This window comes from Corylus avellana, chromosome 3 (genome assembly GCF_965113065.1).
Source record: "Corylus avellana chromosome 3, dhCorAvel1.hap1.2, whole genome shotgun sequence".
Lineage (NCBI taxonomy): Eukaryota > Viridiplantae > Streptophyta > Magnoliopsida > Fagales > Betulaceae > Corylus > Corylus avellana.
In genome coordinates, this window is record NC_142492.1 from 33,482,324 (window position 1) to 33,608,338 (window position 126,015).

The 126,015-nt window shown below is 34.5% G+C and overlaps 13 protein-coding genes and 1 pseudogene across 13 annotated transcripts; 5 read left to right on the top strand and 9 right to left on the bottom strand.

Annotated features, from left to right (window-relative positions):
• Positions 1-509: 509 nt before the first annotated feature.
• On the bottom strand, positions 510-8,240 carry EX2 (UvrB/UvrC domain protein (DUF3506)). Its single transcript, XM_059586500.2, has 11 exons — positions 7,871-8,240; positions 6,768-6,884; positions 6,618-6,683; positions 5,569-5,675; positions 5,363-5,444; positions 3,753-4,448; positions 1,670-1,796; positions 1,402-1,571; positions 1,212-1,286; positions 1,003-1,095; positions 510-882 (listed from the first exon to the last, which is right to left on the bottom strand). Exons 1-11 carry the CDS (start codon positions 8,186-8,188, stop codon positions 781-783), a joined length of 1,953 nt encoding a protein of 650 aa, XP_059442483.2. The 5' UTR covers positions 8,189-8,240; the 3' UTR covers positions 510-780.
• A 2,188-nt stretch (positions 8,241-10,428) lies between these two features.
• On the bottom strand, positions 10,429-15,035 carry SIS3 (SUGAR-INSENSITIVE 3). Its single transcript, XM_059587868.2, has 10 exons — positions 14,775-15,035; positions 14,645-14,683; positions 14,376-14,442; positions 14,211-14,284; positions 13,492-13,630; positions 13,287-13,379; positions 13,004-13,069; positions 12,306-12,425; positions 11,724-11,837; positions 10,429-11,077 (listed from the first exon to the last, which is right to left on the bottom strand). The coding sequence occupies exons 1-10, from the start codon at positions 14,801-14,803 to the stop codon at positions 10,676-10,678; spliced, it is 1,143 nt and encodes a 380-aa protein (XP_059443851.2). The 5' UTR covers positions 14,804-15,035; the 3' UTR covers positions 10,429-10,675.
• A 3,332-nt stretch (positions 15,036-18,367) lies between these two features.
• Positions 18,368-21,185, bottom strand: LOC132175352 (Phosphoglycerate mutase family protein). Its single transcript, XM_059587272.2, has 5 exons — positions 20,896-21,185; positions 20,362-20,607; positions 19,324-19,405; positions 18,947-19,161; positions 18,368-18,735 (listed from the first exon to the last, which is right to left on the bottom strand). The coding sequence occupies exons 1-5, from the start codon at positions 21,153-21,155 to the stop codon at positions 18,615-18,617; spliced, it is 924 nt and encodes a 307-aa protein (XP_059443255.2). The 5' UTR covers positions 21,156-21,185; the 3' UTR covers positions 18,368-18,614.
• A 3,754-nt stretch (positions 21,186-24,939) lies between these two features.
• On the top strand, positions 24,940-27,189 carry LOC132174981 (polygalacturonase 1 beta-like protein 2). The gene is made up of 3 exons (XM_059586761.2): positions 24,940-25,072; positions 25,169-25,916; positions 25,998-27,189. Exons 1-3 carry the CDS (start codon positions 25,010-25,012, stop codon positions 27,068-27,070), a joined length of 1,884 nt encoding a protein of 627 aa, XP_059442744.2. The 5' UTR covers positions 24,940-25,009; the 3' UTR covers positions 27,071-27,189.
• Positions 27,190-37,726: 10,537 nt separating this feature from the next.
• Positions 37,727-39,866, top strand: LOC132176253 (transcription factor bHLH162). The gene is made up of 3 exons (XM_059588405.2): positions 37,727-37,995; positions 39,058-39,390; positions 39,544-39,866. The coding sequence occupies exons 1-3, from the start codon at positions 37,861-37,863 to the stop codon at positions 39,610-39,612; spliced, it is 537 nt and encodes a 178-aa protein (XP_059444388.2). The 5' UTR covers positions 37,727-37,860; the 3' UTR covers positions 39,613-39,866.
• A 10,363-nt stretch (positions 39,867-50,229) lies between these two features.
• On the top strand, positions 50,230-53,440 carry LOC132175372 (transcription factor bHLH162). Its single transcript, XM_059587306.2, has 3 exons — positions 50,230-50,710; positions 52,570-52,905; positions 53,133-53,440. The coding sequence occupies exons 1-3, from the start codon at positions 50,534-50,536 to the stop codon at positions 53,199-53,201; spliced, it is 582 nt and encodes a 193-aa protein (XP_059443289.2). The 5' UTR covers positions 50,230-50,533; the 3' UTR covers positions 53,202-53,440.
• A 12,258-nt stretch (positions 53,441-65,698) lies between these two features.
• Positions 65,699-71,365, top strand: LOC132175500 (serine/threonine-protein kinase 52). Its single transcript, XM_059587472.2, has 6 exons — positions 65,699-66,229; positions 67,216-67,337; positions 69,160-69,356; positions 69,498-69,672; positions 70,474-70,608; positions 70,713-71,365. The coding sequence occupies exons 1-6, from the start codon at positions 65,908-65,910 to the stop codon at positions 70,917-70,919; spliced, it is 1,158 nt and encodes a 385-aa protein (XP_059443455.1). The 5' UTR covers positions 65,699-65,907; the 3' UTR covers positions 70,920-71,365.
• A 245-nt stretch (positions 71,366-71,610) lies between these two features.
• ATVEX1 (Nodulin MtN3 family protein) lies at positions 71,611-73,182 on the bottom strand. Its single transcript, XM_059588574.1, has 6 exons — positions 73,140-73,182; positions 72,824-72,860; positions 72,482-72,698; positions 72,186-72,347; positions 71,984-72,103; positions 71,611-71,727 (listed from the first exon to the last, which is right to left on the bottom strand). The coding sequence occupies exons 1-6, from the start codon at positions 73,180-73,182 to the stop codon at positions 71,611-71,613; spliced, it is 696 nt and encodes a 231-aa protein (XP_059444557.1).
• Positions 73,183-79,457: 6,275 nt separating this feature from the next.
• Positions 79,458-82,987, bottom strand: LOC148587106 (protein DELETION OF SUV3 SUPPRESSOR 1(I)-like). The gene is made up of 3 exons (XM_088514050.1): positions 82,887-82,987; positions 82,669-82,780; positions 79,458-79,770 (listed from the first exon to the last, which is right to left on the bottom strand). The coding sequence occupies exons 2-3, from the start codon at positions 82,757-82,759 to the stop codon at positions 79,640-79,642; spliced, it is 222 nt and encodes a 73-aa protein (XP_088370176.1). The 5' UTR covers positions 82,760-82,780; positions 82,887-82,987; the 3' UTR covers positions 79,458-79,639.
• An 855-nt stretch (positions 82,988-83,842) lies between these two features.
• LOC132175761 (U-box domain-containing protein 19 pseudogene) lies at positions 83,843-86,049 on the bottom strand (annotated as a pseudogene).
• A 2,901-nt stretch (positions 86,050-88,950) lies between these two features.
• On the bottom strand, positions 88,951-92,872 carry ALDH2B4 (aldehyde dehydrogenase 2B4). Its single transcript, XM_059586554.2, has 11 exons — positions 92,691-92,872; positions 91,839-91,973; positions 91,551-91,693; positions 91,276-91,429; positions 90,950-91,179; positions 90,773-90,862; positions 90,520-90,693; positions 90,295-90,432; positions 89,844-89,981; positions 89,691-89,752; positions 88,951-89,536 (listed from the first exon to the last, which is right to left on the bottom strand). The coding sequence occupies exons 1-11, from the start codon at positions 92,767-92,769 to the stop codon at positions 89,263-89,265; spliced, it is 1,617 nt and encodes a 538-aa protein (XP_059442537.2). The 5' UTR covers positions 92,770-92,872; the 3' UTR covers positions 88,951-89,262.
• Positions 92,873-99,055: 6,183 nt separating this feature from the next.
• CNGC16 (cyclic nucleotide-gated channel 16) lies at positions 99,056-102,472 on the bottom strand. The gene is made up of 6 exons (XM_059585393.2): positions 102,020-102,472; positions 101,598-101,810; positions 101,185-101,495; positions 100,244-100,355; positions 99,900-100,136; positions 99,056-99,823 (listed from the first exon to the last, which is right to left on the bottom strand). The coding sequence occupies exons 1-6, from the start codon at positions 102,470-102,472 to the stop codon at positions 99,056-99,058; spliced, it is 2,094 nt and encodes a 697-aa protein (XP_059441376.2).
• A 3,958-nt stretch (positions 102,473-106,430) lies between these two features.
• Positions 106,431-110,531, top strand: LOC132173557 (spermidine synthase 1-like). The gene is made up of 9 exons (XM_059585073.2): positions 106,431-106,629; positions 107,206-107,282; positions 107,388-107,510; positions 107,606-107,710; positions 107,949-108,021; positions 108,132-108,203; positions 108,361-108,556; positions 110,125-110,254; positions 110,353-110,531. The coding sequence occupies exons 1-9, from the start codon at positions 106,431-106,433 to the stop codon at positions 110,470-110,472; spliced, it is 1,095 nt and encodes a 364-aa protein (XP_059441056.1). The 3' UTR covers positions 110,473-110,531.
• A 2,998-nt stretch (positions 110,532-113,529) lies between these two features.
• On the bottom strand, positions 113,530-117,260 carry LOC132173790 (uncharacterized). The gene is made up of 4 exons (XM_059585396.2): positions 116,811-117,260; positions 116,174-116,254; positions 113,973-114,112; positions 113,530-113,849 (listed from the first exon to the last, which is right to left on the bottom strand). Exons 1-4 carry the CDS (start codon positions 117,123-117,125, stop codon positions 113,600-113,602), a joined length of 786 nt encoding a protein of 261 aa, XP_059441379.1. The 5' UTR covers positions 117,126-117,260; the 3' UTR covers positions 113,530-113,599.
• Between the last annotated feature and the right edge of the window lie 8,755 nt (positions 117,261-126,015).

Genomic DNA, 126,015 nt, shown 5'->3' on the forward strand with positions numbered 1-126,015 from the left:
GGAAGCATACTACCAAAGACACATCTTTTACAAATACCCCCCTACAGATTTCAGAGGATATACCTAAAAGAAACAAGAAAAGAATCACTCACAAACACACACACACACACACTCTCTCTCCCCTCCAAATTCTGAGAAATGTTGAAGTATTTGCCTTCTGAGTTTCAATAAACAAAGAAAACAAGAAGTTTCCCTCTATTGCTTTAAGGACCAGCCTGATATTTCCCAATCTACTTTTTCATATAGGAATATCGACCACGGGTTTGGCTTAGGTGTTGTTTCAACTTTCAACAGTTCAGATTTAGTTTAACTTTCTTTCTCATAAAAAACTTGGAACTAAATCTAAACCGTTGAAAAAACTACGTAAGCCAAATCCAAAGACCACATCTGTAAATTTGTGACAATAAATATGCTCCACACAATCTTAAGCCCAAAAGAACCATGTCACACGACTTTGGTTGGACTCCTACCAAAGAAAAAACCCCTCACAGCTAACAAAAGGCCAATCCTTACACAACTCGGCATTCAGAAGAAAGCTTCTTCTGGAACGCATGATGGGGACTGCATTGCAAAGATTTCGTCACACTATTTGGTTGGTCAGCAAAAATGATATACAGCTCAGAAGAGAAGCCACAAAAGAAAAGGAGGAAAAAGTTGAAAAAGAAGGCTTGAAAAGAAAACTTCCAAAAAGAAAGCAAAGAAAGATGAAACTTCCTTCCTTGCTCTAACATGATACAGATAGGAATCCTCTTCTCTATGTTAAGTGCTTCATCTAATGGCTCAGTCTGGTAGCTTTAATCGGTTGAACAGCACAAGAAAACTCTGCTCAGGGACTACGTATAGGAAACCAAGATCTGCGCCTTTGACATATGGACCTATGCCCTGCATAAAAACAAGAAAAACAAACATAATAAAGAAGACAGCTGAATAATTCGAGCCGCAATTGGTTATCAGGCTTATGGTGAGAAGAAATGACATCACAAAAGTGAACAGTTTCATTACCTTGCCGTTCAGTTGGAGAAGTTCTCCATCAACCCACTGTGGATTTCTGAACCCAAATTCTGCTATTCTTCCTTGACCTTTGTAACTTGCAACCTGGTTAAATAAGCTTAGTTGCAGAATCAATATATAAAAGAAGAAAAAAAAAAATACATGTCATGCACATAAACACGCATGGACATACAGAGCTATCCAATTGCAAGTACAATTACCACTCCTAATTCATCTGGATACATCCCACGGCTGGATGCGCGGTTTCCTCTCCCAATTTTAGCACGAAAAGTAACCTGGATTCCCAAAAACTACATGGTTGAGCATCGTAATTTCCTTTAATGTCTTTATGCATGCAGTTACACGCTAAAAGTAAACCAGCATAGCCATCAAGAAATTTTAAAGCCAGACCTGGCCGGCAGGAACGTTAAGATCCCCAGTCAGCTTCACTGCCTCTACATATTCAAAAAACTCCACATCTGAAGACTTGTCTTCGTCATTCCCACCATTCCAGTGGCCAAATTTACGCCGCAATTGTACCACCTCAGTCCCATAAGGGCCAAATGCACCAACATACAGGCCTACACTTCAACCAGTTGGTTTCACCATCAAAATGACATGCTTAAATTGAATTTTAAGGGGTGACAAAGAAAGAAAAGGGATGGATAAGTGAACTCACCTGAGAAGGGATCTAAATCTCCTCTGGAAGTGGTAATCCGATTAAAAGTTGTGTACTCAGATAATCTGCTGCGCTTCTGTGCTTGACTAACAGCGAGCTTAACAATTTCACGCACATTTCTGGAAACCTAAAATTAGGTTAAGAATTTGTCAAACAAGATCATACCATTGCAACGAAAACTAATGGAGAGCAAAAACAAAGGGGAGGGCAATGCTATAAAAAATTTTAACATTGAACAAAATTATTCAGCTCTAAATACTAACTACTAAGTATTTTAATATTTGAACTCTTAAAAAAAAATCTGCTATTTCTATAATTTAATGGAATTTCATAATTTCTGTTCGATTTCAATCTGGACATATAAATGCAGCAATGGCTGGTCTAAACCTCATTTATACCATGATGGGAATTTCTTAATTCAAAATACAAGAAGACTTAACAAGTAAAACAAGAAAGGGGCTAAAGACTTGCCTATGAAATATTTAGCTTGGCTCATATTTTGGGCTGTAGGGTCTCTCATCCTTGCCTATGAAATATTTGGGCCTCCCTTTGGGTGTTCCGTTTAAGGCTAAGTTTATCTGGGATTGTATTATTGAGAAAATTGAGAGAAAATTAGTTGGATGTAAAAGACTTTACTTGTCTAAGGGTGATCAAGTAACATTGATTAAGAGCATTCTTTCCAACCTTCCTACATATTTCCTGTCCCTCTTCCCTATCTCAGTAGGTGTTGCTAATTAGTTAGAAAAGTTACGGAGGGATTTTTTGTGGGGCAGTTTGGATAATGAGCCTAAAATCCATCTTGTTAATAAGAAGGTTCGTACTCCTATTCAGCTTCAAGGGCTAGGGATCAGGAACTTTACTACTTTCAATCACGCTCTATTGGGTAAGTGGTTATGGAGGTTTGCTATGGAGAGAGGTTTTTTGGTGTCAGATTGTAGATAAGAAGTACGGGAGTTTGGTGGGCGGATGGTGTAGGGGTCATTGGAGCTTTTAGGGTGATTCTTTGAAAACACATTAGGAGGGGGTGGGATGTTTTCTCTAGTTTTACTAGTGTGGAGGTGGGTGATGGCTCTCTTACAAGGTTCTAGCATGAATTATGATGGGGATATCGCCCTTTGAAGGAATCTTTTCCGGAGTTATTTTACCTTACAAGGAATAGGGATGCAATGGTAGCCAACCTTTGGAGTGTTGGCAATGAAACGGTTCATTAGGTTGGTGCATGATTGGGAAGTGGACTCCGTCTTCTCTTTCTTCAATGTTTTGCATTCCGCTAGCATGGTTTAGGAGGGAGATGATAGGCTTTGTTGGACACCCTAAAAAAAAAACATTTTGAGGTCATATCCTTTTATATGGTTCTTCTTCCTAACGTTGACTCTCCTTTCCCTTGGAAGAGCATTTGAAAGACTAAGACTCCTTCGAGGTTGGCTTTCTTTACTTGGAGAGCTTTCCCCTTGAGAAAAATCTCAATTTGGATAATCTCTACAAGAGTCACATTATAGTGATAGATTTATGTTATATGTGTAAAAAGAGTGAGGAAACTACGGATCATCTTCTTCTTCATTGTGATGTCGTGAGAAAGCCATGGATCATGGTATTTCAGATGTTTGGGCTGGAAAGGTTATGCCTAGACGGTTGGTGGATCTTTTGGCATGTTGTAATAAAAGGGTTGGCCAAAATGATATCAATATTTGTTTGGAACGCAATTCCTTCCTTTTTGATGTGGTGTGTTTGGCGAGAAAGAAACACTCAATGCTTCGATGATTGAGAGAGAACGAGCTCAAATCTACGGACTTGTGTTCTTAAATCTACAGATCTCTGCTATTGCTTTTCTCCATGTCTCTAGCTATACTGATTTTTGTTCTCTTTTTTCTTGCTCTTGATTGCTAGGCTCCGCCCCTTGAGCTTTTAATTAATTTCCTTTACTTATTAAAAAACAGTCTTTCCAATATGTATGAGTAGTAAATATATGCCAATCAATAATTTATATTGTTTCAACCTAGTATCCTCGGTAACCATAAGAGTATTCAGCTATAAATAATATCAAATCTCAATTACCATCCAATACTCTAAATCTCAATCTCACCTTTGAAGAAACTTTGTCAGCACTCCAAAAAGCCTTTGCAACATCAGGAGGCATAAGCTCAGAGACGCCTTGAGCTGCTAGAGCTGCCACTTTGACCCTGGACACTTTACTTTCTCCAGCATCATGATCTAGGCTTCTCCCAGGTATATGTAGCACAAAAGAATCTCTCTCCGTATCTTTAATTTCAGCAGGAAGACGCACATACTCATCCTTGGTAGGAGTATCCTCATTATTATGCACAACCCCACCAATAAAAAGCTTCATATCCAAATCCTTTTCATCTTCAGAGGCATCACTATCTCCTCCTAGAGTGACCTCATCAGGCTGAATCTCATCCAAATTACCAACTCCGTCTTCAGAATTCTCAGTAGATCCTGTCTTCTCATTGTCTTCTTGCATCAACTGCTTCATAGAGTCGCTATCCTTTATCACTTCTTCACTCACATTTATATTCATGACTTTAACTTTCAATCCTGGAATTTTTTCTTTAAGAAAATTTATCACGCTTTTAATCCCCTCCTCAGTCGCTCCCTCAATGTTAGTGCCCTTCTCCTCAGTTCTCTCTGACTTTCCTTCATTTTCCTGAATGTCCACTACAGATTCATTCTCAACTTCGGAAGTAGAAGGGTCTTTTGTGAGTTTTGATGGTGAACTAGAATTTGTAGAATTTCCTTTGGCTCGTTGCAAGTATACCACCTGTCAACAGAAACATATCAGAAGCATTTCACATAAACTGCAATAGAAACTTTGAGAACCAGACAGATCCTGGAGACCCCCACTTAAGACATCTAAAGAGACTAACATACAGTGGGTGGGACCTAACCCAGATGCTATGTATATATAGTTCCTCCATATGAGATTCACCATTGGATAGTCTTTAAAATAATGCAAATGTCAATTTGAGGCCAAGGCAACAGTTTAATCCTGAGATGCAATCCTTAAAAGATAGTCACAGAGTCCTTAAAGAGAAATTACAATTGGAGCCAAAGAGAGAGAGAGAGAGAGAGAAAGAGGAAAGTTATAGTATGATGACCATGGCTGTTACAATGTTGTTCTTTTCTCTTTGTCATGCAATTACACCAAAGAGAAAGAGCGAGCTAAATCTCATATCCAATATATGAGAACTGCGGTTGACCAAAAGGGGGAAAAAGGAGATTACATTACTAGCAAGTAATTGCACATAATGATCAGGGTTTAAAAAGAACATTGACTCTGTACCAGAAGGGGCCTCCAAATCAGCAGCCTATATTCATCTTACCAACTGCAACTTAATGAGTTATGTGTGTGTGTGTGTATACATTCAAATTGAGAAAGCATAAAGACAGACTATTTTCAATTGGCCCGGTCAAGACTTGATAGTTGTAAAGTAGTACTACAGATCTACAAGAGCTCCAACTATGAGACATGAATCAAATTATGAACATGGTACATTGTCTAAGAGCTCATTGGAATTACATGGGTGTGCTCGTTGTTCAAAAACAAAGAACTGGAGACAAATTATGCAATAACACATAATCTAGTGTCCCCCATGTCATCTTGTATATTTATGGATTTTAACTCGAGTAAAAACATAGATGTGCAATAACCTAATGGGAACGCCAATAAATCACCTGCATGACATATGTCTTGTCAGTGTCTTTTACCACAAATATTTCAAACAATGGCGTTCCAGGAGCTGCAGTCACCAACTGTCTGCAACAATGAATAGATAATACATTTAGAAGGGGCAAAAAAATGAGAAGGAGAATAAGAAGAAGAAGAAAGAAGAAAGAAGCAAGCAAGCAAGCAAAAAAAAAACAAAGAAAGAAAACCTTACCTTGGACTGTAACTCCTGCCAACAAATCTGCCCACACCAGGAGTTATGCGTATTAATCTGCCAAAGGGATCATCTGAATCTTTTGAGTAGCCCACCCACCAACCTACCTACACATATAGAGATGATGGTTTAGAGGAGACTAACAAGCACTTATCCACAGAAACATGTCCCATTAGTAAGGCTGACATTTATGATTAGTGGATCAAACAGAACAACTTAGTTATTAGACAGCTGATTAAAATTAACCATCAAAGGAAACATCTTTATATGTAAAGATGTATTCAGAAACAAAGTTTCAGTTTTAAGGATAGATATTACCATATACCAGAGCATCCATTTCACAAACAAGTCACGTAAATGGAGTTCCATATATCACATGTAGACGAACAGCTTTACAGAAATCAGTCCAAACTGCTGAATGTCACAGCCCCTCTTATCAGGTAATTATTGCAGAAAGTAGGAGCATCACAGAAATCCGTTAAGTTTTTTTTTTTAAAAAAAAAAAAAAATCTCAACCGAATACTTCAAGATAATTTTACTATCCCACAAAGACACATGTTGTGACAGTCTGGTATAATTTCCAGAAAAGCGTGCACGCGCACACACACACACATATCTTTCATCATCAAGGCTATTTTGCCCATCAATTTCCTTGATTTTGAACTTCATTTCTAAATGCTTTCTCTAATCACAGCTGAATGCCATCCCCTTGTTCTAATATGGTTGACTGTCCCATCAAAACTACATTGTCTGCTATTAAAAATAATAAATGCGGAGAAACTGAATTTAACCTACACAAGATGCTCACAATCCCAATTAATACGTAAATAAGAAATTCTCTTCCAAATAATAGTCTCTTTTCAACCCTTTTCTAAAGTTTAACCAGTCACTTGAAACTATAATAAATAGAAAGAATAAAAGACAAAAGAAGATGCCTATTAATGCCAGGGAAGATAAGACATAATTAAACAAAATTGCAAACCAGGTTAACAGAACTGGAATAGGGTGACTAATTGAATATATTAGCTAAAACTTGCTATAAAGATTACCAGTCCACTTCCTGTGTACCTACACAACCTTGAAGCATCATGGTAACGCTCTTCTTCAATCGCATGCTGCAAATTAACAATGAATCAGATCAATAGCCAAATTACAACCTGGGCTGATCCAGCATCTAGTGATTCAAATGTTGATCTGACCTTCAGCTGAGACATGATTTCAGAAACGGTGTCCTTTGATGTAGCTTCTGCAATAGCCATTTTCAACTTCGCAGCTTCTTGGAAGTCTTCCTTCTCAATTGCATCTTCAAGTTGAAACTGCAAAGTACGACATCCCATCAGAAGTAAACAATCACAGCAACTTGTATATGCTGGTCGGACATTGAGTAATTTTTATAATTATATGGACCTAAGACCTACAGATACGCAGCCAAACCCACCCTCATCACTCAAGCCAAAGCCCAATGGCACTTTTTGAGTGATAATCCTAACTTTACACTCTTCTGTATTTTCATCAATGTGTGTAAGCCCGAAATAGCGTACTTTCCAAAGGAAAAAAAAAAAAAAAAAAGGCTTTAACATCGTGTATAGATTCATTATCTGAGTTGTGCTCAATTCTCAAATATAATTTATCATTTTAGCATATCTTTCAATACATACAATAAGTAAATCTAAAATTTTGATTTGCAAAACAGATCAGCACTCAGAGCTTTTTTCAACGGTGCAGACACGATTATCCAAAATGAATCTTGAGGCCATTATATAGGCATTCTTAAGGTCAATATGTAGTAGTAGAATATACACTAGTCCGATAATTTCCTGGTTATTAGTTCCCATGTTCAGAAAATCTTTTGCCTAAAGGTCACACATCATATAAAAGTTACTACATTTCCTCGCTTTTCTACCCGAAACAAAAAACAACAACAGCAACAACAACAAAAAGATGTGAAGCAGAAGAAGGTAGCAACTTTTGTGAGATATGACAATTCGTCCAGCGATTGAATAACATTAAAGTCTCACCCTTTACGTTCTTAGGAATTACAAAATTTTCAGTTCCCAAGTGTCTCATGCTAAATAAACAAAGCAAAAGGGAATTGAATCTGAACATCAAAAGAAACCCAGAAGCTAAATTCACTTTAAAAACTCCAATCCCCTAGCTAATTAGGTATGGAATTATGTGTGAATTAGCAAATTGGGTGCACTGTACCGGGAATCCACTTAGAAAAAAATTACAACAAAATGAGCAAAGAAAAAGAGAAGCTCTATCTCTGACACAAAGTGACAGGGAGAGGAAAAAGCGGTACCTTGAGAACAGAGGCAAAGCTCTCGGCCTGTTCAATCTCAGAGAAATGGCGGTTCCAGCGGTTCCAATCCCATTCCAAAGACGAACTGATGTTGGTGTTGTGAATGTTATTGGAGCAACGGCAAGGGAGGCTGGAGTTCTTGCGGCTCTTATTGGAAAAAACGGCATGCTTGGTCTGAACAGAGCAGCCCCAACCCAGAAAAAAGTTGAGATTGGATTTGTATTTCTTGGATTGAAAATCTGCGCAACAGTAGAAGAAGGGCCTCAATTGGGGCACTGGGATTGCTTGTCCCACGCCCCACGCATGAGCCACCACCATCTCTCTCTCTCTCTCTCTCTCTCTCTCTCGATGTTTGTGACTCTGTTTTTGTTTTAAGAGGGGCTTCAATCTCTGAAAGTTGTCGTTTGAAGGTGCTCTGATTGATAATTCGGATAGGAACGAGGGATAAAGTTGAGCCCAGCTCGAATATTCAGACCCGTCCGATCCATATATCTGTGGGCTCCACTTTGATTTGGCGGATGCATTTAAAAATTATTATGTGTGGTCTTCAATTTTATGGATGAGGGTTGACGTGGGCTGGGCTTCTCTACGTTGTTTGTTTGTTTATTTTTTATTTTTTTAAATGTCTGCACAAAAAAAAAATATATATATATATATATATGAAAAGAGAATTCGAACTAACAATCTTTGTTCCATGAAATAGTGTGATCCGCTATTGAAGACTTCTCTTTCAACTTTGTTACCCACATAAATAGTGAAATATTGATTGAATTAGGAAATTTTCTCTAAGGTAACAATAAATTGATTTTATGGAAAATTAAGTGACCTACGCCCGGCCCAAGCCTGCACCAACACCCAAGTGTCAAACAAGGACTACAAGGGCATGGGCCCAACCCTAAACAACCCGCACAAAAACACAACAATGATCAATCATAAACTTTATTAAGTTACCAAAACACCAACAATCAACTCATAAACTTAAAATACAAAACCAAGACATTAAGAAAAAAAAAATTAAAAAAAATAAAAACTTACTTCTTGAAGTTTCCTCTTCCAACTCTCCTCTTCAAGCTTTTCCTCCACAAGTTGTCACTCTCAAAACTCTCTTTCTCATTTTTCTACCGTATGGCTCCTGTCTTAACACGAACGAATGAAGGGAAAATGATTTTCCTTATTTTAAACTCTTGGACCGATGCTTTAAAACTAAGATTGATTGAATGAAACTTGCATTCTCTCTATTGAAACGCGTTGGCATCTATTGCACGAACGTCAAATCTCACATACTCGCATGCATGAGACCCGGTTTGATCGAATGAATTGTACTTCAATCAAACGAACCTTGATAAATATCTTTACCATTGTTGGATCTCACCTACCCATGTGACATTACTCTAATTGATGTTTTTTTTTTTTTTGTTGATAGAGCATGACAAATTTACTAATTGCCATTTTAGTATATTAACATATCTCAAAATAATCTTTTTTGTTATAGTATTCAAGCTCACTTGTTGTCGCTAAAACTACAAGTGACTTTACAGGTAGATTATTATTTTTTAAGAATTATTGATATGACAACCCCATTCTTAGATTTCGAGTCAAGAAGATATTTTAGATCGGGCCAATTCTTTGACTTATTTTCAGTTTTTTGTTTTTTTTTTTTGTTTTAGCTCTATTTTGACTATATTTGGACATTTGTTGGGTTGGGGTTACCAATCCCTTACTTATTTTAATTTAAATGCATTTTATCTTACCCATAAAGCAACTAGTTTTCAAGCTAACGATGATCATCTGCTGGCGGGCCGTGATTTAGCATAAGTGGAGAAACTTGACTTGGAAGCATAAACAAGTACGTAAAGTCATCATAGTCCCTTTTTGCACCACTGAATTGAGTGGTTGAAAATTAAGAACAAGAAAGAAACTTGTGGTGATTTGGATGAGATTGTAGGCATGTGCTTGTGTTTCATTTTTTTTGAACTCTTTAAAAGTTTTCATAGCAACCTGGTTTTAGATTCGACGACAGGTCCCACCTCTCATTGAAGAAAATTCCAAATTCCAGTATCCTCTATCATCATGTTATTTCCACCATAAGATCTTGTCTAGGATTTTTAATTATTTATATACATATATTAAAGAATACACCTTATTCGGGTGCCGTATACCATTCCAGATTGGATTTTGATTCCAAAAAACGAAATAAGGGTCTGGGCATCTTCTAACATACAAACTTCAAGTTCTGCACTGTTTATTGACCAGTTTACGACTCGACTTATCAACCGATCCATTCTTTCTTTGGGCATAAGTAAATACGGGGTTGATGTCCACACAAGAAGACGTTGATGGACGTTAGATTTGGCTTGGGTCAAGTTCCAACTAAGATCAGAGCACGTCTCGTTACAATTTAAACGGGTTCAGTTCCAATTGAAATTAGTAATCCCAGCAAATAAAGCTGCACATCTAATCATCTATCATCTAATGGCCCCTGTTTTATTCACCCTCAAACACTCCCAAACAGACATTTCCGCACTTATTGTCAAACAAACAGAAAATGAGACCAAAAGTAAACTGAAATGCACGACTGGAATTCTAATCTCCACTGGTTAACAAAAAGAAGGTATCTTTTACAGTTTTTTAAAGTCCATGACTCCATACACTTGGATCAATCAAAAAACTCTGTTCATTACAATGAGAAACCATCACTACACCTTACAAAAGTGATGGCCAAATATGGACAAGTATCATTTACCTTGTCTTGGCAGAGGGTTAGGAAATCTAGTAAAAATTGGGGAAAAAAGATGCAGGATCAATCTAGTGTTGCGGTTGGGTGGCCTGACCAACAAACATGCTTTCAACCGAGGGGACTGGCTCTGTGCTTGATGGATCCCGAGTCACCACCACCACACCTCCATTCTCTGCAGTTTCCAATGACATGTCAGCATCATCAGCGGACCCTGCATTGCCTGTACGTACTGGACGGAGCAGACCCTGCAATCTCAACAGATAGCTCTGGCTGGAAGGTTCTCTTACATATCTGTTGGTTGTCACCACACTGGCAGTTGTCCGTTCAGTCTCAGCACGAAGATTAGATAAAGCACTAAGGTCAAGATTAGGGAAAACTGAGCAACGGCACCGAGGACATTTCACATTCAGTCGAAGCCACTCATCAATGCACTCTACATGGAAATTGTGAGCACAAGGCAGGCCACGAACCTGCACCAGTTTTAGTAAGAAAGTTGTGTTCAACTGCCCCAGTAATAATCCACTACCAAAAGACACAGATATTTCTTTGTATGAATGAGCAGGGGTGTGGTGGCCTGCACCTCCTAATGGTAACAAAACCCCGAAGAAAGGATGTTTTCTAGGACTTAAAAATTTATTACATATTTTTAGGGCACCCAAATTTTAAATAGATAGAAACAAAAGCCAAAAGAAAGGATGAGAAGTTCTAAAGGTCAGCAATCAAAATTAAACCATGTGATCCTCCAAAAATTAACCTAAAAAACTTTCAAATTTATGTTAAGTAATCCCTTCATGTGGCCCCACATACAGCCAGATGACGAGAAAGGAATCCCATCCAACAACTCCCATATAGTTTGAGTAACGCTCTTTTCACAAGGTTTCTTTCACAATGTATCATCTCCGCCATTAAATTTGAAAATCAAGTGCAGATTTAATAACTGTTATGTCACAAGAGGGCTGCAGATGATACATCATGAATAGATTGTGAAAAAAATCCTGTGAAAATAGCATTTTAATCTTTTGCTCTAACAAGAAAGATACTTGGTTCTTAAAAAAGTAGTGTAACTAGTTTGTTTAACATGATGAATTAGTCTTAGTCAGAAAATAAAAGAATTACCTCATTCCCTACATGGAACTCTTCTAAGCATATGGGACATTCACTGCAATCCGTTGGAACAGCCTTTAGTCTGAACTTTGGAAGTTCCTGAATGAGTGCTTCAACCGCTTCCCTCTGTGAAACCCCCCCCAGCCCCCCCCAAAAAAAACCAACCTTCAGGATTCAGAACTAATATTAGAAGTAAAGTTGTTAAATGCAAAATGGTTTCCGCAATGAAGAGAGAATTCGAAGCATTATGAGGGCATGATAAATAATACAGCCTTGAAACATTCAATAGTGAATGGTAACTGATATATTCTTGAAATATATGAATACCAGCCCTGTAAAACGATTGCATAATTCTAGTAGAACATACACATGAGCACTGCACATAGTGCCTTAGTAATGCCCTTAAATGTCCCCCTAATTTCTGATCAGCCCTTTTTGGATTATCAATAGTGGCCTTGAGTTCATCTAAACAGCTTTTAGGGGCTCAAATTTTGTTCTACCATCATATTATCTAGGGAATACGTAAAGAAGGGTACAAAGCAAAAAGACTCAAGACTAAATGGCAATATGTACTATAACCCAATGAACACTTACCTGAGCAGGAGTCAAGTAAAGTCCAGGATGGTATGCAGCAGCATCTTGGCCCATGCCTCTTGTTTCCTGACCAGCAGCTTCAAATGCCCAATCTGGTACACGGATCATGTCAACCAGAACCTAGGAGAGGGAGGAGAATCCTTCTTATAATTGCTTAGTCTTATTTAAGGCCGAACAAATGTAAGCAACATAAATATAGATAAAACTTGAACTGAATGTTATACCAGCCACCAATATTAAGCAGGCATGGTACATAGGCTGCATCACATTGTACTGAACTTATCATTCTTATGAGTTCATACCAACACTAAGCGGGCATGTTAAATAGGCTGCATTACATTGTACAGTACGCATTGTCCTTGTACAAGTTCAAATACAGATGCTTAAGGAAATATTAGCCTCAGGCATAGAATAATGGTGATACTTCATCCCTCAAATAATCGATCTACATTCAGGGTATAACAAGTTCGAGTCTTTTTTTTCTTCAAATCACATAGGTCATTCTTTAATAAGTTGTTCCATGACTACAGTTAAATCATTCCATTTTGATACTAATTATAACAGTAAATGGCAACAAAGGTTCCATGCTTCCATGAGCCATATAGCTAATTGATAATTATTGATGGCAAAAACCTTACAAAAATTACTGAAGATGAGAAGATTGCTGCAGAAGAGATGCAAGAAATTTGAGAGCTTACCCCATATTCGGATAAAGGAATCCCCTGTTGAGCACGTAGTAAGTGTGCTTGTCTCCGTGTCAACCACTGCAGAAGAGATGTTCAATAAACAAGGATCAGAACAGCACAGCTGAAAATAGAAAAGTCAAGGACCTATATTACTAAATAGGATGCACAGTATGCCAGCAAGAACATGGGAAGTAAAAAATGCATAATGAAAAAAAGAACAAAGATCTCACTCATAATATAGTGCCAAATCATAGTCAAATATAAAAAATGCACAAGTACAAAGAGCACCACTAACCTTCCCCAATGACATGCAAGCAATGCAAAAGAGTCCACAGTAGCTAAAAAGCAACCAAATCAGGAAACCCCATTTCTGACCTTCTTCGGGCAACTGCAAGCATTTAATGCATTAGCTCCAAAATCAAGCCATTTACAGATGACAGTGCCACTGATAATAAAGGAATATCAAATAGAATGAAACATGGAATTTTAAAATAACTTACACAATCTTTTGCTCGTCTGAACCAGAGTGTACCAATTACAGTCCAAGCCCAAAGGAATGGATACAGTAGCAAAGACAAAATCGAAAGCACCACTACTCTTCCACAGAAACGAGCGTACCTCTGTTGCCACCCAAAATCCCTAAAAGCACATAAATTTGTTAGGGGAAAGGAAGAGGTATTATATAAGATTTAGCTATATGAAGTGCCATTGGAAAATAATGAAAGAAACAAGAATAATAACTAACCATACAGCCACTCTAAAAGAAACGGGGAGAACAAAATAAAACAATTTGAGTGATGAGATCTGAGTTAACAGACAAGGAAACATGTTTATGCAATAATAGAGCAATTTCTGCTTCTAGAATTATTAACGCTCAGCTGACACTAGCTCAACATTGCCCCACGTCAACTATATCAAATCAAACACACCAAGCTTTCATTCCAAGTTGCACACATCCTAGGTGATCAGCAAAAACGCGTAAAATGTACCTTTAAGGCACAGCTAATTTTTTAGTTGTATTATTAAATTTTTGCCTTCAATTTGATAGGCTTACACCGATCATACAACAAAAGTCTTTCCATTCCTCTAACATGCCCAATTTCACGAGCTCCAAAACTGAAAAGTGTCTATATTTCTCCTCCATCTAGTTAAAAAAGGGGGATAAGATTCCATCCCAAAATCAAAACCCATCTCAACAATAAAAGAGAGAAGGCCTTACAAACCCATTCCAGCAGCAAGTCCATTATCTACGAACATCAAAAGGCGAAAAACAAATACGGTAGTATAATCAACCTGAACCAACAGAGATAACGCATAACTCAGAATAATTAAAAACTCAAATTGGATAAGTTTTTCACAATTGCTTAAAATTCTGAAAACCCACCACAATCCATATGTGCAACGGGAATGTACAAGAATGGTACCGCTTCCAATTGATCGCAACAATTACTCTATAAGCAACAACGTCAAAGGAAAACTTATCAAAAAAAATTGGCATCTTTCACATTTTCACCTTCTCTTGGTTTTTAAAACAGTAAACATACTTGAATAAATACCATAAATACATTATTTAAAAATAAATCAGTATATAATTATTTTTTTTTTTTAATAAAAAAAATACTCTAATTCAGACACCACCAAAACAAAGGATACACACTCGTGGCCAGCATCGACAAGAAGAACCCGTCGTACCTGCAAAACCCCAATCTCACATCAAAAACCCCAAATTCCTCACACACGCACACTGACACACACACAACACAAACTCAAGGTTGAAACTAACCACTTGAAATCGATGCCTCTCATGGCCATGGAATGGGAAGAGAAGCGAAACCCTAGAGTGAAGCACAAGATTCAGCTACACTCATCTGAGGACGGAAATGCTCGAGTCCGAGAGCGGAATCCAGATCGGATCTCTCACGAACGGGTTCAAGTCGGGACCAATCATCCAAACCCCCGAACAACAGCGAAGAAGATCGGCGAGAATGAGATTTCGGAGTGAACGAAGCTGAACAAAAAGCTGAGGGAGTGAGGTGCAGACGCCAAGTAATGCCGAGGGGGCCTTATACGGGGACGGAACGTTGACGTGTTTTGACGCCGTTACGTCACAGCGTTAAACTGACGGACCCCTTTTTATTTTCGTGCCGTTTTCGGTTAGAGAGCAGTTGTGAGTTATGACTAGCAGTTGCCGACTTTGTTTCTCTCTTTTTTTCTTTTTCTTTTTCTTTTTTCTTTTTTTCTTTTTTAATGTTAATAATTATGCTGTGATTGTTAGCAATGACCAAACAAATTATGATGGCTTAAAACATGGGTGGATAAGATTAATTTATGTGGGCTTAGTAATTAATAGGTTTTTGAGTTTAATGATTATCAATTTATGATTGATATTTCTTTTTCCCTTTTCTTTTTCTTTCTTATATTGGTAATAAGAAACAAGAGGGGCTACAAGTAGCCAAAAATAAAGAGGAAAAGGAAAAGAGAAATTTCATTTTGTATATATGCTCATGTCTTTCTTCCATTCTCTTTTTTTGAAAATTAACCATAGACCTTTACTTCACCCATGTAGGTTTTACAAATTTAATGACTAATTTTCAAGAAAAGTGGATGAAGAAAAGACGAGCATACAAAATAGCAGGACATAAAGAAAAACAAAAGAATTAGAACGCTTCCGGGAATTGAAACCGACTAGGAAGAGACCTTGACAACATATCGCAAAGCAAATTTAGCGGCACATGTTTTAGCAAAGGCCACAATTAAACAAGTCATTGATGATATTTGGTTAGAAGAAACTCCAAGTTATATTTGCAATATTATTTTACTAGAGCAATCTGTTTTACTTTCTTGAACAATGAATGAAAGATGATCTCTTTATTTTCAAAAAAAAAAAAAAAACAAAAACAAAAACAAACACAAACCAAGAAGAGAGAGAAGATAGGATCTTTATAATTGATATTTTCCTTATTATTATTAGGATATCACTTTGATTTCTCACTGAACTTTAAATAGACATTCACTTGATAAAAATAAATTTACATACCATAAGCCTCGGATAAACTTTTCTCAATTTTAAATAAAATAAAGAACACCATTTCATGATTTATATTTTATTATATTATATTTAACGATATACATAATTTCACTTCATTTAAATTTTTTAAATAATATTACAACATATTTACCATGTAGCAAACATATAAGCCATTAAAATTTATTCCGGACCATAAAATAGTTCATCTTCGGTCCTACTTATATTTCATTTTTTCAGGCTGATATGGGAGGAATAAAGTGAGATTTTGTACGAAAAGCAAGTGGATATATATGTATGAGGGAATCGATGGTGACTTTAGGAATTAGATTTGCCTTTCTGCAGAGGAGTTTTACCTGGTCTTAATCAAGAGGACCCATTAGAAAAAAATAATAATAAAATAAATCAAGAGGACCCAGAACTTTTGTAATGTGTACTTTGGAATTTTCCAATTTGCAATATTTTACGTCAATCTTATGTAATAGATGAATTAACGTAGGAATCTGCAGGAGATATGCCCCAAACAGATGCTCCTCTCTATCTACGACTACAGAGTTTCTCAAGTCTCACAACATTTTTGGTCGTTGGAATCATATTCTCCTAAATTATTAGTATTATTGTTGGTATTTTGACGACCACGTGATTTCATAAATCAAGAGTAAAGAAAAAATAATGCAAAGAGAATTTATGTGATTCGACATTGTGCTTATTTTTACGTGAACAGGCGGATAGGATTACAATTTTTTATATACTTCCTCCAATTAAAACCGTAACTTGGGTACATTGAAATTTTCAATTTAGGCTTCATTCCCTCCGCCCGGTGCCCACAAACCTTTATGTTAAAGCTTCGTTTGTTTCATCGTAAAATATTATCAGTATTTTTTGGTGTTTGGTGCGACCGAACAAAACTTCTTTAGCTTTAGAAAATGGATTTTGTTTCTAAATTTTGTGAACTATTTAAATTTCTCATTCTCAAATCATTACACATCGTCATACCATCACCGAAGTTCGCTGGAGGTTGTCAGAAGTTGCCAGCCATTTTTCGTCGTCGCTCATTTTTTCGTATGAACCATTATCACCCGCTAAGAATTATATGAGCGTAGAGGCTTTATAATTGTGCAGAGAGCTCACACACATACGTACACACTCGTTGTATTTGGAGAACCCTAGCAAAGTATATGAATCTTGCATATGTGCCTCTCAAATTGTACATGTGGGTTTGGAATCTCTCTGTGTTTGGATGATCTAATCAATGACAAAGATCCATCAATATTAAAAAAAAAAAGAAAAAAAAGAAAAAAAGAAGAAGCCCAGATGATCTGCTGACATGATTTGCTGCAATCAGCTTGCATGTATATTACCGTTGCAGATTAAATCAAAGTGAATAAGCTAGAAGGATTGCCAATTTGTTGGAATTTGGTGAGGCAAAAGCACTGTCAAGAAGATGTCTGCAACTTTCATTGTCATGGCCTCGAAGGAACTCCACTAGGCAAATGGAAGCATAAGCAGTGAGAAAAGAAATTATGCTTCATAAAGGCAGCTGAATTATGACCCTTAAAGCTTGATGGCATGAAAAAATAACAACGATAAGCCTAGTTTGAAAACAGATTCCAACTTCAATATTGTCTTCATGACTCAGCAATCACAAAGTACATATCTAGGAAGCTGTGTTTGAATTCAACAAAGCAGCAAATTAGAGAATATAAAAAATTAAAAAAAAGGACTTAAAATGCAGGTAATTCTCATCCACCAAAAAATGTTTTTTTCACTACCTCCTAGAGAAATACTATACATTAAAAGGACTAGTCCAGCAATTAAAATTTCTTAGGGTTATTTAGATAGCCCAATTTTATTTAGTACACAATCCATGTGGAATTTGACTCACACAATATTTTATAATTCACCCACTCAATCTTAGGTTTAGTGATATGAGACAAGGAAAGAGATAATTGGGTCATGCAGTTATTTATGTTCTTTTAATTAATGAAATTATTAGTATTTAACTTAATTTTTAAGAGTTAATCTTTTTTTCTTTTTCTTTTTTTTTTTGTAATTCAATAAATGAGTTTTGTCCCAAATGAATTAGATTATGGTTACTTGGTTAGGGTTTTGTAATTACTCCAAAACTAGATAGGTCACGTCACCCCTTACGAAGAGTAATACTATAAGTGGAACTTTTATTTGCCTTTTATCTGATATGGTTTTTAAAATTACCATTAGGGTTTAGTTAATTCTAAAAAATCACATCACATTTGGAGATAAAAGTCCTACGTATAGAGAATTACTCTGTTGTGAAACATAGCCTGCCATCAAAATAAGTAACAAAAAATTATTCAGAACAACATAGATCAAAGTAGATAAAACGTCAAGCTTGATAGAAAAATAAACAAATAAACATATAATAAGCAACAATGAATTAGATACACCCTTCATAGAAAAACATCTAAACTTAGCAGCACCTAACAGAGCTCATAGGATAGGATTTCTTGATGTCCAAATTGCAAGAGGATGATAAACACTCGTTACAGAAGAAGAAGACAATCTGCCATATCAATTACTTCTGTCTTGAGTACATTAATTACAAAAATGGGGAAAAAATTAGTTGCAATTAGGTGGATTAAAACATTTATATACAGCAGATGCAGGTTGCTTGTAAGTAGGGATGCTACTGGTGTCAACAAACCGGACTTCGCCAGGAGCAAAAGAAAGATCAGAATGCCTGAAATTGAAAAAAAGTCATTATGGCTTACTCAATATTTATTTACTTTCAAAGATTTTGATAAGAACTATGGATATTTATGGATACCATAAAAAGAGTCTGCTCGAATGGTCAATTCGTTTAGTTAATATCAAGCAACCAATATACAGTTCCAACATTTAAAAAAACAAACAAACAAAACAGAGAGCAAGAGTTAGGACCATCGAGTTACCTTCGAAGGTCAAGTCCAACCAAACCAGCTTGTAGGATTGTCAAGTTGTCAGAGTCTGGAGAGACAATAATGACTGTGTCACCAGAATACTGGGTCTCAAGAATTGACATGAGTTGTGTGACACGAACAAACACGTCTGCAACACTCTCATTCGGGGTCCCATCATCAATAGGAGGAGGTTTTATGTTCGTAGAAATACCATCTGATGCATATACCTGAAGCATTTCGAAGCAAGCATATTTTGCATCTTTTAAGGATACTGACATATGTATATGCTTTTTACGCTAAATGAGAGGGAGGGAAAGATAATCAAGTTTAAGAAGATAATGAAGAAGATCCCTACTAATCCCATGAAAGAGGGTAGGCAGAAATCCTACTTTAGAAACGGATTCCAAGTTTTTGCCTTCATACGCTCCCAATCCACGAGCATCTAGAAAGCTGTACTCTGGCACTATATAACTGAAACCAAAGAGAGTGAGAGAGAGATTAGCAAGCTGACTATTTGGCAGAATAGATTACAATGAAATGAAATAAACTCTCTTGCAATGCAATTGTCATCCTAGAATGGTCTTCAAAATCATAAATTTGAATCCCCAACAAGATACATATAAAGAAGATGTTGAACTATTCCTTTCTTTGATAATCTTGAAATAATGAAATCATTGACAAATTTAGGGTCCATTTAGATTTGCAGTATCAAAACGTGCAACTTGAAACCCAATTTTAAATTAAGCGTTTGGTAAAATCGTGATTTGACCTTTAAAATTGTGCGTTTTTAAAAACACGCCCTCCTATATGTGATTTAAAAACGCAGATTTCTTTACGTTTTAAAACTGCAACTTTTAAAAAATGTTAAGAAAAAGGTTATATATTGAATTACTTAATCAATACTTTAACACTCTTCTCATGTGTGCTCAACTCTACTTTAATAAGTGAGGCATAACACGTAGAATATTTAATTAAATAAGACGTAAACTGTGGAGTCAGAATTTGAACTCGTAGCATCTTGACTCTCATACCATGTTACATTATTTCTCATTCCAAAAGCTTAGGCCAATAGAAAATAGTAAATTTAATCATTTAATCAATATTTCAACCAAAAAAAAAAAAAGGCACTCCCAAACAATACACTTTTCACAATTTTTTTTTAAAATCGCATTTTGACTTGTGAAATCGCAAAGCCAAACGGATTCTAAAATCATTTGTGGTCAGAAGTTTAGGTTTATTGGACACCAAAAAATATAATTCCTTTCTCTTCCAACGTACTCTAAGCAACCAAATGGACCATCAAATTTTATATTTTGACAGCCAGCACCATTCAACTCCAAATCACATTTTCTATTAAGAAAATTCTCATTCTGTTACTCTCTGAACAATTCATTGAATTAAAAAATAAAATAAAATAATTCACACACCTTCGACTGACCCCATTAACTGATGCAATGATCTCTGCCGCCTGGTAAGCTCTCTGAGTAATAGAAGGCCAAATCCAACATCCTCTAGCACAAGCCCCCTTTGCCTTCAGTTCAAACGCAGCCTTCACAGTCTGCTTCTTCCCTTTCTCCGACAACCCGTTATCCACCGAAGTCTTTGCAACTGGGTTCGTATTGATGATTCCCAAGCTCTCATATTCAGACTCTCCAGCCCTCACCAGAAAATACCTTCCCACACCAACACCAATTTACCAACAAAAATAAGAAACAGTAACAGTAGCACTTGCTCAGTTTGCTGATCAAGCTAAGGCCTTTACCCAACTATACTTCAGTACAATAACGTAGCTTAAATGGGGTTAATTTTTCTCAATTTTCTGAAAACAAATATACGCACATACCACAAGCCCCAAAAACGCATTATATATTCTCTCCTTTTTTTTCACCAATGTTCTCAGTAGTTATATATATACGATGAGCTAGATATAACATCAACAGTTTCTGGGTTTGTTAAGTTACCTATTGCTGAGCCGAAAAGGGGGCATCTGGAAGAGGCCGCGCGCATCGGCAACCGGCACGAGTACTGGGTTGACATAATTGGTCTGAGGAGAAGGTATCAAAGGGGTAGTAGAGATGGAGATGGTGAGTGCAGTGAGGAGATGGCGGCGGTTAATGGGGATGCTGAAGTCACTATGCGGGGTTTTGGAGGTCGAAAATGGAGGAAGAGATGATGGGTGCGAGAGAAGAGAGGCTGTAGTGGCAGAAGAAGATATAGGCATTCTGGAAGGCCTCACAGGACCGTGCTACATTCTGTGTCTTTGACGGACTAGATTGTTTAGTTAATTATCCTTTTTTATTAATTCTAACTAAATAGTTTTGAATTTATTATCTCAGCATATAATTTATACAATTTTTTTTTTCTAAAATAAAAATAAAAATCTAGACACTTTTAATGCGTCTATATAAGACAACAAAGGTATTAGAATTTTTTTTTTTAATTTTTTTTATTTATTTATTCTATCCACAACCCTTGATTGAGAATTTGAGAGGGGTGCATTTTTTTCCTCTGAAAAAATTCATCCGTTTTCGTGCGATTTTAATTAAAAAAAAAAAAAAAATTGAATTTGAATTTTTTTAGGTTTTTTTTCTTCCTTTTTTAATTTTTTTTTTAAATTATTAGGCGGCATTAACAGTATTAAAACATTGATTAAATAATTAAATTTACCTCTTTAATCCTATTAGATTAAATTTTTAGAATAAGCAATAAATTAACGTGATATCGAAACCAAAATCTTAAGTTTAAACCTTAACTCATAAGGTTATGGGCGACAATCCCAATGGTGGGGATGAAGCCACTCCCATCCCTTGGTGCGGACCACTCTTCCACCACCAAATACTACAATTGCACTAAATACTATTCATCTCACTTTTCCAAAAAAAAAAAATAACATCAAAACATTCTCACTTTTTATATCACATTATTTACTTTTTACTATTATTCAAATAAAAAAATTATTACAAAACAAAATTTTTTCACTTTTCAATACCATTTTTTTTACTTTTCTATATTAATTATCATTTTTTTTAATCTTTTTTTTTATTATTGTCAACAGTGTCTTGAAAAAGACTTGTGGCTTAACAAACAATGCCTCTTCTATTTGGAGCAGCCATTTCTTTGTTTTGATGTGATGGCGCAACCCATACTTATCTTGGAGTAATGTTATAATTAGGATGATTAGAGTTTTCCTAAAAGAGACGTCTAATAAATCAAAATTTGATTATGATTTTAAAAGCTATGGCCCATTTATTTTAGAACACTTTTAAAATACTCTTTCTCTCGTAATAATATTACTCCTTAATCCTTATCTTAAGGGTGACTATGCATTCAGAAGCCATGTGAGTATTGAGTTGGAGGTGGTGTTGAACTTGGACCGACAAGTTTCATGGAGGCTTGGACCATGTAAGTCTTGGGCCTTATGATGCCCTTACATCAAATTCCCACTTTTATATATGCATGCATGACTTGTATGATTTTTCCTGCTATCATGTTCCCCATGGTACCACGTACATAAATTAATAAAGGAAGAAGAAAAGAAAGAAAGAAGAAGCTCACATGGCACATGCTTTTGAGGCTCTCGAGTGTGGATCAGAAGAACCTTAGGATTTAGGAACAGTAGTTGTTGCGCATAATTAAAGTACATGAGGAACACCGGGACTTGTGAATTTACTGCACACGCCACTTGTCCACACTCCACCGGGTGTGTTTTTTTTTTTTTTTTTTGACTTTTTGTCGTATGCTAGTCTAGGGAGTAACTAGAGTCGAGCATTTCTAGGTTGGGACTAATATAAATGGAAGCTCGATCTATAAATTAATTATACCCCCATTGAAAAACGGTCGATTACTTCGGATGCAATTTTTCTACAAACGGTGGAAAAATTGTAGAAAATTTGTGACATAATGCTCTTCTTATTTGACTAGAGATGGATGGAATTTTCAACAATTTTCTGTCAAAATTAATCATCAATAATTGTAAAGATTCACTCTCAATTACTTTTTTTTATTTATTATTATTTTTTTTTTTTTTTAATTTTTATAACAACCCGCTTAGCTTTTAAGTGTTGTGTAACGTTACATACATTCTTATTTTTTTACGAATTTTTTATATATTTTTTAAGTGTTTTTTTAAAATTATCATTAATTTAATATATATATTAAATTGAAATCTCTAATAATAATTTTAAAAACTACGCAAACAATTAAAAATGAGCATAAAATATTAAGAGGGTGAGTAGCATTACTAGCTATATGGTATTTGGGTATCATTAAAGTATCTTCAAGACTCTAGCTTTTGTTTTTAAGAAAATTTGAATTAGTGACCTCCACTTCATGAGACGTGATTTATTACTGATTGAGTTACCTTTTAAGGACTTTCAAGACTCTCACTACCGTTGAGTGGATGATACCATTTATAATCTTTCATCTTTTTCTTCTTGGTCTGCGACCAAAGTTTCTAGGTGAATTAATTTTGGGGCACATTCTATTGTCAAATGAACTGCTTCATTTTATTTCCTCTCTAAGAAACAAGAGGTCCCCTTGTCCCTCCTTAGTTGTATCCATAAAAAAATAAAAATAATAATAATAAATAAATAAAATCTTTGACTCTTGCTTTCAACAAAAAGATTTGAAGCACGATGCTGTGGTTCACTGAAAAAGCTTTCCTGTCCACTAGTAACTAATTAATTATGCTTTTGATTTATTAATTTATACCATTTCAACACTTAAAAAACTATTATTTTTGTACTTAAATATATTTATCTCAAATACATGTCTAAGACTCTTTTTTACTACCAAGATCTTCTCGCGCGCTGGAATCGGAACTTTTATGTGCTTTTTGACTCAATCTAATAGCGTATCTATCGGGCGCCATAGATAATTAATTAGTTTATCTAATACAGCTAATAATGATAATACTTGCTGAATCAAAAATAAAAATTCAATTCAACACTGCTCCTTAAATTATAAAAATGCTGGGTCCTCTTTTAATCATCTTCTAGTGATGCAATAGCAAGTAAAAGAGACAAATATTCCTAAGATTACGAGACTATCACAATAATCAAATAAATCTGACTCTCTATGATTTAAGAAAAAATAATGAAGAAACTGAACTTTGAATATTCTTATTGAGAAAACCAAATAAATAATCAAAACTGCATTCTCAGGGCTCTAAGCATCTATTTATTGCTCCAAAAGCACTCTTAATCCTAAGATAACAATGAAATAATGTCAATTTAGAAGTTTACAAAAGACAACTAAACCAAATAAAGATTAACAAAGAAACTTAATTCAAATAAAGAATGAAAGATAAGATAGAATAAATGACTAACAAAGAAACCTAATAAAAGACTAACAAATAAACATAATAAAAGACTAAAAGATAAGATAGTCCTGATCTACATCATTTAGTCTTATGTGGATATTATTTTTTAAAAAAAGTGAAAATTCAATTCAACACTGCTCCTTTAATTATGGGGAATGCTATGTGTTTTTTTAGTGTTCTTCTAGTCTTAGGTAGATATTATTTTAAAATAACAAATAAAAAAGAAAGTAGCACATATTTATTTTTTAAAAATTATATCTACTTATTATGACTAAGAGGACACAAAGAAAATACTAAGATCACTTGGCATTTTCCTTAAGAAATTTGTTTGAGCTTCTGTCTCACTCAACAACATCATAGCAAGTTTACAACCATGGAAAGTGTCAAAGAGAGAAGACGATCTTGTCCCTCATCTGTCATTACATGTGCAACCATCTTCCCTATAAAAAGAAGAAAGAAAGGAATTATATCAAGATCGTTACAGTTACAGGTATCAATTTCAATGTGTCCTGGTAAAAGTTAATTTATTAATTAAATGCATGATCCCATAACTTAATCTTCACACTAAACTAAATTTGGAAAAAGAAAAAAGGTCCGGCTTACTTTCTCTGGCAAAAGAACTGCCCAAAGCAAAAGAAAACATTAAGATTCGAAAAAGACACCACACCTTCCTCTCCCTCTCTCTCTCTCTCTCTCTCTCTCTCTTATTTATGCTCTGCTGACTACACCGACCAACTCTCTCTGCAGAAAGACTGATGAACAGAATGAGTTTCCTCTTCCTCTTCTTCTTCTTCGTATTACTCTCATCTTTCAACAATGTAAGTATATATATATATCTACTCTCTCTTCTACCTTCTTCAATTCTTCTGTTTGCTATATATATATATTTCTCATTCATATACATATATGTGCAGGTTTCTGATGCCAGCAAGATCACGACCAACCCATTCACGCCCAGAGCCTCCATGATCCGCCACTGGAACAAGCAAATCTCTAACAGTATACCAACACCGGTTTTCCTTCTCTCCAAAGCGTCTCCGCTCAATGCAGCAAACGCCGCCGTTTTCACCAAACTCGCCGAGCAAAACTCGCTGTCTTCGCACCTCTACTCCTTCTGCTCATTAGCCAACTTGTTCTGTGCCTTTGACGACTCAACCGCAGCCTTGACCAAAAAGGACGACACCAGAGACGCCGACTTCGCTGGCTACTCCAACAACCGCTTCGCCAACTACGGCTCGTCCCGGCAAGGCGGCGTTGACTCGTTCAAGAACTACTCTGACGGGTTGAACAACCCGAACGACTCGTTCAAGAAGTACAGCGGAGCCTCAACTGGCCACGGCGAAGCATTCGCTAACTACGCCAACGAAGCAAACGTTGCTGACTCCAACTTCACCAGCTACGGCGCCGGCGCCACTGGCGGATCTGGCCAGTTCACCAACTACGACAAGCTCGTCAACGTCCCCAACCTCCGGTTCACCTCCTACGACTCCGACGCTAACAACCACAAACTCTCTTTCACAACCTACAGCGACGAAACCAACTCCGGCGCTCAAGAGTTCGTCAGCTACGGCAAGAACGGAAACGGCGGCCCCAGCGAGTTCAACGGCTACGCCGGCAACTCTAACACTATTGGCTCCGGATTCACAGGCTACGGCGAGTTAGGTAACTAATTTATAACGTTAAAAAATATTAAATTCATCGAATACGTACAACTTTTAAGATGAACGACGATTGATTTAACAGGTAATGGCGCAAACGATTCGTTTAAAGCGTACGGTGAATCAGGCAATAACCCACGTAGCAATTTCAAGAACTATGGCAATGGAGGGAACGCGGGGATCGATAGCTTCTCAAGCTACAGAAATGGAGCAAACGCGGGCGCCAATTCTTTCCAATCTTACGCTAAGATTGCCAACTCCGGTCAACTGAGTTTTGCAAGCTATGGAAAATCGTTCAACCATGGAAAAGACACGTTCAAAGAGTATGGCAAAAGATCGATGGGTCAGACCACGATAGAATTCAAATCTTATAGCGTGGACCGTACATTCAAAGAATATACCAATAAGGGTGTCACATTTTCTGAGTACAGCAATATCAGCACCGCATCAGAAGGTTCTTTGCGCAAGAGTGGCAGTTCTGTAAATAGATGGGTGGAACCGGGCAAGTTTTTCCGGGAGGCTATGTTGAAGGAAGGGAATGTTGTGGTGATGCCCGACATTAGGGACAGGATGCCTAGAAGGTCGTTTTTGCCACCGTGGATTTTGTCCAAATTACCATTCTCGACCAACCGTCTGTCGGAGCTCAAGGAAATTTTCCACGCGCGAGAGAGTTCGGTAATGGAGCGCGTGTTTGTAAACGCGCTGGCCGAGTGCGAGAGGGGTCCGAGCCAGGGTGAGAACAAGCGGTGCGTGGGGTCGGTGGAGGGCATGCTAGACTTCGCCGTCTCGGTCTTGGGCAACAATGTGGTTGTGAGGACCACAGAAAATTTGAACGGGTCAGATCAAAAGGTGATGATCGGGACGGTCAAAGGGATCAACGGTGGAAGACTGACGAAATCGGTGTCATGCCATCAGAGCCTGTACCCTTACCTATTGTATTACTGTCACTCCGTGCCCAAAGTTAGGGTGTACGAGGCTGATATTCTTGACGTGAAAACCAAGACCAAGATCAACCATGGTGTTGCCATCTGTCATATTGACACATCAGCTTGGAGCCCAAACCACGGGGCCTTCGTGGCACTGGCGTCCAGCCCCGGACAAATTGAAGTGTGCCACTGGATCTTTGAGAACGACATGACGTGGGCTGTCGCTGATTGAGTACCAAATATTGCTTGGTTTAATTTCATGTTTCATTAAAGTTGATCATGACATTATTCTCATGAACCATTGCTAATATCTTAATTATAGCAATTAATGTCATAATTACCTTTTACCAATTTTCTAGCCTTCGAGTACTACAATCTTTTACTTCAAAAAATGGGCAAACTGTCATTGAGTAATGCGATGCATCATCTTTTTATCCTCTTAAAAAAAATTTTAAATTGATGTGGCTTTTAAAATAATTATTAAATTTTAGATGAATCATACTTGAATTTTGATCTAATGGTGATTTTGAAAGTCATATCAACTTCAAGAGAATTTTAAGAGAATAAAAAAATGGTACCTAGCATTACTTAATGCCATTACTCCATGTGCATGTCACTTTCCTCCTTTTAAACACACTTTTTACCGTTAAAAACCAAAATAATGGTGTCATTATATTGTAAACAGTCAAATTTAGCATTCCCTGATGGGGCAAAAAGAGAAATGAAAACATGAAAGGTTGTTGTGGAAGCTAGAGCATTCTCTGAGGAAAGTAATGGAAGGTGGTAAAGGAAGAAAAGAAATGAAGTGCGCGTGTTGTTTAATTTTGAGTGATGGTGCAGTAAAAAGCACCACGCAAATGGTGCAGCTTTAAGTGCAGGTAAAGAAAAGAAAAGAGAAGAAATGAAGACAAAGTTGCAGCTGGCCGGCTCTCGTGGGTCTTTGGTGGGATGGGATGGTATAGAGAGACTATAGAATGTGAAATGGGAGAGGATTTTTGTCAGTGAAATGGGGGTCAGTCCCACCCACACCCACTCAACTGCATGGTCCTGTAAAAAGTCCTTTAAATTCCCGTCTAGCACGCTCAGGTTCGCGTCTTTTGCTCACTACCGCCTTTTTCACACAAAGCCGCCATGACACCTATTGCACTAACAATACCCAACATAATTTACCTTCTCTTTAGGGTTGAGCTATGAGAGGATTTTTTGTACATTAATGATCTTCTTACAAAATAAAGGTAAGGTTAGAGGGTTTTCGGTTGGGGTTGAGGGCTCTTAGATGCTTAAGTTAACATCTCATATGTAAATAAAAAATATAATAATAATTTGCCTATAATATCTATGAATTAGTAGTGTGTTGAGTGAGATATACATGAGAGAGAGAGAGAGAAAGAGACATGAGTGATCCATGGAAAATCAAGTTCATGGGGAGAAAGAAGAAGAACCCTTAGAAAATGTTCTTCTTTCTCCTTTTATTCTTAGGTGCTAAAAATAGTATGCACATGTTGTCACATGGTGAGTAAGTGATGGTATATTATACATAGGGGTAAAGAAATAGGGGGCCTACTGGGGGAGAAAATCTCCCCAACATGCATTATTTTCATCCTAGTTTTACGTTTTAATGATTCTTCTTGCATTTAATGATTCATCTTTTATGTTTTTATTGCGGACTCATAATGGTATCTACGAGACATTTTGATGCAAATCATTAAAAGTAAAACGTCCATAGTCAGTGATGTTGATATTATATGAATGGGAGCTTTTAAAAGTTGATTTGATGGGCTATAATTTTTTTGTATCTTACAAAGTGTTTTCCACCCCAATGCTTATTAAGTTAAAACGAGTCGTAAATAAAGATTAAAAAAATCTCTTTTAGAAAGTTTGATTGAACTTGTGATCGATGCGACAGAAGAAAGAATTGAGCGTTTGATTGATCTTCGATAAACTTTTGATCGATTGAATGAATTTGCAATCTTTTAAATAAAGAACAATTTTATAATTTTCTTTTTGAAGTTGCGAATCAACTCCTATTTAAGCTCAATAAAAATGGTTTAACCGTGCTAGATAATTTATTTTCTCAGTTTTATCAATAAGAAATATTCTAAAGGGGGTCATGATTCTAACAATGCCGGTGTGCATGACTGTTCATGCACGCCAGGCTTCTTTCTTCTTCTTCTTTTTTTTTTTTTTTTTTTTTTAATAATTAAAATAATAATATTTTATTATTTTAAAATAATAAATCACCCCTGCGTGCAACACGCCAGGCATGATGTTTAGCATCACCCTTCCAAAGGAGAGTTGTTCTTTAGTTTTCTTATAACTCTTAAAATTTTCTAAGATTATAGAAGGGTTGTGAGTTATTATGTTTGCAAATTAAGCTTTCCACTACACCATACTGTATCACTTTTGAAACACACAGAGACTAAAATCTTAATATAATAGAAAAGTGGAAGAGAGAAGAAATAGAGATAAGGATTTATGGGTAGTTTAGTGTTAGACTTAGACACGTACATCTACCACTAAAGCAAAGCTTAAGGGCGACATCTTGCTCTTATTCTTTAATAATCTTTACAATACAAATAACTCATATTTATATTAGAATTGGAGTAGGTGAAGATAATATGACATCAAACTTAATTGTTTTATAAGTGCCAACAAATTTTATAGTGTGTTTGAGATTGCGATTTCATAAATAGAAAGTATAATTTTAAACAAAGTCGCAGAAAATGAATTATTTTGGATTGCGACATTGCGTTTTTAAAAAATTGTTGGATTTTCATAGCAAATAAGAAGGTATTTTTTTGAAAATGTACAGTTTTAAATGCTAAATTGCGATTTTAAAAGTCAAATCACGATTTTGCTAAATCCTTAACTTTATTTTTAAAAATCACGTTTTCGAATCACATATTTTAAAATCGTTATTTTAAATCGCATTTTTTTTTTTAAATTCACAAACATAAATGGAATTTTCTCCACATGCAATGTTTTCTTAAAAGTCTACATATTTCATTATCACGTAATCAAATGGGGAAGAGAGCAAGGAAAGTCATTCATATGTTATCTGTGATTAACATGGACTTCATTTGAAGACGATTTGGTTGATTAATCTCCTCCATTCATGGGTTGGCTACCACGCATGCAGTCAAGCCGCCCAGCTACCATGTGTTGTTCATGTGGAGTCTGCAATATTCAGGTTTTTTTTTTTTTTTTTTTTTTTTTTTTTTTAATTTTACTAAGGGTAATTTCGTCATTGAGGGGAACATTGACAATTTTTGGTAGTTTGGAGGGGACATTGTCACAATTGAAAGTTTGGGGGAACATTGTCAATTGAGTGGTAGTTTGAGGGGGTTATGTGGACTTTCCCCAAAAAGAAAATTAACTTTGGGCGGCTTTCTTGAAAACAACACTGAGAGGCGTCATTCAAACAATCAACGACGCTTCAGGGAGGTGTCATTCACTATTGAAACGACATCTCCCTGATAGGAAATACCATTTCAATAGTAGGCGACATCATCTCAAAGACGTTGTTCAGTGTTGAAACAACGTCTCCCGTTGTCTATACAGTGACTTGTACTATATGTACGTTATATATATATATATATATATATATATTGATTATCTCCTATCCTTTTAAGCTTTCGGGTTAAAAGGTGATTCGACAAACAATATGTTTTAAAATTTTCATAAAATATGAAATTACCACTTATTAAATAAACAAATATGTTATTTCACAATTCCCATAGTTTATACTCTTATATTGTCCTGTGCTGCATGTACATTATAAGAATAATTCAGAGCATTCACAATAGGTGCCCAATAAGTAAGAAGCAATTCTTTGTGTTGGGGAGATTTATTGTATAAGAAGATTTTTAATTAGACCATACTATAATATATTAGTACATTACTCAACCTAAAATATTAAGCTAATGGGTTTAAACTCATTTGTATTATCTTAACTATTTATTCTTATGATGTGTTTTTAATGTGAGACTTAAATATTTGTTACTCCAACAATCTCCCCCCACCTATGAGTCCAATATTGCTATATCGACTACATCCATCTTCAAATAAAAGTTCTTTTATCAAATATTCACGAGTGATGGCCAAGACCCCAACACTAACTATTATTCATCGATTTAGGGTGTTTGTATTTACTCAAATTTATCCCAAGAGTAATGCTATACTTTACATGCATGCAATACCTGATATACACAAAAACTATGAACTATAGTAGAAAGCACATAAATTTTTTTTGCTACGTGTAGTACTACAAAAAAATTTTATGATATAATTTTGGAGGAGGGTGTCCTACAGATTGTAAATGCGATTAAAGCTAAGAATTGAAGTAAAATTGGCCATTTAATTGATGAGATTAAAGAAGATTTGTGCCAGCTGAGATCGATCCTAGCTCTAAGGTTTGATTGGTATTTTATCCATGAAAATACATTCCGTTTAAAAAAAAAAAAAAAAATGCACGTGGAGGATTACACAACTCGTTTTCCATAATTTAGTTGAACCCCCGGCGTCCGATCTGTCAATCTGTCATGATAGAGTAGATTCTGTGGACTTTCAAACAGAGTATATATAATAGTGCTGACTGGTCAAAGTCGTAGTTTTCGTATGTCTTGTTCATGATCTTTGATTGACCACACAGAAAATGACTCCTGTCGCTAAATGCATGGTCCCCGAAACAAACGTGTCGCACATCTGTGTGATCTCATTGGACGCAGCTTTCCAGCGCATGTACGCTACTTAATTGTCTTGTCATAAATTATTCAACAGTCAATTTTCTTTTAATTGCTTTTCACGTTTAGCTTAGCTTCATCAATTTAACATCTAGAACTTATAAAAAAATAAAAAAAAAATTAACATCTAGAGATATTAGCAATTATCCTCAAAATACAAATTTATTAAAAATTAATAAATTTGGTCAATTATTAATATTCTAAACTCCTCTCAACGAGTAATGGTATATATATATATAGGCCTCGCTACCATACAAAAAATAATAAGATAATTATAAGTTTATCTAGGGCTGTAAATAAACCAGTCCATTTAATAATCTGTTCGAAACTTGCTTGATTTAACTCGACTCGAACTCAAGCTCAATATTGTACAAACCCGCTCGATTAATAAATGATACATACTCAATTCGCTTAATAAGGGCTCGCGAGTTCAGCTCGTTTAAATGTTGACTGATTCGTTTGCCTGACTTGTTAGCTCATTCATATATGTAATATTAATTTATTACTAAAAATTAGTTATATAAATTTATGTATGTATATTAGTAATTTAGTAATACACATGTAATATAAATTAGTTAATATTTATATTATAGATAAATGTCTAGAGGTTATTTTTAAATTCGGGCTTGAACTTTGCTCGGATCATGCATTAAAGAATTTAATAGCTTAGCTCGAGTTCGAGTTAAGCCCGACTCGGCTCGAATAGCATTCTCAACGAACTCAAGCCTGAGCTTGAACTCGTTCAAACTTTAAACGAGCTTAGCTTGAACACACATTTAATAACTCGGCTCGAATAAGCATCTTCGTAAACGAGTCAGCCTTAAAATCCTAAAGTTCAACTCAACTCGACTCGATTATAGCCATCTATTTACCACATAAACCAGCATATAGGAACTAGTATCACATTATTTAAAATTTTAAATGATGTGACTATATATATATATATATATATATATATATATATATATATTATACTATTAAAAATGTGAAACTTAATCTAAATCGTGAAATGGAACGTCACAATTTCACTTTGATTGCAATGAATACCACATTACTTGGTTTCTTTTTTTGTTTTCCACATCCTTTGATCCAAGACATGTTTCACTCATATGATGGGATGCAAACAGCTTATAGCATTCATATTGAGTTTTTTAAACAAAAGTTAAATTTGAAGAGAAATTTTTTTTTTTTAATTTAAAAGGTCATTTTTAAAATGAATCAAATATCAAACTCTCTATATCTTCTTTTACTTTAATTAAATATTATTATTTTTGTTATTTAGTGCCTTGAATATCTCGGGTGAAGTAAAACAGAACGTAACACGCCAGACAAATTTTTTTTTTTTTAATATTTTAATAAAAAAAATTTTAAAAAAATTGCATGGCGTGCTAAGCATGCCGGCGTTGTCTGTATCACGACTCGAATATCTCAAGTCCTTCACATGGGGCCCATCAAGTTTTGTCTTATTTGTTTTGGCCTTTCAAAGTTGTAACCACTCTTTTCTTTTTCCTTCTTTGAGTTGGTTTTGATTTTTCAATAAGGAGAAGTAAACCAATTTTGCTAACTATAAAGGAGAGGCTATAGATCGTGAAGTGATGTGGGAGAAAAATTTAGAAGCCGCATTTCATTAGGGTTTTTCAGTTTGTTGTGCCTTATGGCACTTACAGAAGAAGAGAATTTTCTTGGTCAACCTTTTTCTTTTTTTTTTTAGAGTGAGATTTGGGTGTATTGGAACTTTGGGTTTTGAGTGATTTTTTTCCGGTTATCTTTGCACTCCATCTTTTGTTAGTGAATTTCCTCCGAGTCATCTCCGCCAGTAGATGTAGGCTTGTTAAGCCGAACCACTTAAATTTTAGTGTCGTATGTGATTGATCTATCTTCTATTATACTATTTTATGCTTCTTTGGGATCCTGTAGTTTAATTATGTGCACAACAAGTGGTATCAGAGCCTAGATTCTTTATTTTTTGTGGGATGGCTTTTGCAAAATTTGAAGTAGAAAAGTTTGATGGTCAGAATAATTTCAGTATTTGGCGTATCAAGACGCGTTATTTAATGCGACAATAAGGTTTGGTGAATATTTTGGATGGAAAGGTGCCATCATTAAGAGAGGAGTGTTTCATGTCGCATCTATATTATTTTAGTGTGTTTGGGAGCATCATGTATGCTATGGAGTGCATGCGTCCAGATGTTTCACATGCAGTCAGTGTTGTTCATCCTAGAAGGGTTTATTGGCCGGCAGTGAATTTGATATTCCATTATTTACGGGGTGCTACAGATGTTGGCTTAGTCTTTGACAGAGACAGTGGTATCGGTTCTAATGTCATTGGGTATGTCAATTCAGATTGTGTTGGTGATCTGATTGTGACACGAGGATATATCATATTGAAGAAAATTGGCTTTGAGAAAAATCCAGTGGATATGTTGACTAAGCCAATTCCGGTTCGCAAGTTCAAGATTTGCTTGGACATGCTTGTTGTTTGTAGTTTGTAATTGCCCGTGTGGGTGTTGGAGGAGACGTCATGAGGAGATTTGCATTGGGGACTTGATGAAATTCAAGTTAAGGTAGAGTTTATTGTTTGGTGCCTTGAATATCTCAAGTCCTTGTAACCACTATTTTCTTTTTCCTTCTTTGAGTTGGTTTTGATTTTGCAATACTCCTCTTTTTAGGAGAAGTAAACCAACTTTGCTAACTATAAAAGAGAGGCTATAGATTGTGAAGTGATGTAGGAGAAAAATTTAGAAGCCGCATCTCATTAGGGTTTTATCACTTTGCTGTGCCTTATGGCACTTAGAGAAGAATAGAGTTTTCTTTGTCAATTTTTCTCTCTTTTGTATTTTTCTCTTTTGTGTGAGAGTGAGATTTCGATGTATTGGGGCTTTGGGTTTTGAGTGATTTTTTCCCCTTTATCTTTGTACTTCATCTTTTGTTAGTGAATTTTCTTCAGGTTGTCTCCGCCAGTGGATGTAGGCTTGTTAAGTCGAACTACTTAAATCTTCGTGTCATGTGTGATTGATCTATCTTCTATTCTGCTATTTTCTGCTTCTTTGGGATCCTGTAGTTTAATTTTGTGCACAACAATTTTCTTATTTTTTAATTATTTTTTTGTTCTTGGGAGATGAGAGAGAGAAGGAAAATTAATATATAAGATTAAAAAACTAAATAACTTTCACTTTTTGGTACTTGGTATTTGGAGAGCCTTGTTGATCAAAGTTAAAATTGACATAGAGTAGAGAGTTTATTAAATGACCTTTTTTTTTTTTTTTTTTCAAAATTTTAAAGAAAAACCAAATTTAAAGAGCTCAATGTGAATGCTCTTATATATAGAGTGAAACCCTTCAGCCACATAGGGTAGGAAGGTTGGCCGTTTGGCTGCCTCCCTCCTCCCATCGTCCTCCTCGTTCCGGTGCTAGTTATTTACCTGATGCCCTAGCCTCGGTGCCTCCTCTCTTCCCCTTTCTTGCCTCTCCTTTCCCCCTCTGTTTTCTCAGTTTTTGCCCCTTTCTTGCCGTTTTTCTTCCCCCCTGCCTTCATTTTCTATAGTGAGCTCCTTGGCCTTGTTTTGGCTCTTTGTGGATTCGGATTTTGTCTGTGGTCTCCGCCGACCTGTGTCGTCGCTTCAGTGCCCGCTATTAGGGTTTTCTTTTATGTGTCCCCACCGCGTCGAGCTCCCACGCCCCTTACGCGGTGGTTTCCGGCCTACACGGGTCCAACTCCCTTAACCCCCTTCTGGCTACCGTCTTCCCACTTTGTGCTCATTTTTCTTGTTTTTTCCCTGTTTTTGTGGTTCTTTCTTGTTGTTGTTGTTGTTGTTTTTTTTTTTTTTTTTTTTTTTCTTGTTTGTGGTTGTTTTCATGTCCTGCTTTGCCGGTCTTCTCCACGCCTGTTCGTCGCCCACCGTCCACTGTTGTGTCTTTCGACGCGTCCCCGCCGGGATGAGCTTCCAAAGCCCCTTCGGTTTTCGGTTCTCGGCGTATGCGTGATTGGAGTGTGCTGTTTCTTTTCTTGTTTTATTTCCCTGTTCTGTTGCTTCTTTAAGATGTATTTGTGTTTTGGCGTGTGTTTTTTTCCTGTATTGTTTAATTTCCCTATGTTGTTCGGTTTGTAATAAGGCTTCTTCGTCTCTCACTCAATCTATGTCGCCTTCGGGTTAATTAGTTTTGATCCAGACCTTTGGGTTGTGGATGTGATCATTATACTGGCCTTCGGGTCGAGGAGGAAGAGTTTCGACGTGAGAGTCTTTCCGTTCTCAGAGTCGAGGAATAATTGCTATCCATGCATTTGGTTGAGTATGTCTGTCACAGATCTAGTATTAAATCTGATTTTAGTCATGGGTTAGCGGATTGGTCTCGAATCTTATACTAAACCCGATAATCTTGTAACTTTATGTTATGGTTGCTTCAGACCTTTGTTCTGTGATGTAAGAACTTTATGTTCGTGATATTATTGAATGAAATGTTATGTTTTTCTAAAAAAAAAAAAAAAAAAAAAAAAAAAGAAGTATATATAGTTTCATTACACAATTAATTCTCTTAGTCGTAATTAATTACCATCTTTTCCACTTTCTCACGTCTTTGAAAATTAAAGAGCTTCCTTCTATCATGAAAATGATTTTGTCCAATCCAAAACAAAATACGTCATTATTGTGAGCAAGCCTTGAAGTCCTAATTTTTGCCTTTATATTTTCCTTTTTCCGGCCACATTTTTCAAATTTTTTTTGTTGTTGTTAGACAGTGTGAAAGGAAGCTGCCCCCATTTGAGCAAGAAATTTGAGCCGAAAGTGCCGAAAGAACAAGGCATTTACAAAAGAGAAAGAGAGGATGCTATTACTCCAGTCTCCATGACCAATTCTTCGTTGGACAGATGGAGAATGAATTGAGATCCCAATCGATCCCCGTGCATGTGTGTGTGTGTGAACTGGCTCTTGGACCATGAGTGGCCAAAACAAATTGCAATGAATCGCAAGAAGCCAATAGAAAAAAGGTAGATGTAATAATTGGTCCCAACCATTTCGAGGATGTCCATCAACACTAGCTATCAACCTCTAATAATTCTCAGGAAAACCAAAGAAATGACCTCTAATAATTGCCCTCAACCAGATCCACCAAACCAAGAATCAACATAGTCGAAAAAGACTCATTTTATAGTTAAGGTTAAATTTTATAGATATAATGATTCTTACAAAATAACACTTTTTCATTTTTTCATATCAAATGTTCTTACATTTTTTTCACATCAATCCACGTCAGTTACAATAACAAAGAAAAAAATAGTGAAAAAGGGTGGTGTCAAAAAAAAAAAAAATGCAGTAAAACAAAATTCTAACCATAAATTACCATTTTAATTATAATATATTACATAGTATTGTTTGTTTCGAATTACAATATTAAATGAAGTATTGAAGGGGGAGATGCTAGTAATGCCACAAGTCCTTCTTGCATGTATTTCTTCAAGATTGATGTGTTTTTTAAAATTTTCTTTAGCTTTGTAATTGATAATTATTAAATTTTAATTGAATACTAACTTTAAAAGTTAATTTTTTTTTTAGAGTAACACAAGATAAACTTTTAAAATTGCTGGAGAATACCCGACCCTAAATATTGTTAGATATGGAGCGACGTGCAAAAAGTCTTGGAGGTAGGGACCGATTTTGGGGGGGGGGGGGGGGGGGAGGGGGAGGGGGGCTAGGAGTGGCAAAAAAAATAAAAAATTGTCAATTGATTCCTCTCAAAAAATATCTGGCTCTTGGTCCGTCTCCAAAATAAAAGCTGGCTCTGTCCCTACTTAGAAGGTGACATGCATCCTAGCTCTACTATACATATATAGCCACCAGATTGTATAATCTCCGCAATGGGCGGTGGAAGCGTGGATGCGCGGTCAAGGAAAGACTAGGATGGGATCATGTGAAAAGGTCAACAGTGAGTGAGCCAGTAGCAGCAGCCGAAGCCCCCCTTTTCACACGAACGTCAGTAGTACCACGTAGTATGTAGAATGGGTCATACGCAATTCTTATCCAATCAGCCAGCCTTTTGGGCCCCACCTTTCTACCTTGTCTGGCGGGCATTTGACAACGGATACTTCCGCTGCGGTTCCAAAACTCTCTTTTTGTTTTTCAATTTCCGAAATCCAAATTCAATTATTATTATTGTCATATTTTCTCCATCTCCCTAGACTCTATTGTCTCTCTATATATACATACAACGTACACGTTCACAATGAACTGCAAATTCAGATCCCTCCAGCAACCTCTTAATTCTCTGTGTCTCCTCTCTGAGTGAAGATGAAGAAGAGCAGCAAAAGTGAGGCATCCAAGGTTGACAGAAAGATGGTGGAAAGAAACAGAAGAATCCAAATGAAAGGCCTTTGCTTCAAGCTTGCTTCTCTTATTCCCCCCCACTACATCAAACCCTCCAAGGTATTATAACTCACTCCACCATGGTTGATCTTGCAATCTGATTTTTTTCTTTTTAGCTTCACCCGTCTGAATAGCGCCCCCTCCACACGGTTTAGGTAAAGTTCCAGCGAGCGTCAAGGAGTTAGCCAATTTTTTTTTTTTTTTTTTTGGGTTTTCTAGTTATGGTAAGTATGAATTAATTTGTACAAGTCCATATATATGGATTAATCAAAATGTTGAGAGAGTTAATTAGGATAATTAGAGGGAGAGAGATGCCAAAGCCAAACCTGCATATATGTGTCTCTAATTCAACATTTACTGATATTTTTGGTTCAGTATTTATTAATTTGTTGCAGTCTTTCGTGGCCACAGATCCAAAGGCCTTCTTAGTACTTTCCCAAGCGCGAGACAAAAAATATCAGGCCATTTTCCTTGAGTTTCTTTCGAATTATTAGCCACAGATTCATATCTGGGAGCAGAACCACGTTGGAGCTTCAGGGCTGGTCCCATGAAAATCTTGATACAAATTCTTTCAAAATTATCTTTTTATTCCCTAAAAAAGTGTTTTTTTTTTTTTTTTTTTCAAAATAATAGCTGTGTTTGGAAAAATCCTTTCTTTTTTTATTTCTCTAAAAAAAAAAAAAAAAGTTAAAACTCTTTTTATTCCTCTCTTCTTCTTTTTTCTCGATATTAATTATCCCCCCACCCCCCCCCAAAAAAAATGATAATAATCACACCTAAAATGAGTTTTCAGTGTGTGTTTTCTCGATATTCCGTGTATATATTTACTTTCTTACAAAAAAGGAAACCGATGTGTTCTTTACTGCCCGTTTTAAGTAAAAAAAAAAAAAATTAAACACGCCTAAATGAGTTTTCAGTGTGTTTTCGCCCTATCTATTCTATGTACTTTCTTACAAAAAAGGAAACCCTTGTGTACAATATTCCTTTCCTTTTTAAGTTTAACAAGTTAAATCTTCTTTTGTCTCTATTACTTGTCTCTATTAATTAATTTACCCCTTCACAATAAATCACATAATTATTATTATCATTTCTTTAATTTGTTTTGTTCTTCCTGTTTTTCAGGAAATTCTTTCACAGCTAGATCAGCTTGATTACGCAGCCTCCTACATAAAACAGCTGAGGGAAAGAATAGAAAAATTAGAGGGTGAGAAGGAAGAAGCAACGAGTTTAGGTAATAGCAATAAGATGATTGACACGATGAAGATTGGCTCAAAGTGGCCTGTAATTGATTTAAGAGACATGGGATCCAGTATAGAAGTGAGTTTGATATCTGGGTTGCACAAGAACTTCATGTTTTCTGAAGTTATAAGTATTCTTCACGAAGAAGGAGCTGAAGTTGTTAGTTCTAGCTTTTCTACTGTGGGTGATAAAGTTTTCCATTCAATTCATGCTCAGGTACACGTACCGTCTATAATTCTTATTTTCATCCCAAAGTCTTTGGCAAAAAAGAAGCGTTTAGTTTAATGACGTTTTCCTAAAATACGTCATTTTACTGTTCTATATATATATTTGCTAATACAATTCACTTTTATTTGATGAATTATGTAGGTAAAAATTTCTAGAGTTGGAGTTGATACTTCAAGGGTATTGCAAAGATTGCAGGAGTTGGTATACTGAATCCATCTGTTGCTGCAAATCATTTAATTAGATTGGAGGATGGGAGTAACTCAGTTCTCATGCATTTTTCTTTTCTCCAAAACCTGAAGATCAAGATTTTCTTGTCTGGGGATCCGGATATTTGGATCATTAGATAACGAGGGATGATCCAATTAATTAAGGATGGAGTTAACAGTTAATTTGTATTTGAATTTACCTTTGCTGCATGTAAATTAATTTCGAATTGAAGTTCAATATCAGAGTCATTCTCAATATATATTTAGTATCCATTATTGAATTTAGCTCTTGCGCTCAGAGCGTATATTTTCTATGATAATTATTGGATCGGAATGTTTTATAGTTTGGGTAGTGCTTAATAAAAGATGTGATTGTGACAGTACTTCACTTGTATGTATCATATTTTAGACCGTTTAGAACAAGTAGGTCTCACAACTCTTTTTATGTGGGGAATCTGAATTTTAATAAAATTCTGAAATTAAGCACCTCACGTAGCTTTAGAGAATCTTTGTTCTAGTTTTTGACCTATTATATATTTGAGCATTTCTAAATAAATTTAAGTCACATATATCGTATGCTTTATTTGATATTGTTATTATTGTTTATGGTAATTCGTAATCAAGAAAAATAACTAGATAAAATCATAAAAGGCCACCAAAGATATTATAAGCCCTCTAGCTTTGGCAATGGACCGGCCAAAGCTCAAATTTTTTTTCTAACTTCCTAACATTTTTATTTTTTTATATTACATCAGTCACTTTTTATTACTACTCAAATAAAAAATTTAATAAAAAAAAAAATTCTAAACTTTTATTTATTTTATATTACATTAATCACTTTCAAACCAAAAATCATATATCCGGCATAGTGCCAAACTGGCCTAAGAGTTCGTTGTCAACCTAAGAATAGTATTCAACAAATGGTTGTTGTTCTAAAGAATCTAAACTAAATTAAAATATTTGAAATATCAAGCAAAATATATTCAACAATATTTTTATCACAAAAATTGGAAAGCAAGTCGAATAGAAAGCTTTTCATATAGTAATTAATAATAAAAAGAATAATAAATATTCCAACAAACAACTGTGAAGAAAAAAGGTACATATATATTAAGTACATGCAGTGACTTTTTGCAGTTGACTTATCAAAAAAGTACGTAGTTCAAACAAAACGTTAAACATTAAAGTGTTGTACTTAGGTTACGCGGATACATAGACTAGAGACTTTTGACTGGGTTCTAGAAGAAATTAAGAAACATGACTCTCTTGTCAGTTTTCAGCCTTCAGCAACGAGGTCTAATTCTTTGCCATGTCTCCTCTCCTGGAAGCTGCACTCGGGGAAGAACAAAGTTGACTCGGTAGTTCAATTGGCTATTATTATTATTATTATTTTCTAAGAGGGGAAGGGGGAAAGGAGTACTAAAAGGCCGGTCTCTCCCGCTCTTAATTCGGAAGGAGAGAAAAAGGGAATAGACGGGAATATTTCCAACCACAATATTGTAAGAAGTGGCCCATTTATCAAGTTCAATTGGCTATTAGATATTGACAAGAGATAGTTTTTTTTTTTTTTTTTTTGGGTGGGTTCTGATCAGAAAGGTGTTAGTGCTGCCAGTATATACAAAATACAAAATACAAAATACGAATAAAATAAAATAAAAATAAGAGGCTTCTAATTTGACCAATTTGACCAATAGGGTTAGTAGGAATTGAATCAAGTTTAGGCTTAAAAAATCACTACAAAACAAATTTTTTTAAAATTTTTTTCATACAAAACATTAATTCTTATTTTTTTTCTCTTATATCACTCAAATCTGCTATAATACTGTTATACTCCATTTTTCTATTATATTGCCAAACATAGCCCAAAGGACCCCAAGCCTCAGACTTTGACCTGGGGATCCATCCGTAGGGTTTCTCAAGGTTTCTGAACGATAGTTTAAGCTTATAAATATTAACACCCCGCTCAGATGCGTGACAATTATTTAAAAATAAATAGCGATCTTATAAATTACGAGAACTTTTTGATATTTTAAAAACGATTAAAAGTATAATTTCCTCTTAAAAATATATTATAACATTTATGTACAAGTCTTCCACAAAAATGTGATAAAAATATTTTAACATTTACGTTTAGCGACCATCGAACGTTCAATGTTGTTAGATTTTATAGATTGGCTCATTCAATGTCAGAAACTTTATTTTATGTTTTGAAATTTTATGGGTAGCTCATATTTAGGTCTGCAACCAAAGAAGGTTGAAGAAAATGTAGAAAGATAAACAAAGCTGAGTGTCTAGACATACTAGACATAATGAAAGAGTGTCCAAACGGGAAGTGGAAAAAGGGACTCTTGGAACTTATCGAAATAGAGATGTCCGAACAAACAATTAAGTGTATAGATGGTTGGAGGTACAGGGACCTCTCGAAATGAGAGATGTCCAAATGGCACTGTAGACATCATAGATCTAGTGAGTCCGGACGGGATTGTCGATTACAGTTACGAAACCCTAAGTGCGTCGAAACGCTCACTTCTCGTGTTTGGATGCCACCGTACGTCACAGATTGTGGTTTTCTATTAATTACATGACTAATTATCATCTCTTAGTCACACTAAATTTTAGAGAAACTCTTGGGGAGTTTGGGAGATTTGGTCCAAGTGCTTGGTGTGTTACTACACACAAGTTACTTGAGAATATACTTCAATGAGATTATCGTGTAGAACACTTGAAGGGTTGAAGTAGCCAACAAGGGTGTTGTGGTAGCACAACAAGAAATCAACACAAAGTCTACCAGTAGGAATCGGTAAAGATTCGGCTAGTTGAAGATTGGCCAACATATGACTTATTGGAGTAGCAATTACGTGAACAACTATGACTTATTCCACCCCCTTTCCATTTATTTATTGATTTTGTTGGTTTTGTTTTCTGTTTATTTTATAAAAAAATTTAATATTTTTTGTTGAATATTATAAGGGGTAAATTTGGTTTTTGAAGTGTCAAAGTGAGGCTATTTTTGGAAGACCTTAGTCAAATATGACATTTTCATCCAAACAAACACTGAACGCTAACGTAGGGACTTAATTACAACAAAATGGTAGTTTAACACCTAAGTGTCACAATTGTCGGTTCGTAAGTCTTTATAAAGATGGTTGTTAGTTGAGGGGGTTAAAATATATTTAACCCTTAAAGATAATATAGCATATCATCAGGATCTTTGCTAGCTAGACAACGTTGGAAGATTGAGAGTCTTTGGTAGTGGAAGGTGTCATATAGGAACAAAAATTTCCTCCTAACAGGGTTAGAATAAATTTTTTCTAATACAATCTATTGAACTGTCATGTGTCTTATGAACATGTGAGAAGCATATGTTTTTTTAATAGTTTTATGAAAACCTGACATACTTCTCACATGCAAAAGGACACATAAAAAATTTATAAACCGAGTTGGAGGAAATTTATGTCCATCATATTATATAGTATTTGGCATTGTGATCATCACGTTGATGTTTCAGATTTTTGAACTTGTTCCTGGAGATCAACTTTCTGTTTCACTGTGGATTTTAGAATTATGCAGTACTATACTTGTTATTACTTTAGGTTTTGTTTATTATGGTATTATTATGGATATGATATTATGTGAATACTGAAATTATATGGATGATTTTTTTAGTTCTCTAAGTGTATTATTTCATTTTAAAGATAGTTTTAATGACAGCCGTTATCATGCCTATTTTAGATTTGGGGCGTGACACATATTATATATATACATACACTATGATGTTTGCGTGCTTTTTGAAATCTCTATTATAAGTTTATAAGCATGCATGTGTCATGTCGTATCATTCTCAGAACAGTCCATTGGTCACCATGTAATAAATAGTCAATTTTGGCGTATTGAATGCCTAATTTTAGTGATAGGCATTATCATGCTCATTTGGGATTTGGGACGTGACATGTACCATGATTTTTAATTGTGTGCCTTTTAAAATCTCTACCACAAGTTTATAAGCATGTGTCGTGTCGTATTCATTTTTAGAACAGCCTGCTGGTTGCCATGTAATAAATAGAGTTAATTTTGGCATATTGATCAATTCCTAGCTAGTTTTAGTAACAACCGCTATCATGCCCATTTGGGATTTGGGGCATGACATATATATAATATATATACCATGATTTTTGGGTTCTTTTTTAAAATCTCTACTACAAATTTATAAGCATGTGTCGTGTTATATTCATTTTCAGAAGAGTATGCCAATGGAGTCAATTTTGGCGGCTTCATGAGCAATCACATACCAGGTTACTGTACATAGTACCGAGGAGGCGTCATACAATTGACATCTTGGTTGTTTTTTAATGATCAAGCAAGCCAGCTGCAAATACCTAAACGACAAGCAATTGCTATCAATGCATGCTGATCGATGATGCTGTCCATTTTTTGTTTTTTTTTTTTGGTTCTTTCTTTCTTCTTCATTTCATTTCAATCATGGCGTCTCTCCATCGGGCCCCAATCGATTCCATGCTACAAAATTTTGGATTGGCTGAAGCCTGAAGGGGGAGGGGATCTTCAAGCTACCATTGATGAGTGACAAGACATCATCTCAGAAATGTTGGGAGCTAGCAAAAATGAATTGTCCAATCTTCTTGGAGAATCTATGAGTGATTTTTTGTTTTGGGTAACCGTGATTTTTTTTTTTTTATTATTTTATTATTTTAATTTTTTTGAAAAAAAAAAAAAAAAAAAAAAATTAGCCTGGCGTGCTTCAACAGTGAAGCACGCCAGGCGTGCTCTGAATCATGACTCTTTTGTTTTTAGTCATCAGTGAATTGAAAGTTGATGCCTTCAAATTAATGCAACTTAAGCCCGTAGTTAAGGGGAAATTAACAAGAATCTATAGAATCATGAATAGTTTGATATGATCTTCTTCATTTCATTACTTTCTTTTTAATTCTTTTTATTTTTATTTTTTTAATTAAAAAGGTTGGAGGGGAAGGTCAATTATAAATATCCTACTTGAGCGTGACCATTGTAGCACTAACCCGCTGGGCACTGCTCAGGAGGGGCCTAGGCGGTGGAAACCGCAGGAACTTCCTCAAGACCGACCAAATCATAGCTTAACACCTGCCTCACAAGGGCATCAATGAGACTCAATATAGCTAACACTAATAGGCTAAGGAATTCTCATTGCGGAAGTCGAACCTAGACCCTAGTGCATACCCAACTTTATGAGAATTCCCTTGAGATCATTGAACTACCACTCGGTGGTTCTTCATTTCATTACTTACTTGTACAAGTTCTTTATTTAATTTTGAAATTCACATCTCAAAGCTAGGAAGCCAACTCACCCATCCCAAAGACTAAGGAGAATTTGGTGCTTTGCTCCTTATGGAACCTACCTGCAAGTATACTTTGTTGATGGAAGTTACTGCAAGTTTTTGACCTTGTCTAGTCTTTTGTAAGGGCTTGATTTAGCCTGTTTCTGGGTTGCTGTTGGTGTTTTACAGCTTGTGTTTTTTTTTCTTTAGTGTGGTTTTGGTTTTGGCTTCTGGCTGTTTTCAGCCTGCTTTGCTAGGTTTGTTTTAGGTTTGATGTGTAATTGGTTATTGTTTTGATCTATAAAGTTGCTTATTCATAAAAAATAAAAAAAAAAATAAAAAATAAAAGCCAACTCACCCACGACTTCATTTCAGATTAAATTATATTGGTAAGTTTTCGACCACATGCAAAACTCTCTACCCATCGTCAAACCAAGACTTCTCCGGCCAAAAAACTTAAAAATAAAATAAAATCAATCAATCAATGCTATATATAAATATATCCAAACCTGATTTATAATTTGTTTAACAGAGAATTAATTTGGCAACAAAACATTTCACATGAATGCCACCCGATATTTTAGTACAAGAAAACTCACAAAATAGTACATATCTATTAGGATTCTTTTCCGTTTGTATGCATCAGTATATAATTAATTCATAAATATAATTACATGAAGGGAATTTTTAGTGTTTACATAAGTTTTAATTAGTACAATTTATAGGGCAAAGTTGTTCTCCTATCTAAATTGAAACAAGTCTATTTTTTTTTTTTTAGCAATTTTTATTGTTGAATCATTTTAAGTATAACACCATATAGAGATAATTAATATAAAAAATGCAAAGAAAAACTTTCTTGATAAAACCGCTAATACAGAATGTGTTTAAAATATATGTGATTCTCGTGCACATTTTCAATGGTTATCATCACATACATTTGGAAGGAAACTTTATTTCAGTTTATATAATTACTTTCTGTCATTAATTTCTAACCGAGTCGCAGAAAGTTCAAACCGCAAGAACATTAAATTAAGCTACGGATCAGTAAATATGGATGTAATCCAAATTTCAAATAAATCCAAAATTAATTCGGAAATCTGAAATTTATTACCTAATAATCTAAAGAGATATAGTTGATAAATAAATGTTTGATAGCAAAAAGTCAAAAGTTTCCTGATCGATTGTCTTTTCATGCAGAATGTTTGATTATAAGTAGAGTCCCACTGCAAAGTCTCCCGGCCATGTATGTACACATTTCCCCTTTTCCTGGCCTTTTCCCTTTGCCCTTTTCCCCCTTTTGAATTGAAAAAAAAAAGTCCCAGTTTGATACAACCAAGAGAAACCCAATGTGTACATAATAAATATGGTCGGTGCAGGCGTGGATGCGGCCGGTCACAGCTACTCAGCTCACCGGAGAACAACCGAGCAAACTTGAATTAACGTAGGAAAATTAAGGAGACCAAAAATCAAATCCCAACATGCCAGCTGGAAAAGTGTTATATAATTGGTTTCTAATATACCTAGCTACAGGGACGGAGCCAGAAAATTTTATGGGAGGGGGCCAATCAATTTTTTTTTTTTTTTTTTTTTTTTTTTTTGGTTCTTTAGAATTTTTTTATTAAAAAAAATTATTTTTGTTGTTTTTTTATGAATTAAAGACTACCGTAAGGGCCAAAAAAAGTGAGCATTTGAAAGTAATGGCCAAAAAATGGACATTTGAAAGTAAGGACCAAAAATAAAAAAACTTAATGGGTATGGCCCAAAAAAATTAAGAATAGGACCAAAAGTTTTTATTGAATATGACCAAAAAATCTAAAAATAGGGCCAATTATTTTTTGGAGGGGACCAAATAACTAAACTTAAAACATTACTTTACCCTTCTTCTTCTTCTTCTTCTTCTTCTTCTTCTTCTTTTTTTTTTTTTTTTTTTTTTTTTTTTTTTTTTAAATTTATTTATTTTTTCCTTATTTGGGGGGGACCATGGCCTACCCCGGTCCCCCCCTCCCTCCGTCTCTGCCTAGCTAGTCAACTTCTCTTCTTGTAATGCTTAGGGTCCGATCTTCTTGCGGTTTCAATAAGTACGATTTTTAAAATTGTTACTTTTTAAAATCTTAAAGGCGATTGGTAAAACATGTTTAAAAGTAATTTTTTATCAAATATTTTTTTTATGGGAAATCGTGATTTTGATTTAAATTCAAGTTTTTTCAAATAAATACCCCCTATCCTACTTATAAAAATTGCAGAATTTTTTTTTTCTTCCAATTTTAGATTAAGTGCTTTTTAAATCGCAAATGCTAAACGCTTTATATTTTGCGATATCTTTTAAAAACACAGATTATTCTTACGAAATCGGAATCAGAAACGCACCCTTAATTATTTCGTTATTTGACATATTTTTATGTTGATACAGAATAATTCTATAAGTCTTTTTTGTGTTATTCTAAAAATAATGTGACTTTTAAAATCACAATTAGACTTGTGATCGATTGATCACTATTGAAATTTTCTCAAAGGAATAATTTAGTCTTTTAGTTTTAGTTAATTTTTATTTAAGTTATTAGAATTTTATTTAATTCTTAACTGTTAGTATTATTTTGTAATTCAATAACGGGCTTGGTCCAAAGTCGGTCAAATTAGAGTTAGAGTTGTGTTAGCTAGTATTAATTTAAGTGAACTATCGCACATTCACACTCCAACGGAGATAGATTGGAATTGATGAATAAATTAATAGATTTTGTGATTACTCTTCTCCTGTGGTGAGATATCATTCCCTTGGTGTGGCATCAGTTTCCTCTACTTGCTAAGACACCGACCAGTCCTTTATCTTTCCCGTTCTTTATCTATTTGTGGAAAAATTGTTCTCTGTGATGCGTCATCATCAACCCAAATAATCTATAAAACTGTGTTGTGTCTCTTGAACCACAATCTATAAATTGTTATGGTGTTTCTTGAACATGGAGATCGACTTTCTACTTCGCTTCGGAATTTAGAATGAGTTGAAATTTGTTATTAATGAGATGAAATTTTATAATCTCTAGTAGTAGTAGTACTGTATATAAAACTATAAGCAGGCATGTGTACGTACGCGGTGTCCTTTTCATTTCCAGAATGAATATGTTGTATTAACTATATGCATGCACAGTAACATGCTCCAAATTTTTTGCATTGGCTGAACGCCGGTGGTGGCGGGGTCTGTTGATCCCTGTTCAAGCTACAATTGGGTGACAACTCATGGCCTACCTTGAAAATTTAGATAGAGATCTAGGGAGAGAGAGGGAAAGAGAGACAGCAAAAATCGAATTGTCCAATCTTCTTGGGAGTTCTTATCCAATCTGCTTCTTGGCCGGGGGTGCGTGGTGATTCTTTTATTTATTTATTTTGTTTTGTTTTGTTTTGTGAGTTATCAGTGAATAATTGAAAGTTGTTAGTTGTTACCTTCAAAGCCTTCAAATCAGTACAACATTCGATCGATCGATCGGTCGGTCTTCTTGATAATATTGCATATTCCTTGCTTTACGTGTACAACTTCTTAACCTTCGAAAATTTAATTTTGAAAATCACATGATCGATCTCAAAGCTAGGAAGCCATCTCAATCACGGCTTCATTTTCAGATGAAGATTATAATTAGTTGGGAAAGAATATATACTATATATATTGGTAAGAATCTATATAACCACATGCAAAACTCTCAATCATCGTCAAACCAAGACTTCTCCTGAAAATAATAATAATAATAATAATCAATCAATGTTTGATCTTAGTTTGAAATTAAACCTCTTGAAGATTCAATTGCATTTAATTTATATCTATAATTTTGAAATCTGAAATCGTTACCATATTTAGGGTCTATTTGGGTTTGTATTTTCAAAAAGCGCGATTTAAAAATAGCGACTTTAAAATATGATTTTTAAAAACGTACTTAAGTGTTTGGCGAAATCACAATTTAACATTTAAAATTCTGTGTATTTTATTTTTTTTCTAGCTACTTATTTGTAATTTGAAAATACAATCCCAAACGATTTATATTTTTCTACGATTTTGTTTAAAATTATACTTTTTGTCTACATAATCGCAATGTCAAATACATTTTTAGTATCTTTTAATGTAAATGACACTATCGACGCTAGAAAACTTTTCACATGAATGCCACATGATATTTTAGTACAAGAAAACTCACAAAATAATGATATACTTTCATTATTATTTATTTATCTAGCTATATATTAGGATTCTTTTACGTATAAGCAGTACATAATTATTTGTGATATTTATCTGTGTCAACTATAAATATTACATGAAGGGAATTTGTATTGCTTAGATAAAGTTTTTTTCCAACCCCAAATTTATTAAATTAACATAGGTTTAAAACTAAGCTACACAGTAAATATCGACTGTAATCCAAATTTCAAAAAATTAAATTTAAAATGAACGTCAAAATCTGAAATTTATTACGTAATCATATATCTAAGGACGACAATTGTTAAGTGATTGATAGCTTAGTCTTCAAAAAATTAAAGTCAAAGTTTTCTATTCATTTTCAATGCTCAGTACTTATCATGTTTTATTATTACTTTTTTGGTCAAAATTGGAATTCGTCAATGTCGTACAGTCCATTCCCATGTATGATTTACTGGTGTATGTTTTCCATTTATTGCATGGGAGATCTTTTATTAAGAGGACTGGTCATTTCATATATATATTTTGCTCAACAATTACAATATTTTGAATATATATAGGACTATTTTCCGTCCAAACTCGTTCTATAAATTGATACAAAGCTACTTTCGCAAGACGAGGAGCTACTTCAATTCATTAGTTTTATTTTATTTTAACATGTTCGTATAAAATAAGGAAAAATAGAGATGATAAATAATTACAAAAAGTAGAAAATAAGTCAAATAAGTGATCTATTCCTCTCAAAGAGTTGCACAATGCAGTTATTAAAGCAAAATTGACACAGAGTAAGACAAGCCTATCTGAACCCTTACTTGTAAACAGCGACAACCACTGGGAAGAGGCAAAGGTGGTAGAAGCACCGTTAGAGTCCGAATAAATCACGAAGACAATAACCTACAAAACACAAAAACACCATAATGCAAATAAAACTGTTAAATATGCATTCCTTCTACCTTCAATTTTATTGGGTTGGTGTGACAGGATTTATGAACTCTTGTTAAAAAATAAATTTATAAATTCAAATTAAAAAAAAAAAAAAAAAAAAAAACGTGTACACATGTAATATGGTCGGTGCAAGCGTGGATGCGGGCCTACTGAGTCGAAAACAACCGAGAAAACAAGAATTAACGTAGGAAAGGGAGACCAAACCAGAAGAAGCCACGCTGGAAAATAAATGGAGTCCTAGGAAATTCAATGTATCATGCTTGACCCTGTGGGGGCTTTTGACAAGGGATCCTTCCACAGAACGTTCACATGCGCGCTCTCGATTGCTTTTTGTTTCTACCTTCAACTTTCAAATCAAACTGTATATATATATATATCAAAGACGTACGGCTTTATAAATCTCTTATCTCTTGCCCATTTTATTTGCTTTCAGGGGCACTACTGATAGATTGATAGATCAATCTCTTGTCTCTTGCTTTTATATATATATATATATGCTTTGTGTTGGTGTGAGGGAGAGGGAAGGGAAATCGATGAAGAAGATCAGTAGCAGCAGTGAGGCGTCCAAGCTTGACAGAAAGATGGTGGAGAGAAACAGAAGAATCCAAATGAAAAGCCTTTCCTTCAAACTTGCTTCTCTTCTTCCTCCCCACTACATCAAATCCTCCAAGGTACTCTTATTTTGCAATTTTTTTTTTGTATTTTTTGTGTTTGATGTCTTTTATTTTTTTTTTTTAATTTAAGCTTTTTCTTCTTAAACCGCCATATAAAACTACTTTGCTTGAAAACAAACAGAGGCTTAACATACGTAAGCTGAAATACATAAAATATATAAGTTAATAAAAGTTGATATGGATTAATCAAAAGAGAGTTGCTACAACACATTCTCCTCACCATCTCTTCACCATCTTCCTTCTTTCAACATCTTGATTCTTTCAAAAAAATAAAAAATAATACAAGAGAGAGGAGATGGTGAGGAGAATGAAAAAGAGCATTTCTCTAATCAAAATGGGGAGAGAGATCCTCATCCACATGTGTACTGTAAAGTTCAACAGTTCTTGAGTGAAATGGAAGAAAGAATATTCTAGCCCTGTGCAATTTTAATATTGGATGGAAGAGAATGTTGCAGATAGTGCTGGTGGATATTTTCCCAAAAGGTTGGTGCAATTATTAATAAACTTTTTCTCTTTTAATTACTATTATTTTGTTTTTTTAATTTTTTTTTTGACATGTCCACACTGATTACACAAGAGGAGGGAAAGAGATTCGAACTAGTGACCTCCATTTCATTAGGCGTGGTCCCAGTCGATTTATCTACCTCTTACGGAAAAAAAAAAAAAAAAAAATCCCACTTTAATTTAATTTCAAATGATTAACAACAGCTTCGGATCCACTTCTAATAATAATAACAACGTGGCATGTGCTTAATTAAGAGTCTAATAATCTGATATAACAAATTCGACTCATATTTTAATTTAGACAAAATATATATATATATATATATATATATATATATATATATATATATATATATATTTAAAAAAAAGGGTTACGTCGAAAGATCCAAACCGTTGAATGAACGATTTGGGTATTAGGAATTGCAGGCCCCTACAATTTCTTAACATCAATCCTCTATGTGTACGTGTGCCATAAAATGAAGTGTTTAGTTTTTTTCTTGGATTAGGATTTCTTAAGATTCCTATGATATTTCACCTAGCTAGTAGATTTATTCCATTATCAACCATTAGTACTTAGGATTTCAATTATTGAGATTTTTTTTTATATCAGCAGTACTCATCATTTCAAAAATATGGATTAATAACAGTTGAGTTGCTGATATATATGGAAATACCCCAACCATTGATTTTAGAATATATACCCTCGGAATCTAGGGAGTCTCTTAATCATATATTCCTGATAAAAGAAAAGCTCTGTGGTCCTTTTCGGTTCTTGTTCTTCAAATCTTTTTACATATTCATCCAAAAAAAAAAAAAAACTTCTTTTTAGACGACTAGTCTCAAGGACTTTTCAAAATTATTATGCATGTGTTTATAAAGAATTTTAAGAAGAAGAATAATCATTTTAATTGCTCAAGATCTCACCGCATATGGCAATACAGCTTTACAGCGAAACATCTGTCTTATTGTAAAATATCTATGCTGCAGCTTCTTAATCAGTAACCACAAAAATATCAAGAAATACAATTAAGTCCACTGCTATTTTCTCGAGAGTAATGCTTTTTTGCATTTTGGTGTTCTATCTTGCATGCACTTTTGTTGAATTGTTTTGACATGATCAAGAACTTCTATGGCGGCCTAGATCACCTGGAGATGAGAATGTGCTTTTATATATATATATATATACTCGCAGTACTCTTCTTAACAACAACACATTTTAAAGCCGTGATAAATCATAATTCTGTCAAAACTCCGCAATGAGAGAAGAACGAGGATGTGTGATCTAGCTCCTAAGAAATCTTATCATTTTAATAAATTAAAAAAAAAAATTTAATTTATTTTTTTTCTTTCAGGAAATGCTTTCACAGCTAGATCAGCTTGATTTGGCTGCCTCCTACATAAAACAACTGAGGGAAAGAGTAGAAAAATTAAAGGGAAGGAAGGAACAAGCAATGAGTTCAGGTAGTAGCAGTGACACGATTAATGACAAGATGAAGATTGGCACAAAGTTGCCTCTAGTTGATTTAAGAGAGTTCGGTTCCAGCATTGATGTGATTTTGATTACTGGGTTGCAGAAGAACTTCATGTTGTCTGAAGTTTTAAGCATTCTTCAAGAAGAAGGAGCTGAAGTTGTCAGTGCTAGCTTTTCTGCTGTGGGTGATAAGGTTTTCCATACAATTCATGCTCAGGTATACACAAAATATTAGTACTTATAATTCTTATCGGAGAGAAATGCTATTCAACATTCTCTTCGTTATTTCGTTCTTTTTTTTAAAAAAAATTATAAAAAAAAAAAACACCCAGTAAATATCGACTGTATCACATGAAACTGGAAGATGAACACTTACGAATGCTAAGTAACAGCCTATATTTCAAACCCTGATATAGTTCACTTTTATTTGATGAATTTTTCTAGGTCAGAATTTCTAGACTTGGGGTTGAGACTTCAAGGGCACGGCAAAGATTGCAGGACTTGGTGTTCTGAATCCATGTGTTGCAGCAAATCATTTAGCAATGCTCTATCAAGATCTCATTTTTCCTCCAAAACCTGACGATCGCGATCAAGATTTTCTTGTTTTTGTCTGAGGATCAGAAATGTGGATCATTAGATGTTTGAATTTAGCTATTGTTGTATATTTAGAATGTAGCTTATCTAGAAACATCCTCAGTATTCAGCAATAATCACCAATATTTTCGTCCAATATTTAGTCACAGATATATATATAGGGCCATGTTTTATATAATATTTTTTGACTGGCCTCTTGTCTGAGCAATTTTTCCAGATGGATTTAAGTCATATATCGAATGCTTTATTGGACATTGTTATCATTAGTTATTAATCATGAAAAATAATTAGATAAAATCATAATTAAAGGTTAACTTATAAATATGAAGAACATGCCAAAGCGGTTGTTGGAATTTCATTTTCTAAACTAAATTGAGACATTGAGACAAAATTTGGAAATATCAAGTAACTTAATTATATTTGATTAGTTAATTGATCCTGATAATCAAATTCCACCCTCATTAAGCCTTTTATAGGATGGAAAGAGATCTCATGATCAGCAATATCCATTTAGTTCGTGATTTTCAAAATTTATGTAATTTTATATAAATCAACAATTGCTTTAAAAGTTTAATTATCTATGATTGAATTTGCACTAAATTTAGCAACAATTTTTTTTTTCTTTGACAATATTTATAACTTAAAATGCTCATTTTGAAATTGCTATAAAAATTGAAAATTTTGAAGTAATAAAAATGAGTTGTTACCATCATGAGTTGTACTAAATATCTAATTCATGTGGCCACACACATGATTCTGTCAGATATATATAGGGTGTTTTGGAGTATAAAGTCCATAAACAAACAAAGTAAATAAAGATAATTTGTACTACAAAGTAACCATCCAATAAGACGAGGGTGAGTTTTCTTTGTCAGTATTAATGATGATGGGCTAGGTTAGTTGAACTTCAATATTGGTGTTAATTGCGATACTGAAATTATTGCCGACACGTTCACTAAGTTCGACACGTACTTGATAGACCCGATACAAACTAAATGTTTTTGGATTGCATTTCAAAGGTCAGGGATCAAATTAAAAGTTTTTTGCCCGGCCTAAAGATCAATTTTAAAGTATACTTATTAACCACATGGGTGGTAGTTGAGTTGGTAGAAGAATTATTTTCATCCTAATAGTCGTGTGTTCGAATCCGCTTGTAATAGTAGATGCGTGAACCAGATGCTACTTTGAAGGGGTTCTACTGGCTTACACTTTTGTGGGGTTGTGGTGACGGGTTCGCCATCCTAGACAGTAGCTATGTCTCAAACCGGACATTCCACAGTGAGTGAAAACCCCAATGATAACGCCCAAAAGAAGAAACTACACTAGTCGCCCCTTTCCACCTTTTTAATTATATATATATACTTATTAGAACTTTTCAAAAACTACAATAGGTCATGGACTACATAGGTCTATTCCCCTGTCTTTATCTTTAGCACTTCTATTTTAAGTGCACGGTTTTATTATTGCCTCATACTATTTTAAAGAGAACATATTTCATATAAACACATCATACTTTTTTACACCCAAACAATGTAGAACGTCACACCATCCGTCACCACCGCCGGGTCAAATACAGTGTTGGAAGGTTATACGGATGTGGTTTTGGCTTTTTTGCTGTCATGTCTACTTCTCCACTTGCATTGTACATTATGCAGGGGCCCGGTTCACTTCTTCTCCTGCACTCCGCGTGTTGGGGAAGGACAAATTTGACTTAGCTGTTCAAGTATGTAGCTATGATAGTGAAATAAATAAAAGTTTGTTTTTGGCTTGGGGAAAGGTGTTAGAATATAAGGTTACCATATTAGCAGTGGCGGAGAGAAGAGGGGGCGACCTGGGGCGGTCGCCCCTGGTAAAAAAAAAAAAAAAAAAAAATTAAAATATTTTTCTGGCCGAATTGTCTACTGCCCCAGGTAACAAAATTTTGTTTTTTTTTTTTTTTTAAAAAAAAAAAAAGTAAAAAACTCCTGCAGCTATTTTGGTTTCTTGGTTTCACATTTTAAAAAAAAAAAAAAAAAAAAAAAGTGTCAAGAAATTTAATGTTTATTTATCAATATTTGGCACTTTCTTGTCATAATCCAAGTGCCCAACTAAGTAAGTTGAGAGTAAAGTTTATAATTAAAGCCATTAACGCTTTAATTTGTCTTGGTTATGATAACGCCCTTAATTTGTCTTGGTTATAATTTAAACTTTTTAATTGAGATATATCTCTCATTTTCATCATTTTGTTTATCTTATTTTAAAACAATATTGTTATTTATTATTATTATTTTTTTGGTGTGTTTTATATAGTACTTTGGGATTTTGTCAAGCATCAACGAGTTTCAGAAGATTATTGCCAATCTTAGATTTGTTCTTTTTATTAATTCATTTTAGGCTAATAGCTTTCGGAATATGCTAATAATTTTATTATAATATCATTAGAGTATGAGAAGTAAACAATTATTAAAACAATACTTCGTAACAAAATGGAAGATGAATTTCTTAAAGATAATTTACTTGTCTATATTGAAAGGGGAATTACTGAAAGTTTCGATTCAGATTTAATACTTTATGATTTTGTTTCTCTAAGACCGCATAAAATGCAATTTTAGACACTTCGTATTTTGTATTTTCCTTTACTATTGTATTAGTGCCTACATGGTAACTAATATATCAATTTAGCATATAAATATGCTTTTTTGTGATACATATATTGTGGTATAATTTTTTTTTTTTTATTGTATTTACCATATTATGATAAAAATATAATATATAAAGAGAAAAAAAAAATTATTTATCATTATATTTTATTATTTTATTGACGCCCCCGGTAAAATGAACTCCTAGATCCGCCACTGCATATTAGGTTTGATATTTTCTCGATCAATGTATTTATACCACATTTATCTTATAAAAATGAGTAAGGGGTAATTACATTTTTCTCCCATCAATTACAACGCATTTTCACTTTTTCTCCATGAACTATCAATTGTACCACCCAACCCCCATGAACTATCATTTTGTGCCTAAAACTCCATTTTCGTTAGTCAAAAGCGTTAATTTAGACGGTCAAAATGACAATGCATTATAGTTCATGGGGGTAAAGTGACAATGTGTTATAGTTCATGGAGCAAAGTGACAGGTTGACCGTCTAAGTTAACGTCTTTGACTGACAGAATGGGGGTTTTGGGCACAAAATAATAATTCATGGGAGTCGGGTAGTACAATTGGTAGTTCATAGGGAAAAAGTGAAAAACTGAAAATGCGTTGTAGTTGATGGAAAAAATGTAAGTAGCCCAATGAGTAATTGGTATTGTAAGAATATTCAATACAATAAGAGCAAAATGTAGCTCTTAAGGCAATTTTTTAGTAATAGACCTAGGTCTTTAACTCCCCTGAATTGTCATCACTTTTGCAATATTTCATTTAAAGTTCAATTTCTCTTAATTTAGTGTACTCATCTTTCAATTGTTTGCAATCTCACCGCTCCGTTAAGTTTTTTCCAAAATACCCCAATTTGTTTTAAGAAAAAAAAAAATCAAAGATTAAGGTGTTGATCTGAATTTAATAGTATTTGTAGAAATACCCATGCCTCAATCTTTGCAAAAAAAATACTAATAATAATTTTTTTTTCTAAAAATGGGGGGTATTTTGAAAATTTTGTTAGAATTCAACAAAAAATCCTAACGGATAGTGGACATTAAAAAAATAAAATAAAAGTTCAATACATTAAATTAAAAAGTTTTGAACTTTATGATACACATTGCAAAAGGGGTAAGAGGGGATAAGTGAATTTCCTCATTTATAAGAACATTACCCCTCCACCTTTTTTTCCGGTTTGAAAATCTAACCTATCTACATCAATATAAAATTATTGAAATTGTTGGTTTTGTTTCTGGTATAACGAAGGATTATTCGCTACCAATTATAACATATATATGGACTCTTAATTTGGTGAATTTGATTTCCTTTTCTCAATGTTTCTCTAGAATTATAATTTTACCAAGCCAAAGAAATATGTTGTTACTATGCACAACAATGATAAATAATATGGAATCGAAAAGAGAGAGCAAGAAAAAATTGAGACATGAATTTACGTGGTTTGGCAAGGTTCTTATGGCTCTATCTGGGAAAGGCTTTTGGGGTTTTATTGGCTTAGAACTGAAGCAAAAATTGATTGATGTGAAAAAAAGAATAAGAATATTTTGTATGAAAAAAGTGAAAAGGTAAGAATGTTTGGTATGGAAAAGTTAAAAAATTTTGTTTTGTAATGATTTTTTTTTATTTGAATAATAAGAAAAAGTGATTAATGTGAGTAAAAAATACAAATATTGAGAAAAAAAAAAGAAGAAGAGAGGAATAGTATGAGGCCTTTGCCAAACATAGCTTACATTCACAGGAGAATGTTGCTATATTTTATTATTGATGATTTAGGGTTACAACATAACATATTCCGTGAACAGAGCTTCGCTCCGTTCACTCCGTTTTGACTACTCGGCCAACCACTAGTATTTCAGTATTACTCTCTATGCTTAAGAGAATATCAGCCACTAGTTCCAACAAAACAAAATGTTATATTAAATATCAAATGTCTAGACACAATTCATTTGATGAAATGCTATATATTCAATCTCTAATAATCATAGTAACGTACGATTTCATTGGTTAAGAAATTTGCTTAGTAAAGTATAGAGAAAGAATAAAAGATCACAAAACCGAAAAATAAATAAAAATGTTCACCAACTTATACGTGAATTGGCCCAACTCGAGGATAAGTACTGAAATACGAATCAGCCCAGCACCTACCTCATCTCTAAGTTGTTCTCTATTTTGCAGGCCCACAAATATGAGCAGAAGAGTTTCAACCCGCTTAGGAAGATGGTAGAGTTGTGGTTGACCCATTGATCCAGGATGAAGAAAGAATATTAGTTTAAACTTTAGAGTTAATATTATTTTGTAATTGTTTTTAATATTTAATTTATATTTTAAGAGTCCGTATTTAATAATGGGTTTGACTCAAAAATTTGTCTCATTAGGGTTAGGGCTTAGTGTTTTAATCTATTTAGGCATAAGTTTCAATTGTATTTGACCGACTATAATTGTAAAATAAATAGTTATTTTGTTTTTTTGAGAGTTGTGATTACTCTTTTATGTGATGAGACTTTAGTGAGACACTAATCATTTATCTTTATATTGTTTTTCATCCGTACGTCTATCAAATACAGTTGAAACTTATACTTAAATAGACTAAAACACTAAACCCTAAATACTAAAAAGCCTTAATTAGAATAATCAGTTTCAATTTTATACAAAAAAAAAAAAGTATATAAATTTTAATTAAATAAATAATATCAGAGGAAAGAACCCTATGTTACTATAATACTCCTTTGTTTTTGTTTTTTTTTTTTTTTTTTGGTTGTCTTTGAATGCTACTATATATAATATTTGATGTAATAAACAAGTCAGTAGAGGTCATAACGCATGTAATGCATCATCAAATTACAATTTAAAAGTATAACCCAATTTAAATTCTTAGCTCTATATATATATCGTATCTCCACAAAAAAAAAATTATCAATCAAAGAAATACAACAAATCAATCTTAAGACTAGGATGGATACCAAACTCTTTTGCGTAAGCAAATGAAATTCAATCCTTTAGATTAAAAAAAATTATATATTATTATTTGGTCCTTATCTGGTTCAAGAAAGATTGGAGAGAAGTTTGTCCACTTTGCCCGAAGAAGAAGGCAATGGATCATATATTTGTGTGGGAGATGAGCCTGAACCAAATGGGCACTTAAAGAGTATGACCTAATTAAACACTTGAGAAAATGACATTGTTACGTATAATAATAGCCTTGCCCCGTATCACATGCCGATAACAAGCTACGGACCAATTCTTCCTTATATGTGATTAGGTAGTGGAAGCCAAAAGAATATTAATTAACGTTCTTCTTTACATCTATTTATCATACACAATTTATATGGATTGAAGCACATAGCCTATTTGAAGTGCTTTTTTGTATTTAGTTATTGTAAAATGAGTGTGAAGAGTATCATTATTCATTGTAAAATCATTATCTTTATGAACAATCTTAAAAAACCCCCGAAAAAATGAAAATGTTAAATTTAATCAATTAATTAATATTTTTAATTTTGAATGAGAGTATTTTAAGAATTTTAATAGCCTCCGTTAAGATTTAACAAAAATTCCTAATTAATAATATGGGTGATATTCAATTTATTTTTTAAAAGTTTAATACACTAAATATAAAAATTTTAAACATTGCAAAAGTGATAAAACTTGATTAGAACTAAGTAAAGTCTTTCAAAATATAAATAATAATAAAAAATAAAATCACTTTCATCGGTTCATGATCATGTCAATTTTCAAGCCGCACTTGAGCCGCCCATGCTGGCCTAAGTCAACCACCCCCCCGGCCAACCCCAACACCCCCCCCGCCCCACACACACCAACCCCTCAAAAAAGAAAACGATAACTTCTGATTTGCTGCTGCCCTTAATTTCAATTGGCTATATATATATATATATAGGCTAAAACACTCCGATTTTGAGTAGCAAATTAGATGTAATTCATTTTTGGACTTTTGTGACCCCTTGGGGCATCTATTTGACGAACTAGAAAAAATAAAAAATAAAAAAAGATAAAGCTCAAAGATGGTGATCATACATATACACACAAACAGAAGTCATAGTGGATTGGTTGCAGATCTTTTTAAATGTTATCTTGTAATAGATTGTGAAATTGCATCGAGTATACTAATATAATGGGACAATCTATAGAGTTCTTGCTTTGATTTGTCTTTTAGTATATCGTCATAATGTTCATTTGTCTTTAGTATTACCACTACTCTCTTAATTTAGTTAAAACTAATTAACTCAAAGATCAACTCATGGGTCCATTAAAAAGGAAACGAAAATGTTTTGGTGGGTAATATTACAACCCTCTTAAGAACTAATGGCAGTTTATATGACCCTGTCATGTCAGCTATAATTAAATTAAAGGGTAAACTTTATAAATTCAAAAAATTCTAACATACGAGAATAATGCAAAAAATTGAAAGTTTCATATCCTAAATTAAAAATTTTTGAATTTTGAGAGATAATCTTAAAACGGGTGAAAATTCAAGAAAATTAAGTAAAACTTCCCTTAAATTTAGAGAAAATTATTAGAATACTACAATTTTCATTATAAAATTGTCAAGTTAATTTATAAATAACTTTATAGTAAAAATTATAACATTCTTAACACCACTTTAAATTTAATTATTTAACGGCTGACATAATAACTATTGCATGAATTATTATGTCTGTTTATGAATTGTCACCCCAAATTTATTGGAGAGTGGTGTGCAGTACTCTTTGTACACAAAAATTGTTGGTCGGATTTAATGGGTAACAATGGTCTTCAACCTTGATGATCTTCGTTGAGATACACTTAAATGAGTCTTAATAATCCCCTGCAGACTTGTACTATGATTTAATGGATGTTCCTTCTAGCTGTCATGCTGCCATGTGGTCTAGACTCTAGAGAATAGTATGGACCAGGCCATAATTAATCCTACTCAGCATTTTTAAGTGGTATTTTCTTAATATTCTTTTTTATGTGACACGTTTATATTTATTTATTTTATTTTTTTTAAAAAAAAAAAAAAAAAAACTAAGAAAATGCTACTTAAGAATAATTAATAGCATTTCTCTAATGTCTAACAATAAGTTGGTAATTGACCTTAAAAAAAAAACAATAAGTTGGTAACATAATTATTTTGTCCTTGGACTGGTTAAAGCTCATATTTGGGTAACGTGGTATGAATATATACATGAAAATCAATGGCAAAGAGAAGATTTTGGTTTACAGGGGCAAGATTAAAAGATAAAGTTGAGCAAAAGTTTATTATCTATATATTTCATACATTTAAATTATGAAAACTAGATATTTTCCCAAGCATGAAATGGCATGATTTTCTAACATGATGGGAGCCCTAATTTTATTTCAATTGCATGAGTATATTTCTAAACTTGAATTATGTCTTATTACCAAGCATGTGTTAGCAATAAGACTGAAAGTTTATGTATATGTTAAAAGGTATGCAAATGAGACATAAAACTACCCTAAATGAAGGGTCGGTATAAGATTTACGGTTACCCATTGACAGTGCCAATATGAGTTATGATTACTCTAAAGGGCGAGTCGATATGCGTTACGGATTATTAGGTGACGAATTTTTTAATATGAGTATGACTACCTTGTAATAGAGTGTCAATATGTGTTATAGCTACTTGATGATCACGGGCCTTTGATATGAGCTATCGTTACCTTGTAATGGGGTATCGGTATGACAAAATAACTGGTATGTTTACGGTGCCTCGTGGCAGGGTACCGGTATGTATAAATGGATCTGGTATGCTATGCTAATATCCAATATACAAGGGTTAATGTACATGTATGTTACGATCATGTACCGATATATTACGGTACTTCGTATGTCAGTATGCTACGAATCATTTGTAATAGGGTTCCAGTATGATAAGATAACCTCCATCGTATGATAGTAATATACGAGTATGGTGATGTTGTGGAACGGGAATATGATGTGATGAGATGAGGTTAAGGTTGTAAAGTATTGAAAAGTGCAAAATGTTATGTTGTAAATTCAAATGTTTTATGTCTCAAAGTGAAATTATCATGAATTATGCTCTGCTTTATAAAACTACAACTTGGCATTCACAATCAAACATTTTTTTAAAACATTTTGAGGAAACATCCTGAAAGAGCATGTTATCATGAAAAGTCATTTTGAGTCCAACGTAAGGGCTAATTTCATGGTTTACCTTTTTTTTTTTTTTTTAATATTTACTTACTAAGTGGTAGACTTATATAGTTGCTACATTTTCACTTTATTTGTTTCATAGTTTAGTAGGTATTACATCGAGTTGAAGCATAGAGTCTTTTGTCAAGCTTGAGATGTGGAGCGAGAACTGTATGTTGTTTTATTGTATTTCGGCATTTATGAATTTCAAAAATGTATTTGGTGACACAAAGGGGGCACAAATATGCAGATCCCACTAGTTTGGTGGACGGGTGGCTATGGGGTTCACTTCTTGGAACAATAGGGCAACGAAATTGGCTGCCTAAATTAGAGAGCCCAAGGGACCCTTGCTAGGGGTGGAGTGTTTACGTGTCGAGCTCGGATCGTATCAATGTATGTGTATAAGATTATATAGATCAACTATAACCAAACTCATTTAATTTAACAAGTTAAACCCATGAACCATAACTCTCTAATTTTGTATTAGGTCTGTATCGTGTTTGCAAGTTATGTCAAAAATTGCCAACTATTATGTTGCGTATTTGATTCGGGTCGTGTCGAGTCATATGTATAGACTATATAGGTCAACCTTCTATAACCTTACCCATTTAATTAAATTGGTTAGATTCCTTAATCTCAACCCTTTAATTTCATGTTGAGTTTGCGTTGAATTCATAGATCATGTCAAAATTTGTCAGCCTTAACCGTTAATAAATGGGTCCACCATATATGACTATCACAACAACTAACCACATATTTTGCTCTACTTATAAGATACAATTACTGTAATTGTGTTGCATTGAAAGTAAAACTTAATGATATTTAGATAAATTTATCATCATAATTCATAGACTCTAGATCCACAATAATTTCATAAATTGAATTTTAGTACATAACTTGTTAAGAGAGATTGACATTTTTGGATGGTCTTTTAGTGAGACCATAAAAGCTTGAATCTCATATTAGAAATATGTTACATGTGTGAATGAATAATATAATATAGTTGAGTCCAAACCTAAAAGCTTAAACTTTCAAGTTGAACGGTGTCCAAATATGTTATAAGTTGATTTTTCTACTAAATTCATGCTAACCAAATATTAAAAACAATTAGTAAAATCTTTTTATAAGTCCAAAGCATATATATATATATATATATATATATAAAAAAAAAAAAAATCCACATAGATGCACATATAAACTTTACCACAAAAAAAAAAAAACAAAACTATAATTATTATGCATATAAGTGAGAGGCCGCCCAAATGAAATGATTGGTGAGGAATGAGGATCCGTGGACAGTAACACTTCAACTTCTTTACGTATTTGCTTTCTGACTTCCACGGTATCAAGCAACTCTTCAAAAGGCAGATTTTGATAGATTGATTTTCAAAAGCAGATTGATTTGGTTCGTATAATATTAAGTGCTTTGACCCTCAAATATATGAACCCATTAAATCCAATTCAAGCTCCAAAATTGAAATATCACCCACATCCCTCAACGGTTTCAGAAGTATCACCAACTCCCCCATGTCCCTATCCCATACTACATGATTATTACGAAAAGTAATCACAGCACTTTCTATGAATATCCATTTATGTGATTTTTTTTTTTTGGGTATATAAATTGAAGGAGGATAAAAGTGGATGAAATTAATTAACCATAATTTCAAGTTTTTCTTAAAATGAATGCTCTCACTTTATATGATAGTTAAATAGTAAAAGAATGGAAAAACGCAAAATTAGTTCCTGTAATTTATTTGATTTACAATTAGCTTCATATTGCCTCAAAATGAATTATGGGGGTCTATAAGATATGCCAAAAACACAATTTAGTCCTTACGGTCAAATTCCGTTCTCTCATTTAATCGAGTCCGAAAGTGTGACACATCAAAACCAATAAAATTGTGATACGAGTCCTATTTAAGAGTGTGTTTGATATTGCGATTTCGTAAGAATAATCTGCTTTTTTAAAAGATATCGCAAAACGTAAGGTGTTTGACATTGCGATTTAAAAAACACTTCATTTAAAATAAAAAAAAAAAATGCTATTTCTATAAGTAGGTTAGGGGATGCTTATTTGAAAACGCACGAATTTAAACCAAAATTATGATTTCTTATAACAAATATTTAATAAAAAAATATTTTTTAATATGTTTTACCAAATGCCTTTGCAATTTTAAAAAGTAGCGATTTTAAAAACGCAATTTTTAAAATCGTACTTATTGAAATCGCAATCCCAAACAGACCCTAAACCAGTTAATATAATTTGACTATATTGTTTTACCAAATTGTTTTTTTGGCATAAATTTCTGAATTTATTTTGATATCACATCAGATTAATTGTAAATCAGATAAAGGAATGATTTTGCATTTTTCCAGTTAAAGAATCCAAACTTCAAAGAATATATCAATTGGATAAGCGTTATCTAAAACTTAAGCCAAATTCAAATTTTTTTTTCTTTGAATGCATAGATTTCATGCATTCTATCTAAAATAAGTCCTTTACAATTTCTAAATTATTCGAATTTTACCATATTAATACTTATCACTTTTATGAATTTAGCATTTACCACTATAGTATTTTATCATACTTTAAACGGGATAAATGCTGTGGCTGATGTGATGAAATCTGAATTATGTGATTTAAAAGTAATTGTTACGATTTAAAGATTTATTATATTATATATGGTACAATATCTAGAAATCATAGAGGATCTTGATTTCATTTTATCGAACACATTAATTAATTAAACATAATTAAAATCTTATAAAATTTATTAAAAGATTACTTTCCAAAACAAAACCACTTTCTTATTATAAGGTAGTTATCCCCATGCACGTAGTAAGTAAATTCAATGGTAATGTAGCAATCACAATCAACTCTTAAATTAATTATTATAAACAAAGAAAAAAATCAGGGTTGGTTCGAATTGTCACATCATAATTGTGAGACAAAAATATGATTTATAGCAGTACTCATTATCAAAAAAAAAAAAAAAAACAAACTATAAGAATTGGTTAGAACTGTCACATTAGTATTGTAGGATAATTGTGTGATAGAAATATTGTATCTAGCATTACTCTTTTTATTATAGATGGTGTGCAACATGGAAATAATATATGAAAAATGTTATATACTATAATTCTATCAAGAATAATTCTAAATTTTCAACTTCCATTTCATTAGGTTGATATGGTAGTGTTCACCAGCCATTGATTCTTTTTTCTTTTTTAATAAAGCCTGATCCAGGAGTCTAGTTGGATGAAGGTGAGATAAGAATTGAGTATGTAACATTAGTCTTATATCAAACACTACATTCACTTCCAATTGATTATTGAATTAATCATTAAAAAAAAATCTAATGATTAATTTGGAGTGTCGGGTTAATATTGTATGATAAAAATATAGTTTCTAGTATTACTCTAAATATAAAATAGGCCCCCCAAAAAAAAAAAAGAGGGATATCTCCTAACATCCAGGGAGACCATTGAAATTTGGAAAAATCCGAGTAGGTAAATGATAGTATCAAAAGATGGTCAACCCCCATTAAAATAAAGATGTGAAAAGAAAAAAAAAATTGGTTAAATAGAAGGGGGAGGGAGGAGACCAAAGTGGGTCAGAGGCACACGTTATGCTCAGGCAGTTCCATGTGCCCCCACGTGGACGATGATCGGCGAAGAAATACAAAACCACAGCAGAGCTTAACATTTGGTGGTGGAAAGCAAAGAAAGACGACCTATAACAGCAGCAGCAGCGGACTCTCTCACTGTTCTCTGATCTTCCTGCGAAGCTGACAGAGAAAGAAAGCAGAGATGGAGAAGGGGAGTGATGGGTTTGTGAGGGCGGATCAGATTGATCTGAAGAGCTTGGATGACCAGCTGGCGAGGCACCTCAACAGGGTGTTGACCATGGAGAAGAACAAGAAGAAAGAGGAAGATACAGTTGATAATAGTAATAGTATTATCGTTAATAATAATAATAATAATATTAACGGCTTGCTTGCCGCCAAGACTGTGATAAAGGAGAGGCAGGAGTGGGAGATCGACCCCCCTAAGCTCATCATCAAGACCGTGCTTGCCCGTGGCACCTTCGGCACCGTTCACCGTGGCATCTACGACGGCCAGGATGTAGCTGGTCAGTCACCCACTTTCAATTTTTTGCTTCTTTCTTCTTCTTTTAATAGTATCGTGTGTCTAGTTCTGTTCTGTTCTTGATTGATTATACTCTGCAAAAAAGTTTTAATTTTTACTCACCCAAAGGAAATTAACATGGAATTTTTTGATCGGTTTTTGGCTTGAAATCCCTATTTGATTTTTCCCCTCAAAACCCATTTCTACTTTTTGCCTTTTTGGATTTTTTTTTTCTTTTTTTTTTTCTAGCATGTGCTGTTGTTATTACTGTCAGTTCTTTCCAGTGCTTGTAGTATTTGTTTGATTTTTTATTTTATTTTATCTCATAGTTTTCTCAATTATTGGACAATTTAACTGATACCCAGTTGGTTTTGCATAAATGCATATTCTTGACTTTGATCAATTTGGTTCATTTTGATGTTTATATTTAATTTGGTCGGTTCAATAATGGATTATGGGGACCATTCTGACTTCGGGAAGGTGACAATTTCTTCGTACTTTTGGTTTTTAAAAGTAGTATTTTTTAATCCTCATAACATAAACCAAATGACTCTTAAGAAGGGATTGGCTATTGATAATTGTAGATGCACTCTTATAAAATCCGTGACTCATACACGGGTTCGGGGTGAATTTGCTGATGACAACGATCACTTGGTTGATGTTGTTGTCTTCTGAACTTTCATGTGATCACAGCTGTTGGTTGAAGTCTTATCAGCTAATAAGGAAAACAGCAACGAGTACAGTGTGGTATCTAAACATTAGGATTTGATTTTGTCATCGTCACCAACGTCTCCATCATCTTAATTTAATAAAGTTAAGATCTATTTGGCTTCTTTGGGATATTATCTTAGCCACTTTTCAATAGGTTTGTCATGCTGAGTGGGTTGCATTTGTTATGTTACAATTTTCATTAACAATAGAACCCAACAAAATCCAAGAGAAAAAAGGAATCATTAACAGCAGTTTTCTGGTTCCTTTCTTGATCGTCAGTTAAATTGCTCGACTGGGGTGAGGAGGGTCATAGGACGGAAGCTGAGATTGCTTCATTAAGGGCAGCTTTTTCACAAGAAGTTGCTGTGTGGCATAAGCTAGATCATCCTAATGTTACTAAGGTTACTTCCTATTTCTGCAACTTTTCTCTCTTCTTTTTTTATATATATATACACACATAAGATCCCATCAAATTTGGATACCACATGCTTGTATATCACTCAACTCATTATTAATTTTCCAACTCATATATATCTAGCTTATCTGGTGCAGAGTATAGAAGTTTAAAATTTAATCTTACCTTTTTATGAAATTATGATTGTGAATCTGTTGTTTCTTTTTGTTTCCTCTTTATTCATTATATTAGTTCAATGAAGGATTAGTGTTCATTGTTTGCCTTCATTGACCCTACTATCACATTTTGGATGTTAAAGTAAGAATTTAAGAGCATGAGTTTCATGTTGCTTAATGGTATTCTAGAGCTAATTGACATGTCAAGAAACAAAGATTAGATTCCGGCACTTTAATCTAATTGTCACTTGCTAAAGTGATTCTTCTTGAGGATTAAAAACCTTTTTGTATGCGAAAGTTTTGCTTTCCTTGTAGTTCGTACTATTATTTCAAGTAGGCCGGTGCTTTTTATGATTGTAAACATGATGTCAATTTGAACAAATTGAACTACTGGATGCTTCATAAATAAACTCTTCGAAAGGTTCATTTATTTACTATTTGGTCTCTGTCATAGTGAGATGTTGAGCAACTTGTAGGAATTGTTGAATAACCCGTGAAACTAATCAGCCAACTGTGGTTGGTCATATTAATACCATCCGTGACACCAAGGATGCTTTCTCTTGTTATGACCAGTTAAGATGGCTGTCGAATTTAGGTGGATGCAAAGCTAAGAAGTAAGGGCATTTTGGGTTACCAATTTCTTGGATATGAGATATTCTCATATAGATGCAGGGAACTGAACTTCTGTCATTACTGATAAGTTAGCTCTTATTGTTAAGTAAATTGGATAAACTTGAACTAGTTAAATGAAATCAAATAAGCTCTATAATTGCTGCCTTGTACAAAATATCCATGTCAAACACAGGCCAAAATTGAAATGGCTACTCAATTTCTTTTAGATGCAGCAATTTAAGCATTCAATGCTCACAAAAGTTGCTCGAAGAAGTGGGTAAGATGTGCTTGGGATACCTAAACCTGCTAGTTGAATTGACCTCCATGGAAGTGACAGACATGGAAAGTCATGCTGGTGCCAATATAAGCCTTTGGCTATGTTGAGTCTGCAGCTGAAGCCAACGCCAGTCAAGAAATGGTCCTCTTGTATTTATTCCACTACCATTGAAAAAGCATGATTAAAGGAAGAAAGAAAGATTTCAATTCTTGTTGAAAATTTCTGATATTATGCTATCACATATTCGAAGTCAATGGCTTTGGCTATGCCTTTTTATATAGTCCTTGTGGTCCAGAGTTCCCTTTGCGGTGCCCTTCTATTTTTATCTAGACCATTTGACTAATATCACAAACCTTAAGATTTTGACCATTGAGGGACGCCTCGATCCTTGGAGGAGAAAGAAAAAAGGGGGTTAGGGGCCCCTAATGTTTTCGAATAGGGAAGCCTCAAACCATTTTTTTTTTCCTGTTGATGCCCCTTTTTCTTCACTTTGATATTCTGGGCTGCATCTCTTGCCTCCCAACGGGGCAGTGGAAATTTGAGAACCAGTGCACTCTGGATTGATTGGAACTAGATTGCTTAAAAGAGTAAATGCATTTGAATGTTTTGGAATTTTTGACTGCTTCGAACATACATTTAGGGTTTATTCCTTTATTTATTTATTTATTTTTTATTTTTGCAGAAAATAGTATAAACTTACCATTATTACTGCCATCCTTCGTTTTACTTTTTCTTACTTGACATTCTGGTCTTTGAATTTCCAGTTTATAGGAGCAACAATGGGCTCATCAGAACTACAACTACAAACTGATAATGGTCAAATTGGCATGCCAAATAGTGTCTGTTGTGTTGTTGTGGAATATCTTCCTGGGGGTGCTCTGAAATCTTACCTCATAAAAAACAGGAGAAGGAAGCTAGCTTTTAAGCTCGTCATCCAGCTTGCACTAGATCTTGCTAGAGGGTACCCACCATCTGTATCTTGATTAGTGTTTGTAATCCTTTTGTTCTTCGTAATCTTTGTGGTTCCATTTCAAAAATGACGTATGACTTGGAATTTTTCTATCTACCGCTTGGAATGCTAATATGTACTTATATCTTTTAGGTTGAGTTACCTTCACTCGCAGAAGATTGTTCACAGAGATGTAAAGACAGAGAACATGCTATTGGACAAGAAAACTACAGTAAAAATCGCCGATTTTGGGGTTGCTCGTGTTGAGGCTTCAAATCCTAATGACATGACTGGGGAGACAGGGACACTTGGTTATATGGCTCCTGAGGTATAGTCTATTTATTCACAGGATACTTTTCTGACTAAGACTTCAAAACCATACATAAAAACTTCTCATCCTCCCTCTGGAATTTTTATTTGTTTATTTGTTCTTAGGGAACAAATAGAGATCTTGCCTCGAGGCTGGATCATAAATATCCATACATTAATATGTTAAGGTGGATGTTTCTCTTAGTGCCAAGTCACTAATGCTCCCATCTATGTCAGTTTAATCTAATACAAAGAGAGGCAGTTTTGGCTTCACATCGTCTTTGTTAAATAGGAGTTCTCCCGTTAGCACAATGGAGGTATTGAAGTACTGGTCCTAATGTTTCAGCTAATAAGAGTTTACTTCGAATTACCTTAATTCACTTTTACCCTAGTGAACTGGGATTTGTGATTGCTTGATCCAAAACATGGAACATTGTCATTCCAGTACACTAATTTCGGAGATCCAAAATTTGTTCTTCTGTTTCTCTATTTTCCAATTTTAAGAGAACAACTTAAGATACAATACCGCAATCTTACATAGTTAATAAAATATATTTTATTTTGGCAAAAGCTAGGTACAATTTTAAGATTTATGTCTCAAGATTACTCGTCCCCTTTTAACTCGTAATGATACTATCCATACGAGTTACCCCTATCATTCCACATTCTGGGATAAGTGTCGTACCACGTTCCCATATTCGTTTCATTTACCACAACAATCCATCTTCTATGCAACTTAAAGTTAACTAGTAAGGAAAACAACAGAAACAATCATTTAATGAATGATTTTTCAGTGACTTGTCAACTGGCTTGTTTACAGGTTCTCAATGGCAATCCATATAACAGGAAATGTGATGTGTACAGTTTTGGAATCTGTTTGTGGGAGATATATTGCTGTGACATGCCATATCCCGACCTTAGCTTCTCAGAAGTGACTTCAGCTGTGGTTCGTCAGGTAAATCATCTACTTGTACCCCAATCATTGCACCCTTCGAGTATCGAGTCTTTTTGCTCTAGATTTTGTGTAATAAATTTGAATTCTTCATGTTGAAATCCCAGAATCTGAGACCAGAGATACCAAGATGTTGCCCAAGCTCCCTAGCAAATGTAATGAAGCGATGTTGGGATGCCAACCCTGACAAGCGACCAGAGATGGAAGAGGTAGTTTCCATGTTAGAGGCAATTGACACATCAAAAGGTGGAGGTATGATCCCCGGCGATCAGCCTCAGGGTTGTCTTTGCTTTCGCAAGCATCGCGGTCCGTAAATTCTTTGGTCCCATAAACAACTTGGTGTAATTATTTTGAAGACCAGAGAGATCTAGTCAAAGTTCTAGTGAAGAAGATAGAATTTGGGATAGCTTGATGAGATAAACAGATGGTGGTGGGTATAGGCGGAGGAGCTGTGCTACACATCTCACTTTGTTTGATGATGTATAGCCCCTTTTTTTTTTTTTCTTTTTTTTCTTTTTTAAACATATTTTTTCTTAAATACCTTTCCAGTTTACAAAATATGTGTATTTATTCTGGTTGTTGGACTGGCCCTGCAGCCTCTCTGTAAGATCTCCCATTGATATAGTAGTGATAATTGTTATTGTTATAATCAACTTGAACCTCAGTGCCATCTCAATCTGGTATGTGCTCTCAGCCAAAGCATTTGGTTGATGTAATGCAATAATGATTTTAGTTTCTCTTTAAGGAGACTTGTTTGTTATGACCGGTCTAGATGTTCTCTGTTTTAACTGTTCATATTAAATTTTACATATTTAATAGTGTATATATGAAATGAATATGGATCAAATTGGATTTCACAGATCTATCGGTGCGAATATGTTGCTGACCCATATTAGAAAATTGATTGCTGTATTAGTTTTCATTTCTGATACAATTGCTTGATCTCTCCTATATTTGTATGTGGGACTTTTCTCTGATTGAACAAGAAATAGCAGTGTGAGATGCTTATGCATAAAAGAGTTCTGCCTCCCGAGCTCTTCTGTCCCATTGGGTCGACCTGTAGTAGCTGGCATACAGTATGAGCTGCACCAAACCAAAAAAAGTTCCCAAACCATTGGGAATCTAGAACAATCAAAAAAGAAAAATGTCAGTTTTGCTGAAAATAATTGTCTTAAACTGAAAAATCATATGTTGAAAACAAAAATCCATCTTATTTTAAGTAAAACATGTTCCCCAACAGGATAGAATATGAACTAGTTGAACCAACAGGCTAGGATAGCAGGAGTGATGTTCCATTTTATATATTAATTTCCTCACTAATTATTAAACAAAACACTAGATTAGATTAAATTACGCAGGGAATTAACAAGATTTTTACCAAGATGAAGAGATCAAATTTGAGGAGGGCATAAATCATCCAAACGACAGCATTGCAGAAGTTGGCTACTGATAGAGTGAATGGCATGTACCTCACACTCCTTGTTCTAATCACCATGCGCTGCCAAAAGAAAAAGAAAATAGATTTATATATGTGTATGTAGGTATGTATGCATGCATGTCATTGGAGAAGATACACATACCATGACGGTCAAGGGTGAAGCATACATCAATACATTGAGGACAATACACACTATCCCGACAATCGTGGATCTATGTTTGGTGGTATGGAAAAAATGTAGGGTAACGAAAACTACGCAGGCAAAGAAGATGATTTCAATCACAAGAGCAATGAGGATCTTCCGCTGAGATCAATTATAACAAACACAAATCTGTTAAGATAATGAAGAACATGCAAATAACATGAAATGTTAGAATATTAATTAAGTTACTCTATAATTACTATATTTCAGTTAAATATTTGACATGTTTTACTCACACGCTTTGACCAGGGAGAGTATAGGAAGAAGATGGTAACGTAGACGATCTCGATTATTAATCCACAGCCATTGATTGTGAAGACAAGAAAGCTGTCCGGATGGACAAAGGGAAAACCGTAGAAACACCACATTGCACAATTGATTACAGTTGCTACATAAGGGTCTGGCTTGAAATCTTCCACTGATTTTGCCTTCGTTATTTTAATGAATGTTGGGCTGCAATTTATTCGCCATATTCTAAGATTATTAGCAAGAACATGTAACAATCCATGCATGTAACAGAGACAGAGACAGAGAGAGAGAGAGAGAGAGAGAGAGAGAGAGAGAGAGAGAGATTTTACATTGGGGAGGCAAATAAGCCAATAGAGATGATATTCCCTGAAGAAGAGAACAAAAAAAAAAAAAACTCAGGCATATGCATAATGCAGTTATGGATATAATTATATATATTATATCTTAATTTTCCTAGGTAGTGACAGTAACGAGGGATTATACCCTATTTCATTAAAACTAATGAAACTAATTTTCTTGGTATTAATTGACCATGGCCAAGAAAAAACTTAAAGAAGAAAGAAAAAAACCAGATAAATGAGAAAGTTCTACAGAACATGAAATGAAACAAATAAATATAGTATGATGGAGATTTGAAGTACTGACCAATGATGCCGACAGCGATTCTAGCTGCCTCAGTGTTAACCATAGTGGGCAATGTCCAGCTAGCTATCAAGGAGATGGAGATTAATCTTGAACAAGAAAATGAAGAAACAAGAAGAAGAAGAAGAAGAAGAAGAAGAAGAAGAACAGAGATGGTGTTTCTGCAGATGTTGTTTATGGAAAACTCAAAACTTTCTCCAAGAAGTCATTATTATAGCAACATAAGACGGGTGAATGTAACTGTCTGAGGAACAAAAAACTTGACCAGACGCAAATGTCGAATGTTGCTCATTGTAAGGACATCATTAGCCAGTGAGCAAATGTCTGCGTGCTAGCTTGAATCGTTAAGGCATTCTCTTTGTACACATGTAACTTTGTCCTTTATTTCCGATATGATCTATTCTTGAATAAATTCATGATTTTGGGGTACTAAAACTATCTACATCTTGATTGTAGATGAACAGTCATGTTATCAATCACTTATTCACCATAGGATTGGTGATTTTTTTATTGGAGAAATGTTGAAACGGCACTTTTATTTTATCACTATTTCACTCTATTGCTAAAGTGCCAATTAACACTTGTTGAAAAAAACATTGAGGATTGATTGATGATATCACATTAATTATCATGTTAGGATAATGATGAGAGAAAAACGTGATTTCCACCATTACTCTTTTAAATTAAAGTAGCTTTTTAAAAAATTTATGGATGTTCTTTATAAGTTGTGTGGTATTATATTATTATTATTATTATTTTTGGAAGACTATAGTTACATTCCTTGAAATAACACATTATTTGTAGTCACCATTGTCAGGGAGACCAATTGTGGCTATCCTACCTAGACGGTGAAAATCGCAAGCACTTCCTCAAGTTCGACTGAGCCATAGCTTGATCATAGTAGCACCTACCTGCTGGGAGCAGCACATGAGGTGCCTAGATGGTAGGAACTGCAAGAGCTCCCTCAAGTCCGACTGAGGATTAGCCTGACCCAATCCCACTAGGGTATCAATAGGAATCCAAGATAGCTAATACTAATCAGGCATATGTGGGGATTATCTATTGCGGAGATTTGAACCCACGCCCTAGTACATGCCTTGACCACTTGGAGAACTTCCTTGAGCATTGAACCACCACCCTTGATGGTAGATAGTTTGATAGTTTGAAGGGTTTGATTATTTTTTAAAGTTCAGTATATTAATTGCAAATCACAAAGAGGGAAAGTGTAGTTTTTTCCTCTTTTTTTTTTTCATTTTTTTTTCCTTTTTTCTTTCTTTCTAATTAAACCACCCCAAAAATAAATGCAACCCAAGTTTGAATAACAAAAGGAGATTAAAAAAAAAAAGGAAGGTAGATGTGACCAGGACAAGTTTGGACGGCTTGATTTCAAGGTTTAGATGAGGTTAATTTGGATTGGATAACATGTCTCCATAATATCCATTAATGTATTCCTTTTGTATTTGTTTGGCCAAGCAATAGAATAAACTTATAATCTTATTTTCACAATTAAAAAAGAAAGAAAGAAATACCACTAGATTAGAAGATAATTCCTTATCCATTAGCTAGTTAATCTTTCCAATTTGATTATATGGATTAAGATTTAGTTTAAATGTTGAATGGATTTGATTTGGGTACTTCACTTTCAATCATAGACGTTTCTATCCTATAGTAAAGAATTTTTTTTTTTTTTTTTTTTTTTTAATCAAATGCGGCTATAGTAAAGAATTTATACATGCACGAATCGCTCTAATCTAATACTCCAAACATATAATACTATCCACCACATTTTTATTTATTATTTTAATTTTTTTTCACTTTACTGATTTGACACTGTCAATTAGCTTTTGGATCAGCCTTAAAAAAAAAAAAGAAAAAAAAAAGTGATATATAGCATTTTTCAACATAAGCTCTCAGTTTAATTAAAAAAAAAAAATGCTAAAAACTATATTTTTATCATACTTTGCTGATGTGGCACAGTCAATCAGCTATTGGATTTTTTTTAATTAATTTTTAATTTTTATAGAAAAAAAAAAAAAAAAAAAAAAAGATCCAACAATTGATTAGCATTTCTCTTAATTAAACTATCACTATATAACTAGGATTAGCTGCCCAAGTGCATGAAGGGATGGGCTTATCTTGAGATGAAAGGTCATTGGAATTTGGCTAAGAAAAATATTAAGAAATAATGGCCATAGGAACCACCCGAAAAGATTATTATGCTTTGACACCTGTAATAGAGATTGAAATAAATAATGAAGACAATTCAAGGGTAGTTGGAGCCTTGGAGGTTGGTATTTGATTTTTTTTTTTTTAATTAATAAAAATGAGTAACCTTTTGAAGTGAGATTGATGATCAAGCAAGAAAGTACAGTGTGTTTAGAAAATGGTGACAACTAAAAGCCTGTAGATTGATAGCAGTATGTGACCTAAAATTTCCCCTTTTTCCAGCAACTTGGATTGTAGTTTTATCCCATCTGCCCTGCAGTCAAGCTAATTTGGAAAGTTGATTTTTTATTATTTATTTTTATCAAGTTTGACTCGTTTGAGATGATATATATATATATATAGAATCAATCTAAAAGTGTTCTAGAAAGGGTATAATATTTTTGTATTGTTTAATAAAGAGAAATGAAAAATTATTTTTCATCCTATTTCCATATAGTGAATATGCGAATTAATTGAATTTGTGTGGAACTCAAACGAGTCCACGAATTCAATGGTTTAAAGATGGTTGAGCGAATAATGTGTAACATGCCTCTTTAATAAATGCGTATTATTTGCAACCATCCCATTTATTTTGAGACAAAAAGACATTTTTATATATAAAATGGTATTCTTTTTTTTTTTTTTTCTCTTGGAACAAAAAATTTACTTCGTAAGTAATTACGCAATTTCAATTTGTTCCCTCAGTTTTTAATCCGACTTTAAATTCCCTAAGTTTTGCGCATCTTTTGTTTAACTCATTTCCTCCGCAAGAAGTTAACATTGAGATTTAGAAACTTATGGAATAAATTAAAATTCCGCAACCCCTTTAGAGTAATGTTAAAAATCATATTTTTATCTCACAATATTACTGTAACAGTATCAACCAACCCTTGAATCAGTTGTTAATATATATATATATTCAAAGGTAAATTAAGACCGACACATCAATATTGTAGAATAAAAATATTATTTAAAAAAAAAAAAAAAAAAAAAAAACTTTGTAATACCTGGAGGGCCAATGTGTAAGTTGGAGTAAAAAACAGAGTATTGTTGGTAAGGGTACAGCGGCTCTGAGAAGCTTAAAAGCCTGAATCCAGAAAAGACAGAAGCGGCCCACTTGTAACCAAATGCGAACTTCAGTTTCTGTTTTGCCCACCTCAAGGAACACATGTTATCTTCTTTTCCTCTAGAATTTCTCTTCAGCTTTTTTCATGAAAGCACTTTGTAAGGATCTGTGATTTTGATGTACGACTGTGACGTTCACAAGCTTTGCGCTTCTGGGTCACTGTGTTCGAAATAGTACGGAATGTGAATGAGGTGACTTTTGGTATTGCTGCTTGCTGGGTCAAGAAAAGCAAGAGAGAGCTAGCAATCTCTCTTCCTATTATGAAAAGCAAGGAAATGGAGTTAGTCGTCTCTGTCATTCTTTTGTTTGTGGGTATTGCTGTTCTGGTAATCATTCATGTCTGCATCGCCGGGAGAGCTTTCAGGGGAGGGAATCATCAAGGCAATAATATGGTTCAAAGGGGAAGCAACGGGACCAAAAGGATGTCCACTGGGGACCTCGAAAGGCTCCCCTGCTTTGACTACAAAGCGGCAGAGAAAGGGTCTAGCTCTGTTGATTGTGCCGTCTGCTTGGACAACTTCAAAATGGGTGACAAGTGCAGGTTATTACCGAATTGCAGGCACAGCTTCCATGTCCAGTGCATAGATTCGTGGTTGTTGAAGACACCCATTTGCCCAATTTGTCGAACTTGCGTTAATCCGCCCAAGATTGACGTGATTTTGAGAGAAGAAACTAGCGTTGGAGATGAATTGACATAGAGCCGTCAGAATTGGTTCAATTCTGCATCTACTTCTGCAGCTGCCAGCTTTAGTGCCCAGATGTTTTAGATTTGTTTTGAATGCTGGTTGTCTGTTTCATTTTCAATGAGAGTGAGGTTCTTGTTTGCTTTTGTCCACTCAAACACAATACATGGAACAAATGTGGTCTTCTGAGAATCTTAGCCCCTGCTTTTTCCTTGTGCTTTTGTTTTTTTTTGGCTTATATAATGAACTGCAGAATTTGCTTGATGTGGGAATATAATTGTCTGCAGCAGAATCAATCAATGAAATTGAATTTAGGTGGATTTTTTTAATGAAGTAGAAGAAGTTTCCTTGAAATTTCTTGAAAAGTTTTTCTTTAGGATAGGAATTTGCTTGTCAGGAAAGGGAAGTCCTTACAAATATGCACTGTACCAGACTCCTTCTATCAGATTGAAATAAAAAAACAATAATCTTAGCAAGTCCAGCTAGAATTAGATTTGGCATCCACATTCTCGTTCAGCTTTAGTTTAAGATTTTTACACCTACTGCGCAGTTTATGGATGCCTTGCATTTTGATAGCTAGCATGAACAAGGCACTTAAAACTGCTCATTAGATTTATCACATATTTTGGTAGATTTGGGCGTTTAATAGAGCGGATGAAGATCCTGTTTTTTTGTTTTTTAATGGATGATTGTAGGTTCTGTTTGTGCTTATTTATTACCTTGTAAAATTCAACAGCTTTGGTTGTCTTCAACCCACCCCATTATGTAATGTCATGACTCATGTATGGTAGAAGCAAGTTGCTTCAGGCCGTGGGTCCACCAGGAGCTTAATTAAGAGAGTAAGACCTCTTTAAAGAGCAAAAAAAGCAATTATTGTGAAAAGCTTTAGAAACGCGCTTTGCCAAACACGATCACAGAGATTAACACGTTTTTCATAGAGATTGCATTATAGAGCACAAAAGAAAAAGCACTCCAGTCTCCATAGAAAAAGACAAAGGAACCTGATTAGGATGCATTTGGGCTCTTTTCCCTCTCTAAAAATGATTGCATTTGTACATGCACAGAGATCAGCAATATTGCATAGAAAATAAAATTAGAATCCGAATCAGACGCAATGAGTTGTCTGTATTACATGTGATACGGAGCAATTCATATGAGTGACTCTAGCCCCACATGCTTTAGACTGCCAAGTATTGCAGCTCATTGCATTCGATCGGGATCCATGATAAAGAGTTTTAGATACCGAGACCTTTGTGATCCCACCTCAAATGTATAACTATTTTATACAAAAACAATCATGTCATGGACCTTAAGGGTGTTCAAATGGGGGCGGTTATAACTGCCCCTCCAATCTCTAACCGTTAACCGCTAACCGCCTATAGTGATTGAGGTTAGCGGTTGTAAGGATAAAAAAAAGTTGTTAATAACTATTAACCGCCTACCCTTATATATTATAATATAAATATATATTATATATTTTATATTAATAATAATTATAATATATTAATATAACAGTCAAAACGACGTTGTTTTGGCCGTGTATAACTGTATGTATATGAAATATAATATGGTATGTGATGTTTTGGGCCAAGCCTTATTCAAAAACATTGCCTAGCCTTAAAAAAGTATGTTCTTTTCTTCTTTTTGGGAACACTTCGGCTCAAATCGTTTAAGATAAGCCAAAAAAAAAAAAAAGGTTAATTGATAGCCCAAAACACTTAAAAAGCCCAAAAACCCATATAAAAAAAAACAGTTATAAAACCACTTATTATTGGTTTGAATAACCACCCAAGACGGTTGCAGTTAGTAGTTATAGCCATTGGAACTATCCCAATTATGCTAAGCCACTTCACCGACTACCATTATACTTCTTTGCAGTTGTACTCTTCAAAAACTATATTTGAGCACTAGCCGCATATATCCTATAACCAATTCATTTCCCTATATTTAGGAAAAAAAATTTTAAAAAAAATTACAAAAACTCATCCACATCAATTTTCCTAAATTTAACCAATACCCTTGAGTAGCTACAGTGTTTCTCAATGTGTAGAAAACCAAAAGTAATTCTCTATACATTAATATAAACATTTCGCTTTCCTCTCATCTTTCATCTTTTTGTCTTTCATTGAGGATTGTGTTGAAATTTTGTAAAAAATGTGAAGGTAAGTAAAAAGAAATAATATTTTAATAGTATAAGGAAATGTTAAGGGAAGCTATTGTGAATTATATTTTGATAAGAAAACAAAAAAATAATTTTATTTACTAAACTTAAGAAAAATCAAAGGGAAGCTACTGCAATAGTAGTGCTAGTGCTCTAACCTTGGGGGTACATTTCCATAGTTATACCAAGCAAAAGATTTAATACAGAAGTTCATATGGTGGTTTCAGCAAATATAATGTGCATACATCACGACAGGAAAGAGAGCAGCTAGAGAATAAGTATGTGCATGTGCAGAGAATGAAAACAAGGATGAGCCTAAAATGTTGGCTCAGTTCTTCTCCGTATTGTTTTCCAATTCCCTCCTCAACTGCAGAGAGAAGTCATCATTAACATCATCATCATCCCAATCGTCTTCCCACTGCTGTGTCACTTCTTTTCCTTCCTCCTTGTCCTCCCACTCTGCCATACGTTATAGCAGTTAGGAAAACAATAAATAAATAAAGAAGTTCACAAAGCAGGCACAACTTATGCTCCTATTTTTAGGTCTAGGTATCCAGTCAATAAACTTTAGGGAAAAATCAAATTTAGTCCCTAAGTTGTCGTGTACCTTCAATCTTATTCCTACCATATATTACAAGTTTACTCTCAATTTTTTTTATTTTAAGAAAAAAAAAAAAGAAAAAAAAAAGGTAAATTACATTTTGCTCCAATAAACTACCACCCCATTTTTCCCATAAATTGAAATCTAGCAAAATCCGAAGGACTAAATTCAATTTTTCCCATAAATCTTATGTTAAATAGGCAACTAAAACCAATTGCATAAGATTTCATCTCCTGCTAATGAAAACAAAATATATACCGACAACAGAATATGAAACACAAAGATCAATGCACGTACAGGATCTAAAGAATTGTGTCTGGGATTTTTTTTTTTTTAAGCTGCGTACCTTAAATAGTGCTTCTCAAATCTTGCAAATTTGAAGTAGCAAAGTATGTGGTTTAGTGTTTGTGAGTTTGTGCGTGTGTGAGTGTGTGAGTGAGAGAGATAAGAACAACAAAGAACTTCATAAATATTTTGAAATACCGGAGCAAAAGAAGTACACAGCATTTGTCTGAGTCTCATGAGAAGAGAAAAGGGTATCAAGATCTTGGAGAACCAAAATCATTCAGCATCATTACTTGTGTCTCAACAGCAACACAACAAACCCAACCAAAATTCTGCATGTAATATCCATACGTATCTATCAACAAGCACAATCTCAATAATATACACCAGGCCCTTAGTTTTTTTTTTTTAATAAGTATATAAATAAATAAATGTCCGAGCTGATGAATGCAAAATCCGTATAGGGTGAGACGGAAAATGCAAGCATATCTACTCAAGAATTTCGGCAACAAAAAGGGTTGAATGCACTACAAGCATATGATCAAGCGCATCAGTTACGCTCCCTGATTGCCTTCTTCAACAAGCAATCTTGTCATATCTACAAAAGGCAAACTTGACCCAAGAAACCTAAACCCCAAAAGAAAAAGAAAGATTCTTTCAGAAGATGAATAAGCTGAATGCACAACAAGAATTTCGGCAACAAAAAGGGCTGAATGCACTACAAGCATACGATCAAGCGCATCAGTGACGCTCCCTGATTGCCTTCTCCAACAAGCAATCTTGTCATATCTACAAAAGGCTAACTTTTTTTTTGATAGGTAAAAAAAAACCTAAACCCCAAAAGAAAAAGAAAGATTCTTTCAGAAGATGAATAAGCTGATCAGCACAGCGGGTTGTACGTGTGTAAATAAAATTTTGCAAATCGCCAACCTGCTTAAAATTGTTGTCAGCTACCTACTATCCCTGAAACAAGTACTGGCAGTCAAATGTCCATTTCTCTTCTCACAAATTTTTTGAATTTACCATCATGCAACTTGTACCTTTAGCAACTTCTTTCAATTATTCACAAAACAAACAAGGTCCCTCTATCCAATGTCAGAAGACATGTACCACATGCTACCTTTCCAGCAATAAACTAAACAGAACACAACAGTTGTGAACAAAATGAGGAAACTGGACATAGCCAAAGAAGAAGGAAGTGATGAAGAACAAAATGAGGAAACTAGACATAGCCAAAGAAGAAGGAAGTGATGAAGATCATTGTCTTCTTCCTTGAATTTGTTTGAAATCCACAAGGAGAAGAGAGAATGATGAAACCAAAGTCTATTTTATTTAGATAATGATAAAGAGGCTCACACAACATACTTATACCTTCCTAAGCCTAATCTCCTAAAATAAATAAAATTACCAAGTAACCCCTAGCAACTGTTGAAGAAAACATAAATTGCTAAACCTAAATCTACACGCCACTTGAATTTAGGCTTAGGTTTAGCATTTCTTATGTTGCGTTAATATGTTTTTAGTAATTTCCTTTATTTAACGAGATTAGCATTTTGAAGGTATAAATATGTTATGTTTTGGCAATGCCTCTTTATCGCTATTTGAATATAGTAGACTTTGATATAATTACTTTCTCTCCTTGAGGATTTCAAGAAATTCAAAAAAGAAGACGGTGATCCTTTTCCCTTCCCTTTGCTTCCGCTATGTCAAAACTCCAAGGCACCTTGATAGATTTTTTCCTCATTTGACAAATAAATGCTAAATAATAAGAGATTCTAATATATTCTTTCCTTTTTTCTCTAGTGGCAAACCCAAACATTGCATAAGATCCGGATGAAAATATAAGCCTGGGTTGTTGACTAGTGGTTGCTAAACTCCCAAGTCCGGACCCAAATGGCCACATTTGTGAATCCCTTAATTTCTAATATGGCCCCTCCTACTCAAAAACAGTAAAGCAAGTAGAATCTTAACTCTTACAAATCAAACCCAGGAAACATAACACCTTACTTCGTTTTCTTTCTCTCTAATATTCTAAAAAGGAATATGGCTCTAGACTCTAGATGGAGGCATACAGAGAAAAATTTCAACTGACCAAAAAGGCTCAAGGCATTTGTAGTCAACTTAGTCAGGACAACAATTAGCCTAGAAAATCCCTTCCCATAACTTACCCACTCTTGAGCTTCCATTACCACTACCCTATTACTACTACTGTTTTGAGCAGTAACATTATTGATCTAATAGCAACAGTACAGCCAAATCATAAAACAATCCAATCCATTCCTCTCCTCAAAAACTATCCTGACCTAAACATAAACTATCTAACAGAAACCATGGCGCTAATGGATAAAATTTGTCTATCGATTTCTTAAAGCAGTAGCTGAATTTATTAACATACAACAAGTATCTAATATTCAGATCAAATTTAGATCACGTTGCTTTTCTCCACGAATAAAAAATCTTTTTTTTTTTACCTTCATTGATTTCGAACTCTTCAAACTCATCGTCGTCCTCGAACAAATCGATCTTCGCCTCCTCAGTCGCTGCCTTGGGTTCTGCCGCCATTGCCAAAGGTCACACTAGTGCCTGCAGCCAAAGCCGCATTCCATAAAAACCAACACATACATATAGAAATCCGAGAAAAAACCCTAGCTTTTCGAATTGGACAAATAGTGAGAGAAATCGGACTTACAGAGAGAGAGGGAGAACTCGGATGAAATCCCTAGAACGTTCTGGTTTAGGCAAAGAGAATACGTACAGGGTAAGGGTTTTAACTTTTAAGCACAACAAAGTCTTTGTAACGGCGTCGTTTGAGTAGAAAAGACATTATTGTTCTTTTACTGTTGGTTTGCTCTCATTTTCACCGGCTCCTCGTTTGGCTGTGAAAATGGCTTTTGGGTGGTTCTCAAAAGATTCAAGGAGGCTTGTATTAGTATTCATTGACTTAACATTATATTCATACATAGTACGAAGATATTATAGTCTGGCGTATAAGTTATTCTTTCTGTGACTCGATTGAAAAAAATATAATGAAATAGTAAAGTAAATAAAAAATAGAAATAATAGATTTTACATGGTTTGGTCATCCATATAAACAAACCTACAAAAACTTAATCGAGACAAATGTCTATGGGAAAAATAAAATTAAAGAAAAAAGTTGGTTAAGTAGCACCAAAACTTTCGCTATTTTTCTTTATTATGAATGCTTACCTTTTATAGCCTATGTTAATTACGAGTAATTCTATGATGTCTATTTGTGTCCTACTAAGAATGATGTGACTATTAAAATTACCATTGAGTTTGTGATCGATTATTATTAAGTTTTGATCTAAGAATGATTTTAATAGCCACATCATTCTTAGTAAAACATAAGTAAATCATTTAGAATTATTCATTGACTACATTCACATAACACTATGTCATTTATTCTTTCAACACACGAGCCGATGAAAAGAAACAAGAAGGAAAAAAAAACTTGCGCACACGTGCTTATTAAAACAAACATCCATTTAACTTTGTATTGGTGAAAATTGAGACGCATGTATTACATAAGATATCTTGCTGATGAGCTTGTGCATTCGCATCCATGAAGGTCGAATATATATGAAGAAAAAAAATCGAAGAACATGTGTGTATATATATATATATATATATATATATATGAAAAAAAAGCAAACACTGACATAGAAATTAGCTACTGAAAAAACCGAGCCAATTTCAAATATACATACACCTGCATCTGCATGTGTGTATTATTTACAAAGGGCAGTCTACCAGACGGGAACAAATCTTTCATGTGGAGCCGCCGGAGACATCAATCCAGAAGCGCTTGTCTCATGAAAACGATGAAGAATTTTTAGGAGCGAACAAGCCTTCTTGCTTGTATGAGAGGTTCCATCGGTTGAGAGTGAATACAGCGGAGCCATCAGCGAAGGGTCCTTGGCTAAAACACCAACAACTTCTACGCCGCCATTGATGCACAAAGACAACAAAATCGAAACAGAGTACTCTTTCCCTGCCCGCGATGTGGAAGACCGCAGAGTCCTGGTGAGCAGTGGCAAAGACGAGGTAATTTGGAGAATAGAGATTGTTCCATCGAAATTCTCAGCCAGTGAAGCAAGAACTGCTAGGGTGTCTGCAATGAGCTGAGCATTGTCGGAAGAGGCTAAAATATCAAACAGCAATGGAACAGCGCCAGCTTCAAGCACTTTTTGATGGTTTTTGGGATAGAGAAGAAGTCCGAAAATGGCGACCACGGAATTCTTTTTCCCGCAATTTGAGCCTTCCTTGATAAGCTCCACTAAACCCGGGATGGCCTCCGGTCCTTCTCCGATCAATTTCCGATACTCCTTAACCGAAGAAAGGTAGAACAATGTTGCGGCTGCTACTTGCCTCGATTCCAAGCTCAGCCCCCTCTTAAGAACGTTGAGAATCGAACTCAATCCCCCACTTTCAAAGATCACTTTTTTGCCCGTAGTATGCTTCGACAGCTTCAATAAGGCTGCAATGGCGTTCTCTTGCGTTGACTTACTGCTAAAAGACAGAAGGTTTAACAGAGGCGGGATTGTGCCTGCTTCCACCAAACAAGACCGATTGAAAATGTTCGATTTTGCCAGCAAACGAATCTCGAAAGCCGCCTTGTTTTTCTGGTCCGTTGTTCCGAAAACCAGCCTCCTGGCGAGAAATTTGGAAAGAAATCTTATTGCTTCGGCGGCTGCCGGATTAGCCGGCGCAATCGTCCTCGTTATGTCACGACTCCGGCTTCCGGACTTGGTAGACGAAATCGAAATGCCGTTGTTAACGCAAAACTGCTGGATAAGGTTTCGGAGAGTGGAATTGGGGACCAACTCTTTGCTCTTTAGCTTCTCCCCTGTTTTGGGGCAGAGCATGTTTCCAGCTCTCAGCCATTTCTCAATCGAAGAACGGTCGTAGGTCTGACCGGTCGAGACAGTGACGGGATCGGTCATTAGCTCGAGCGAAATTGGGCACCGGAAGTCATGTGGGTTGAAGCAACTAATCAGCGTCTCCGCCGCGCCGCACCTCGCATCGGTTTGTTCTTCGGCGTTTCGGTTATCTAATTCTTCAAATATCACTCCCCTGCAGTAGCTCGTCAACCCCACCAAGCTGCTCAGAAATGGAGACTCTCGCTCGTCGCTGTCGGAGCAATCGAAACCGATCTCCTCTTCCAAGAACTTGATCTCTTTGTTGCAATCACTCCAGCTTCGAATTTCAAGATAACCCAGAACTCTCTTTACAGAGCTTAACTCCGGCTCGATCCCCTTCTCGAGCTGATTCAAGATGAAAAGGACTCGTCTTGAGGCCATTTCGTCATCTGGGTCGAGGTCAAACTTTGCCTTGCGTGCTTGCCTGGCTACCAATTCAACCAATTCCTTCACTTCGCCACCCACATCGATCAAACTCAACGGAATAACGTCAAGAGCCGTAGCGACAGCCCGTATTAGCATCCGGAATTGCATAGCAACGAATTCAGACTTCATCAGCATCCAAAGCCGAGCGCCTTCCCGCCCACAATCTTCCAATAAGAACTTGATTTTCTGGAATGTGAGGTGGAGCTCGGAGAAGCAGAGAACAAAAGAATCCGATAGAGTTAAACCGCGGCTCCTTATTTCCTCAAAGTACACGAGAAGAATCCCGATTTGGCGAACTGTTTCTCTGGCATTTCGTCGTTGTGTCACAAAGAGTTTCGTTTGGTAATTGCATATGTGTTGAGAGAGAGTGATTAAGGAGCTGAGAAGGATCTCTGGGGATACACCTTCGCATGGGTGAACCGCCGGAAATTTCAAAGCCCGGCGATCACTCCGATTGAACTTTTGAATCATAGCAAGTGTTAGAATGAAAAACAGGGTAACTCTGTTTCGTGAACATTTGCCGGGAGGAGTACTAAGTACAAAAAAAAATCTAGGGGACACGTGGTAGAAGATGGTGCCAACTGCCGTGCGATCGCTGGAGAGGGCTTTCAGGGACACAGATTGTGGCGGTTGAGGATGATGAACACGTGTATAGTTTGACACGTGGCAGTGTGGAGTTGGCAGGTGAGGCTTCCTGGATCCTCCCCTCAGGAATTTGGTAGGAGTAATTGGTGTACGGACAAGTTTGTCAATAACTGAAGTGATGGCTGGTGGGTCCCTGTGACCGACCCTGAAACGTGGACATATCCATGAGTGACATGGTAGCCAGGGAAAGTGTGTCAAGGCAAAGTAAGCTGACTGGAATATAATTTAATTTTTAAGGCAAAATACGTGTATTTTCTTTAAATTGGGTTTAAAGAATTTTATATTTAAAATAAGTTTAAAAGAATTTATTTAATAAAATATTTTATATTGACATGTATTTAAAATATTTATAATTGTTTTTAAATGTATATATATAAGAGAATCAAATACATTTTGAACACGTCGATTTAAGATGACGATAACAATCATCTGTATATAGTATAGTCAAATATTTGGAGCTTGTGTTGTTGAAGTTAGATTTTTGCTAATATTTTGCATTTTTTTGACAATAAGACTATAAAATAATGTTCTTTCCAAAATAATAAGTAGGTTCAATTGATAATATTTTTAATTAGGATCATAAGATACATTTTATTTAACTTATTATAGTTAAGCATTTAAGCTCTATATATAATAATACTATTCATTTTTGAAATAGTGATTTTATTTTATTTTATTTTTTTGGCATGTCTACACAAGAAAAATGAAGGAAGGATTCGAACTAGTGACCTCCACTTCATAAGACATAGTCCACTACCGATTAAGTTATTATTCGGAGACAAGTAGTGATTTTATTCAATTAAAGAGAATGTTACAAAGGATCGCAATTAATGCTTGTAATTCGTTGACTAAGTTGTAGACTATTCGAGCACTTAATGCCTAATGAGAGAGGGATTTCGACGAGACTGATACGAAGTCTTCTCTCAATTGCAAAGGTTCCGGTCCGTAATAATATTTTGAAAACATATTTGCCAAACTAAAAGGTTTTGTACAAAAAATTGTTTTATGATAAAACGTTTTCTTTTTTCATTTTGTTTTTTTTTTTTCAAAATAAATAAAAACTCAAAATGCTTATAAAATTACTTTCATTTTTATGTCCATCAAAATCTCTTTTTTTTTTTTTTCAAACAAAACATCCTCTAAACCTTCGCCACATGAAAGAACAAAAATTAAGATTTTGATTGTCGGTGGATGGTGATGTTTTCCATACAGGCATGAAGCGTGCCTTTGCATGTTTATGATCATGGTACGTGGCATTAAAAGATTGGAGCCTGGATACGTGGAGGATCATAGTGCAAGTTTTCCTTTTTTTTAAAAAAAAAAAAAAAAAATTCCGAAGTTATTTAATTATAATTAACTTGATATGAATACAAATATTAATTAAAGAGAAATAATCATTCATATATGGTGGGGGCATAAGAAGACTAACACATGCACCCACCCACCCACCCACCTTTATATGGTGACAAATCAGCTGGGTCTATTTTCTCATGCATATCTGCTTAATTACTCATTCAAACTTGGAACTTTCACTAATCATGCTTATTGGTGGGCCTAAATCCTTCTAATTGCTGCTGATTTTTTTTTTCTTTCTTTATTTGATTTAAACAAAAAGCATGATGTTGACTAATGAATGGAAACAGCTTTGACGTGGACCAACCATTTTGTGACTAATATACATAACGCGCTTGATCTTTCCACATCAAAATAACTTGACCCATAAATATTAATAAAATATATTATTAATGGGGAAGTAGGCTTACTTCTTCCCACCTAGGATTTAATTATCTTCATGAAGAGATGGTCATACTTAATTCGGTCTAAAAAGCCTGCTCCAAAAGAGATCCTAAGCAAAATTAGAAAGTGTTTTTTTTCTTTTCTTTTTTTTTTTTTTTATGTGAAAATGATTTTGAGTATTTTGTTAAAAAAAAAAAAAAGTTAGAATTGCGACCGACCAAGAAAAAAGATATAAGGCCAAGATTGTACTTTTGTAATAATATCTAGATAAACGATTCATTTCCTCCTTCAATCCTTCTTTATCTTCTCAATTTTAAAAATTATTATTGAATTTGTGAGAGTCATTTAAGTCCTACACATTAATGTGTCTAATATCTATATTGTTAATGTAGTGACTCTCATCTCATTAAGTCACTAAGACCTTCAGTTTTACTCATGGTTTGAGATTCTCATTTTTTTTTGGCTCCCACAGTCATCCTATATAAAGGACATGTATCATTTTGGTTAGAGCATTACATATATAGCTACACAAAAGAGAAAAAGAAAAAAAGGGCGCTGCCTATTTCCAAAAGAGAGGGAAAAATAGAGACCAGTTTGTACCAACATATTCTCTAAGACTTTGAAATCTGAGTGATTTCTCTCAAATATTTTTAACTTCATCTTTCATAGTGAATTTTTTCTTAATCACCTCCGTAAAAGGACGTACATCACATTGATAGAGCCACTTAAATATTGGTATTATTTTTTGTGTGATTGTCTTATCCTTATTTACCGTAATTGTCATCGTTTTTGCAAAGCGTGTATATTAAACAGGAAGTGGCCCAATTTTGATGATTATTATTAAAAAATTATGTTTCGTCCATTCTACTTAAAGACACAATTTTTCTCCAAACAGAGTTGAAAAACTTTCTCCTCCTTATATAACAGACCACTTGGTACATAAGGATTCAACAATGGTACATAAGGATTCAACAAAAACTCATACGTAAACTTGGGGCAGTGGAGTTCAAACAAGCAAGTTTCATCGGGGATTATTATTTTCTCTGCATTTCAATTACAAGCTGACCTTGTATGCTGTCCTTATTTAGAATAGGAAAAGTGAGACAACATGGTGGAACGAGTAATGCTAAAAGTTCCTCTTGTGTCTTTCTTACATCACTCCAATAATGATTTAACTTTTAAAATCACCATTGAACCTGTAATTGATCATCATTGAATTTTGATCAAATGATAATTTTAAAAGCCACCTCATTCTTAGAACGACACAAAAGGGACACTTGAGTGACTTCTAGAATTACCCCAACGAAACTGAGACACTTACAACCATGCCGCCTTCTTCAAAGGAGTAACAACAGCCTTGACTTGCAAGTAGTTATGAAGGCTGTAGATTCCCTTCTCCCTGCCTATACCACTCATCTTATACCCACCAAAAGGAATTGCAGCATCAAACACATCAAAGCAATTAACCCACACAGTACCAGCTCTTAGTGCTCGGCTCAAGGTGTTGGCAGTGTCCAAGCTTCTAGTAAAAACTCCTGCAGCTAAACCATAGCGCGTCGAGTTCGCCCGCCGTATTACTTCGTCGGTATCCCTGGTATAGAACCCCCAAAAATTCCATCAACAGAAATAAAGACATCTTCTTCTTCTTCTCATTTTTTATTTCGAAAAAGGATAGTATAATTGTGGGAGTGGTGGAAGTTTTTATGAAAATTGTAGCAAATTTAAGGTAAGTTTTTTGAACTCACTTGAATTTCAAGATGGATTGCACTGGACCAAAGATCTCATCCTGTGCTATCAACATATCATCCTGAAGAGATGAAAGAGTCAAATTCATGTTACCCCATATGATACTTCATCCATAATGATTAAAGCAATTGTCAGAGAGAAATAATAAGTACCTGAACATTTGAGAAGACAGTGGGCTGAATAAAGTAGCCTTTAGAGCCTAATCTGTCACCTCCACATTCAAGGGTAGCATTGCTTTGGATTCCAGATCTTATGTATCTAAGGATTTTCTCAAATTGCTCTGGGTCAATCTGTGATTTTCATAAGGTCCAGAAACAGCATTACTTGATTTGTTATCTCATTGAAATCCATGGGTATATTGTAATTCTATGGGTTCTACATTTTCTTTTTCAGAAAGTGTAAATTTATATTGAAAAGAATGCTCCCCTATCCATGCCAGCTCTGTTGCAATTTGATTGTGAACTAAATTGTAAAATAAATCAGGCACTGGAGAAACTTAGAAGAACCCTACATTAAACTGTCAAGGACAGCAGAAGACAGATAAACCAATTTTTTTGGAAATAATCAGATTGTGCCAACCATTTCATCCTCATGTCTCAATACCTGGGGACCTTGTTCCACACCCTTCTTGAAGGGATCACCAACAACGCGTCTCAAAGCACGTGCCTTTGCTTTCTCTAGGAACTCATCATATATACTTTCATGTACAAATGTACGAGACCCAGCACAGCAACATTGCCCCTGGAGACAATATAGCATTTATCTATTAATTAGAGAGCATTCACATCCTAACAAATCCAGCTCTATGAGAAGATCACTTGAACAAACCTGGTTAAAAAACAGAGCAAAATGTGCGAGCTCCACAGCCTTATCAACATCAGCATCCTTGCATACTATGAAAGGTGATTTCCCTCCTAGCTCTAGTGTTACCGGCTTAAGATTGCTTTTTGCAGACAATTCAAGTACAATTTTTCCTGTAGCAGTTGATCCTGTGAATGCTAGCTGCAAAAGCATTGCAACTGGTTTCAATAGGTGCAACTTCATTTAGCCATGAGTTATAACATGAAGACGCCTAACTTACTTTGTCCACATCCATATGGCTGGCAAGAGCTGCACCAGCAGTTGGACCATAGCCAGAAACTATATTTAAAACACCTGGAGGAAGACCAGCCTGTCACCAAAGGATGCAGAATAGATTACAAGATGATCACTTAGGAAATGCAAAGAAACAAAATGCATTTGCTCTCAACAAACCTACCTCGTGGAATAGCTTTGCCACATAGAGAGCAGTCAAAGGTGTTTGCTCCGCCGTCTTCAGGACAATAGTATTACCACATGCTAGAGCAGGCCCAACTTTCCAAGCAAACATGACAAGAGGAAAGTTCCAGGGAATGATTTGTCCAGCAACTCCAATTGGTTCATGCAATGTTTGTACATGATAATCTCCATCCGCTGGAACAGTTAGTCCGTGGATTTTATCTGCCCAGCCTGAATAATTTGTACTGGAAAGCATTAGAAGAACACAATGCAAGCAATAGTAAAAAAAAAAAACAAACAATACTCGATTAGTTTTAGTGATCTCACCAGCATAGTAGTAAAATAGCCGTACAAACAATGGTAACTCAGATTCGGCAGCCTGTTCATAAGGCTTTCCATTGTTCCATGTCTCTAGAGCTGCAATCTCATCACTGTGTTTCTCAACCAAATCAGCGAATCGCATCAATATCCGCGATCTTTCCTGGAAAGTATATATTTTGGTGCAAATTTACCATAATTTGACAAAATTTATCTGTATTAGGAATCACACACATACTGATTGAATAACAACAGGAAAATAGGAGCAGGAGGTTTTTTCTTACATAAGCGGTCATCCTTGGCCATGGTCCCTCATCAAATGCCTTCCGAGCAGCAGCTACAGCCCGATTGATATCTTCTGCATCACCTTCAGCAACATGGGCAATCACATCCCCAGTACGAGGGTCATGTGTCGGAAATTTTTTTCCTGAGACCGACAGAATGTCAGACATTAGCTCCATCACATGCATCATCAACGACAGAAATGTTGTAAAATACCAATTGGTAAAAGTACTTCATGAGAAAGAAAGAAAGAAAGAAAAGCTATTAGACTTTTTCAAGGGAAACATTACCTGATGCAGCATCTACAAATTGCCCGTTAATCAGATGCTGGGTGTAATTTATCTGAACAGGTGGAGTAATTAAGTCCTCAGGTACTGCAGCAGTGCTAAACCTGCTGATGCTTCTTCCACAGCCAGAAGTTCTTCCTGAAGATCATTGTTTGTAAATAACTTTATCAAACAAATATTGTAAAAGATGTATGAATTAAAACATAAATAAAGGAGAACAATCAAAAGAAATAGAAAGGAAAATGATTATTTCAAATTATGGTACAAGATTGTGGTATCCGATTATTTCCAACATTCACCAAACAGCATATTTCCCTTAATCTTTTTTCTGATTTTAGTAGGGGCATGTTCACCAGTTGAATAGTAGCTGGGTTTCTCCTATGATTCTAGATAACCTCCAAAAAAAGAAGCAACCCCATCACTCAAAAATATTCACTTTTTGAATCTAGTCCTTTATTGATCTTCTTTCATCATCATCATCCAAACTAAGCAAGACATTTATGCCAAGCTGACTCAAGGTTTATCTTTTCTCAGTCCTTATAAAGTGAAAAGGACTTTAAAGAGGAATATCCGATTCAAAATCCCTTGTTCTTCGTTTCTCCTCTATTCTCGTAATAAACAGGCAGAGCTTACACAATTAAAGTTCCAAGATTGCTAAACTCTCTCTGCTAAAAATCAACGCAAAACCTTTATACAAAATGAACAAAAATTGTAAAAAAAATTGACACTTATACAAATCATGAAGATACAAATATGTATCACTCATACCCAGATCATCAACACCATCACCATCATAGTTACCAAGAATGAAAAACGAAGAAAAGCCACCAAGAAGAGCATGGTGGAAGAGGTCACCTGGAAAGGAAAGCAGAGAAGCAGACCCAGAAGCAGAAAGAGAGCGAGACAGCAACGAGGAGAGTCTGCGAGAAGCCATGGCCACACAGTAACCTCAAAAGATACTTTTATCCTAGAAGATAAAACAGAGTGCTCTGTTTTTTCAGGCTAAAGTAGGGAAGGAAAAACACTCTCTTTCCCTCTCTCCATGAGGTGAGATTGTGACTTTTTAAATGCCACGGTGCCGTAATTTTGGGGTTTTTAGATAACTTAAAATATAAGAAAGTGACCTGATTTAGATATTATCTATTAGGCCCTCCAATGCTTTCACAATCTGCCAAGCAATCTCATAATGGCTTCTGTTCTTTAGCAAGAGACTTTTTCAATTTTTTTTTTTTAATTTTATCATTTAATTTTTAAATTATACAGATAATGTTTCTTCAAATACTAAAAATTAGAGAAAAGACAATGTATTTTTTTGTAATTGTACCCAAAATGACTGGAAATGGAAAAACAGAAAGTTTGTTCGGTTGTCTCCAATCGTCACTATCATCAACAGTTTACTCCCCCGCTTACTTTGACACATGTATGCTGCGTTGTCCAAATTTCCGGCTTATTGGTAATCCCTGAAGTTTGAAGTTATACTTAATAAAAATGTTAAATATTGGTTAAGTGATTAAATTTATTTATTTTTATTATTTTTAAATTTTTTTAAAAAAATTGTGATTTAACACTTATCATATAATTTTTTGAATATTATTTTCATTATATATATATATATATATAAAATTTTCAGTTTTAAAATAATTATAGTTATTTAGAAATAGAATTATATCAAAAGAAAATGAATATAAGAATACATAGATATTAAATATAAATCAAAATTATTTAAATGATATTTATATTAAATATTTAAAAAAACTATTTAAAGGTTAGTAGAGATATTCATTTCAACATTGTTAAAATAAAAGTATAGTTTATAACCATTTTTCTTTTTCATTTATTATCATTTTTCATTACCCAAATGAGAGGCATAGAAAATAACAGGCGCTGTGAATCAGGTGAATTTTTTCCTTGAGTGGGCCCTTCGGACGGAAAAGACGATAAGGATTATTTGGCTATTACTTTTTATCTGGTGTCTGAGAACTTCATATTAGGGCTGGGTATCCATCATATTCAGTTAATGGGTTTATCGGTTAACCAAATCCTAATTAATTACTGACCGATAAAAAATATGATCGAAAATTATCGGTCATATCGGTAATCGGTTAACTAATCGGTTAAATCGGTTTTTTGTTGGATTTTTATTGGGCTTTTAATTGGTTGCTAATTGGGCCAAAAGTTAATTGCTTTAGACGCTCAAATACGTTTTGTTGGGCTAAAGCCTAAAATAGCTTATTAAAAATTAGTTATTTTGGGTATATTTTTAGCTAAAATAGCTTATTGAAGCTTTTTTTTTTTTTTTTTAATATTGATCCACTACAATATAAAATAAAAACCAAAACGACGTCATTTTGGTTTCAATAATAAATAAAAAATTATAAAAAAAATTAAAAATTATAAAAACTTATCGTCATATCGGTTTTTCGATAACAAATTATTAACCGACCAATAAGCTTATTGGTATAAAATTTTTAACCGATTACCAGCCGATAACTATCGGTTACGGTTACTATCGGTTCAGTTAAATTTAGTAATCGGTAACCAGTTAATCTGTCCACCCTTACTTAAGATATAGGATAATTTTGAGTTAAAAAAAAAAAAAAAAAAAAAAAAAAAAAAAAGAAGCAAAAAGGCATAGTTGGTTTGTGGGGGTAAGAGGGGTTAAGAGAATCCACTGAATATTAAAACGCCTTTTCACCCATGAATGGTACCTTATCATTTTTATATGTTCATGCATTGAAAGTTTCAAATGACCATGATTTAATGTTTGGTATATTTTGGCATATGACTGTTATGACATGATTCTCTTGCTCCCATACGAGTCATGTGACCATGTCTCTTACGGCAGACAACATTGTCGATTCAGGCCAAAAGTCCATTAAAGTTAGTACTATACTAGTATTCAATATTAAAGAAAATTACAAAGTTGATCCTTAGGCTTTTTTATTATTATTATTATTATTATTATTTTATTTTAACCACATGTCAAGTTGACTCATTTTTTTGCCTATCTAGCAAAATTATATTGGCGTTGACGTGAGAAATGTTAGGGGTCAAATTCTTTTTCATATTTGGCCCATTTTTTCTTACAAATTCAATAGATCAATTATTAGATTTGTGTGGTTAACCACTGACATGTGTAGGGTCCACATAAGTTCACAAATCTAATGATTGATTTGTAAAATAAAATTGACCAAATATAGAGAAAATATTAACCCTTGACATTTTTTCGTGAACATATTATGATGTGTCGCAGTTTTTGCTAGCCTAAACTAACAAAAGATGGATGAAAGAAAAAGATTTGATACAAGACGATGCTCCAAGACCTTTAAGGCATTTCTATACCATAGGGATCGAGTTGATTTAAAACTAAATTTCAGGGATCAATTAATAGTAGGGTTGGGTATCGGTCATATTGGTCCGTTTATAGGGGTTACCGATTACCGATCAATAAGGAATGATACCAAAAATTATCGGTCATATCGGTAATTGGTTAAACCGGTTTCATTTTAAAGTCGTGTCTCTGGCATTTGAGAAGTTGTGGGGGAGGAAACGAAGCAAGCCAAAACACAAGTCCAAGATGAGGAGGAAACTATATGCCAGCACTGTGTGAGTAATGTTGAAACTGAGACAAAAGAACAAGATGAAAGTCAAGAAACCAGAAACGGAAAGATGGGATATCAGTCGTGGGTAGTAGGAAATGATGGTCCGATTTCTAATGGTGGCCAAGATGCAACGAATTGTCATATGTTTTTAGGGTTTAATTTGAGATTAAACCTAGAATAAAATGGGAGTGAAAGAAGAAGGGTAAAAGCTGTGTGGCTAGGGATTTGGAAGAGATTGGGGAAGTAAAGTGCGCGTGCAAGAGGAGTTGTGAAAATATCTTGCATTGGGGGACATGTGTATGGCCATGGGCAGTTAAGAGATAGCTGGCAAGCATTCTCAATAATGCTTGACAGCTATACAAAACGTTACAGTTTTGAAGACAAGCTGCGAATGAGAATGGAGCAAACCTTGTTTTGGGTTGTTAATAAGTGAGCTTGTTTGTGGGTTGTATATTATGAAAAATAAAAAAATTGAGAATTACATTTATACCCCCTTATCGGTCATATCGGTTTTCCGATAACAAATTATTAACTGACCGATAACTATCGATTGCGGTTAATATCGGTTCGGTTAAATTCAGTAATTGGTAACCAGTTGATCTGCCCACCCTAATTAATAGTTTTTCCTTAATATTATAAAGTGGAGATATGTACATCACATGTCATTTCAATTAGCAAACCAAGGCTCAACACAAATCATCACTATTAGTCTCCACGAGGAGATAATTAGTTTGTGGTCTTGGTCACGCCACCGCAGTTGGACATGTTGCTCTGGTCGGAGAGGAAGCACGGCGATGTTGTCACAATGGTAGTAGTGGTGGTGGTAGATTGATCATGGCAATAATGGTGGTGGTAACAGTAGAACTATGGTGGTTGTGGTTATAGTATAAGGTTCGCGGCTAAAAAAAAGAGAGAACTTTGACTTTTTAACTGCATTGATAGCGTAACATGTTTTGGACCGTTCATTTATAATGAATAGCCATGATTTAAGGTATTATCTTAAATATTGTAGGGGATCAATCCGCTTGTGAAGGTATAAAATGGGTAAAGGAAAGGATATTGGAGAAAGTCTTAATTGTTATAGTAGTTCTCATAATAAAATGTAAGGTACTAAGGTAGCATGTCAAAAAGCTGTGAAGAATCTGGTTGTAAGAGTTAAGCCCCCACACGGATCTACTTCATCTTCAACCTGAAAGGCGGGACAAACAAAAAAAATTAAAAAAAAAAAACAAAAACCCCACAAGCAGTAGCAGAGGAGCACGGCATCGTAGACATCCATTCGGAAGACACGCCTTAATCGAAGAAAAAGATCAAATTTAAAGTTAAAGAGACTAAATCTAAATTTAAATCTAGATAGTGGAGAAAGTCTAAATTGTTATGGTCAATAGTAGTTCTCATAATAAAATGCAAGGTACTAAGGTAGCATGTCAAAAAGCTGTGAAGATGAGAGCTGCTAAAGAAATATAAATTAATTTTGTTGCTACTCCCGGAAAAAAAAAAAAAAAATTGATTTTTGAGTTGAACGGAAGTACCAATACAATAACAATAAAAATCATATTATAGGTATATATGTTTGTAATGTGTTCTGAGCAGTGATTTTTGTTTTTAATTTAAAAGAATGTTATGATGCCGATAGAAATGTTAAAACTATTTTCTTTTATTTTTTTTTTTAAAAAAAAATTTAGAAGTATTTTGTATTTTAAGTTATTTGTTAATATTTTCGTTTTGAGAATAAAACATTGACATAACAAACCTACTCTAATTGAATTTGCACGTGCCAACGCCACTTTGGTCTACATGTGGTAATGGACTTCTTTATTATTAGTTTCAGCCTTCAAAAAACTGATCGGACACCAAGATTAATATGAGTGTCTTTAGCAGTGCCACAATTGGAGAGGAGGAGGAAACAGATCTGCTTTCTCCCCCTCTACTCCACGCTCTTATCTTATCCCTTTTGGTTTTTTCTTGTTTCTTGTTGTTTTAGGGTGTTCTTCGACCAAACCAGCAACTTCGACCTCTTCCACCGCGTTGTGCCACTCATCTCCTCTTTAAGATCAGTGGAGTTTTAGATCTAGGTCTTCAAACTTAGATCTACTCTCCTCAACCGGTTTTCGCTCCACCACGTGCCAACTCCGTCTCTTTTACCTTGGCCGTTGCTGCTGTTTGCTGGTTGTTTGTTTGTGTTTTTGTTTTTGAATAAGAGTTTTCTTCTCTCCGGATCTGGCCTCATGAGCGATCTATTGGATGAAGAGGATTAGATCGGTGTGAAAGAAATCTCTCACGGCCGGAAAATAAAGGTTGAGAAATATAAGTATTAATGTGTTAGCGGAAAAGTTAAGGTTATAAATAGTACGAAATTGTAAGATATGTATTGTATCTATGACGTTGTAACTCTATAGTCTTAGGCTATGATTTTTCAAAGCTTTTATACTATTTGATGTAAGAGCTTTATGTTCCTGATCTTATTATCAGTAAAATTGCAAAGATTCTCGTTAAAAAAAAAAAAAAAAAAAAAAAGGTGTGTCTTTAGCTGCACTCACAACTTTACATATAAAGCCTTCAAAAAATGGTGGAAAACCAAAATTAATACGAATGCCTTCGACCGCAGTCACAACAACCAATTATCTGGACATTCGAGTTAGGTATTGTGGTGGCCAGCAGTCACATGATCTGCGCGGTGGGAGACCTGAAGGAAAAGAAAGGCGTTTCTATTCTTGTCTCTTGAGAAGACCTTTGAGGCAGTAAATGCCAAATTGGACATGATATCGTTGGTTGTATTTGATGGCTTTTTGAACAAATTATTTTACTTCACCTTGTTGAGACATTTTTGTAATCTAAAGTTTTAATATGATTGAATATATATATATATATATATATATATATATATATATATATTTTGTGATTTTTCATTCCCATCAAACAACGAAAAATATTTTACAGGAAATCATTTTTCAAGAAAATGTTTTCGGCAAAAAAACATTTTACGTTGAAACAAAAGAAGCCTTAAGCTACTACTCTTTCACATCAAACATGGGTGTCAGTTAGCTACGGGCGTTGAAGAGAAAAGAGTTCATTAAAATACATATTGGAATACCATTCTAGTCTAAAAGTCTAAGCTCATGGACTTAGGTCCACTACTCCACTTAAATATACTAACTATTTTTTTTCTTTATATATTCTCAATGTGGAATACAACACTTACGACTGTACTCATACCGGTTATCACACAAGAGATTTCGGATATTGCAGTCTTCATAGGCAGAAAAGGAGGAGCACATAGTACGAGGAGATAGAGAAGAAGGAAGAAAAGTGAGGGGATGTGCATGACAGTTAAGGATCTACCACCGAGGGTTGTGGGCGTGTAAGACAGGAAAAGGGGCGATGGAGGCGGTGGATAGAGGACAGTAGATCTAGCTTTCAAAACTGGAAAAGAATTGAAAGAGAAGAAGGAAAAGGAGAGGAAAGAAGTGGGAGGAGAGGGGAACTCTCATTTGATGAGAGGGGAGAGCTTTTCTCCCTCTAGTTTGCTTTTCTGCCTGTTGACATGTCCAAGTTACACATGTTTGTATTATGGCCAAAAACAAGGAAGAAAAATGAATGAAATGGTTGTTTTACAACTCAACTATCTTCAGTGTCTGAAGAGAAATCAGGTTCCTCTGGCTTAAACAGCTTGGGCATCTGCAAGCTGGTTGCATCAGACTTGTGTTGAACCCCTCTTCTGGTGTTTGTAGCAAATTTTGAAGCCAAAATTGTAGCTCCCAAGTTCTGAGCATTATGTGCATTGTCAACTGATGACAATCTTTCAGCACCACTAATATCCACATAATCTGCGCCTGATCCATCCCTATAGTTAAAGTCTTGTTCCAAAATATGTGTATAAAAGAAGTCCTCTTGTCTTGCCAACTCCATTTCCTTCTTTCTTTTCATGCACCGTCTCCATGCAACTTGTATAAAGCAAGCTCCCCATGTTCTCCACTGGTGGGAGTAGTACCTGAAAGCATGCTGGAGTTTCTTGCTATGCAGGCGCTTGAACTGGCTGGCAACAAACTTTAGGTCTTCAGCTCGAAGAGCAAATGCCTCAACTTCAGTAATGGACTTCACTGTTCGAGTTGATGATGGAAGGTTGAGGCTTGAGGTGGGCATTAGAGCCCATGTCAGCAACTCTTCCCCACAAAAATCGCCGGCTCTGAGGGTAATAGAGTTGAAGAATCCTGATCTTCCACCGTCGGTCGTGGAGCTCTCCAGCTGCCCTCTAATGATGAATAGCATCTCGTTCACTGGATCACCCTCCCTGACCATATATGTGTCTTTTGTATTCAACGACGACACAAGGCGTTCACAGATGGCATCTAAGAGCTGATTATCCATTTGCGCGAAAAAAGGAACCTGCAAATAAAGATGAAACACACAAGTTGAAAATATCAAACACTATTTAGTAGATTGCTATAACACCTTGACTTACGCGGCGAACAAGGGCGAGACAAAGATGTATTTGAATTTGACGGCGAAGGTCCAGAGGCAAAGAGCGCAAAATGGATTCTTCATCTACACCTCTTGTAGCAAGCCATTTATATTGAACAAACCGACGTACACGCTCCTGCAATTCTGGAGGTAATTGACGGTGCCTCATCCACTCCTCTGTATCTCTTCGTCTGACCCTCCATTCTTCTAGTCTTGCTGTTGTAGATTGCAGATAACTCTTCAAGAAAACCCAGTTTGTCACACTAAACAAACTACCAAAGCTGAAATAGAAATATAGAATCATAATCGCATGAAGATAAAATATTGGAATGAGGCAAACAATACCTGCATGTTGCCTATGAGGTGTGAGAACAGAACAAGACCAGATATGCTAATGAGAATGCTGAACAATGTTTCACCGCTAAAAGTGCTTGTAACTAGAGTTTGTCCATATGAGCTGCATATTGGGAAAACTATTAGCACAACCATCAAAAGTAATATTTCAAATATGTTCATATATAATTGTCAGACCTCAATCGACAAGACATTTTTATATATATGCACAGAAAGAGAGACAGAGAGATACATAGATTTTGTAAGTGTGTATGCTTAATTGATCTCCATCTTTTTAACATATTCTCAAACCTCTTTGAATCGTCTACATATATGGAATAAATTCACATGTTGTTTGATTATTAACTAAGCTATGAACAATGTAGAGTCTTTTTAGAGTTTTTGCAAGCTTTTACAGAAATGCAAGTCAATACACAACCTATGATTTCCTTTAAACTGATTCTTTAGCTTAAATTAAGAATGATATTTCCACTATTTGCTTGTGATCCTGAGATTAACCTGATTTTGACCATTAACTGCATTCTGAAAAGTTTCAGATGCAATTGCAAGAAGAAGAAAAAGGTATTTTGTGACGGTTCCATAGACCCTCATCCCTTAACAAACCTGAGATCCTAGAGAATCCTAGGACCCTTAGGCTGCCAGAACCAATTTTTGGTCATCCTCATAAAGGACTATCTTGGCACTTTCCATTAAAATCATTGATCACCAAAATTGCTCCTAGATAACATAATCCAGGAATTACCTTCTCAAATGATTACTAAAATCTTATCAGTACAAGTAAAATTTTACTATATGGCCATATGAACAAGGGAAGAGTAGGTTATGCAGAAAGATAAAACTTAAAACTTAATCAATCTGATATCTTAACAGATAACAGAAAACTCCACCGGATTCAGCCAGTGATTGAGCATGTGGGAACAAGCAAACCATACCTTAAATTCCTCAAACCCCACCACAGGCAATAGAAGTACTTCTCAATGAAAATAGAAGAAGCAACATCATTAGTAAAGGCATCAGCAAACATTCCAAACTGGAAAGAGTAATCTTTTCGAGCATCACAGCTAGTGAGCACTTTAGTTACATTCAGCCAAGCCCGCCTTTCGGGTTTGTCCAAACTGTTGCAGTCAAGAAACAAAGGATCACATGACGGAGAGTGTGTGGCATTCATCTCATTTATGCACTCTATGCTCCAGCACTTGAGCTGCCGCTGAATTGACAACAAATACCATGAAGCTCCAAAAATCTGCACTGACATTTTGGAAAATATTAGCGATAAATTAATAATAGAAAGTCTCGACAGGATATTGGGATACTAAGCAATAAGATAATTAAGTGCTTTGCTTACATGGCTAGCTAAAATATAGAGAAGGAGATTGTACACTGCCCCTGCCCAAGCAGTCTTGGCTATAGATCCGGTGGTTTTGATGATCCGCCGGTGCAAAGGAAAAATAACAAAAAAACGAGGAACATACTGAAGGAGAACAATCAGAGAAAGCGTGTGGTTCGCATGAGCAGCTGTTCGGTTTTTCACCGCTGGAATTACGAACCATATGACTATCTACCAAAGCATAAACAGAGTAAATTCAAAATTACTAGCACCCAGATTCAATTTCGAGACAAGTTAACCATCCCACCAAAAGATAAACAACATAGATTAGTGATTAGGAAAAAAAAAAAGCCTAAAAATTCATTAATGAGCAAGATCAAACATTTGGGTGGTTGTAAAAAAATAAAAAATAAAAAAAATTGAATCTTTGGTCGATTCACCTGGGGGAGAGGCAGCGTGGCAGCGAGATCAACCAAGAAATCCGACCTCAGATACCGGGAGGCGATGGCGGACGAGTTGACGACAAGGTCGCCGCGGCCAAAGACACGAGAGCTGGGAGCGACAAAGGCGGTGCGAAACTTCATGACCATGTGGAGGAGGTGGAAGAGGTCGGCGACGGTCCTGAGGAAGGTGATGAAGACGCCGAGGCCGACGTCGATCTGCATGCAGGCGGGACTGCCGATGACGGGGAGGTAGAAGTAGAGAGGGTCGAGGAACAAGGTGAGGAGGGAGGTGACGAGGAAGACGTGGTTCCATTGGGTGACGAGCTCTGAGCCCGGGTCCAGGATCAGGTCCCGCCAAGCTGGGACCTTGCGGCGGAGCGAGAAGGACTTGGGGAAGCCACGGCGGAAACGAGCGGAGGTGGTGTAGAGTGGGTGGTGGACGCTATGCATTTTCCATGGCGAGAGAGAAACAGAGAGTTGTGGGCAACCAATGGAAGATGGAGTTGTTTTGGGAGTTTGCTGTCAAAATGACAGTTAATGTATCCGACGGGAATGGCGCGCCAACATAACTAACTTTTGCGTCGTGTGTCTTTTCCACACTTAAAACAAACTTGGAATTTTTTATTATACTCTTTTTTTTTTATAAAATAACTTCACAGTATTTTAATCAAATTTAATTGTTTAACATTTAAATGCCACGTGAACTTACGATCGATACGGTAGCCCACATAGCACTCTTACGTCAGCGACAAAGCTAACAACTAAATTTTATTATTTAGTAATTGACATAGTAAATATTGCGTGGATTAAGGTGTCGATCTGTAGTAAAAATTATATTTTTTAAGACTATTTAATCAACACTTACATTCACTTTTAACTTTTAAAATGTATAAGGCATTCTGTGAACCTTCATGATCATCTAGTGGTTAAATGGGCTGAAGCCCCCCAAAAAATATATATCACATATACTTCATCCACTACATATGATTATAATAGTACCGGCCATGCCTTTTATTTACCAAGGCCCAGCAAATTTACCTCCCAATTTGAATAATTCAGGCCTGGGAAGTTCTTAATTGCCTTGCCACGAAGGAGCAACCAGATGAGAATATTATGCGGGCTAATAAGGTTAATCAAAGGGTGCGAACCATCGGGCCTTGAGCTAGATCATGATGGTTTCGAATTAAGATTCTCTTCATTTCATTTGAACTGGATAATATTCAGAGTTATTTTTGTTTCCTTAAAAAGTTAAAAGACAAAAATGTCATTCCACTATAACTAACTGGATAATATCTTGTTCAAATGAAATAGAGAGGATATATTCCGATAGTTCCAAGCTAGAATCCTGATGACAGGGGAGGCCGCCTTGTAACACCACAAGAAATAATTAACTAGTAATTATCTCTTGAGAGATGCTACGTTTACAAACAAATTTTACAACATGATGTAGCACAACATGATTGAAAATGAGATAAATTCAACTTTTGAAAAATCCAATTATATTGTGCCACATCATGTTGTAAAAGTTTTTTTTTTATAAAATTTGTTGTAAGCTTAATATTTTTCTTATCTCTTAGTACGCCTCCCGCCGAATTCTCTCAAGGAATAAATAAGACCAATATGGATCATGAACTCTTTTCTAATGCTTCAAAGAAATCATTAAAATAATCATCACATCAAATATATTAGAGCAACTAATGATAATGATAAACATCCAAGTTATGGTCTCAGACCAACAAATCTCCGAAATAAATTATTACAGACCAAGTCTCAAAGAAATACCCCAAAGTCTAGGACGAGCAAATCTAACGAATACTCATGGTTAACATAAAATCTATAGTAATCATATATATATATATATATATATATATATATATATATATATATATCCAAGAAAGTATTATGAAGTGGACTGTCAAAATCATGCTACATCTCTCCACTTAGCAGTGGGTCCAACATCTCAAAGATCAACTTAATTAATGAGGTGGTCCAAAGTTGGTCTCCTGTCCGAGTCTCCAATATGCATTCTTGAAGGATTGAACAACTATAGAACACAAATGTTTTAAAGGTGAAAGAGACAAAGTGTAAGTACACAACTTAGTGAATAAAAAAACATAAGATTACAAGTAATATTTTGTACGTGAACAAAGTTTGAGTATAAATGTTATTTTAACTTTCTAGACAGTAATATACAATATTGTCATCAGTTATAAACATATGGATGCAATATAAATATAAGATACGTGATAATTAAGGAAACATGTCAAAATGTATTCTAAGCCTTAAAATCTTTGCTTGGAAGGATTGGTGATGTTCTGAGAGACCTATAGTACAATATCGATGCCCCGATGCTTCCACATACTGTCTTCGTTAGTGGCGCGACCAAATTTAAAACCCCAGGTGATCCACACAACTAGCTAACAACACCATCATTATGACCATAAATCAAATATGGTTGCACAATCACCTATAAAACCATTGGATTAAGGCCAAACATAAAAGTAAATATCTTGGCCATAGAGATTAACCCGTATAATGGTAGCCATAGCCTTCATTAATCATACATGAGATGCTATGTCATGTATATGTTGCAATTTACAATGTCTTTTATATGCATGTATTTATAAATCCTCACTTATATCAGCTCATGTTTTTTCATAAAAGAACTAGAGTTCACATAGTGCGAAAAGATATTTCATGTGAGTTGCAAATATGCACGTTTATCGTATAAAATAGTCATGCTATAAAATAATCTGAAATAAAGTGTATTTGTGTAAATTTACTCACCGGGATCGCAAGGCTCCTCCAAATAACGTTTGAGAGATTCAACACCCTTGACATCTTAAAAAAAAAAAAAAAATCATTGATCAAACTTAATCTAAGCTAATACATCATAAATCTTAAATTGGGGACATAACAATCATTCTGCCATATAATTGATCGTTCATTTATCGGGCTGATTAATCGTTACCAATCATTGGACTAGACCACCACCGAAAATTCGGTTCTTGGTTAGAAATTGTCATCTCAATTCTAGATCAATGTAACCCATTCTAATCACAATCTAAGGTCCTAACATGCATCATAACATGGTCCTAATCAAGAACATAACATCCAAAATATCAATGCTTGTTAAACCAAACAAAACTTCAATCCAAAACTAAGCAAACCATAGATTTATTTCCAAGCATATAGATTCACTTTCATACATTTAAACAGAAACTAGGTTACTACCAAGAACCCCAAATAACCCTTGCATGGTAACATAATCCAAGATCATCTAACCATCAACTTGTCAATAACTCAATCAAAATCAACCTAGATATCATAATCTACTAAACCTCAGGCAAATCTATGATCAATAGATTAATACAGTAGGTAAAACAAGTAGAAACATGTTGGAAACAATAACTAGAACGAGATTAAATTAGGTAAAACAAGTAGAAACATGCTCGAAATAATAACTAGAACGAGATTAAACTAAATGATTATCTCTTCTTGAGTGAAAACCCTCAAGATCCACTTTCTCTCTCCACCTCTGTCCTCTCTCTCTCTCTCTCTCTCTCTCTCTCTCTCTCTAAAGGTTCCAAAGGCTGAGAAATATCGAAATGAGCCTAAAGGGTCGAGAAACATCTCTTAAAACAAACTCATGCATGTCCAAAAGGGTATAAACGTTTTAAAATAAATTTGTTGTAACCGTCCATCGATCGTTCAAAAGTACTAGGTGGATTGTTCGTTACTAGGGTTCCATCGATTGATTGATTATCCTCAAGATCATCAAGCTTATCCTTATCTTTATTTACACATTTTTACTATGAATCTTAGTGGTTATCTTAACTCATTTGATGATTTTAAACTAGGTGAATTGGTAGTGTCGCAATACTTCTGATAGGGGCCCATTTGTTCGAACATGCTAGTGTGCTCAGGTCGCTCAAGCACTTGGTCGGACAAAAAATGGACCCTATCGAGAGCCTCTCTAGGCGACCATATATGTCCGATTGCCAGGGCAGGAAAATTGTAGAATCCCAATGCTTGTTTTTTCATTGTGTGGTACGGTTGGCAGTCCATGATTAGTGTACTTATAATTCAATGCACTTGGAATTTAATTAATTAACTTTTTATGATTTCACAGAAACTTCTTCTTGGTCTCTCAATTTTGAAGGGATTTTCGAATCCATATGATAATTATGGTAATCAATCAGAATCCAAAAGTGACATATTTTAAGACAAAGCGTCCACTAGAATCCCAAATGCGAGCCCATAAAATGACAGTACTTGACTACTTGGACACAATTAGAGTGCTTGATCAGAGGTTTCAAGAACTCATTTATATGTCGACATATATATAAAAAGGCAAACCACTGAGGTGGCAAACACCAAAAGGAAGGCGCAAACGAACTCAATAGAAATGACTGCTAGCATTGTCTCTCCCGCATTCTCTAAGGATTTCTACTCAAAAACCCCAAAAGAAGCTGATGTTGTGATCAGAAATGGTGAAAAAGATCAAGTCTCTTCAGAAATATTAGGGGAGATCAAATGCTCTGCTGATCATTGTAAACACCCAACTATTCCTGGCTGGTTTTCTGAGCATTGCCCAATTTGGCCAGGTGAGTTTCACTTAATCCAATCAACTTTTCAATGAATTTAATTCTTTCTTCCTGCATATATATATATATATATCTTTCTTCAGATATATATATATGCTGAAGAAGTCAGAAGAACTTTCTCATCACTAGTTCTATACATTCATAGTTTTCCATTAATTAATATCAAAATTAAAGTTGAGAAAGATCAATTAGCAAAGCAAAAGTTGATAGATGGCTATTGGTTTCTTGCACACTAAAACATGTGTCACACGTTGGATATTATTGGTGCTTTTTGTGCATGCTAATTTGATGAGAAATTGCAGTACATGTGGCTCCTCTTAATTAATTAATCCCCTCATAAAGACAAACGCATTACATATTGTCATTATCTTATCCTGCACTTTTCACAAAATTTATTAAAAGAAGAAGAACAACAGACAAAACATCATAAATCTTCTCACATTTGGATTTGTGGAACACAATCTTGCGCATGCGTTCTTAGTTCAGCATAAAAGTTGGCCAGCTATTAATTTTGCTTTGAAAGTGTTTTGTTCCACTTGCACTGATGAACTTTATATGAATATATATGTCGTGTAGGGCAAGCACACTTTTTAAAAGTAGAGAAAATATTATTTCAAGGATCATCCAAGTACCAAAATATGATGGTGTTTCAGGTATATATATATATATATATGCATTATTATACATATATATATCTTCCAATTAAATTAGTTTTTAATTAGTTGAATATATATATATAAATAAATATCATATTGCAGTCATCAGCCTATGGTAAGGTTTTTGTTCTGGATGGAGCCTTACAACTTACTGAGAAGGATGAATGTGCTTACCAAGAAATGATTACCCACCTTCCACTTTGCTCGATTCCAAATCCAAACAAGGTTTTTTTAAAAAAAAAATTTATTTTATATATATATGCAAGAAAATATTAATTTATACAATTAAATATTTTGCTCCATCTTAATTTATTTATCAGGTATTGCTTATTGGGGGAGGAGATGGAGGTATCCTACGAGAAATCTCTCGCCACTCTTCTGTTGAGCAGATTGATATTTGTGAAATAGACATGATGTTGGTTGATGTGAGTACAAAGTTGTAATCTCTTTGGACCCCAATATATTTTCACATTTAAAAAAAAAATGAAGTTAAATTTTCAAAAAAAGAGTTTCACGTATTTATTATAATAATATCTTAAGGGAACTATATATATATATATGACTTTTTGACCAAGGAAAAAGAAAAAGACAAAAAACTAGGCTAATTTTTCGTTTTGGACAAAAACTTTTTGAATGATACAGTTAATTGGTGTGGTTTTTAAGGTGTATAAGAAATTCTTCCCAGATATTGCAGTTGGATACGAGGACCCTCGAGTGACACTTCATGTTAGAGATGGTATATATATATGTCCATCAATGTTTTTTAATATTCTCAATGTTTGCTGCCGCATGAGTCGATCTCTTCATATATATATATATATATATATTAATTTTTCTTTTTGGCAGGAATTTTATTTTTGGAGTCTAATCCGGGAGGAAATTATGATGCAATAATAGTGGATGCATTCGACCCAATAAGTCTCTCTCTCTTTCTCTCTCTCTGTCTCTCACGTAACATATACATACACACACGTTGACTAATCAATTATCAGCAATTTTCTGGCTTTGAAATTATTGAATATTAACAAAGTTATAAATGTATATATATGTGTGTGTGTGCATGATACAAATTCAGGGCCTGATCATGAGCTTTTCGAAACCTCATTCTTTGAATTGGTGACAAAATCTCTCCGTCCAGGAGGAGTATTGTGTATCCAAGCAGAAAGCATATGGTTTCACTCCCTTGACATCGAACAACTTGTCCAAAAATGTCGCCAAATATTCAAAGGCTCGGTCGAATATGCATGGACAATTGTTCCTGCATATCCCAGGTATATATATCTATCTATACATATATGCATGCACCCTTTAAGTTAATGTACGTATGTATATATATGCCATATTTTCCTGAACTTCTAGATTTTTTTACAGAATCTGAATGTGTTAAATTAGTTATGTCGTTAAAAAAGTTGACAGAATCTATTAATTATGTGTTAAATGAGTGTGGGTGACCGGGGGTGCTTTGGCCACCCCCAAATGACAAAAATAAAAAATTAAAGGGTGGCGAACCATTCTCAATGGCCATAGGTAGGGGCAGTTTGGTCACTCTCTCTGGCCAACTTAATTTGTGCTAATATGGCACATTAACGGGTTTTGTTAAATTTTTTTAACGACAGTGATAAATTTGCTATTTTTTGCTTATTCAAAGAAGTGATTAATCACTTTTTTGTAACTCAATATACTATTTGTCAAAACCTCAAATTACATGAACTAAAATTACATTTATCTTCTTTTTTTTAACCCATGCCGACAAACATTTACAGAGTCAATTTTTAGTGTATCGGGGGAAAAAAAAAAGTGATAATCGTTATTCGCACATTAATGGTCAAACCAGCCATGTTAAATTTGCCAGAGTAATTATTAGTGTGTTTCTTAAAGGGTTTGGACCTTTATCAACTTTTTCACAGATTTCTTTTGGGATAATATGGAAACCATGTAAATATAAAATTAATAAAATTGCATTCCTAACATTGTTATAACTAAATATGTTAGTTTGTGGACACTTTAGTTTCCTTGGGAGAAATGTTAAAAATTTATAATTATTTTATTTTAACTAATTTTTAGATTTGTTTCTATTTTTTTTTTTAATGATGGTTGATCTAAAAGTTGATTAAGACTGTTATGTCATTATTGTAAAATAGTTATGAGATAAAAATATAATTTCTAACATAAAATGAGACCTCACAAATATCCCACAAGATAAGGAATTTGGCTTATATATATATATATCCCAAAATATAATTTATCCTGAGAAAAATTAATAGTAAAAATATGATGATTATAGGAAATGCTAAAGTATATTTGAATTACCGTAAAGTTAGGGATTTGAGGAGGATTGTGTTATCTTGATAAAGATTAGATTAGCCGAACTTCAAGGATTTAATGATGATTAGATGAGAACAATATGATCAAATCCCTAACTTTAAGGTTAAAGTTCAAATATACTCAATAAGAGACAACTTTGAATTTTTTTTACCAAAAGTAGTATTACTAATTAGGTTAATTGCGTCAGTCACTTTTGACTAGAAAGTCTAGATTTTGTAGCGTGAATTTATAACATCTTATAATGAATGTGCTCATGACTTAAGGACCAGATTTTGTAGCGTGAATTTATAACATCTTATAATGAATGTGCTCATGACTTAAGGACCAAAGAAGAAGAACAGTGTCAAAAGGTTTTGTAGGATGTATTAGCTTACAGATCATTTTTTCAACATTTTTTTTTCAGTAAATTTACCATTAAATTTGTAGATTCATGTAGATCGATCTCACACAAATTTAATAGTAAAGAATGATTTTTATAATTTATCTTAGCTAATAGATCATATGTTAATTTTAGTGGGGTTATTGGTTTCTTGCTTTGCTCCACCGATGGCCCACCCGTAAACTTCAAAAATCCAATCAACCCGACGGACCCGAATGAGAGTTATGGGGTGGCAAAAGGACCCTTGAAGTTTTACAACTCAGAGGTAATTCCTTTGCCTCTTCAACAACCCTCATCATCAAGCTCTTGGCCCATGATTTCCATTGCTATGCCTCCTTCCTTTTTTTTTTTTTTTTTTTTCAGGTACATTCAGCAGCCTTTTGTTTGCCATCCTTTGCCAAGAAGGGTGATGAATCCAAAGTTGGTAGCACCATGAATGGAGTTGGTACAACTACAACTACAACTAAAGACATAATCAAGTGAAAGTTTCAACCAGATGAAGCAATTTGAATGCCATTTTGTTTGCCATGTTTTGCACACAACCCGACAATAATCTCACCAAACATAGACATCATAATTGTGTTTTGATTGTATTTGCCAAAAAGTTAGATTTGGTAGTAAAAATCATTTTTGCTGGCTTGAAAAAAGGCAAGTTCACACTATACGCAATCCATTTTTGTTGACCACAAGCCTCATCAGATTGTATTGCCAAAAGTTAGATTTGCTTCTGAAAAATCATTTTTGTTGGCTACTTCACAATACATGTTTGACCACAAGCCCGATTATGTAAACATTATTTGTCTAAGCAAATAGCATGAATCATGGATTTCCTTTTCTTTTCTTTTATTTATTTATTTTATTTATTTTTTAATTTATATGTTAGGTTATATATTGTACATTGTCCCACATTGATTATTGGTATATATATATATCCCTCTTGTATAGTATTATGAGTGATTCTAGCGGTGCGCAAACGGTTATAACTGGCGGTTATTGGCTATAACCACTAATTGCAATTGTCTTGGGTAGTTATCGATTTTTAATAACCGCAACCGCCTACGCGGTTAACGGTCCGACGGTTTTATAACTGTTTTTTTTATATGAGCTTTTTAAATGTTTAGAGCCTTTAATTTGCCTATTTTTTGGGCTTGTTTTAAGGGTTTAAGGCCAAAATGATTTAAAAAATATGAAAAAAAAAATGCTGTTTTTTTGGCCAACTAATGTTTTGGAATAAAGCTTGGCCCAAACACCAAAAACAACATGGTTTTGGATGGTTTATTATATATTTTATTACTATAAAATATTTAATATATATTTTAATATTATTATATATAAATTTAGGCGGTTAGCGGTTATTAACTGCCTTGCCCTATCCCTAAAACCGCTAACCGCAACCGCCCTAGGCGGTTAATGGTTTTTAATAACCGCCTACCAAAGCGGTTAGCGGTTGGCGGGGCGGTTATAACCGCCCCGTTTGAACAATTCAATATAGGACAAAAATGTTTAATGACCTTAAGAATTTAATGTGGGTTTTAAATGTTTATCACTTGGCACTATTTTGAAAGGGTTGGAGGAAATTTTTGTCCTTCAATATATACCTAGGGTTTGAAGAACCGATTTGCTCTAATACTACCTTATAACGACTCCAATTATTTATACAATTAATTTATAAAATACCTTGGAATGCTACTAGTATGCCTCGACAATAAATGTGCAACAAAATTTGCTCTAATTTTTTATTTTTGAAAGCTTTAATCATCAACATAAATGCACTAGATCTTTAAGGCATAAACATCGATGCATTCATCTACAACTATATACATTTTTTTTTTTTGACATGTCCACATAAGAGAAGGAGGAGGGAGGATTCAAACTAGTGACCTCTGCTTCATTAAGCGTGGTCTACAACCGATTAAACTATCTATTGAAGACGCAATTATATACATTTTACTTGCATGTTAGAATACATCACTATAATTACATAATCAAAAAGCATTTATGTCGTCCAACTTAACATTTAGTCACATCGTATAATAGGGCTGAAAATATTCTAACATAAAAACTTTCTTTCTTTTCTAAATTGCATGTATTACATGCAATGCTGGAAAATGTTATGCCATATAATTTCTACTATATATATATATATATAGAGAGAGAGAGAGAGAGAGAGAGGAAAATAGGCACATGTTCTTTCTCTGTCTATTTCTCTATCATAACATATTCATACTTTCACAACTTTCATAATAACATATACATGTGCCTTTTTCCTTCTTTCATACTAGAAAAACTTTTTCCTTTTTTTTTCTTTTTTTCTTTTCAAATAGCCATAAAAAATCTACCAAATGGTACTTCATGTCATGAATGACTATATAAAAGTGGGCCGCATACCGCATTGTAAACTTACAACTGGGGCTATGATTTGAAAATATTTGGTGTCTTTTAAGAAGTTTGTCTCACCAAAAAGCTATTTTGGTAAGGCTATTGTGAACACTCTTATATAAAGTCAAAAACGTGTATTATCCTATTAATTATTTTTTGTGAGAGTAGAAAACTAATTTAAAATTTCAGTAGTTGAAGTATTTTGAACTTATATGCTTAATAATTTTGAGGATTGGTAGAGATACAAAAATCAAAGAAATACCATCTTATTGATATATTGATACTCAAACCTTAAACAACCCAAATCTATCATGAGCGCTACAACCAAAATTTGTCGTTAAAAAAATTAGGCATGGGCAATAGCCTCTAGAAGCAACGGAACGTACAAGTTACAACGTAGAAGTTAAAATATATTAAGAAACAATTATTTTGTTTATTTTTTATTATTGAAAAGACACTAATTTTGATTTTTTTTTTTTTTATACATACTAATTTAATCTGCAAATTTAATATATTTTTTATTTATATTTTAGTCCTCCTATCTTAATATATTTTATCATTCATGCTTTGGCCCTTTCAATTAAAATATATAGGCGATGGTAAGAAAAATCATGATATCTTTTTGTCCTCCATCTTGAGAGCTATTGGAGGATTCGAGTTTGTTGGCTTCCAAACCAGCTCAATTTCCTATGGATGGTAAGAAAAATCATGATATCTTTCTGTCCTCCATCTTTAGAGATATTGAAGGATTCGAGTTATTTTGGTTATAACAGATTAGTTAGTTAGTTTCTGTTATCTCGAGATCAGAGTGTATGAATTATGGGGTGGCAGCAAAAGGACCCCCCAAGTTGTACAACTGGGAGGTAATATTTTCTCAACAACAATGCAGATCCACTACTGAATGGAAAGAGAATTATTGGTTGAGAGTTTATGTAACACTTTTTCTCTCAAATCCTTTGTAGATTCATACTACTGCATTCTGTCTGCCATCTTTTGCAAAGAATTCAAAGGTTGATGATTCCAAAGTCCAGTTTCATACCTGAGCTTATACTGACAGTGACAATGCTGTTCTAATGGCAGACATCAAATGATGCTCCAAACAACTGCAAATGTGCAGGGCATGTACATAGATTGCAAAAGCTTGTCAGACTGACAACAACCTGAATAAATCAAGAGTGAGTTGAAGCTCTTCATATGCATCAAATGATGCTCGAAACAACTGCAAATGTTGTCAAGGGGGAAGTTGCTCTATTTCAAGATCTTTAGGGTACATGGACATAATACACAAACAGTGAGGGAGAAAAAAATAAGTGGCTAAAAAGACAAGAACTCCAAGGTCAGCCTCTTCGCCAACTGCCGGCCGACGAGGATTTGCCCAGTATACTTGACTAGCACACCATAAGCAGTACAGGCTTGCTATGATCAGCATAAGTTTCATTGATTGATATGATTGTTTTCTGGTGGACTTTAAGGACTTCACTCTGCACACCAAAAAATTCAGCAATATGATTATGCCGAGAATTACACCCGTGCCAGGAATATTAAACAAGATTTAAGATGAAGTATCCCAACAAAACAAAATCAAAATGGAAAAAGAAAAACACCTGTTGATGTAAATAAAGCCACCAATTAAGCAAATGCATAAGAAGCCAACTACAACAACGGCATCTGGATTGATAGGTGCTCGGCTCTCCCACCAGCCAGTGCTTAATATCCAACTATACATCGTTGAATGCCCATTTTCCTGAAAATTTAGAACATAGTATATGGTCCATGAGTCCATCAATTTGAACGACACATAACCCACTAACTACAAATACAAATAAAATTGTGGCATCCAAAGAACGTAACAAAAATTTATAAACAAGGCTCTTTCTTTTAATAGCCATGAAAAGGAAATTCTTAAGAACAAAAAACATGAGTCTGCTTCCTGTGGCAACAATTGCTGTGTGGTGCTCATAATCTTTGGGTAGCCCCATGTTTTACTAGCCAGCAAACCACTGACAAGGGTGACTAAAATGTCTAAGTTTCAATTTTTTATATTAGACTTCTGTATAGATACATTGCAAGGATTGGGAGCTTTAAGCATTAAGCAAAATCAAGCTACCATAAATGCTTTATTGAGTTTTAAGGCCAAAGGATGGAAATTTTCTGCAACATTGTGTACTATATATTCAGTAAATGCACCAACCCCCCTCAATATGACTCAAGCAAATCCAATTCAAGCAAACACAGCAGACTAGCAGCTCACCTCAGCTAATTGAATTCAGTTTACATGATTATATGTCATGTTGACTCTATATAGAGTGTAGTTTTTCTAAATCGTATGTCATCAAAGACTTTCCAGTTACCTCAGCCTATGTTTCCTTGCATGACCCCTACCCTAGCAGCAGTTCAACTTCAACATAAGCAGAATGAACTCAACCAATTTAGGGGAATTACCATCCGTATTACTCTCCAGTAAGGCTGCTTCTAACTTCTCAGAGATGCAACTAATAGCAATCTTATCAAATTTCTCATGCCATTCATGCAATGAACATCTTTATGCTCCTTTTCTGAATGTGTTGGAGAATTGCTTTTCAATCCATGCCATCACGCATGGCTGGTCCTAATGGCCATATATGTCAATCAAACAAGTAAAAGCAAGTGTTGTGGCTACTCTACTTCAACCTGTATCTCCTTCGGAAGGTCTAAGACAAGAAAAGCAAAGCTTGCTCTTGGGTATCTAATCTCCATTAATCTACAAACATATTTCTACTCCTCAATTTACTATAATTACCTTCCACACAAGAAGTATTAATCCTGTTCACATCAAAACTACCTTAATCTAAATTGTCTCGCCATGTCTGATTCTCACCCTAGATCCCTAGATATGGCCCGTTCATATCACTATTGCACTGCTAGCAAGTAGCATATCCATGGAAACTCTTTTTGCATATGCCCATTAATTCATGTCATTGAGCATTCTCTAAAAGGTAAACTTACTTTCTCCATTATGCAATTGATCTATGCAAACTGAAGTTCCATCTTACATATCCTTCAATAAGCACACAAACTTACTGTTGTCTACTCTTACAAAAATTAGCACATTTCACTTCCAGAACCATGTCATTTTTGTTCTAACTCAATAAGAACAAAGAAAACAGCTCTCACCTTCTCCCTAAATATTTCTATAAATTGCCTATATTATGAGAAAGGTTGAATGATCAATGTCTCTACATGAAACAAGTGATTATCCAATACCTTCTTTTCATGTACTGATTTTTTCTCAACTATTTCCTTCCAACCTGCTCCCATCCTACAACCTTTATACATTGCTAGGAGCGCAAAATAATGAATACATCCTCAGTTTTCATATATACAGAGCAGACTCTCACACGATACATTCAGCACATTTTCTTCTCCTAAACCTTACCAACGACTTAGTTGGACAACATGTTATAAATGCATTACAAATCCAAGTTACCGCCGGAGTATCATATGTCCAAGAGCCCTTCATGCTTCAGCACATCTACGGAGCAGAACACTTTCTCACCATGCATCCAGCACATTTTCTTCTCCTAAACCTTACCAATGAGTTAGTTGAACAACAGACTATAACTGCATTACAAATAGAAGCCAGTGCCAGAGTATTATGTCTCTTAAAGCCTTTCATGCTTCATTGTCCTTGAGGCTTCTTTAACTACAAATAGCTTAACCTTCCAGAACAAAGTCACCATCATTGCTTTCACTAAATTAACTGAAAAATACATAAAACGAAACAAATAATTACTGCCAAAAACATAGCGCATTAGCTCCTACATACCTCAAACAAGTGGTCTAGGAAAAAGTGCGTTAAAGAACCTGCTGAGACCAACAATAAGCATTGCTTCTTAGTAAGTGGCACCTGCAGCATAAAAGACAACAAGATTTTATTACTACATCTAGCAGAAGCAAACCTTACAAAACTTAATTATACGACATCACTACCTACAACTAGGATTGCAAACCTAAATGACTCTTTAAATCTCAAACAACCATTTCAACCTTGTGCCTATCCTTAAAACCTCTTTTGTCACTGATGAAAAGAAAGAACTAAATTTAGTATTATTACTAAATTCATTAATTTGGTAAACTTAATGAGTTATTGTTTCTCCATAAACAATCAAAAATTTAACTCTTTTTGTTTTTCTGCTTTGTACCAATACTATCATTCAAATTGGGAGTCTAGCTTTGCAATTCCAACGTAATTCAAAAGATTCAATCAAATGAAACCATTGAAACCCAAATCCCTTAACTTAAAACCACCATAACACATGATCCCAGGCTCCAAGCTACTGAATTCAGATTTTCCACGCATTCAGTAACCCAGAATTCAAAACTCAATTTCCTTCCTACTCCCACGCTTTCTCAGCAACCAAACAACGAAAACATAAAACTTTTAATCTCAGCGACTGACTCACCCCAGACACTGAATCGAGAACCCCTTTTTTGAGCAGAACCCTGGAGACCCAAGAGTAGAGAAAACACAGAGGGAGCCCAAGAATCAGGACGTAGTAAAAGGGATGGTGGATGACATCGGCTAGATCGGAAGCAAAGGTTCGGCCGAAGCCGAGGGTGGCGGCAAGCCACTCGGAGAAGGAGCCGATGTCAGGGCCGAAGAAGGCGTTGACGGCGTAGGTGAGAGTGTGGTGCGGACTGAAGCGGCCGTTGGTGACGGACGTGAGGGCCAGGCCCGAGCCCATGGCGTACATCAGGTGCGGTCCTGGGCCTGGCATGGCTCGCTAGCTAGTGTCAGCAGCGCAGCTCGCAACACCACGAGCACAGAGTCTCTGAGTTAGAGATGGGTTGGTTGGCGTTTGCCTTGGTTTGGATTAAAAGCTCCAACTTTGAACATTTGGGCTTTAATGGGTCTGATTATAAATTATTTGTGTGACACAAAAATATATATTTGCTCTGTTCGTTTGTTGATTTTTAGAATTTTTAATTTGTTTTTAATTTAACAAGTCTGATGAGAATCCTCCTCTCTCTCTCTCTCTCTCTCTCTCTCTCTCATGAACATTGCCTACTTCTCTCTAGCCTTGGGAGACATGAGGAGTGAGGGGACCAGAAGAGGAGAGCTCTTCCCGTACAAGAATGAAGGAAGCCCATTGAACTTTTTTGTCCTTAGGCGTAATGAGATGTAGGACGGTACAAGCTGGCGGTTATTAACGATTACTAACTACTATCCACGTAATTGTTTTTGATATGTAGTTGGCAAAAACCACTAATTACATATGCAGATGTGGTTAGCGGTTTGGGAGTATGGAAATGTTGTTAATACCCTTATATATACGCACATAAAACAAATTCATCAAAACACCATAATTTTGGTATAAGGTTTAATCTTTAGTTTAGGGTTTTTTTTTTTTTTTCTCGCCCCTCACATTCACGCTGTAGCTCTTTAACTTTCTCAGCCTCTCAATACAGCCCACAAGACACGCCACGCCGCACACAAGCCACTGTGTGACATCAACAAGCTACGTGCGACACCACCACCCACGACGCTAAGCCCAATGCCACCGGCACCGTCAAAAACCCACTACTCTAGGCCACCACCCAACTATAATAGATCACTTTTTTCTCTTCTTTTTTATTTATTTAGGGTTTAGGTAGATCACTTTGTATTAATTCGTTAATGTTTCTTTTGGTTTGCTGGACATTTTGTCTGGATGTTTTGGAGGCCATTTAAATGTTGGCGTAAACACACACACACACCAGAATCTAGATATGTATGAGAATGGAGTAGGTTAAAAGATTGGGCCTGGGCCAATAATATTCGTACCTAAAAAAGGATAATTAGGTAATTTTGGGAAGCGATAAGAAACGTGAAAGAAAAGGATAAGAGCAGTGGAACATTCCATCAACTAGGGGTGGGGCTGGGGGGCCTACGCTATATCCAGTGTTTTTCTTTCAGCGGATAAGGACCGGAGACTCCACGCTCCCTCTCCTCACGCAATCACACTCCAACGAGTCTACGACACCCTGCCGTGTAACACGGGGATGCTCGATAGTCGATGCTCCATATTGGATAAGGCTCTGGGTCCCACTCCATTTTTTCCATTCGCATGTAAGGAAGGAATCATTCCTCCGCTCTTCGTCATCATCCAACCACACGAAACGTGGCACCCAAATTAATTAATATATATTTTAAGATGAAAAATGCTTTTTCCTTGATTTTTTTTTACCTAATCATCTCAAATGACACACAATTATATTATTTTAAAAAAATATTTTATTTGAGAAAAAAAAATATTAAATATTACACTTTTATTTAATTGGACTAATATATCAATTTTCATTAATCTTTAATTTTTTTTAAAAAAAATAATAATGACAGATCTAATAGTTGGCATAACAATAGGACCAGAGTATAATAATTAATACTGCCATTTGAAAAGTATTACATACCATACACGCATCTTACATATATTTCATAAAACTAATATGGTAATTAAAGTCTAATAATCATTAGATAAATCCTAAAAAAAATGGGAGTGGCTACTAGAAGTTCAAAGATGTTTTGTGTGGTATTTTCATTTTATTTTCTAAATTTTTAATTAAAAAAATGATAAATACTGAAAGAAATTATTTGGTAATGATTTAAAAAAAAAGTGAGTTTTTGTTTGTAATATAAAGAAGAAGAAGAAAAAATATTTGTTGAAGGGGTCCATATCCAAAAAGTATTTTAATAATTTTAAATGATTTATTAAAAAGCATATTCTACATTTCAAAAATAGGAAGAGAAGGGAAAAAAAAAAAAAGGATAAGATGATAAACTTGCTGTAATAAATGATGACCTAACCAGTAAAGGTACAGAGTGGTCGGTGATGTGAAGCTTTTAAGCTGCGTGGCAAATAGAGTGGGTGTCCACACACGGGATAAGATATAAAAATGATGACGCCAAACGCACGTTATGTCTCCCCTCACATGCAGACATGCTGACACGCACCCTCCATCCAGTTAATGGGTACAATAAATTCCCTCTTCATTTTTGCTATCACATTGGCTCCAGTCACTTTCAAAATCTCTTTATATGCCATTTCTATTATATTAACCTAGGTAACTTTCAAAAAATAAAAACAACTATATATATATATATTCAATTAAGGTTCTATTTCATGGGATTCTAACATTAGTCCCATGGATCCCATGATGGGACATGTTTTCAATCCTAATTGGAACTCAACTTAAGCTAAATTTTTATGTTTAAAATTTTTGAAGGAATTTCAGAAAATTCTTTTAAACTTTTATTTGTTTTGACACTATGTTTAAAGTTTAAAAACTTTTAATTAAGGGTATTGAATTTTCAATTTTGTTCAACTACTCTATTCTGCTAAGATTTTTTGTTCATTTTTTTAAAATGCCTAAAATACCCTTGTTTGTTTTTTATAAAAATTAAAAATAAAAGCCTAAATCTTTATAACTTTTAATTTTATTTTTTTATAATGAAAATGGTATTTTATGAATTTTGACAATATTTAACGGAAAAATCTAATGGCATGGTGTAATTGAAAGTTTGATACACGTAATTGAGAGTTTTTAAATTTTGGTACTACGTTTTGGAAGTTGAGCGAGATTTTGTGAAGTTTTCTCAAAATTTTTAGTTTGTAATTAATACGTATCTAGAACAAAATTTTTTTATAATAAAAGTATGCTTGAGCTTTAAAAATGGACATGCCATGTAAAAATTATAGTTAGTGAGAAAACAATTGATACATTATAGCCTCTTGTTAGCTGCTTAATCTTGTAACTTTAGACTCATAGTCATTGTATAAATCTTATTATTTGGGTTTCCCAAGGAAGAAAGTAAGATGAAAAGAAGGGGGATTTTTCAAATCTTGAAATCAATATGTATATTTTGCTATTTGTGTAGCAATAACAATCTTGAACAATGCAATCATGTAATGGAGTATTTATATTACTACTAATAAAACAAATTCTTTATATAGTTTTTAATAATCTAATTTGTTTTCACGAAATTTCTAAAATATCATTGTCATTCCTTATTGCCTTGCAAAATCCAAAGAGAAAATGTCATGAACTATTTGAATTACTTCATTCACATTAGCTCTAGCTATTTGTTAATGTGTGTGTGTGTGTTTTTTTTTTTTTAATAATAATGTTTTGTGTTTGAATTGTTTGTTAATATTTTTATATTGAAAAAAAAAAAAATTACAAAGGAAGATGTTAATTACAACCTCCACTTTTACTATTCTCTCCTTTTTCTCCAAGTCTTCTTTCAACGTCTCCCACTTTTGTGTTTCAAAAAGGGTATAAACGCATGCGAGGAAACAAGAATATTGAAGAACTCAATAAATAAGAAGGCATAGGAATGAAATCCATGATCAACGGAAAGAAAATACTATAATTAATTTAGATTTCTTTTTAAGTTTCCTTTGGCAATGATTCTATGTCTTGACAAATGTTGTCCCCTCCTAAAATTCCTAGTCAAACATCAATAATACAATCTCTTCAAAGCTTCGCATTGTTTCTCTTTGACCTTTCTTTGTTGGATTAGTCGATGATGTTAATGTTTCAAAGACTAATCCCAAAATTCTAAATTAGAGTTGTCCTTGTGGTAGATGGGGTGCTGTTCAAAGAGATCGTTAGAATATCAATTAAAGATAAATGTTAAATACTGTATAATTCTATCTAACATCTATTCAATAAGGTCGATATGACATTTTCAACTAGTTTTTTTGATCAATCTCTATTAAATAAATAAAAAATTCAATAGTTGATGTAGAGCGTCACATCAATATTGTTGAATAATTGTAAGATAAACATTACTTTAAGAGGACTTTAGTTCTGCTTATAGCATTGCTCTGTAATATATAAGTAGGTGAGCCCGAGATAAGGACAAAGTTTTATTCTAAACTGGATTAGAAGAGCTTCCTCAAATCCAGTCTATAAAAATGACCTGTATCATTTGAACATATGAGATACACATGTTTTTTTAATAGTAGAGACACAGTTTGAATGAATAATATTAAAAACTCATGTGTATCTCACGTGTTATTAAAAAAATAATATATATCATTTTTATAGACCGAATTATAAAAAGTTCCTCCAATTCTGTTTGAAGAAAAACTCTATTCTCAACATAATGCAGACAAAACGCATGAAACATGTTCCGTAGGTGAGCCGGAGAGAATATCTCTCACATTTACTATAGATTTATCATACCCATCAAAGTAAAAGTCTTAGAATTTAAACTTATCTCTATCGTTTTCTCATTTCAACTATTATTATTATTTTTTAAAAGTAGTTGGCTCTCTTTAAATGAGTATTAGTTTAACAAAGATCTTGAGTGCTATGCCGACGTGGTCGGGTACAGCCAACCAAAAAGAAGCAAGTGGGTGCCGAGGTGTCGATGTGGGGTCCATTTTGGGTCTTAACGTAGTTGGCATGGGGTTTGAAGACAGGAATTGGTCCGAAATGTTGTGAAAGCAGAAGAGTCCGTACGAGATTGTGGAGAAAATAGGATAATGTTTATAGGATGAGGAAAATGGAAGGAGAAAAAAAAGGCTTTTAAAGATCCTTGTCTCCCTCTAGATTTTATCCACATCCGACTGCACAACCACATGAGGGACCCTCCTTTTCATCACAATTACATTCTTGCCATTGTTTTTCTTGCAACCATTATCCAATAATTAAGATAAGCATACATACCCATAGACCATCAATCCATGCCAAAAATTAACACAACATTGGAATAGGAGTTGTAAATTAGGGTATACCAATATGGGATTATTACAAATTAATCTATGATTAGAAGGCTGGGGATTGAGATCTTCTATACTTAAAGCCCGTCCAATTTTCAATGAAAGGCTTACAATGAGCTAATAGTGTAAATGCATAAGATCAAGAAAAAGTTAACGCTAATTAGGGTGGTCAGCCACCCCTATAATAGGACATTTGTGGTTTGACTACCCCCAAGTCTATTAGTAGTTAGCTGAACCACCCTTAAAATAGTTTTAAATATGCATGACAAATTACTCTCAAAACAGTAATGAGGGAGACGATCATTTTCATACTTGTTTTAGGTAGTCGAATCACACTTACTAGTTGCTTTTGAGACACCCTAGTCAGTTGCTTTGGGTGGTTTTGGCATCTCCAAAAGGTGATTGATCAAAGAATTGAAGGTGAAGGGGGGATTGATTCTTTTTTCTTTTCTTTTCTTTTCTTTTTTGGCTAAGATCGATGAAATGGTATTATCATGGTAAATGAATTACATGAGATTTCAATCCTAATGCTGATAATAAAAGTTTATAATGTATGGGACATTAGAAATGACCCCATAATTTACTCAATTAACCCATTTTTTAATGGGTACTATAATGAATAGGTCAATTATTTGTGTAGTATATTGTTTAATTTTTTTTTTTTTTTTTTTTGACATGTCCGCACAAGAGGGGGGAGGGGGATTCGAATTAGTGACCTCCACTTCATTAAATGTGGTCCCAACCGATTGAGCTACCTCTTGGGAACTGTTTAATTTTTTTTTTGTTCTTATGCTAGTATTACAAATGTTGTACACATTAATAAAACTATAAATACTGGCATTTTTCTAGATATTCCTAAATTATATATTTTGCTTCTTCCAAAATATTCTCTTTATTTTTCCATATTTCAAACTTCTATCGAAGTTTCCAAAAAATTTATCTTCTATTAAAAGAATAATTGAATCTTTCATTGCCAAAATTAAGAGAGGACATGTTGCTCTAATAGTACATTTTCACATGTATAGTTAAAAATATCTTCCATCCATACTTAGATCCATAAACTTTTGCACTATACTACTTTAGCTAGACTATGAACAACATTAACTTTCCTTTTTCACATGACAAATTTGCCAACTTGGCAAAGTATTCAGAACACATCTTATATATAGAGAGAGAGAGAGAGAGAGTGAGATTTTATGAATTTTAATACCTCAGTTAAAGTTATGCACACCCCAATTCTATAGCTTAGTAAAATACTTGGAGTATTACAAACTTTAATACAATTTATTTTCAAACTCATGTGATAGTGCCACGTCACGTGATACCACATGGATGAAAAAATTAAATCACAAAATTTAATAGGTAAATTTAATTATTTTAATGATAATGTGATAAATTTCATGTATATTACCACGTTGGTTTATTAAAAATTATAATAACCCTAGCAGCACTCAACTTGATATTAGGGTTGGTAATTTTTTACGCGAGTTGAAAACTCAATATGAACTCAACATGAAAGATTAATGCAATTGATTGGTCTAATGTAGTGGCGGAGCCACGTGGTACCTAGGGGATGCCGTGAGGATTTTTACAAAAATGTGTTTTTTTTTTTTTTTTTTATAAACCCACGGCACCCTCAAACTTAACACACATCACATGTTTGATGTAATACCTCAATGATGTGTAGTTGGTCAAATTTATCTTATTTTTCTTGGAGTGATTATAGCTAGAGACCGTAAAGTACAGGTCTAGACATTTTTTTTTTTTTTTTGTATTTCTATCTTTTTGATATAGTGTCGACATGTTACACTTCTAATATATCAATTTCAGCACATATTTATGAACTTTTATAAATATTTTTTGTGATGCATATATTGTGTGAATTACTAAATTTTTAGGACGCAAAAAAAATTTTTAGCGGTACCCCTAATATAAAATAACTAACTCTGCCACTGGTCTAATGTGACGGTGTCCATAAGCCCTTGGATTAGTTTTTATAAAAAAATGACATGACCTAAACATGACACGTGACATTTAGAGATTTTAATTTTTGACATGACCCGTGGGCCGTAAACCCTGAATCCAACATAAAATTAAATGTGTTGAGTTATGATTAATCTAGATAATTTTTTATTAATATTTTGACAATATTCAAAGGCAACACGCAAACAGAAACAATCACCATTATCTATGCTTGTAAAAAAAAAAAAAAAAAAAAAAAAAAAAGAGGTAAATCCATAAAAAATGGTTTTATGATATTAACCACTGATTTGGACAGCACAAATTTACAATTAAATAGGAGGACAGTTTGGTAAATGAGGAGTGAAAAAGGCAAGGGGAGTTAGGTAAAAGAGGGTAAATGCGTGTGTTATCCAAAGTGGATGACAGATGTGAAACAGCGTGGTCGAGCAGCCGCGTGCACAGAAAATGTGGGTTTCCACTTTCCACTATGCATTTAGGCCACCAATTAAGAGAAAAAAATAAAAAATAAAAAATAAAAAAAAGATTACCCCATTTCTTAACGATTAGGTTTGCAGCTCCACCTTGATCTTTTACCCTATTATCTCCTCCACTTTAATCAACAGTCACCTACTTTGGCCACAACCATATCCATTTCCAATAGTACTCATTCTTTAATTGTCGATATTACATATTGCTAGTCATGGGACCATTTCATAGCTTTCCTATTTTAATAACATCAAGAGAAGACCATGAGAGGACAACTATAGATATTGATTATAGTCTCAATAATAAAGTATTTTGATGTAATATAAAAAATGTGAAATGGGATATGTTTAAAAAGTGATTTGATTTTTTGAATAATTTTGATTTTTTATTTATTTATTTATTTATTTTTTGTTCTTTCTATATGATACTAGGAAACCCTCGTTGGATAATACTCGTTCCTCAAATTTGACTGAGTTATAGTTTGATCTAATCTTGTCAGGGAAGAGTGAAACCTAAGACAGTTAATATTAATAGGATTGATGATTTATATTTCGAGAGTCAAATTCTCACCCTAGTATATGTTCAACTACTTTGACATGTCGTTAAGGCTACTGAACCACCAACACTCATGATTTATTTTGTCGTATTTAACTCTGTACAATAGATGTGTTCTGTAATTTAAAAATTTTAAATGACGCGATAACATATTTGCTATATGGCAATATATATTGTTAAATCTGTAAAACCTAAATGGGATTATAAAATGAATTCTCTATTCCATATATTCAATTAATTCCATAATTGCACTTGTTGATAATTAATTGAGAGTCAATTTTATCAGGATGTGGTGTAAAACCCATTCAATATAAATTTGATACATCAAATAAAAACACAAAATACAATAGAAATTAAAACACTGTTATCTTTAATTCAAATATATTCCACGAACTTTTTCATTCGTTCTAATCCAACGCCATCATCAAACGCCCCACTTACCTTTGAGCCCTCAATACTGGAGTCTCCAAAACCAAAACAATGGTTCCGGTAATTCTATCAATGGGTATTTTGTTAGGAGAAAAAAAATTATTTGGTGTGACTAACAGTATTATTTTTTGGTATTTCATGTTAAAGTGTTTGCTTCCTATTGGATGGTGAAAAATACCAAATTTATACCACGACCTAATTGACGTTATTCTCTAATTATATTACCATAAGAAGAAAAAGTTATTGATTATTATACTGAGATATTTGTCGTCAGAGTTTCCATACCACAAGAGCTGAAATTAAGAAATTTGAACCAGCCACAAAAATTTAACATGGAAAAAAAAAAGAAAAAAAAAAGGAAGAATTGTCAGCCTTTTATCCTTATTTACTTTGACAGAAAGTAATGGTCAATATTATTTAATTTAGTAATAATAGTAAAGATCCTTGAGCAAAGGAGCAATATTAGAGG

Excerpts from the sequence above, each read along its gene's own strand:
- LOC132174981 (XM_059586761.2), top strand. The coding sequence starts at position 25,010 with ATGAACAGAATGAGTTTCCTCTTCCTCTTCTTCTTCTTCGTATTACTC. Across the intron at positions 25,073-25,168 it reads TACTCTCATCTTTCAACAAT|GTTTCTGATGCCAGCAAGAT; the intron begins GTAAGTATATAT and ends ATATATGTGCAG. Across the intron at positions 25,917-25,997 it reads CACAGGCTACGGCGAGTTAG|GTAATGGCGCAAACGATTCG; the intron begins GTAACTAATTTA and ends TTGATTTAACAG.
- LOC132173557 (XM_059585073.2), top strand. The coding sequence starts at position 106,431 with ATGACTGCTAGCATTGTCTCTCCCGCATTCTCTAAGGATTTCTACTCA. Across the intron at positions 106,630-107,205 it reads GCATTGCCCAATTTGGCCAG|GGCAAGCACACTTTTTAAAA; the intron begins GTGAGTTTCACT and ends TATGTCGTGTAG. Across the intron at positions 107,283-107,387 it reads AAAATATGATGGTGTTTCAG|TCATCAGCCTATGGTAAGGT; the intron begins GTATATATATAT and ends ATCATATTGCAG.
- LOC132175352 (XM_059587272.2), bottom strand. The coding sequence starts at position 21,155 with ATGCCTATATCTTCTTCTGCCACTACAGCCTCTCTTCTCTCGCACCCA. Across the intron at positions 19,162-19,323 it reads ACTTGGAATCCGTTTCTAAA|GTATATGCATCAGATGGTAT; the intron begins GTAGGATTTCTG and ends GAAATGCTTCAG. Across the intron at positions 18,736-18,946 it reads GTTGGACTTGACCTTCGAAG|GCATTCTGATCTTTCTTTTG; the intron begins GTAACTCGATGG and ends TTTCAATTTCAG.
- LOC132176253 (XM_059588405.2), top strand. The coding sequence starts at position 37,861 with ATGAAGAAGAGCAGCAAAAGTGAGGCATCCAAGGTTGACAGAAAGATG. Across the intron at positions 37,996-39,057 it reads ACTACATCAAACCCTCCAAG|GAAATTCTTTCACAGCTAGA; the intron begins GTATTATAACTC and ends CCTGTTTTTCAG. Across the intron at positions 39,391-39,543 it reads TCCATTCAATTCATGCTCAG|GTAAAAATTTCTAGAGTTGG; the intron begins GTACACGTACCG and ends TGAATTATGTAG.
- EX2 (XM_059586500.2), bottom strand. The coding sequence starts at position 8,188 with ATGGTGGTGGCTCATGCGTGGGGCGTGGGACAAGCAATCCCAGTGCCC. Across the intron at positions 4,449-5,362 it reads ACAAGACATATGTCATGCAG|GTGGTATACTTGCAACGAGC; the intron begins GTGATTTATTGG and ends TTCTGTTGACAG. Across the intron at positions 1,287-1,401 it reads TTAACGTTCCTGCCGGCCAG|GTTACTTTTCGTGCTAAAAT; the intron begins GTCTGGCTTTAA and ends TTGGGAATCCAG.
- LOC148587106 (XM_088514050.1), bottom strand. The coding sequence starts at position 82,759 with ATGGCGGCAGAACCCAAGGCAGCGACTGAGGAGGCGAAGATCGATTTG. Across the intron at positions 79,771-82,668 it reads AGAGTTCGAAATCAATGAAG|AGTGGGAGGACAAGGAGGAA; the intron begins GTAAAAAAAAAA and ends AACGTATGGCAG.
- LOC132175372 (XM_059587306.2), top strand. The coding sequence starts at position 50,534 with ATGCTTTGTGTTGGTGTGAGGGAGAGGGAAGGGAAATCGATGAAGAAG. Across the intron at positions 50,711-52,569 it reads ACTACATCAAATCCTCCAAG|GAAATGCTTTCACAGCTAGA; the intron begins GTACTCTTATTT and ends TTTTTCTTTCAG. Across the intron at positions 52,906-53,132 it reads TCCATACAATTCATGCTCAG|GTCAGAATTTCTAGACTTGG; the intron begins GTATACACAAAA and ends GAATTTTTCTAG.
- ALDH2B4 (XM_059586554.2), bottom strand. The coding sequence starts at position 92,769 with ATGGCTTCTCGCAGACTCTCCTCGTTGCTGTCTCGCTCTCTTTCTGCT. Across the intron at positions 90,694-90,772 it reads GCCATATGGATGTGGACAAA|CTAGCATTCACAGGATCAAC; the intron begins GTAAGTTAGGCG and ends ATGCTTTTGCAG. Across the intron at positions 90,433-90,519 it reads TTGCTCTGTTTTTTAACCAG|GGGCAATGTTGCTGTGCTGG; the intron begins GTTTGTTCAAGT and ends TATTGTCTCCAG.
- LOC132175500 (XM_059587472.2), top strand. The coding sequence starts at position 65,908 with ATGGAGAAGGGGAGTGATGGGTTTGTGAGGGCGGATCAGATTGATCTG. Across the intron at positions 69,357-69,497 it reads GCACTAGATCTTGCTAGAGG|GTTGAGTTACCTTCACTCGC; the intron begins GTACCCACCATC and ends TATATCTTTTAG. Across the intron at positions 70,609-70,712 it reads CTTCAGCTGTGGTTCGTCAG|AATCTGAGACCAGAGATACC; the intron begins GTAAATCATCTA and ends TTGAAATCCCAG.
- ATVEX1 (XM_059588574.1), bottom strand. The coding sequence starts at position 73,182 with ATGGTTAACACTGAGGCAGCTAGAATCGCTGTCGGCATCATTG. Across the intron at positions 72,699-72,823 it reads GGCTTATTTGCCTCCCCAAT|CCCAACATTCATTAAAATAA; the intron begins GTAAAATCTCTC and ends AATAAATTGCAG. Across the intron at positions 71,728-71,983 it reads AATTTGATCTCTTCATCTTG|ATTCCCAATGGTTTGGGAAC; the intron begins GTAAAAATCTTG and ends TGATTGTTCTAG.
- SIS3 (XM_059587868.2), bottom strand. The coding sequence starts at position 14,803 with ATGGCCATGAGAGGCATCGATTTCAAGTG. Across the intron at positions 14,684-14,774 it reads AGAGGCATCGATTTCAAGTG|GTACGACGGGTTCTTCTTGT; the intron begins GTTAGTTTCAAC and ends GGGGTTTTGCAG. Across the intron at positions 13,631-14,210 it reads CTTGCTGCTGGAATGGGTTT|GGATTTTGGGTGGCAACAGA; the intron begins GTAAGGCCTTCT and ends ATGTGCTTTTAG.
- CNGC16 (XM_059585393.2), bottom strand. The coding sequence starts at position 102,472 with ATGCATAGCGTCCACCACCCACTCTACACCACCTCCGCTCGTTTCCGC. Across the intron at positions 101,496-101,597 it reads TCTATATTTTAGCTAGCCAT|ATTTTTGGAGCTTCATGGTA; the intron begins GTAAGCAAAGCA and ends ATGTCAGTGCAG. Across the intron at positions 100,137-100,243 it reads ACCTCATAGGCAACATGCAG|AGTTATCTGCAATCTACAAC; the intron begins GTATTGTTTGCC and ends GTTTTCTTGAAG.
- LOC132173790 (XM_059585396.2), bottom strand. The coding sequence starts at position 117,125 with ATGCCAGGCCCAGGACCGCACCTGATGTACGCCATGGGCTCGGGCCTG. Across the intron at positions 114,113-116,173 it reads TCCTAGACCACTTGTTTGAG|GAAAATGGGCATTCAACGAT; the intron begins GTATGTAGGAGC and ends CTAAATTTTCAG. Across the intron at positions 113,850-113,972 it reads GGCTTTATTTACATCAACAG|AGTGAAGTCCTTAAAGTCCA; the intron begins GTGTTTTTCTTT and ends TTTGGTGTGCAG.